The 113,642-nt window shown below is 65.8% G+C and overlaps 6 protein-coding genes and 1 long non-coding RNA gene across 9 annotated transcripts; 3 read left to right on the top strand and 4 right to left on the bottom strand.

The window, feature by feature from the left end:
* The first annotated feature begins 19,482 nt into the window (after positions 1–19,482).
* Positions 19,483–23,454, top strand: LOC109257820 (uncharacterized). The gene is made up of 2 exons (XM_019434197.2): positions 19,483–20,907; positions 21,715–23,454. The coding sequence occupies exons 1-2, from the start codon at positions 20,806–20,808 to the stop codon at positions 22,261–22,263; spliced, it is 651 nt and encodes a 216-aa protein (XP_019289742.2). The 5' UTR covers positions 19,483–20,805; the 3' UTR covers positions 22,264–23,454.
* On the bottom strand, positions 23,087–26,777 carry ZBTB42 (zinc finger and BTB domain containing 42). Its single transcript, XM_019434196.2, is given in 2 exon segments — positions 23,087–25,811; positions 25,813–26,777. Coding segments are annotated over 2 exon segments (1,476 nt in total). The 5' UTR covers positions 26,763–26,777; the 3' UTR covers positions 23,087–25,285.
* Positions 26,778–32,711: 5,934 nt separating this feature from the next.
* Positions 32,712–54,089, top strand: AKT1 (AKT serine/threonine kinase 1). Its single transcript, XM_053889897.1, is given in 15 exon segments — positions 32,712–32,824; positions 35,326–35,465; positions 44,947–45,075; positions 47,620–47,731; positions 47,862–48,009; positions 48,137–48,268; positions 48,338–48,403; positions 49,831–49,899; positions 50,095–50,220; positions 50,291–50,419; positions 50,505–50,531; positions 50,533–50,720; positions 51,272–51,359; positions 52,845–52,947; positions 53,195–54,089. Coding segments are annotated over 14 exon segments (1,443 nt in total). The 5' UTR covers positions 32,712–32,824; positions 35,326–35,419; the 3' UTR covers positions 53,275–54,089.
* Positions 54,090–58,775: 4,686 nt separating this feature from the next.
* On the bottom strand, positions 58,776–64,042 carry SIVA1 (SIVA1 apoptosis inducing factor). 3 transcript variants are annotated; one of them, XM_019434189.2, is made up of 5 exons: positions 63,860–64,041; positions 61,762–61,956; positions 60,879–61,035; positions 60,558–60,620; positions 58,776–58,965 (listed from the first exon to the last, which is right to left on the bottom strand). In XM_019434189.2, exons 1-5 carry the CDS (start codon positions 63,975–63,977, stop codon positions 58,908–58,910), a joined length of 591 nt encoding a protein of 196 aa, XP_019289734.1. In that variant the 5' UTR covers positions 63,978–64,041; the 3' UTR covers positions 58,776–58,907. The 3 variants fall into 3 exon arrangements, with proteins under 3 accessions (XP_019289734.1, XP_019289735.1, XP_019289733.2); XM_019434190.2 differs by lacking the exon at positions 60,558–60,620 and having other exon boundaries at positions 63,860–64,038; XM_019434188.2 differs by lacking the exons at positions 60,558–60,620; positions 60,879–61,035 and having other exon boundaries at positions 63,860–64,042.
* Positions 64,043–68,628: 4,586 nt separating this feature from the next.
* ADSS1 (adenylosuccinate synthase 1) lies at positions 68,629–86,337 on the bottom strand. Its single transcript, XM_053889898.1, has 13 exons — positions 86,083–86,337; positions 78,793–78,895; positions 76,534–76,596; positions 75,757–75,807; positions 75,376–75,442; positions 74,505–74,612; positions 74,322–74,403; positions 73,436–73,562; positions 72,709–72,863; positions 71,242–71,366; positions 70,356–70,453; positions 69,103–69,252; positions 68,629–69,021 (listed from the first exon to the last, which is right to left on the bottom strand). The coding sequence occupies exons 1-13, from the start codon at positions 86,275–86,277 to the stop codon at positions 68,969–68,971; spliced, it is 1,377 nt and encodes a 458-aa protein (XP_053745873.1). The 5' UTR covers positions 86,278–86,337; the 3' UTR covers positions 68,629–68,968.
* A 2,848-nt stretch (positions 86,338–89,185) lies between these two features.
* On the bottom strand, positions 89,186–106,657 carry INF2 (inverted formin 2). Its single transcript, XM_053889913.1, is given in 29 exon segments — positions 89,186–90,150; positions 92,946–93,002; position 93,051; positions 93,441–93,497; positions 93,499–93,803; positions 93,806–94,053; positions 94,607–94,769; positions 94,953–95,055; positions 95,139–95,299; positions 95,662–95,786; positions 96,472–96,542; positions 96,633–96,713; positions 96,715–96,741; positions 96,815–96,885; positions 97,470–97,570; positions 97,905–97,990; positions 98,236–98,338; positions 98,769–98,830; positions 98,908–99,053; positions 99,605–99,957; positions 99,998–100,203; positions 100,205–100,362; positions 100,570–100,711; positions 101,411–101,552; positions 102,139–102,172; positions 102,508–102,667; positions 102,736–102,851; positions 104,384–104,783; positions 106,424–106,657. Coding segments are annotated over 28 exon segments (3,765 nt in total). The 5' UTR covers positions 106,511–106,657; the 3' UTR covers positions 89,186–90,150; position 92,946.
* Positions 105,096–108,217, top strand: LOC109257804 (uncharacterized). The gene is made up of 2 exons (XR_002076098.2): positions 105,096–105,838; positions 107,158–108,217. It is a non-coding gene; the product is annotated as an uncharacterized LOC109257804 (long non-coding RNA).
* The last annotated feature ends 5,425 nt before the right edge of the window (positions 108,218–113,642 follow it).

The raw sequence follows: 113,642 nt of genomic DNA, 5'->3' as shown, positions 1-113,642 counted from the left end.
GGAAGCTAGGCAGTTTGGAAAAGGGTCAGGAGGGGACGGGCAGAGAGACAGGCACCCGCTTACCCCAGAATGGGAGTTTGCAGTTTGGGGTGGGGAGTGCCTGTCAGCCTTATAAAGGCTTGTGTCCCGCCAGCCCGTGTCCTTCCTGGGATCCGTCCTGTGGGAACGTCCACATGGGTGACCGTGCACGGCCTGATTTCCATCGCTGCCCTGCTCCTAAGGGCAAAGCTAGAAACAGCCTGAACGTGGGTCCACGCAAGGGCGCCCCGGAGTGAAGCTGGACCGTCTGCAGCCTCAGGCACAATGTGGCAGCGTCCTGGGCTGGCGCAGGGACATCTCCGTGATATTCAAAGTGAACTCACAGCCCCTCCGACTCCCCCACACTGTGCGGTCTCCATGGTGGCCTCTGCATATGGGAACTGGGGGCGGGGAGACCTTGATCCCACCATCTGCCCTTGGCTCTGCTTGAAATGTTTTAAACCAGGAAGCCGTATTAAGGATGACAAAATTTGCTGTATCTCTTAGGGAGGGGAGAGGAACGGGGCGAGAGTCCCCCTGAGGAATGTGTCAGGTCTAGGGAGCGTCCAGCGGGTCGGGTGGGCTTGGGCCAGGGACACACGGCTTCAGGGCCAGGCAGGGCCTGATTTGGTGCCTACCGCTTTAGATGGAGTTTGCAGACCCCTCCAGGGGTGGAGTGGAGACAGGGGACCAGTCAGAGAGAGAAAACGGGGGTTGTCTGTCCCCAGCCCCAGGGTCCTGTGGCCCTTTGAAGCCATTGGACTCAGCAGCCTCCAGGCGGGGTCGGGGCTGGGCCCGGCCTCCTCCTGGGCCTCACAGCCCACTCTCCAGAGTTCGGGCCCAGAATCTCTGGTGGAGCCCAGCCGCCTCGCCTTCCGCGGGGAACTCTTACTGTCCCCTTGCCTTGGGACTTTTGCATTCAGTCGCTGGTGTCACGGCATTAAAAGCTTCGAGTCTGAGCACTGGGCATAGTGCAGCGAGCAAAAGGCACCTTCGGGGCTGGCACGCAACTTGTGACGCCGGGGCGTCCCTCACACAGCCGGCGAAGGGACCGCACACGTCCTTCCCTTCCCAGCGGTCAGTCTGGGCCTCGCACAGCCCTGCCGGTGACCAGAAGCCAGGGACCAGCTGTAGCCAGGCGCCAGGCCTTCCTGGAGGCCAGGCCAGGTGACATCTGTTGTGTCTGCGTGGGCCTGTCCAGCCCCGGAGAGGAACCGTTGTTTGTCTGCGGGCCCTAATCCCGCCAGCCTGCAGCTCGGGAGCCCTCTGGGGGGCTTGTCCGGGCAGCTGGGGCAGGGGCCGTGCTCAGGGACTGGAGACGGTGGCCTCGCTCCCCTTCAGAGGCATGGAGAGCCCCCGGCCGCTCTCCCAGGCTCGCTGGCTTCCTGGAGACCCGTCCCCGAGACTCAGCCTGATGGCCAGGGTCATTATCTGCAGGCAGCAGGAGGGCAGAGCCCACAAACACCACCCCCCCCCCAAGCAGCACTGAGTCTGCGCTCAGTTATTCGCCCCAGCTGAGACCCAGGCACAGGAGGAGGATGCCGTCATCTCTGGGACCGGGGCATCCGTCCTTCCAGGGCCTGGCTTGGGAGCAGCAGGGCACTGGGCTGGGGCAGACCTGGCATGAGCCCCAGGACGGGTGAACCTGAGGGCTAAGGCATGGGGGGGGGGGGGGAGTGGCTGCGAGCCCGCGCCCCCTCAGATCCTCTCTGAGCCTCCCTCCTCAGGGAGTTAGCGTCTGCCTGCACCCTCCTGGAAGTGATCCCTGCACAGGGGCCCACGAGCAGGGAAGACAGCACCCCACTGCCCTCCACGTTTCCGCCCCCGCCCCGTGCTTCCCCCACATATCCAAGCCCCTCCCCCACCCATACTGGCCCTCCTCCTACTCTCTTGCCCCCTGTGCCCCGTCCCCCCACATCCATGTCCCCACCGCTATGGGGCAGAGAAGGACGGTGAGGAGCCAGAAGGTCTCTTGCACACTCAGCCAGAACACAGAACCCATCTCTGCTGAGCGCCAGGCTCATCACACCTGCCCACACCCCTGCGGCCCCCCCTGGTGGACAAGGCAGGTGATGAAGGGCTGTGGGAGTTATCCCCCCACCCACGGGGTCTTCTCTCAGGGTGGCCCTCAGACAGGAGGGGGTGTTTTGCTCACCTTCCACAGCTCACGGCCTCAGTCTCTCCCGGCTGTGGCAGGTGCTGGTGCATGGGGGTTGGGGGAGGGGCAGGTGCACAGGGGGCGGGCAGGTGGGTGGGGGGCGCAGGTGCATGGGGGCGCAGGTGCGTGGGGGAGCAGGTGCGTGGGGGGGCCAGGTGCAGGTGCATGGGGGGGCAGGTGCACGGGGGGAGGGGGGGCCCGTGTAGGTGGGGGTGGAGGCCGATGGCCTAAAGTACATCCCATCTACAGTCAGTAAGACTGAACCTGGCCTTTCACTGAAGGGTGGCAGAAAAGCCTTCTGCTATAGCTCTAATCAAAGACTTCTTGAGATATTGAAATATCACTTTTTATTAACCAAGATGCTTTTTATTTTGAGTCGCATGATGGAATTGTTTGTTTTATGTCTCAGATTTGTATTTTATTTTTATATATTTCTATTTATTTTGACACTCTACATTCACGTCCTTTGTGTATTTTGACTCATGCACATAGGCTCTTTGTACAGTTTTAAAATTTTACTGAAAGTCAACATATTTTTAAAATGTGGTACCACAGCATTTACAGATACTATTTTAGGCGTGACCTACCTGTGAGTCCCACCCCGCAGCCAGGGCCTGGAGCCCGGCACCCACTCTGACCCCTGTCCATTGCCCCAAATCAGGGACCTTGCTTTACACCTTCAACACGTGTCACACGGCCCTTCCGTGTTCGTGGCATACCAGACCCGTACGCTGCGCCGACTGTTTCTCCTGGTTCCGTGGCTCAAAGAGGGGAGTGCTGAAAATGTAGCAAGGTTTTGTGGCCTCAAGCTGGACCCAATTCAAATGAGGCAGAAATCCGAGTTCTTCCAATACAGATAAGTGGTTGCAGCCTCCCAGAGGAGGGCAGGACCCAAAGAGCCAGCTCCCAAGCGTGGGAACAAGGCGTGCATGTGCTCGCTGCTTCCTTTGTGGTCGATACACTGCGGCTCGCAGACTGTTCCGGAATTGCACTAGCGCCGAGCTGAGCGTAAGGTTCCCACCCGAAGCCACGTGCCAGGAAAATCAGACGGTCTTGATTCAAGGTTTTTCTCTCAGGTCGAATTTTATGAGGAGGAAAAGAAAAGAAAATGCTCTATCTTGGTATGTCTTCTTTCTTAATTTTTTAAATGTTTATTTTTAAGAGAGACAGAGACAGCGTGAGCGGGGGAGGGGCAGAGAGAGAGGGAGACACAGGATCTGAAACAGGCTCCGGGCTCCCAGCTGTCAGCACAGAGCCTGACGCGGGGCTCGAACTCACGGACGGTGAGATCATGACCTGAGCCGAAGTCCGACGCTTAACCCACTGAGCCACCCAGGCGTCCCTGTTTTCTTTCTTAATGTATGTTTCTTACTAAAATAAATGCAACCTTCTTTCTTTCATTATTCTGTTATACAATTAAAATGCACACAAAGGTATATAACTCTAACACTTACATCACAGCATCCGGTAGATGAATCTTATCATGTACCCACCAACTCTACAGCACTCGCTATGGTTTATTAGACCACTTAATTTTTAATCACATTCACAAGACTCCGTGCACCCAAAAGTAAAGTCTCAGCACAAAGCAAAAACCTCTGCTTCGAGCTATGAAGGATAGCAAATATCAGACAAAACCCTGCACCAAAAACAACTCTGAACGTTCGACTGAAAAGCACATAGCAGATCGCAGCTAGCAGTGAGCCCTGAGGAAGCCAGGACCTGAGGGGTGGAGGTCCTTCCAGAGGGATTCACACTGAGGGGAGCCCTCACCATCAGCCCCTTCCCGCTGGGGAAATGTGCTCGTTTGTGGCTGGTAATGGGCCTGGAGGCCACGCAGGATGCAGCTCAAGGCTTCCAGTGTTCCCACAGGCCTGGGGAAACCGAACTACACCCAGCCTGCTGCTCCTCCTTTCCCCTCAAGGTATGTGATCGTTTCTAGGCTAGTTGGGGTGGGGGGCTAGGAAGCGAGGCGAGAGAGCGGCAGCTAAATGCCAGGCAGAATGGCTAGCGGTCTGCTGACCCTGCAGACGGAGGCTGGAGCGCTGGCCTTCCGGACGAGGCCTCCGGACGCGAGGCTGTAGCCAACTAGGAACAAACATTGTCCCCAGGGGCGCCCGGGGGGCTCAGTCGGTTGAGCGTCCGACTTCGGCTCAGGTCATGATCTCACGTTTGTGGGTTTGAGCCCTGGGCCGGGCTCTGTGCTAAGAGCTCAGAGCCTGGAACCTGCTTCAGATTCTGTGTCTCCCTCTCTCTCTGCCCCTCCCCTGCTCATCTCTCTCTCTCTCTCTCTCTCTCTCTCTCTCTCTCTCTCAAAAGTAAATAAATAAACATTAAAAAAAATTTAAAAACATTGTCTCCACCTCGGACAGCTTTCCTACACAATGTCTAACATTCACTCAGAAATGACCAGGCATGCCAGGGAACTGGAACAAAAGACAAATAAAAAAGAAAGAGAGAGAGAGAGAGAGGGAGAGAGAGAGAGAGAGAGAGACAGAGAATGCAAGAAACAGATTCACAGGTGACCAGATATTGGTGCTATCAGACACGGATTTTTAAATAGCTGTGATTAAAACATTCAAGAAATAAATGACAGGATGGAGAATTCTACCAGAGGCCTGGAAGCTCTGAAAAAAATGAGATGGAAATTCTAGAATTAAAAATAAAATAACTGAAATTAAGAACTTGGTGGATGGAAGTCTCATAGCTGATGAGCCCTGGAAGACGGGGTGAGGAGAAGCTGGCGCCCCGTGGCCCCTGCGCCTGGGGGGGCTGGCTCCTAGCTCTGTCCCACAGCCTGCCGGTGGAGAGGCCTCCTGTGCACACCGTGGCTGCCACCCACCGCCTCTCACTCATCCACTCCCTTCTCACCGTTCACTTTCTCCTCGTCTCAGGGTCTGCTGACCAGGAGTGCCCACAGGTCGGGGAGTCCCCGCTCCGGGTAGGGTGGGCTGAAGGCTGCAGGTACAGTGGGAACACCAGGGTCTGGACAGGCCCCGCTTGTGGGAGTGGAGGCCGCTTTGGGAAGAGGGGGAGTCGCTGGGGCGGAGGAGGGGAAACCCGCCTTCTCCGGAGGCCCGCGGCCTCCCCTTCTCCGGGGTCAGAGCCACCTCCCCGGAGACCAGTGCAGAGGACAGCAGCCATTCCCTCGGGTCTCGGGACCCAGGCCGGCACATGGCAGTGGGGCCTGGCCTCCTTCACCCCTTTTTCCTGACCTGTGATGTGGCTCCTGTCCCCGCCCAGCACAAGCGGGCTCCCTGGGGCCCCCAGGGCCCAGCGGCCAGCCTGTGCCTGCAGGAGGCCCGCTGACCCAGCCTCTCCCCTCCGACCCCATCACCAGCCTCAAGCTGGGGGCCACCCCCTCCGGGACTCGGGCTTTTGCACACGCTATCGGCTGCTGCCCCCTCCCCTTTGTCCGGCTTGACGGTCTCTTCCCCCAGGAGCACCTGCCGGCCCCACCCTGTCTCTGCCCTGCTGTTTGTCCCTGCAGCCCCTCCACTGTGGCCCGCCGGCACGCATTTGTCCCACTTCACCTTCCAGCCCGTGTGCGTGGCCGCGTGTGGAGGCGACGGCCGGCGGGCAGCTGAAGGAAACCCTGAGGCACCCGGGCCTGGCCTGCAGGTGGCCCGGCCATGGTCTCGTCTTCCTACCCAGACTCCAGGCGCTAGGGAAGGCCCCCTCCGCACCCGCTCTGCTCCCTTCGCCACAGTGACGCAGAAATAGAAAACACTTGAAGGGGCCCCCAAGGAAGGCCGGGACCGAAACGAAGAAAGCCATGCAGCCTTACAGAACAGGGCTGAGCGAGAGCTGAGCGAGGGAAGCGGTCAGTTAGCGCCTCAGGGGTCTTTCAGCGGTGTGTGTATTGGGGGGGAGGGGGGCGCCCGGCGGGCTCGGGCGGTGGGCATCTGGCTCGATCTCGGCTCAGGTCATGATCTCAGGGCTCGTGGGCTCCCGCCCCTGCATCGGGCTCCGGGCTGACGGTGCGGAGCCTGCTCGGGATTCTCTCTGTCCCTCTCTCTGCCCCTTCCACACTCCCTCTCTCTCTCTCTCTCTGTGTCAAAATAAAAAAAAAAAAAAAAAACCTTAAAAAATAAGAAAGAAGATACCACTCCCCTCCTACCAGAACGGCTATCAGCCAAGAGACGCCCACTAACAAGTGTTGGCGAGGACACGGAGAGACCGGGACCCTCGCGCCCTGCCGCTGGGAGCGGAAATGACGTAGGCATTCCGGCTACAGCCCGACTCTTCTCCAGCAGTTTAAACGGAGCCACCACGTGAGCCAGAAATCCGGCTTCCGGATGATTCATCGAGAGAATGAAAAACGCACGTCCACGCAAAACGTGGACGCGCGTCCCCCCGGCAGCGCTGTTCGTAAGAGAAACGGCCCAAATGTCCATCCGCAGACGACCGGAAACACGAAGTGCGGTCTGTCCGTCCCGCGGGAAACCCTCCGTCCGAATAAGGAGTGCGGTAGCGCCACGGGCCGCCACGCGGGTGACCCCGAATCGTTCCGCCAGGCGGAAGCAGCCGGTCACAAAAGGCCGTACGTTGAGTGACTCGTTTCCGTGGAGCTTCCGGAACAGGCGAATCCCTGGGGACAGAAAGCTGAGCGGCGGTTGCCAGTGTGGAGAGGGGAGGCACTGCTCACGGGGACGGGGGTCTTGGAGGGGTGTGGGCCACGACTGGGTCCCAGTGACGGACGGCGTCTGCACAGCTCTGGGAATAATACTAAAAGCCACCGAACTGTAGATTTTAAAGGGGTGAGTCTTACGGTCTGTGAATTACTATTAAATTTTTTAATGTTGGGGCGCCTGGGTGGCTCAGTCGGTTAAGCGGCCGACTTCAGCTCAGGTCACGATCTCGCGGTCCGTGAGTTTGAGCCCCGCGTCGGGCTCTGGGCTGATGGGGCTCGGAGCCTGGAGCCTGCTTCCGATTCTGTGTCTCCCTCTCTCTCTGCCCCTCCCCCGTTCATGCTCTGTCTCTCTCTGTCTCAAAAATAAATAAACGTTAAAAAAAATTTTTTTTTAATTTTTTAATGTTTAGTTTTTTTTTGAGAGAGAGAGACAGAGCACAAGCAGGGAAGGGGCAGCGAGAGACGGAGACGCGGAATCTGAAACAGGCTCCAGGCTCCGAGCTGCCAGCACAGAGCCTGACGCGGGGCTCGAACTCACCAAGTGTGAGATCATGACCTGAGCCGCAGTCGGATGCTTAACTGACTGAGCCACCCAGGCGCCCCTATGGTATGTGAGTTATATCTCAATTTTTTAAGTTTTTAAAAAGAACAAAAAGCAGGTAAGAGGCTTTGCATATAAACAATATCTTACAAATATCTGGCAGGAAACGATCTGCGCCTTCATTAGATGCAAATTATACTTCGAAAAAAGTGAAGGAGAAACACAATCAGGGCCTGCTTATATCCACCAGAAATAGACAAAACAGAGTGGCTTTACTGCTAACCACCCCAAACCGGAAACGGCCCACGTGCCCACGGCCAGGAGGGTGGGCGGTGGCCTGTCCGTAGGACACGGGACGAACCCCAGGGACACATTACCCATTGAGAGAAAGCTGAAGCCGAAAGCCAGGCAGAGCTGACGTGTGAGTGAAGGTCAGAGGCTGGTGGGGGGGGAGAGGGGGGGGGGGCTCCACACCTGTGACGTCATCTCACCGCACACTAAAGATTTGGGCTCCCGCACACCTCAAGGAAAACATGTTCCGTAAAGACCCAGCATGATTTTTAACACACTGTCATTCTTGTAAGTTTAAAACACACACGTGAAGTAAGCTTAAATAATCTTTCAAACAAACACAAACATTTTATCCAGCCAAGGCCAGGAAGGACCCGGAGACAGTCCGGGTGAGGCCATGGGGAGGCTCTCCGCTTGCCTGCCCTCCCCCGCCAAACCAGCCACGTCCCCCACTCACAGAGGCCCCGGGGCCCCAAACCTCTGGGGACCAGTGAGCCGTGTTACCGGCTGCCCCTCTGCGGCCGGCCACCTCGTGGGGGTCCCCCAGGGAAGATGCAGGCCATTTTCCCCAGGACGACTCTGACAGCACCTGAGGGCGCCCTGGACAGTGCCTGGGACACGTAGGCTGGGTGGCCACAGAGAACACCCTCCGGAGACCCCAGATGGAGCTGCTTTTGGGGAGAGGCTGCAGGGACTGTTTGGGAGAGAATCCAGCAGATGGAGCGGAGGAAGGGGCAGAGGGCAGGCTGAGTGTGGGCACCGGCGTCTTCCTTGAGGGACCCCCCCCCCGGCAGTCCTGGGGGTACAGGAGCGCCTCCAGCCCTTCCCCCCACCATGCTGGCCCCAAACTGCCCAGAGACCCCTGCTGGATCCCCACCTGAACGCTGCCTGCCCTCCGCCCCGTCCCCGCAGGGACCGCGGCTACCTCTCCAGCCCCCCACCCCCACCCCCGTGTTCTCCGACCCCGGTACCAGACCTGGGGTCCCCCTCCCGGCGCCCCCCAGCCCTCCCCGTCCGGCAGATCCCGGCCCTGGGCACCTGCCTCGCCGCCCCTCCCTCCACACCCGGCCGCCAGCGAGGCCTTTCCCGCTTACCTGGTCCTCGCCCCCTCCTCTCCGCACGCGGCCCCCGTGCGTCCCCCCTTCTCCTGGGAGCCCCCGCGACCAGCCCTCGCTCCCCTCCGCCGCTCCCCCGGGTCCCCCAGGGCCGCCGCCGCGACCCCGCCCCGCACACACCCCCTGGCCCGCGCGCTCCGGGAGGGTCTCCCAGGTCTTCGCTCCCCACCCCCCGGCGGGACCCCAGATTCCACCCGCTCCGGCTGCACTCAGGGGCGGCACCTTCCCGCAGCTCCGCGCTCGGGGTGCGCGGGGGGTCTGCCCCGAGGAGCCCCCGGCGCGGCCCCAAGAGAGGAGGGTCCTGCGCGGGGTGCTTGGCGGCGCAGGGCCGCCAGGTGGCGCGCTGATCGCGGGGACGAGGCCTCCAGAGAGGTCCCCAGGGTGCTGAGCGCTCCCCCCCCATGCTGAGCGGATGCTGAGAGCCCCCGCCCCGTGCGGAGACCCCCTATGCTGAGGACCCTTGGGATGCTGAGAGGGTCCCTCGGGATACCGAGCGCCCCTCGATGCCCAGAGCCCCCCTCCTCCGCATGCAAAGATTCCCCAGGGCTGGGTGCCCCAGTTTGCTAAGAACATCCGGGAGGCCCAGCACCCCTGAACTCCAGGAGGAAGAGGGTCTTTCCATGCAGACACCTGGTTTCAAGCTGCTGCAGAGCAAGAGTCCGGGGCTCGCCTCTGTGGGACCCCTGTCCCCCACCCCTCCCCCACGTCCCAGCCCGCAGAGCTTCCCAGATGGACCAAACCTTTCCCCCGCGAGCCCTCATCTGGGAACTTTAAAGTGCTCGATTTCCCCCGGGGGCCCGGCTGAGCGAGCTGTGGTCCACCGTCCCAGGGGCAGTGCCCCCCCCCCCCAGCCTGAGCATAAGGACCAAGGTCCCCCCGCCTCAGCGGGACCCCAGTCCTCCCAGCCTCCCCCCAGCCCTCCCCCTGCACTACTATCTTGCACATTGCGGCACCGCCCGACCTTCCGGATCCTTCCGCTTTTGCGTGTGTGCTCGACACGCGGCAGCCAGGAAGATGCCGTCGGAATCCAAGTCTGACCCCGTCGCTCGGGGGATCCAACCCCCCAGGGGTTCCCACTCACTCAAGGTGAAAGAAAGTCAAAGTCTCTACAATGGCCACAGACCTGTGCTCTCCCCTGTCCCCTCTACCCTCCCTCCTTCAGCTCCAGACTGGCTGCCCTCCCGGGCGCCAGCGAGCCCTGTCTGGATCCTCTCCAGCCTCTGCCCCAGCCAGCCAGGCCATCACTGCCACCACCTCACCCCCGTCAGCATCTGGCGTCCCCAGTATTTACTTTCCCATTTGCATGTGGGGCCACAGGAATCTGCTGCCTGCTGTTAATCACACCCAGAAGGGCCCTGGGGCCTTCTAGCATCATCTGGAGTCCCCAGGTGAGCTTCTCCAGCAGCCCCCAGACCATGCCCCAGAGCATACCTGCACCCCGTTCCCACCTGTGCCTCCACACCTCTGCCCCACATCGGCCACTGCCCCCGACCTCGGCCAGGAAAAATGCTTCCCCACTCCTGCATTCTGAGCACACACAACGGGGCACTGGGTCAGGTTGTCGCTGCCACAGGCACAGGGTCGGCAGGGCAGACGTCATGGCAAAGCAATCCACTGCAGGACGTGATCCGTTTCCAAACCATCTGCAGTTCTCAGGCCACATCCCTGCTGATCCCCCGTCCGTCCAATCATCTTCTATGCATCCACCCCCGAGCCGCTGTCCACGCGCCACCGCTGATCACCTGTCTGTGCGTCCAGCCCCAAACGTCTATCCACGGATCCGTCCTTTCCTTGTCCGCCCATCTGTCCATCCGATCTTGACCCATCCAGTCACCCACCACCCATCCGCCATCCGTTCTCAAGCCATCCCGCCATCCACCGGTACCTGTCGTTTGAAGCATCTCGGCTCATTCAGGGGTAAACCCCTGGTGCTCTGTCCAGCCCCACCTGTCCCCCCTGTGATTACCTCTCAGGCTCAGGCAGAGTCCACACGGTCAGGCCTCAGAATGACCTGGTTCGTTAAAAATACTCATCTTCATAGCCGGTGTAAGCACCATCATCCTCTGCTAATCCCTCATTGCTGGCCATACCTGTGACTCAAGGGACCTAAGTTGTGGCAGGGGTGCGGTCCGCTCATTCGCTCAGCACCTGGGACTGGGAAGGAGCGCGGTGGGGGCTGCCTCTGGGACGAGCCTTTACCTCCTTCTCCCGGGTCTTGTGCCCTCTTGGCTCAGGGTGCAGGAGGGTCCAGCATGGGCCGGGCAGTGTGGGCACTTCCATTCGTGCCCTAGTCCAGCGCTCAGCCAATGCTAGGGTGAGTGTGGTAGCGGCGACGCGTTTCTAAGGTTCACTGAACCCGGCCTTTTTTGGTTTGTTCGGATCCTCTCCTTCCCTCTGCTTCCTACAAAGAGGATTAGTAGTGGCTGCCACCACAGGACAGAGCTGGGTTGGAAGTATGGCCACGCTGACTTTCCTCTGTGACTTCATTTCTTTCTTCTTGGGTATGAGGGTTACACGCAAGTGAAGGACAGGTGTGGACGCCGAGCCGCAAGGTGTGAGCTGTACTGGTCTGTTCTCCCCCAACCCCCGCCCCCAGGCCACCGGCTCAGAACGACACATCCTCTGGCTCCCTGGCCAGCTGGGTTCCCACAGGGAGTGGGAGCCACTGGCAGGAGCCTGGGAGGGGGCGGGAAGACGTTTGGGGCAGTCCTTGCCCCCCACCCCCATCCCTGCCCTGGCGCGCCCCCCACGGCCAAATCCCCACACCTGCAGCGCTCCAGGGTTCAGCGCCCCCTGGGGTCCAGACACGGGCAACTGCAGGTTCGTCCGGCCTGAAATACACACTTGGGAGCTCCTCCTCTTCAAGGAGAAAATAAATGAAAAGCTTAGGCACATACGGATCTGTATTTACATATCTATTCACAGACAGTCACACATATACCTAGTGTACACATAGTTATAGGCATGAGCTGAATCGTGTGCTCCTGGAGTTTAAAAATTTATTGTTGGGAGGGCACCTGGGTGGCTCAGTCCCGTAAGCGTCTGACTCCTGATTTCGGCTCAGGTCCCGATCTTGCCGCTCGTGGAATCCAGCCCCAGGTCGGGCTCTGTGCTGACGGCGCAGAAGCTGCTTGGGATTCTCTCCCTCTCTCTGCCCCTCCCCCTCTCTGGGCCCCTCCCTCTCTGCCCCCCCTCCCCCACGCTTGCATTCTCTCTCTCTCTCTCTCTCTCAAAATAGATACAGAAACTTAATTTTTTTTTTACTGTGGAAGCCTTAGTCCCCAGCACCTTAGGCTGTGATCTCACTTGGAAATAGGGTCTTCACAAAGGTGATCAAGTTGAGATGAGGTCATCAGGGTGGGCCCTGACCCAGTGTGACTGGTGTCCTTAAAAGAAAAGGAGATTGGGACGCAGACACGCACAGAGACACAGTCTATAGCGCTGTTTTGGCGGCCGACGCGTGTGTATGTGCGTGTGTATGTGTATATACATGTGTACATATATGCACATGTGCACGCACATCACACTTTCATATATTTCTATACCTTCATGTGCTCATATTTTATGTTTTATCTTCTGTACAACTGTTACACATTTTCAAAAAAACGTGACTATGTGCAGGCACTTCTGGGGTCCCCCCACCGCCCAGGGCCCGGGAAGGGCTGATGGGGGTAGGCCCCTAAGCTGCCGCTCAGCCAGCATCAGCACCCCTGCCCCTGACCTGACGGCGGGAGCCCCACGCCCTCCCCGCCCCTCTGTAAACACCCTAAACGCCCCCTCACCCAGGTCTTCCTCTGAGAGGCCCTCCCCCTCCAAGCCACGACACTGGGCACCTCTCAGCACCCGTGCCTCCCACAGGGAAGCCCCCCGGGGAGAGTGTGCAGCCCAACTCAGGGAGGGTGAATCCAGCCCCCGGGGACCAAGGACGAGGGTCCCTCCAGGAAGGCTGGGGGGGTGGGATTCCCAGCCCACAGGTGTTTCAGACCCTCTTTCTTGGAGTGGAGCCCTCCGTCACCTGGCTCCCAGGGGGCTGGGCGGTGGAATCCACCCATCCCGCTGTGAACACGGTGCTCCCGTGAGGCCAAGGACTCCCCGGGCCTCCCCTCCTCCCCGCCCCTTTGCACAGGTAGGCAGGACAGTGGGGGGAGGGTGCCTGAGGGCAGCTGCCAGGTAGGGGAGTTCTGTTGCTCCTTTGAAAGCACAGGCAGAAAACTCTGGGCCAATCACTGGGAGTTAAGGGTGCGGGAGCCTCATCACTAAGCAAACTCCACCCCCTGGCACTTGGTTACCCGTCCACCCGCCCCACCATTCCCTTCCCCCACTCCTGCCCGTGACACTGTGGTTTGAGGGGCCGCTGGGTTCTTGGTTGCTGCGGGAGTTCGCTGGGCTGCCGGAACTAGAGACCACACACTGGGGGGCCTAGAACAGCAGAAGTTTCCCCTCTCACTTTCTGGAGGCCGGGTCCGGAATCCAGGAGTCGGCAGGACGGTGCTCCCTCCGGAGCCTCCCCGCCACCCTCCTAGCTGCTGGTGTGGCCGTCAGTCCTGGCCCTCCGGGGCTCACAGCTGCACCACTCGAGTCCGCCTCTCCCCTCCTGTGTCTGCATCCAAGTGTCCCTCTTCCTGCAGACACACGGGTCATGTTGGATTAAGGCCCACCCTGATCACCTCTTCTCAGCTGATTACGTCTGTGAAGACCGTTTCCAAATGAAGTCACATTCACAGGTCCTGGGGATTAGGACTTCAACATCACGTTTGAGGGGACACGGGTGCAGGCCCCAGAAGCCACTTGTTAAGCAGATACGGATTTAGAAGGAGCCGTAAGGTGGCTTGAGGATCAGGCTAAGCTTCCAAGAACAGAACACGGACCCACCGCCAGAGCCGGTCTGCGTAAGGGATCTGCCGCCTCCACCGAGCCCAGAACTGCCAGAACTGCGGGGTCCAGCAGCAGCAGGAAGCAGCCCCGCCACCCACAAACGCCAAGTCGGACATCTGCCCCTAGTGGCAAGGGGACAAGGGGATGCATACCCCGGGGGAAGGGGGAGCTCCGAATTCTGAGCGGGAAGGAAGACGGGACTCACAATGTGGGAGCCATCAAAGACACTGGACAGCCACGGTGACAGATGTCCCCCCCCCCCCCCAGCCACTAACCCCACTCTCTTCTCTTTTACTATGAACAGTCCCCAACTGTGCTGCAGGAGTGTTGTCACGTGACACAGTTCTGGCCAGTGCCGTAGCCAGAAGCCTACCGGGGAGCATCTGGGAACTGTTTCCATGATAAAAGAGACAGACATCTCTGTCGCTATCCTTTTCCACCTTCCTCCCGCCCGGAACATGGAGCTATGGCAACCCTCTGTGACCATGAGGAAAAGGCCAACAGGATTACAGAGATAGTTCACCTGTGGGCTGCTGAACTCACAGAAACCTTCCTGCCTCCAGGCTTCCCGTTATGGGAGAAAAACAAAGCCCCAATGGTTCAAATGACTACAGTTGTCAGTATTTCTGTTACTTGAAGCCAAAAATGCATCAATTCATACAGCAGTGATCCATTCATCCGACCATCCCTCCATCCAAGCTAAGGTTAAGAAAGCTTTTTTTTTTTTCCCCCAATTTATTTTTGAGAGAGAGAGAGAGAGAAGAGAACAAGCGGGGGGAGGGCAGAGAGAGAGAGAGAGAGAGAGGGAGACACGGAATCTAAAGCAGGGTCCTGACGTGGGGCTTGAACCCACAAACTGTGAGATCACGACCTGAGCCGAAGTCGGATGTTAAACCCACTAGGCCACTCAGGCGCCCCAGGTTAGCAAAGCTTTTAAGCAAATGAGTGGCGTCCGTTTAAACTTACTTCAGGAAGTTTCCGCAGTAAATTAAGCTTGCTTTTACAAAGGCTGGGAGAAAAGAGAGGCACCCAGACCGCCTGGAGGCAGAGGCGGGGGTGGGGATGGAGTTTATTCCGAAGTCATCTGTGGAAGGTGGCGCACTGTCGGAGGTAGGCTTGGGGAAAGCCTCTCAGGACTCCCAGATTTGCAGCAAACCAGCTGTCCGGCGAGGACGGCACCTGCACTAGCGCCCTCCAGGGTAGCAGAGCTCCGGATCTCGGCCTCTGCACACGGGGTGGGAATTCTCCATTCCACGGCTGGCTCCAAACCTTTCCTCCACCTGATCTGCACGCCACCCGGCTGCGTGCGCGTCGTCCCGCCCGGCCGGGGCCCGGCCAGGGGCAAGACCAGGATCGTCCTCCCAAAGCCGGGCCCAGCCGGGCCGCGGAGAGTCCCCACCGAGAGGTTTGCAGGCGCTCGGCAGGAAAGGCAGGCTGCCTTGGGCAGCGCGGAGGATCGGACCCTGAGCACCCCTGGCCCTCCCACCCAGCGCCAGCAAGGCCCAGGCCCCGCGGCGGCCACCCGTCTGCAGGGCTGCGGCCGCACGGGAGAAGCCGGAGGGCTCGGCAGGGGCTGAGGCCCGAACACGGCCAGCCGGTAGCCGCGCGCGGGTGCGCGCTCTGCGTCTCTCCCCAGGCGCCCGGGGCCCCTCGGCCAGGTCCCGCCGGCGCAGCGAGGACGACGCGGGGTCCCCGTCCCCCTGCCCACGCGTCCGGCGTCGTCCCCGCGCGCCCCGTCCTCCGCGAGCGCACCCGTCGGCGGACTCAGCCCCGCGCGGCGCCGCCGGGCGGAACCCGAGGCCCCGCGGCTCGCGTTTCCCGGGGGCCTTCCGGGAGCGCCGGCGCGCCGTCCCACGTGACGGGGGAGCGCGCGGGAGGCGGGGCGAGCATGCGCGGTCCGGCCGCCACTTCCGGGCGGGCTGGGGGCTGCGGGTCGAGGGTCGAGCCGTCCGTGTCGGTGGCTCTGCGCCCCGCGCCCCTCGGCCGCTCTCCTCGCCACCCGCCAGCTCGGGGAGGGCGGGGCGTGACGATTGTCCCCTCGAGAACCTCCCCGGGCGGCATCAAAGACCGGCGGCCGGTGGGAATAGAGTGAGGAGGAGGCGTGTAACCTGGGACCGGAGGGGCGAGGAGCTGGAGTCCCGGCCTCTCGCACCCGGGATCCTCGGCCGCCAGACTCCCCGGACCCCCCGGTGCCCCCGGGCCTCTGGCGGGGGCCCCAGACCTCCGGCCGCCCCTCACCAGGCTGGGCAGGAAAGCACACAGCGCGCTGTGGGACGGGGTCCGCGGCTGGTGACCCCAAACCTTAGAAAAGGCCCAGGACAGGGTGCTGGGAGGCGAGGTCGGAGGGAAAGAAGGGGCAGGATCTCCTTGCGGGCGGGACGAGGAGCGCACACCCGCGGGGATTCCACACCCGCACCTGATCTCGGGGGTGCCTCGGAAGACCGCCGCGGTATCCGTGGACCACGATTGTGATTTGGACTAGGGTGTTGCCAGTGGGGGCGGACAGGCCCAAGATAGGTTGTGCAGACAGGAGCCCAGAACTGTCTGTGGAACCTGGGGAGTAAGAAGAAGGAGCTCCCAGGCTCCCAGCTTGAAGGACGAGCTCATCGGGGCTCTCATTTGCTGGAAGGGGGGCAGCTGGGAGAGAACCGGTTTGTGGGGGGATCCGGGTTTCATCCCGCGCTCCTGGAAGGCACTCAGGAGGCGTGTGTAGGCGTCGCATCTGGGACTGGACGCAGAGGGGAGCTGGCGGCAGGCAATGCCCGCTCAGGGGGCACCAACAGGAGATGGCATCTGTCGAAACGGAAAGGGCGAGGCTCCCTAAGGAACGGGCGCTGGTGGAGAAGCCCGGCGGGGGGCCGAGTGCCGGCGTGTGCGGAGACGGAGGTGGACGAAGCCAGTGGGGTAGAAAGGACCTGGGAGAGCAGCGAGTGAAGCGGGGAGTGGTTAGCGGAGCAAGATGCTGTTGAGACGGAGGCCACGTGACGGGAAGGCAGCGTGGAGGTGGCTGGTTTCGCGAGCGGTGTGGGGGGAGTCGTGGGGAAGGGGCTGTATTGGCGGGGATTGCGGAGTAAACAGCTTTTCCCTCTGAACTAGAGGAACCGGTTCTAGAGTTCACCTGAAACACGAATAAGCAAAAATAGTAAAGGAAAAAAACCCAAACCGAAAAGGCAGGAATGAGCAGCTACCCTGCTGCAGAATGGTGCAGCAGCCTTTTTGGGTGACACTGGGGACAAAGAATATCCGCATTTACGGGAACATTGGAGAATCCCCAAGAAACGAGTCCTAGTGGGAGCCCAAAGGCAGGGACAAACGGGGTGGGAGGGGGCCCGAGCCAGAGGGAGCAGGTCCACTGTGTCCGTTTTAATGCCAGAATGAAGATGAAAACGCAACACTTAGGGAAGGAAGGAAGGAACCCGCACACAGAATTAAGCCGTCCCTGAGCAGGAGCAGAGGAGGGAGGGGTGAGGGGTAAAGGGCGGGGTTTCAGGTGGAACCTAATTCACGTAGGTTGGCAACTAATGCCCAGTAACCCGATCCAAAATAAAGCCAGGTCTCCCCACTTCTCCCCGTCCTGCGGGGACCAAGTCCCCTCCCCATGAGGGACCAGAATTCCCGAGTTACCGATTATTCTCTTCAACATCTTTCCAAGAATATCTTGTTAACTGTGCAAACGCATGTTCACGTGCTTACAAGTTCCGCTCTCCGTGGCGGGAGGGTGGCACGCTGCCACCCGTGTGCTCTGTGACTCCCACTCGGTGGGGGCTTCTGGAGGCCGTGCGGTGCCACGCAGGCACCTTTGCGGCCGTGGTGTCCCGTTTAATACCGCGGCTTGGCGGGTCCCCTGCCGACGGTGCTCCAGCCTTCGGCGATGCCCGGCCGGGTGGAACAGGGCTCCGCCACCCGGCCTCGCACGCCGTTCTGCACACGTCCGAGCTTATCTGAAGACAGATCCCCAGAACTCCGGGGTCGAAGCGCTCGCGTCGCCGTGATGTGGGCAGCAGCTCCGAACTCGGCCCGGAATCAGGTGTTAGCCGACTTCGCGCCTGCCAGGCGTCTGTCACAGCGCCCCTGCCCCGCGGCCCCACCAGGGACCGAGGTGACGGAGCCGTCGTCATCGCCAGTCTGATGCCAAACGGTGTCTCTAAGCATTTGGTTTGGTTTGAACTTTTTTAAATGTTTATTTTTGAGAGAAGGACAAGGGCGTGAGTTGGGGAGGGACGGAGAGAGGGAGGCACAGAATCCGAGGCAGGCTCCAGACTCCGAGCCGTCGGCACAGAGCCCCACGGGGGGGCTTGAACCCGGGAACCATGCGATCATGACCTGAGCTGAAGTCGGACACTTAACCGACTGGGCCACCCAGGCGCCCCTAGTGTTTCTAAGCATTTTGTTAAGGCAAGTTTTTTAAGAGAGTATTTATTTTTTGAGAGACAGAGACAGAGACAGAGCGTGAGCAGGGAGGGGGCAGAGAGAGAGACACACACACACACACACACACACACACACACACACACACACAATCCGAAGCAGGCTCCGGGCTCTGAGCCGTCAGCACACAGACCGATGCAGGGCTTGAACCCATGAACCCTGAGATCGTGACTTGAGCTGAAGTCGGAGCCTTAACGGGCCAAGCCCCCGGGGCGCCTCGCGCATCAAGTGTTTGAGGTACAGTAATCCCCCTGCCTGTGTCATCGGTCTCAACAGCTGCCCTCTTCCCGCTTTCTAGCTGCTTCTACGCCTCTGTTCTTGCCCTTTCGCAACTATTTTTATCATTTTTTTAAACGTGCATGCTTCAGAATGCGCCAGTCTTCACTGTAAATCTTCCCCACTCTGACAGCTACATAGCACTCCGCCCTGTAAAACTCAAGAACGGCCCATCACCCCAGAAAAGCTCGCAGGTGCCCCCGGCCGATGCTCGTCCCCCCCACGGAGGCTAAAGTCTGACTGCTCTGCTGGACGTGACTTCGCTCTAGAAACTCACGCCAAGGAGACTGTACGGCAGGCGCCCTTCCTGCCCGCCTTCTCTCCCTCAGAACAGGGACACTGGCCCACGCCGTGGTGGCCTGCCAGCCACCCCTCCTCATTGCTACGCGCTGTCCCTCGGGGAGAGGACCGTGCAAGTGGTCTGCCCGGTCTGTGGGGGATGGGCTTTCGGGTGGCTTCTGGCCTTTGGTGCTTCGAACACTTGAGGAAGGTCCCTCTGGGGGACACGTGTTTCATTCCCACTGGATGGTCCCCACGGCAGAAGTGCCGGGTCAAGTGGCAGGTGCACGGCTGACCTCCTGAGGGGCTGGCCCTCCCCTGCCAAGGGGCCGGCTGTCCCCCCGCCCCCCGCCTCCCCGGGGCTGGTGTCGCCTTCGGGCTGCGGACAGGCGTTCTGGGATCTCGCTGTGGTTTTCATCGACACCCCCGCCCCGTGATGAGTGGCGCTGAGCACCCTTCCGCGAACGTGCTAAGTTCTTTCGAGAAATGTCCGCCCGGCCCGCTGCCGCACACACCTCCCGGCCGCACCGGGCGCTTCTCGTGTGGACACCTGTCCGCGTGCTGCCGCCTGCCTCGCCCCCCGGCGCCTTCAAGTCGTCTTCTGAAACGCGGATGCTCTTGTCCAGAATGTCTCGTCCTCTGTGGTGGGGGCTTGGCCCAGCCAAGCCGGGCCTCACTGGCCCCTGGGAGCCACTGGTTCTGCAGTCCCTTTTTTTTTTTTTTTAATGTTAATTTATTTATTTTGAGAGAGGGAGAGAGAGAGAACATGGGTGGCGGAGGGGCAGAGAGTGAGAGACAGAATCCCAAGCAGGCTCACAGAGCCCCACGTGGGGCTCGACCCCACGACCCGTGAGATCATGACCTGAGCCGAGTTGAAGAGTCGGACGCTCAACCGACTGAGCCCCCCAGGCCCCCCTGCAGCCCGTTCAGGACGCTGTCGGAACGGGGTCAGCAGCCCTCCTGAGCCTCCCCTCTGCGGGCTGTGCAGTGAGGGGAGGGCTGCGTGCATCTGGGCCTGCCAAGGACCAGGACAGAAGGAGACAGGCAGAGGCTCCCGGTGAGGACCGGGGAGCTGAAGGAAGGGCGGGGGGGGGGCAGACGGTGAGGAGGTGGCCACGGCAGTGTTCCGTGTCGCAGAAGCTGCTTGGTCGGACGGGGACGCGGCTGGTGCTGTGCTGGGGGATCTGGACTCGAGTTTCCAGAGGGGGCGCTGCTGTTGGGCAAGTGGGGGCGCGGGGGCAGGGGAAGAGGCCGCCGAGCGCAGCGAAGGGTGCTGGATGCGTTTGGCCGCAGGCCGTTGGACGCCGAAAGCCTTGGCCTCGGAGACGGGCCGCGGAGACGGAGCGGCGTGTGGAGCTAGAGCCCCCTGTGAACACAGGGACCTCGGGTGCGGAGCCCAGCAGAGAGAGGGTGGGGTCTTGGGAGAGGCGGGGCGGGGGGCACAGACGCCCCCGCCTCCCTTCCTGGCCCCGGCTGGGGGGCAGATGGAAGAAACTGGGTGTACCCGACACTCTGCAGGGGACAGAGTCTGGAGGACAGCCGGCTGCGGCCGAGGGGCCGAGCCCTGGGCCGCAGCCGGCGCGGGGTGAGGCTCAGGTGTGGAGGCTGTGGGCAGGGCGGGGTCCTCCCCGAGCTGAGGCCCTGAACGCCGAGCAGAGGCAGGCAGCTGTGCCCCACGGCTGGGTGGGGCAGGGTGGGGTCAGAGCCCATGGGGTGCCCGGCACATCGGAGGACAGAATGGGACCTCGGCAAACCTACGGGAGCACGGCAGCGGCTCGCTCAGACGGGGCCTCCGCACTCTTCTGGAACACTGCTGGCTAGGGGTTGAATCGCGTCGCTCCAAAATGCCTCTCCAAAAACCCGAACGCCTGGCCCCTCAGAAGGTGGCGGTATTTGGAAATGGGCTCTTTACAAAGGCGTTCAGGTTACAACGAGGTTCCCGGGGTGACCCCAGAGCAATTGTACCGATGCCCTTCGAAGAGGCCATCAGGACACAGGCACGCACAGAGGGGTGGCCTCGTGAGGGCACGGGGAGAGGACGCACCTACACGCCCAGGGCAGAGGCCTCGAGAGCCACCGGCCCTGTGACAGCTGATCTCACACTTCCAGCCCCCAGAACTCCGAGGAGATAAATGAGTGCCCTCGGAGCCGCCGGGTGAGCACTGCTGTGTTCGGGTGGCCTGAGCTCGCCATGCAGCGGCGGACAAGCCAGCGACAGGAAGGCACGGCTGGGTCTCTGCACACAGGCTTTTGTTCAAATTGCTGGAAACGTCATCTGGTCCCGATCAGGGAGGTGAGTCCCTGCCCCCCCACCCCGAGATTTCCGGGGATGCCCCAGATCCACTGACGTCTCTGCAGGGCCAGCTGCCAGCAAGGCTGGGGCTGGGCTGGGTGGGCGCCTGGGCGCCGTGAGCTCGGCTGGTCTGGTCCCGGAGCTGCCTCCTGCCCGCCTGCCCGCCTCGGGCCCGGAGCAGATCAGCAACCAGGCCCGCAGCCTGGAGCCGCCCCAGGCCCCAGACGGCTGTCCCCATCCTCCTCCCACGGCCTGGGGGCTCCGCCAGGGACAGCTGCAGGGGCACGCAGCAGGGAGAGTGAGGGCCGGGGGCGGGTGGCTCCGTGACAAGGCTCGGGGCCCACAGCGCCGGTCCTAAACTGCAAACTGCTGTCACCTGCAACCCGGCACAGCTCGGCCGGCTCTGCGGTGCCCTCTGTCCTGGGTGCCTTCTGACCTGGGCACCGCCCCAGGGAGGCGGCCCGCACTTGGTGGCCGCTGCCCGTGCGCCTGCCGGGCCTGACCCCCTTTTCCCCTCCAAAGCTGTGCGCCCCGCCCTTGTTCCCATTGTGCACTGAGCAGCCGGGCAGAAGAGCCCTGGGGACAAGGATGAGGGCCGGTGGCCCTGCCCGGAAGGACTCTGACAGGCAGAGGGCTGCCTTCCCTGCTGCCGTGGGGGAGGTCAGGTGGGGTGGTCGGGAGATGCACAGACCCGTTCTGCCCCAAGTACGGATAGAGGGGGTGCGGCGGGACCCGGGGAACAGCCTGGAAGTGAGGACTGCAGGGAAAGGAGGGACAGGGACCGGAGCTCGCCCCCGTCTGCTACAGGTCGCCAGCGTGCAGATGGCCAGCACTGCGCCCTCCGCTTGGAAGTTGGTCCAGACTTCAGGGGTCCGTTTCTGTGGGGATCTGCTGGAGGTGACGATGGAGGAGGAGCTGGAGGTGGAGGCGCCAGACCCTTCCACGTGCCTCGGTTTACCATCCAGCCAGTGGGTCAGGCCGGGTGGCTCCAGCCTGCGAGGAACGGAGCTGGCAGCCTGGGTGTCAGACCGGGCAGCGGGCTGGGTGTGGACACAGCTTGGCAGCGCTGGGCCGGCGGGAAGGACCCTGGAAGCCTGGGCCCTGGTCGGCCCCTCCCCCACCCTCCTCCCCTGCCTGGTTAGCATGGCAACAGCCTCCTCCCTGGTGCTGAGAGGGCCGCTGAGTCACGGGCCCAACTGGGAACATGACAGGGTCCCCCTGCAGGACAGTGGCTCCGGTCCAGGAGGAAGGCTCAGTGGGAGGCAGGCTGCATGGGGGAGGGGAGGCACCAGGCACCACCTCCGAGAGGCGACCAGCTGCGGTTGGGACCGGGGCAGGCCGGGCCTCAAAGTCTAGCCACAAACACAGCAGGCTTTTCAGCACCAGCTCAGCTGAGCACCACCTCTGGGGACCCCTTGGTCCCTGCCCTGCCCCTGGGTCTGTCTGCTTCCGCTCTTCCTGAAGGACACTTTGGCCAGAGCGAGGCTTGGCCCGCACGTGAGGCCGTGTGCTCCTCTGCCCCGGGCCCAGGGACGTGCTGAGAGCCTCCAGCTTCCTGCTCCCACGCGAGGGCCGGGGCACCCACCCGAGCCCACCTGCCAGCTCTGATCTGGCTCAGGGCTCCAGAGCTCCCCCAGCCCCCTCCACCCCTGGGGCCAGGCCCACCAGCACTGCCCAGATCCAGGCCTCTGAGGGCCCAGCCCCACCCTGAGGGAGGTGGGAGGCACCCGAGTTACGGTGGGAGGACAGAGGGCAAAGGGCATGTGGGGGGGCACACGGGAGTTGGGGTGGCCTCTGAAAGGCGGGTGGACGGGAAGACCCAAGACCAGAGCGTCGGGAGGAGCTTCAGATCCAAGCTCCAGGGCCTGTGGCTGCCCAGCAGGGGCCCCCTTTGACACCCCCTCCCCCCGAAGAAGTTTGAGGCCTCTGACCGGGTCCCAGGCTGCATCCTGTTCCCCTCACTCAGAGCAGTGGAGGCGACCCATCCACAGCCCTGCCCTGGCCCACGCCCCCCACGGGGCACAGCAGGTGATGCCACCTGAGACAGGGCCCCCCAGAGTGGCCGCTGCCCACCGGGGCCCTCCCTACCCCCCCCCCCACCCAGACCAGCAGCGCCCACACCTCACACACACACCCGGAGACGCGCACACCCCGGTCCCCAGGAATAATCCTGCCCATCTCCACCTGGGGCGGACTTTATTACCACGGTCATCATCAAGACGATCATGTGAACACAGGAAGACAGCGCCGGTTTCCAGACTGTCGTGGCAGGCGGGTGCCTGCAAAGGAAACCTCCCGCCAAACGCTAAGCACAAACAACTGTCCTCTGGGTCACCGGGAGCCGTCACCCCAGGGGCAGAGCAGCACGAGGCCGTGAGGAGGAGGCTGGACCAGCCTGCGAGGACCCCACCCGGCAGGCTCCCCTCGAAGTGCACCTGCTCGCGCCTCTAATACACGTTCCCGCACAATCAGGGCGTTAAATATATAGAGATTTCGTCGGAACCCGCGTTGGTTAACAAATAAACTCACCACCTCTTTTTACATTAACTTCACAGTAACTGTTTGCAGAAGACGATGAATCCAGTGTTGAGAACTCAGGGGAGGAAAGTCAGTTTCTTCCCCGTGGAACCCCCTGGGGAGAACCCATTCTCCCTGCTGCCCACTGGGCTGTGGGCGTGGCTTGGGGACACAGACACACACACACACACACACACACACACACACACACACACACGGAACCCTGACTCGGTACAGGACATTGAGTGTGAGGTACCACCAGCCCTTCCGGGATACCCACAAGCAGGGGGTCCCCTTCCCCTTCCCCCAGCTCTCTCTCAGTCTGCAGCCAGTCCAGGGCCTCTGAACCCCAAGCACCAATGGGGAGGGGGCCCCCCCGCACCGCACGGTGGGCGGCACACACACCAGGAGAGCCGGGAGCCTGTGGGGGGAGACGGCCCCTTCGGTCCACCTGCTGTGAAGGTCACCGGTCATTTCACTCCAGACCAGACAGATGAATAAATAGGACATCAAGTGTTGCCAGGAGACGGGAGAATAACTTAAACTTGGCTGGACTCTGTCCTCAGTGCCTCCAGTCAGTGGGAACCTGGAGTCCCGGGGGTCTGCCACCTGCAGGGCCCCCGGGAGCTGTGGCAGGCCTCCCTCTGGCCTCTCTCCTTGCCGTCAGCGAGGACATTCCGGCAGCAAGATTTGCTGAGTGAGTAGGCGGGCTAGGCGGGGTGGTGACCCCTCCAAACGCACACTCAGAGGTCTGCCCATTCTAGGAGCTGTGGACGACAGTGGGGGCTGTGACCCCAGCCCATCAGGGGCTTGCCCCCCCACCCCGTGCCCTCTCTGTCCGATGGAACTTTCGCCCAGGCCCCACTGGAGGGAACGGAAGGCCTGCAAACATTGCCCCCGATCAGAGAGAGCAGCTTCGGGCCCCCAGATCACGGCTCTGGAAATGACCGGCAGCTCCAGGGAGACCCTGAGCAGGCAGTGACCTCAGGGCGAGGCCCACAGCAGCCCAGGGGCAACCTGCGGCCACGCCGGTGGGCGGCTCCCTTCCCAGGCCCTTCCCGGCCCCACCCGAGGGATGCGCAGAGGCACCCTGGACCCTGTGCTCAGGCAGGGAAGAGCACGGCCCATCGCCCACGGGAAGACAGCTGGCAGCCTCAGGGAGGCTCCTTCTGCGTCTAAAGAGAATCCTTTCCAAGTTCCGATTCCCTCCCTCCGCCGGAGTTCCCGTGTGGTCGGGATCACGAGCTCTGGGGGACCCACCTCCCACCCCGGCACCTGGAACCCCGGAGCCACTCAGCTTCTGGCAGGTTCTGCAGAACCCTGATTTCCCCTGCCCGCGCTCCCTGTGCCCGGGGCCTCCCGAAGAAGCTCCTACTGCCACCCGCCGGGGCGGCCTGTTCCATCCAAGTGCCCTTTTTGGGACACGCTGACAGCTTCTGACGCGCTTTGGGACACGCTCTGCCAGCGCGCCAGTGCGGGTGCTCAGGAGAGCCCTTGGAGGGGGACACACGTGCCTCCTGGAGCCAAGGAGCCTGGGCCGGAGGTCGGGGCAAAGGAGACACTGGCTGGAGGGGAAAGGAGGGCAAGACAGTGTTTAAGATCAGGGCACGGGCTGGGGGCAGACGGGAGTCGGAGGAAGGGAGCAGGGGGCCGGGCGTGGAAGAGGGCTGCCCAAGCCACCCTGAGTCACCCCCAGTCTGAGGTCCCCGCCAGGGGCAGCAGTGGTCTTCCACCGCGGGGAGCTCTGACCCCCGGGGCTCCCCCCAACCCCGTCGCAGCTCCATCCCAGTGTCCCAGCCGGGAGGTCCCTCCCCTCCCTTTTCCAGCCCACCCCCACCCCCTCGCGCCGCACAAACACGAGTCACACCAGCAGGGACTTGACCAGCCCACAGTGGAATTTTCGGACGTGGCGGTAGAGGTCCCCCGACTGCGTGAAGCGGCGCTCGCACCAGCGGCAGGCGTGCGGCTTCTCGCGCGTGTGCACCACCGCGTGGCGGCTCAGGTTGTGCGAGTACTGGAAGCTCTTGCCGCACTGCGCGCACGTGTAGGGCTTCTCGCCCGAGTGGGTCCGCTCGTGCCTCTTCAGCGTGTACGTGCACGAGAAGGTCTTCCCGCAGAGCGGGCAGGTGGGCACCGTGCCGTCGGGCGAGAGGCGCGCCCGGCCGCCGTCCCGCTCCCGGAAGTGGGCGCTCAGGTGCAGCTGCAGCACGTGGGCCCCGGGGAACAGCTTGCCGCACAGCGGGCACACGCACGGGCGCGCGCCGGGGCCCAGCTCGTCCCCGCGGGCCCCCAGCTCCGCGTCCGGCTCCGGCTCCGGCTCCCGGCCTCCCGCCGACGGCTCGGCTGCAGGGGCGCAGGGTGGCTGCGGGGGGGCCGTGGGCGCCGCCGTCCCGTTCCGACGGCGAGTCCCGCGAGTCCCGCACTGGTGGCTGCGCGCCTTGTTGCGTCTGGACGCGGGGGGCTGTGTGAAGGACACGCGGTGCGTGCGCTGGCTCCCGCCTGCGGCCCGGCTTCAGCGACAGGTCCAGGGCCCGCTCGGCGTCTCCTGGGGCCTGCCAGGGAGGGGGCCCCGGGGCTCGCGGGGGGAGCGCGCGGAGCCCGGAGCGGGGCGGCCCGGCCTTCTCCGGGGCCCGGGCGGGCTGGGTGCGCGGCGGCGGCCCGAGCGGCTCTGCCCGGGCGGCGGGGGGCCCCCGGGGCAGCGCGCGGCCCCTGTCCCTCAGCCTGCCCTTGCAGACCTTGACGACGTCGTACATGTGCAGGTAGCTGGCGGCGGCCAGCACGTCCTCCACCGGCAGGCTGCGCAGGTCCAGGCGGCCCCCGTACATGAAGTCCAGCAGGCGGCCGAAGGCGGGCGCCGTGACCACGTCGCCGTTGAGCCGCACGGCGTCGCGGCCGCCCGCGGGCCGGTCCCTGTAGAAGAGATGGAAGTAGACGCTGCAGGCGGCCAGCACGGCGCGGTGGGCCGGGAAGCGCGCGGCGCCCACCAGCACGGTGCAGTCGCACAGGAAGCCCTGCTCCCGCTGCTGCCGCAGGCGGCCCAGCAGCCGCGCGCCGTGCTCCGGGAACTCCATGCGGCCGCCGGCCTCCGTGGGCGCAGACGGGGCGCCCCCGCGCGCCCCCGCACCTGCCCCGGGCGGGACCGGCTCGCCCGCGAGTAAAACAGAAGCCGCCGGCCGCGGGGCGGGTCTCGGGGCGCGAACCTGCGCGCGTCCCGGCCGGGCCGCCCCCGAACTTCTCCGCGGGGCGCCGCGTCCCCCGACGCCCGCGTCCCCGCCCGCCGCCCGGCCCTCCGCCGCCGCCGCCGCCGCCGCCGCCGCCGCCGCCGCCGCGGGCCCCATTTATGGCAGCGCGGCCGTGGGGAGCGGGCCGGCGGGCGGGGCGGGCGGAGCCGGCGCCCGCCCCCCGCGCTCACCTCCGCCGCCCCGCGCCGCTCTCCGGCCGCCGCCCGCGCCGCGCGCCCTCCCCGGTGCGGCCCCGGTGCGCGGGGCTCCGGGCGGCGTGCCCCGGCGGGGAGGGCGCCGGGCGGGGCGCGCTCCAACTTGGCCGGCCAGGCAGCGGCCGCCGTCGCCCCGCCCCGGAGAGAGCGAAACTCGGGGCGGGGGCTGGAGGGGGCGGGCCGAGGCGACTTCCCGGAGCGGCGGAACCGCTGAGGTCACCCTCGCCGCCCCTTCCCGGCCCGCCCCGCCTCGCCCAGCCGGGCCCCCGGCGCGCCGCCAGCTGGGGCACCGGGGTGGGAGGGGATGAGGGGCGCGGCGGGGGAGGGGGCTCTCTCGCGATATTTGCCGCCTATGCCTCCGTGTCCCCAATCCTCTCCCCCCCCCCCACGGTGGGGTCCCCACTGCGCCCCTCGGCTGAGGAACCCCTTCCGAAGACCGGATCCCCTCCGGCCCCGCGTGGGGCTGTCACCCGAGGGCGCACCTCGCGGGGCGCTGGCCCTGGGACGAAGCAGGGGACACGCGGAGGGGGTCGTAAATTTTGAAAAGATGACACCCCTTCTTCGTGGAAAGCCTCTTTCTGAGGTTGCAGTGAATTTGGCTGGTACCCTCTTCCAAACACTCAAGCAGAACCTTGTTGACCGCGGAGTCTGGGACGGGGGGGGGGGGGTGGGCGGGGGGAGGCGGGGGTGTCCCACCCGCTCAGCGGAGCTCGGTACAACCCGTGCTGGGGGCCCGGAGTCCCGAGCTGGGTGTCCCAGAGCCTCACGGACAGGGCGCGCCTCCGCAGACACGGTGGATAGGGCCACAAACGCCTCGTCGGAGAGAGGGAGGCCCAGGCGCCCCAGAGTCCAGAGGAAAAGTGTTTAGGGACGGGGAGACCCTGTGGAGGGGAGGAGTTGGCATCCTGGGGGCCCGGTGCAAGAGCCGGAGGGGCTGCTGGGAGACGGAAGTAGCCTGAGTGCAACAGAGCGATGCGGGCGCCTGGGAGGCTTGGTGGGTTAAAGCCTCCGACTTTGGCTCAGGTCATGATCTCACAACTTGTGAGTTCGAGCCCCGCGTTAGAGCTGTCTGCTGGGAGCCTGGAGCCTGCTTGGGATTCTGTGTCTCCCTCGCTCTCTGCCCCTCCTCCTCCCCCATGCACGCGCTGTCTCTGTCTCAAAAATAAATACAAATTAAAAATAAGTTAAAAAGAAATAGAAAGCGATGATTTTGGAGCAGTTGGGGCCCCAGGGGCGGGGGTGGGGGTACTGTTGGCTGGGAGTCTCCCTGGGGCAATGGTCTAAAGGGGCTGCCCTTAATTGAGCAGGGTTGAGGCACTGACCACTGCTTGGCTCACCTTCACAGGAACCCGTTACTTGGGCACTCATATTATTACACCCGCTTGATGGGGGAGGTTTTTAGGTAAGGGGCCCAGGGCCACACAGCAGGCATTAAGTCCCTGAACCAGGATTGGAACCGAACAGTCTCCTGAATTCCCACCGGCACTGCCGGCTGCCCAGGAGTCGAGGTGGGGCTGGGGAGGAGGAGTCTCAACCAGGGGCCTGATGGGGGGGGGGGGGCGGCGGGCTGCTGGGGAGGGGCTGGACTACAAAGGAAGGGACCTCCAGCGCCAGTCGCCAGAGGCCTGTGAGATGCGAGTGAGTAGCCCCCAGGGGGGTCCTATTCAAGTCCTTAGGTTGGAGACCTGAGGACTAGGCCAGCACAGCTGGTATCTAAAGCCTGTGGGAAGGAAGGCCACATTTTTTTTTCAAGTTTATTTATTTTTAAGTTGAGAGAGACACGCAAGCAGGGGAGGGGCAGAGAGAAGGAGAGAGAGAACCCAAGCAGGCTGTGTGCCATCAGTGCTGAGCCCAACTCGGGGCTGGAACTCACAAACTGTGAGATCATGACCTGAGCTGAGATCAAGAGTCAGACGCTTAACCTAGCCAGGCGCCCCAGGAAAGCCACATTTTTATTTATTTTTAAAAAAATTTAATGTGTTATTTATTTTTGAGACAGAGAGAGAGCATGAGCGGGGAAGCGGCCTTGACAGAGGGAGACACAGAATCCACAGCAGGCTCCGGGCCCCGAGCTGTCAGCACAGAGCCCGATGATGTGGGGCTCAAACCCACGAACCGTGAGATCATGACCTGAGCCGAAGTCGGACGCTCAACCGACTGAGCCACCCAGGAGCCACATTTCTATACTAAACACTTATTCCTTATTCATTTGCAACTCAAATCTGACTGGATTTTTATTTTTATTCCCCAAACCGGGCAAGGTTTGGAACCCTTGCAACCCTTTGGAACCCTTGGAACCCTTGGAACCCTGAGCTCACCCTGTACTCAGCCACGGAGACTGCCCCTGGCTCCCAAGCTCCATCCACTCTGGGGGCCCCTCCTCAAGCACGCGCCCCTCCTCCTGGCACCCCCAGCCCAGGCCCCCCCAGGAGGAAGGGAATTCAAGGCAGGTCAGAGAGAACCCGGACAGGACTGCCCCTGGGGTCTTGGGCTTACAGCCTACCGCCTGCCCCCCGCCAACCTCGGGCACAGCCATTCACCTCCTGAGCCTTAACACTCATCTGCAGTGTGGATTGTCACCTACCCGCCAGGCCCACAGCAAGACCTCCCCTCCCAGAGCCCTTCTTCCCCGGCTCCTCCCCCACTTGTCTCTGCCTAACCCCCGCCCCTCCCCCCCCCCCCCCCCCCCCCCGAGAGTGGTCTCCCCTGAGCACCCCGGCTAAGAGCTCCCCCAGGCCATCTTCTCCTTTCTGGGCCTTAGCCTTTTCCAGAGTGCTCCCCATGTCATGTGACCACACTACCTCACGAGGCCAGGAAGTTGGCTGGGCCCGACACAGGGGGTTCAGTAAATGTCTCTTGAACGCACGCGGTGGCTTTGAGGAATGTCCAACCGAATCCCGAGTGCTCCGTGGCGCCTACCTGTCCCGCGTTGCTTCCCCAGGTCTGGCCCCTGAGGCCACGGAGGCAGGGCTGGCCGTCCTGCTGCGGACAGCTCCCCAGCCAGGCCCGAGGGAGGCCCCGGGGCCGGCAGGGTGCCCTGCCCTGCCCTGCCAGGCTGTGGGGACAAAGCGCTCCTTGGGGCCCTGACAGAGGCTGTGGGTGTAGAGAGAGGCCGAAGCAGGTTGGGACACTGCCTATGGGAGCCGGGGAGGCCAGCCCAGGTAGGGATGAGCCACGGAAGACGGGGTGTCCCCTCTGTGAGGGAGCGCAGGCCCCCTCCCCCGTACCTCTTGGGTGGGAAGGTCTGACTCAGGTCCTCCTGTCCCACCCCCCACTCCCAGGAGAGGCTGCCCCGGCTGGCCACCCCAGCCCTCGGATCCCCCCTCCGGCCTGGCGGGGTCTCGGGCACAGGGATGACAGGAGGCCACGGCAGGCGGAGACCCCTGGATGCAGCTGGCCGGGCGGCCACCTGGCCTGGGAGCCACCCTCAGGCCCCGCCCTACAGCTGCTGCTGAGACCGGGCAGCCGGGGCGCGAGTCCTGCCGGATGGCTGGCGGCAGCAGAAGGTGACGGGGCCCGAGGCCCCTGAGCTCCGAAGGCGGCAGGCAGCCACCGTCCTCGTCCTCGGGGCTGCCACAGCAGTTTTTGTGGGGAACATCTGGCGAGGGGCTCCCCAGGGGCCCCAGCACGGGCCAGGGCTGGCTGACAGGACTGGGTCTTCATCTAACTGGGCCGCACAGGGGGCTTCTTGGGGGCAGCAGCTCCGCCTTCCTCCGCGGGAGGGCCCCGCCTGCAGCCGGGACTGGGTGCTGCCCGAGTGGGGCTTGCTTGGGGCTCACACAGGTCTCGGGCCCTCGGCGGGCCCCAGAGCTCCGTGCAGAGCAGGGAGGGAGGCCTCCTGGAGATGGGCCGGGGGCCAATACGGCAGCGGGTTTTGGACCACCGGGATGCAGCCTCCCGGCCGAGACGCCTTTACTCAAATGGCCATCGGGCTCCAGACAGGCTTGGGGAGCCACCACATCTTCCACGAGAGGGCGCCCTCCCAGACCCCCAGGGGCTGCCTGACCCCACCCACCCCGCTCTCTTCTTGTCCTCGGCCTTCTCCGTAGCACTGCCAGCCCAAGATGGGGGTGGGCGCGGACCCCCTTCCTGGGAGAGCAGTGGGCAGGTGGCACAGTCCCAGAGGGGCCCAGGGGCCCAGAGGGAAGGTTTGCAAGGTACGGGATGGACAGACGGGGGACATCCGGGGGTGACCCTCAGGACAGCTGTCGGGTCCCAGGGTCCCAGAAGCATGGAAGACTGGTCCAGGCCTCTCACTCGGCCCCCTGGAGGCAAGGCCCCACCTGGGGGTTTTCAGTGAGAGCCGGAGTGCTGGGCTGGGTTGGGGAGAGGGGCACAGGGGCAGCGGGGAGAGGCCAGGGTCCGGCAGTCATCTCCCCGAGGTTCGAGTATCCCCTGATCAGGGACAGTCCTTCCCTGAGGAGTATAAGTCTCTGCCTCAGCCCCAAGAAGTCCGGCAGGAGCCCCCCGTTTTGGGTGTAGACGCTTTGCTGGACGTTCGGCTGGGCTGCACCTGCCTCTGACCCAGGTAAAACCTCCCAGGCTGAACCCTGACCCTGGATGAAGAACAAAAATGCCCCCCTCCCCCACAAAATACATACCAACTCCAGGAGGGTAGCTCACTAGAGTCTCCCTTTTGCCAAAGGATTCCTATCAACTTGGAGACCTCGGGATGGGGGGAGGGGCAGCTGTTGGAGAAACTTGTGGCTCTAGCTGAGCACAGGGCCCAGGGAGGGGTCAGGGGTTGGAAGTCCTCTGCAGTATCCCAGGAATCTGCAGGTGGGCGGGGTCGGGGGTGGGGGGAGTCCCCAGTGGACTGTGGGAGCCTAGGACCCATTGATTGGGACAGCAGGGAGGGCCCGGGGCCGCTCTGCTGTGACAGCCCTTCTCTGGAGTCTGACCCCCACCCAGCCCCCCACTCTGGGTGTCTGTGTCCGGCTCAGGGCAGGCGGCTCCCGCCAGGTGGATGCCCCTCCACAGGTCCCTGGCGCCGTGGTCTCCCTCTGTGGCCCTGGGAAGTCTCCCGCCTGCTTTTGTAGCCAAGCGGTCAGTGTCTGTCTGCATTCCGGTCAAGGCCCTAGTGAGCCCCCTCTCCAGAAATGGAGGGCCCTGCCCGGGGCCAAGGGAGTCCTTCGGCACAGGGATCGATGACCCCTGTCTCCCTAGCCTTCCCTCTCCTGTCTGCCTTCCAGCCTGCCCTCCAGGACCCCTCAAAGCTGACCCCCACCAGCCTCCCGCAAGCAGCGCCCCGCCCCCACCTGCAGGGGACCGCTAGCTTGCCAGGCTCCTCGGATCACGCCTTTTAGGGTCACCCGGGCTGCTCCCTCCCCGGCCCCCAGCTCGGAGCTGCCCACCAGGGGTGGGGGTGGGGGGGGGGCTGGGGGCACGTTTTGAAAGGGACACTAACCTGCCCCGCCCCCACGCCACGGAGGCAGAAGCGCGGGGTTCGTCCCGGACCGGCCCTCCCCGCGCGCTCGGGGTGGAACCGGGCCGGGAAGCGAGGGCGCGCCGGACTCGCCGGGAAACCGAGGCCGGGGAGCACGCGGCCGGGGGACGGCGGGCGGCCCGCCCCGCGCCGCGCGCTCCCGGCGCCGCGCCCTCGCCCCGGCCGCGCCGGGGGCGCCCCGGGCGGCGGAGGCGGATGTGGGCGGGCGGCCGGGCGGGGCGGCGCGGGGCGGGGAGAGGGCGGGCCGGCGGCGGCGGCGGCGGCGGCGGCGGCGGCGGGACCGAGCGCGGCGGGCGGGCGGCCGGCCCAGCGCAGCCAGCGCAGCAGCGCAGCCGGAGGACGCGAGCCGGCGGCCGCCACGAGCTCCGGGCCCGGCGGCGCACGAGGCCCGCCCAGCAGCGCCCGCCCGCCGCCGCCTCCAGCCCGGCCCCGCCCGGCGCGCGCGCGGGGATGCCGAGCGGCGGGCGCCGGAGGCCCCGGCCCGGCTAGGCCCGCGCTCGGCCCGGACGCGGCGCCCGGTGAGTCCCCCCGCCCCCCGCCCCGCGCGCGCGCCGCCCGCCGCCGGGGCCCGGATTTCCTCCCGCGGCCCGGCGCTTTGTTCCCGGCCGGCGGGGCCCGGGGCGCGGGCCGCGCGCGGCCGGGGTGGAGGAGCGGAGCAGGAAGTGGCCGAGCGCGGCCTGGGCGGGGAGGGCGCGGGCCCGGCCGGCGGCGGCGGCGGCGGCGGCGGGGGTGCGGGCCGCGGCCCCGGCCTCCCTCATGACCTTGGGGAAGCGGCCGGGGCCGGGGCCGGCGCGCGGGGAGGGGAGGCGAGGCCGGCCGGCCGGCCGCGGTGCCCAGGAGGTCCTCAGGGGCCGCTCGGAAAGGCTCGCTCCAGCCCTCGTTCAAGTTTGTGGGTGGGCCTTGGGAAGGAGACCTCGTTTGCCCCGAGAGGAAAAGTTGTACGCGATGGCGAGGTGCCCGGGCCGGCCCTCCTGGGCCCCGCAACTGCTTTCTGACCTGGGTGGGCTTTGGAGGTGCTGCCCACCCTCCCTGGCCGGGGCCCCGGTGGGCGCCTGGGGCTGGGCCCCCAGATTGGGGGAAGGTGGGGTAGCTGGTGAAGTGGTCGGTGAGCAGGCCGGGTTCCTGAGGACCGACTTGGTGGGCAGGTCACCACAGGGCCCCGCAGCCCGGCTCCCCGCTAGCCTTGACTGCTCTGAGCCCCTGGCCCGAGTGCAGGGCGGGGTGCACCCGTGGGGCTTGGTTTTGCCTCCCCCAACTGAACGTGCGGTTCATAGACCGGTGTTTGGAGAGAGAGTGAGGGGGCCCTTTAAGAGCACGGCAATGTTTTGGTTAGTTGTGACTTAAATAATACCAGCAGTGACACACTTTTACGGTAAAGGCGCTCACGGCCCGGTGGGGAACGGCCCTGCACCCGGAGACAGCCCAGGCGCCGGCTTGGTGTGTACGTTTCCGTGCAGATGCACAGCCCCTGTGTGTGCACAGATATATTTTTACACACGGGGCTCGACAGCTGTCTGACTCTGTCAGCAGCAGGCCCTGATTAGGCCAGGGTGGGGGCGGGGGACATCCAGAGGTCTTTGGGTCCAGCCCTCTGCCTCCAGGCCACACCCACTTGTGTCACCAGAGGGGTCCCCGCCCCCCCCCACCGTCAGGAGTGCTGTGCAGGGGCTCAGAACCCTGTCCTTGGGGGTATCTTCAGTCTTGCTTCCTGTCGCTGCCGGTGCCCTGTTGCGCACGTTGGGCACCGTGTGTCTTCCCTGGCCTGGCATTAGACGCAGGCAGGGGGGTCTTCCAGTTCTTCTAAATTTAGCCTGAGACTGTCAGTGCCAGGCAACCTTCTCTGGGTCCCAGTCCCCTGCCTCAGGAGGCCAGTAAGGTCGAGGGAGAATGTCTATGCAGTTGTAGGTGAACCCATGCTGGGCTCCATTCCAGAGGTCCTCAGGGGTCTTCCTGGCCTGGGGGTCCCAGAGAGGAGTGTCTCTGGGCCTGCCCTCTGGAGGGCTAGCCCAGGACTGCTCATGGGAAGACTGCTCTTTCCCAGGATGCTCAGATTGATGTGTGAGCTGGGTTTTGAGGGATGCCTAGGAGCTCGTCCAGCCGGGAGTGATGGGGATGGTCGCTCGGGTTCAGTGGCCGAAGTATGTCCAAGAGAAGGCTGCTGGTGGCCACTGCGGGCGCCAGGGCCTCTGCGTTTGTGCAGGCACCCCCGTCTGTTACCTCCTGAATGCTGTAATTATGGGTCTGTAACCACCCTGGACTGGGTGCTTCTCACAGACAGGACCCATCTGAACCTCTCTTTGTCCCCAGCGCCGAGCCTGGCAAAACCAGGGATGCCTAGTACATGTTGGCCGAATGAATGAACCAGATTCAGACCAGCAGGGGTGCTGTGGTTTAGGAGGGCCTGGGGTTTCTTGAGGGGAGGTTTTTCTTATGTCGCCTCGGAGGGCTCTGGGTTCTCATTTGCGCCAGCCGCCTGGTCTCCTGGCCCTACTTTCTTCACACTTGAATTTCTTTTCTCTCCTAGGCTGGGGCAAGAAGGAGGAGCCCGGGGGGCCCTATGGGTGGGAACAGGGGCGCCCTCGCCAGGGGCTTGGGGAGGCCAAGCAGCTTAGAGCAGAGCAGTCAGAGGGCCTGCCTGGAGGAGGCGGCCTCTGCTGTGTTGGCAGCTTAGGGAGGCTGGAATATGCCAGGAGTGCCTTTTGGGGGCCGGGGTGAGGCCGGGGCATCAAGCTCCGAGGGCCTGGGCTCAGGTACCAGGGGGATTGCAGCCCAGGCGGAGGGGAGGCCCGGCCCCAGGGGACTGGGCGCCTGTCTGGTGTCGTGGCAGAACCATGCGCCGGGGGGGTGGGGGGGGGGGATGCGGCAGTGGCTCAGAAGGCCATGACGGGGGGCAGGCCACATGGGAGGGTGGGCCCCGACTGGGACCCTAGGTGCGGCGGGCTCCCTGGCCTCACTGTGGGGTTGGAGGAGTGGGCCCGGGCCGGACACAACCTCACACACTTCCCTTTGACTCTTCCAGAGGCTGGGTGCACTGGCTGGGCTCGGGGAGACCCTGCTGAGAGGGGACGGTGAGCGGCGCCCCGGCTGGCCCGGCCCTACCGGATCAGGGCACCATGAACGACGTGGCCATCGTGAAGGAGGGTTGGCTGCACAAGAGAGGTCAGTGCCCTCGGGGGCTGGGCCTGGGGCAGGGGTCCCTCGGGTGGCGTGGAGCCCGTGTGGGCCGGCCAGCACGGTGGCTGCCTGGCTGGGTCCCTCAGGCGGGAGAGGCACCGCCGCCTCCCTCCCTGCTTTCCTGGAAGGCAGTGAGGACACTGGGGCCCGTCCAAGGCCTGGCTCGCTGGCGGCCCGGGGCGCTGCCCGAGGGCTCCTGAGGGCAGGGCAGTGTTACTTGGCCTGGCCCAGTGCCCGCCTCAGGCCTGGGCTGTGGGGTGGGGTGGGGGTGGGGGATGGGGGGCTCCGCACCAACCAGGGGCCCGGCCCCGGTGTGTTTGGGCTGGACCCGTGAGCCGTCCGAGCCCAGCGCCCGTCCAGCCTCTGCTGTCCGCGTGCTCAGGGCCCTGCGCCCAGGGAGGGGCTTGGCGGGTCCCGGTGTGACGGGACGTGTGGCCTTGGCCCCTCGCCCGCAGCCCCCTGCCCCGCAGCCCTCTGTGACTCGGGGGTGGGGCGTGGGGCGTGGACAGGCTTCATGTTTAGGTGTCCCCCGGGGAGTCACTCCCTCCTGCCCCAGGGCGGGGATTAGCAGCCGCCCCCTTCCTCTTCCTCTAGACTTGTTCCCTCCCAAGGCTTTGGTGATCCCCGCTAGCTGGTTAGCCTCCCCTCACGGGTGCCCTCCGGCCGATGGCGTGAGGGTTCCCCCTCCCCACCCCAGGATCCCACAGGCTGTTGGCAGGGGGAGCCTCGGCCACGGGGAGCAGACGGGGAGGTATGCTAAGGCGCCCGGCCGCAGGCTGGGTTTCATGGGACGCGCGGGAGCCCCCAGGAGAGCAGGCTGGGAAGCAGCGGGGCCTGGAGCAGCAGAGAACGGGGGTCAGGGGCCGCGGAGGGGCTCGAAGCACAGGGTCCAGGATGTGGTCAGCCGTGTGCTGTCAGGGCTGGCTTCGGTGGCTGCGGGGAGGACGGCACCCTGGGCCTCGAGACGGAGGCGAGGAGGCCCCCGGGCCCCGTGGTCCGTGGGGAGCCCTTCCGCCTGGCTTCTCCCAAGAACCCCCCGCACGCGCCTGCCTTCTCCGTCCCCGCCCCCAGTGCTCACCTGCTGCCATCCCCGGCCTGCTCCCTGTGTCCTGTGCCTGGAGCCCCGTCACCAGGCCGGGCTCCGTCTGCCTCACCTGACAGCCCCGTCCTTCACCCTTCACCGGCCCCGGGCCTTTCTTTCCTCCGCGCCTGGCCGCAGCACGGGAACACGGTCCCCTACCTGAACCAGCAGCGAACAGTTGTTGACTGACTGTTAGATTAAGATGCTCCTGGCCCTGTTGCTGGGACGTCCCCCAGCCGGGCTGGAGCAGGGGCGCCTCTCTGACCCCTGGGTGAATTTCAGGTTGCCCCTCAGGGCACGTGCCTTCTGAAGGGGCGGGAGGCTGCGGTATCGGGCCGGGGTGGGGGGGGGGGGGTGGCCGTCCGGAAGGCTGGGTTTGGATCTGACCCGGCTGCTTTGTCGCTGTGTCCCTCTCCAAGGGCAGATCTGTTGAGCTCTTCGGCCCTCGGTTTCTCACGTATGTGACGGGAACGGTGGCAGGGAACGGCCTGGTGGACTCTAGGGGGCCCCCAGTCTGGGCACAGCCAGCCTCAGCAGCCTCACTGGGAGAGAGGGTCCGTGCTCCCTCCGGGAGGTGGGCATCCTGCTGTGGGGAGTGACCTCTGGGCTGTTTCCTGGGTGTCCTCATACTGTGTACTCTGGGCAGAGAAGCCACAGAGGACAGTGGGGAGTCCAGCCTGCGTGGGGATGCCCGGGTTTGAGTTCCAGCCCTGCGCTGACCTGTTCTGGGGTCCAGGCGAGCCCTCCAGGCCTCAGGGTCCCAGTGTGTCCAGTGGGGAGCCCGTCCCCGGGAGACTGAGTTCAAGCTGCCGACGGCTCAGAGGGTGGCTGGGAGGCAGGCTGGGCCGGCAGGGATGGTGGGCAGACGGGCGGCCCCAGAAACGGGTGGCTTCCCGACCGAGAGCTGGACATCTGGACGTGCGGACAGCCCGAGAGATAAGCAGACACCCCAGCTCTAGGTGGAGCCCCCAAGCAGTGGGCAGCTGAGCCCACGAGCCCCCAGCGCTGATGGCTGGAGCTGGGCTCAGCACCGCTGAAAAACTTGTGCACTCTCTTGATTCTTAAAGGCTGACGGTTTTTGAAAACGAGGCCTGCTCCAGGATGTAGGTCTGGCTGAGCTTGGCCTGCGGCCTCTGGTTTTGTCTTCAGACCGCTCTGTGCTGAGGCCACGGCCTGTCTGTGCAGCTGTTTTGGGACATCCCTGCCCGGTGGCCTCACTCTTGGAGCCCAAGCTGTGGGCTCTGTCTACCCGGCCAGGCTTGTGGTTGTTTTCCTGGGTGTCCCTGGCCCACAGGCAGGCCAGCTGGACCAGGAGAGGGGAGGAAGGCAGTGAGGAGCTGGGCCACGGAGGCAGGAGGGGGCTCTGGGCCGGGGTGGGCGGCCCTGGGGACCCTTCTGCTCACGCAGGCCGGCTCCTGGCCAGGAGGGTCTGGCCCAGAAGCGTGCTCGGCAGTCCTCAGCGGAGCACAGCCTGGCCCCCGGGGGTGGAGGGGTGGGATGAGGAGAGCCGGCCCTGAGGTCTGTGAGCACATGTGCCCAGCGCACGGGGTGCGGTCGTGTCTCCCTGCCCTCTCGCCCCCAGGGATGGTGCCGGCCGGGGCCCCGAGTTCGCGGAGCTTAGCAGGTCTGGTCCCTGCCCGTCTCCCGCCCTGCTGTGCCCCAGCCCTGAGCCCTTTCCCAGCAGGGATCCGGCCCTGTTTCCAGGCCGAGGTGGTCCGAGGCGTCCTGGTGGAGGTGGGCTCCTGGGCCGGTGGTTTCTCCCACCTCCTCTCCCTCGGTGGCAACTAGGTCCTGTCTCCCACCGTGGCCATGGCCGTTCCCCGTGTCTCACGTGTGGCTCTGATGAGGAGACCATGGTTTCCCCTTGCTGACACAGTCCCCTACCCCATCGCTGGTCCTGGGGTGCCCCTGGGGGGCTCCCCTTTGAAGGAGGCAGCGGCTTTGCTAGGCAGACACCAGGGGACCGGCCTGTGGGCCTGCTGAACGCACTTCTGAGCGCAGACCTCGGGTTTCCTGTGAAGGCCCCGTACTGTTGCCTGCACACGGGTGCCACCAGGGCAAGGGGCTCAGCAGGACCGCCAACGGTGGGTGTCACTCCCCTTACCCTGTGCCTCGGGCTAGAGGGCAGGGCCGCCCTGGGCCTCCTGGGCCTCAGTTTCCCTGGCCGTCAGGTGAAGGGTGGCCCCAGTTCCTGTACAGGTCACACCGATGTGGCTATGGCTTCCGTCCCAGCAGCCCCTTGGTCCGCGAGGCCGACCGCGCAATGCCTTGTGTCTGTGAGGGTCCGGAACTGCCCCTGGGACAGGTCAGGGCAGGGTGGCCGGGCCTGGGGGCGAGGGCAGGTGCCTAGGAGGGAGGGCCCCGAGGTGTGCTCCAGGGCCGCTGGGCCTGGCGTGTGGCCGTGGCCGTGGCCGCCATCGGTGGGGCTGTTTCCTGTTTTGTGAGCGTGTTGGGTTCTCCCTGTAGAACAAACAGCAGAAGAGGAAGCTGGGGCGATGCATGGGGGGTGAGGGGTCACTGCCCTCCTGGCCCTGGGTCCCTTGGCCCTTGCTGGTGGCCCCAGCGGATGGCTGTCCCATGGTGAGCCAGGCGCCGGGCAGGGGCGGAGGACGTGGGAGTCACGAGCCGGGGAGGGGTGAGGGGCCACAGGGTAGGCTCTGCTCCCTCCAGCCGGCCCTGGGTAGCACGTTGTGCAGGGGAGAGGGTCCCGAGCCCCCTGCCCAGACCCCCACCGGCCAGCGGCTCTCCGCAGAGGCCAGGCTCGGTTGCATCAGGCCGGGTTCCTAGAAGTGCTGTGGGCTGGCGCGGGGTGGGAGCTGGCCCGGCCACCGCTGGCGTCCCTCCTGCCCAGGCACACCCAGCCGGGCTCGGGGCCAGCGCCCTCCCCGCGGGCCCTCCCGTAACTGGAGCCCGTGGCTGTGGCTCCGTGCCTGCTCCCCAGGGCCACCCCACGGTGGGCACATGCCCACTGTTCCTGCCCACTCGACGTGCCCGGTCCCTGCTTGGTGGCCCCCCCGGGCAGGCCCCCCGGCCAGATCTGGCCCCGGACAGGCCGGCAGAGGTTCCTGGGGTTCCAGGCTGGGGTGGGCCGGTCGGGTGAGCCACGGGCCAGACCTGGGAGCCCTGCCTGGCCGAGCCCTCGCCTCCTCTCTCCTGCCTTCAGGTGTGTTTCTTTAACCATAAGAAATACTAGACCCGTATTTCGGGGGTGTTGCAGTCGACGGCCGGGTTTGGGAGGGGTTCCTTCTGATAACCCCGGGTGCTTGACCTGGATCTCCGGGCTCTGGATTCGGGTCCACAGATCCCCAGGTGGGCCCCAAGACCGCAGGCCTCTCTCCCCAGGCCTGCGACCCAAGGTGCCAGCAGATAGGAGTGAAGCTGGTGGACTGATGGGTGGGGGGCTGCCCCCTGGACCGTCCAGCCCCCTGGGATGCTTGTTCGTGGAGGCGGGGCTGTGGCTGCCCCCTCACCCTCACCCAACCAGGTCTCTGAAGCCCAGCCTCCCCGAACCCCACTGTGGTGAGGCCAGGCGCACGTCGGACGGAGCGGGCAGGTGAGGCAGGTGACCAGCCGCCGGCTCGTGGAGGGAGACTGAGAATAGGCGGTGGGGAGGCCCACGCAGCCCCAGGCTGGAGCCGGGAGTGAGCAGGGCCATGGCAGATGGCGCCTGGGCAGTGGGGCTGTGGCCTTATCTGGGGGCGCTGAATAAGCACCCAGGGGTCTCTGGGCCAGGGTCTCTGGGCTGCCTGGGACAGGAGACCAGAAGCGAGACAGTGGGTGTGGGCAGGGGGCCCCCGGACCAGGGCAGGGGTCGTGGGGACTAAGCCACGTGGAGACGTCCCAGGGGGAGCTGGGACGTGTGGCGGGCAAGCTGGGACTAAGGGGCGGCCCCTCTGGCCTGCGTGGGGGTGGGTGCTCGGTGCCCAAGGAGGAGGTGGGGTTTGCAAGGACGATGACGTCTGGGCTGAGATGGTCGGCAGGCGGCTGCACCTGGGGTGGGGTGGGACGTGCTGGTCGGTGAGGGGCGCCGTCCCGGGCGCTGTATTGACGCGGCAGGCAGGGCCCGAGCAGCCCCCGGCACCGTCCCCCGTGTTCTGCGTCGACCTGTGTGCACTGGGCCGTGACTTTGGGACCTGCCTGCTTGATGGCAGAACCAGAGACCTGTGGGGAGGTCGGCAGGTGTCATGCAGCGAGCCTAGCCTGGGCCGCAGGACCGGGGTCTCCGTTCACCGTCTGTGACCTTCCTCGGGCCTCGGGTGCCCTGGGAGCTAGCGGGCACATCACTCCCTGCCCTCCCTGCCTGCCAGGTGGGCCTTCTGGGAGGGCTGGGTGGGATCGTGGGGGAGGGCCCGGCGAGGCTCAGGGGCCATGGGGGGGGGGAGCGTCTGCCCTCCACGTGTCACCCCTCTGCTGGGCGGGGGGCGGATGCCTCCTCTCATTCAGCCGTGCCCCTGGCCGGACCCCGTGAATGCTGGGCAAGGCTCAGTCTCAGGAAGCAGGTCGGTGCCCCGCGGCCCCGCCTGAGCGAGGGTGTGACACTGCCCGGCCCTGGCGCTCCTTCCTGGGGGCTCCCGGACCCTCAGGGTCAGCCTGTGGCCTAGCATCCTGCTGGTGGGACAGGGACGCGGGGACCGCAGCTTGTGCACAGGCAGAGGCCTGGCAGGCCGGCCCCCCCCCCCCCCCCTCAGATGACCCACGCCGGGTGCCCGCCCGCTGCCTGCCCCCTTCCCGGTGGGCGGCGACGGATGGGCCGCCGTCAGCAGGGCTGTTTGCTCACTGTGCTGGAGAAGGTAAATGGACGCCCGGCAGCTGTCGGCCTGCGATGGATGTGCTGGCGGCAGGGGACCGCACGGTCGCCGCTGTCAGCTGGCGCCCGCTCCCCGGGCCTGCTGGGGCTCGCTTTGCTGTGGAGAAGCAGCCCGGTGCCGCCTGGCACCCTGCCAGCCGCCGCCGCCCCCGCAGCAAAGTGTTTATCCGGCAGTTTCCCCGAGAACCGGAGGCTTGGAGGGAAGGTTCGCGGGGCTCGGGCGTGGTGGCTGAGCGGGCCGGGGCCTGGCAGCACGGTGGGGCGGGGGAGCTCTGGGGCGCCAGGCCCGGGCTGCGCCGTGACTCCCCGCGTGCCCACAGCGTGGGTCCCAGCCCCCAGGTCCGCTGCCTGGGGCGCCCCGATCGTAGGACCCACGGCTGGGAAGCACGGAGGGGACGGGCCCTCAGCCTCTACCCACCTCGTCTCCAGCTCCTGGCGGTATGGCCCTGGTGGGGTGACTTGGGCTACAGGAGGTCAGGGGAGGTCAGGATCTTCCGGCATCTTCCTGGAGATGAGCCGGCCCCAAGATGAGCAGGGCTATTAGAAGGGCCCTCCTAGTGGAGGACGCACGGGGACACCACGGCGGCCGGTGCCAGGAGCTGAGGGTCCCTTAGAGGCGCAGGAGGAGGTGGGGGAGCCTGGCTGAGACTGCGTGTCCCCCTCCCCCCACCATCCCAGCCAGGACGCCTAGGGCCCTCCCTGGGGGTGGACCGGCCGCGAGTGAAGGGCTGGGGGGAGCATGGGTCCCCTTCTCTGGTGGCAGGCGGGGCGGGGTCTCTGAGGGCCAGTGTGGGTCTCTCCCCTGCCCCAGCCCAGAGCTGGGCTTCTGAGAGAACCCTGCCCGTCCCACCTGCCTCCCAATTTTGCCATGGCTCCTGTTTCCTGGCTGCAGGGGTGGGGGCCCTCATGGCCAGGCTGCCCAGCTGTGCGGAGGGGACCCTGAGGACGCCCCACGTGGGCCTTGGTCACGTGTCTGCCTGCAGTGGGGTGGGTGGGTGGGGAGCCCCTCCGGGAGACCCGGGCTGTGGCCGTGAGTGGCGGGGACCAGCGGTGCGCTGCACGGCTTCCCGGAGGTCACCCTGGCTGTGGGCCGGCATTTGTCCCCGGGGCAGTGGTGGGGACCCCCATTTAGGGAGCAGTGACCTGAAGGGCAGACTCAGGCCTCCCTGTTCGTCACCCGCCCGTGCCTGTGCCCGGAGTGAAGGCTCCTAGGTTCCCACCGCCAGCAGCAGCCGGCGAGTGTCTGTCCCCACCCCAGCCCCCGTGGCCCTAGTCCTGTGGCTGAGGACGGGGGTGGCTGTGTTCCCCCTTCGTTACATCCTGTGTCACCCCAGCCTCCTCGGGAGTGAGCAGGGCTCCGGCCCCCCATCCGCCTGGGCCGGTCGTCTGGCCTGAATCCTGTGTGGGCTGAACTCACTCGGATGCAGGCCACAGCCCAGGACGAAGTCAGCACTGCCTCGGCCCCCAGGTGACCGCCTGGCTGCACGCGGCCGGGCAGAGAAGGGTCCGTGTGTCTCAGAGCCTTGGCCCCAGCCTCCCCTGCCTCCCCAAGGGCTCTGTGGGCAGGGCTGCCCAGGCGAGGGGCCAAGCGAAGCCGCCTTCCCTGGCCCTCCCGTCCCACCCATGTGTCCTGTGGCTCTAGGGCTCAGCCACGTGGGGCGCGGCAGGGGAGCAGCTGGGGGCCGACCGTGGCCCCCCCTTCAGCGCCCTGGGTCAGGGGGCTGCTGGAGGGTCCGGTGGAACCACTGCCTGTTCTCCTGGGCCCCCGCCCAGGGCTCATGCAGACTGGGGGCCTGTCCCTCAGCCTCTTCCCCGCCAGGGCCGCTCCCTTGCCGCCCCCCCCACCCCCCCGCCCCGCGCCCCAGTGCTGGATTGTAGAACCTTCCTGGGCCCGGAGTGGACCAGGTGCAGGGTCAGGTGGCCGGGGTGAGTCCCGGTGGCACCCCCTGTTCCGGGAATCCTGCGGCCCGGTGGGGAAACTGAGGCCCAGCCTGGCGTGTGGGCGCTGCCGAGCAGGTGTGCACGTGCCGACCGCGTGCACAGGGTGCGGGGCCGGGCGCGGTGGGGGCTGGCAGCAGTTGGTGAATCAAGATGGATTTTCGGGGCTGCGCGGGCGAGGCGCTCATCACTCTCCCCGCTCAGTTAGCGTCCCGGGGAGCGGCAGCTGGCAGGATGAGCGACACTCCATCAGGGGCCGACAGCTCCAGCCTGGCGCGCAGGCGGGTGGGAGCGAGCGGCCCGGGACGGCGCGGGTGGGGGGCTGCGCACAGCCCCCGGCGCCCCGTCTGCTCGTGCCCACCCGCTGCCCCGGCGGGAGGCCCGGCGGAGCCGCGTGGGCGGGCGGGGTCCCCGGCGGCCGGTCGGTCGGACGCAGCGGGTCCGAAGGGGGCCGACCCCAGCCTTCCACGGCCCCAGGCGGGGGCTCCGCAGAACCGGATGCGGTTGGGGCAGAGGGCGGGCCGCTGGCCCTCACGGGGGTCCTCGCCCTGACGGTGGGGGCGGGCCTGGAGGTGACACCCCCCCCGCCCCCCCCCTCCCCGTCGTGTGCAGCGGAGTGAGGGCTGGGTCACACCCGGAGGCCCCTGGCCTGCGGAGGCGGCTGGGCAGTGGGGATGGGGGAGGAGCACACTGGGAGCTGCCGGGTCCTGGGTGGGGCCTTTGCCCGTCCCCCTCCCCTGGGGCCCAGAGCTTGGGGACCCCAGCCCCCTCCCCACCTGCTGCCTAGTGGCCCTTCTGACAAAGCCATGGTCTAATTAGTAAGTTTTCTATCGTCGTTCAAACTCCTTGCTCGGCAAAATGTAAATGAAACGCTCTTTTTTCTGGGTGTCAGAATGAAAAATGACAGTCGCTAGAATGGCACAGAGGACATCTGCTTTGGCTCTTAAGTGCGGTTGCCTGCTTATGGCTGATGTGGCAAAGCTTGGGGGGAAACTTCCCCGAGCACCTGGGTGGCCCACGGGTGGGACGCGGTCGAGGGTGGCGGGTCTCAGCCTGCGGACCGCACGGACGCCTCCTGGGTCCGGCTTCCCCGTGGTGCCCAAGACTGTGCTCTGGGCCCCTGGGCAGGGCACGTGGTCACGTGGGCGGTGAGGGGCTGCGGGGGCCGTGCTGCATAAGGGCCCTTGGTCCCACTTGCTGTCCCCTGAATGCTGGGTGCCAGGCTCCTTCCCGTGGGCCAGGGAGGGGCCGGCTCTGGCGGGCGGTCCACTTGCCGTTGTGATGGCAGTAACAGTGTGGCCGACACCTGGCGGGACCGAGCGGGTGGGGGGAGCTCTTAGCCCCGAAGCGCTGGTGGGTGGCTGTAGCTGTGTGTGCTGGGGACCTCCTGGCCTGGCGGCGCCTCCTCCAGAAAGGCCCCCTGGATCGGGCCGGCCTCTCGTTAGCTGTGCCCCTTCCCCCACGTCCAGGTCCCCTTTCCGACATGGGGGCCGGCTCTCGGTCATGTCCCCGAGTCACGGCGTCCCGGGTGCACCTGTTCTGGCACAACCAGCTGCGAGCCTGCCACAGGGACGGGGCTCCGGGGGGGGCCTGGGGACGGGGCCCGGCGGCCTCGGCCCTCACCGAGCACACGTCCGCAGGGGAATACATCAAGACCTGGCGGCCCCGGTACTTCCTCCTCAAGAACGACGGCACCTTCATCGGCTACAAGGAGCGGCCACAGGACGTGGAGCAGAGAGAGTCCCCGCTCAACAACTTCTCTGTGGCGCGTGAGTGTGCCCGCGGCCACCCTGGGGTGGAACCGGGGAGGGCGGGACAGTGCCCAGCAGCCCCCAGGCTCGGGTCCCCTGGGCCTCTGCGTTTGGGGCCAGCAGCTGCCAGGGGCCAGGCTGGGCGGTGCTGGCTTTACATCACCTTGGGAACTGGTTAGTGGATGCTTCCGGCTGCCGGGAGGTCTTCGTGCGGCGGCCCAAGGCTGGAGACCCCAGACCTGTTTGGGGCACTCTGGCTCTGGGGGACAGAGCCCCGCCCGGGACAGCCGGCTGGCTGGAGGCCAGCTGGCGCTCACCAGGGTCTCTCCACAAAGCCTCTGGGTGGGGACCCTTAGCTTCCGGGAGCCTCTGTCACCCCTAGAAAGAGCCCTCAGAGGCCTGGGCCCCGCAGTGGTTTCCTTCCACCCTCAGCAGGGGTGGGGTCGGCAGGCACAGCACAGCCGGCCGCGGCGTCTGGCAGAGCCGGACGAACTGGGACCTCTTCGAACCGTGTGGCCGCGGCCTCATCCCGCACCTGTGAGGGGGAGACCCGGGCCTGGAGAGGGGCTGCTGAGCCAGGCAGGCCTTCCTGTGGGGTCTCTGTTTCCACCCTGGAACCTGGCTCTGCCTTGGGGCCAACCCAGGACCCAGGCCGGGTGGGGGGCTGGGAAATGAGGGATGGGCTCATCAACCGGCCGACCTCCTGGGTTCCTCTTGGGACGCCATCAGGGGTACTGAGTGCAGTGCCCACCGAGGGGTCTGCCCCCCTCCCCCGGGCTTCTTCATACACCCCGTCTCTGGCCGGCTCTGTCTTCATTCAGCCTGGGAGCCTGGGGCTGCCCCACGTCGCCTGGTGCAGGTTCTGGTCTGGGGTCTCAGGAGGAGGAAGCACAGGCTGATGGGGAGGGACTCGTGGCTTCCGTGCCTGTGGGTATGGCGGGGGGGAGGGGGTGTCCTGGCACCTTGGCTGTCCTGCCCACCTTCCGGGGTGCCCGGCCCTGTGCCGCAGGGACAAGGGGCATGGCCAGCACACCCCACCCCCAGGGCTTCTGTCGGGCAGTCGCTGCCTTTCCGTCCTCCAGCCTGGGGGTCTCCCAGGGGGGCTTTACCACGACCTGGGTCCGGCGAGTCCCGCCTCTCCATCCTCAGGCTCCACAAAGCGGCTGTGAGAGTAGGAGCCCTGGGGTGAAGGGAGACCAGGGAGGCAGGCGCCGCTGTCCCCTGCGGCCTGGTGGCCATGCAGGGGACCTTACTGCAGTGCCTCTGGGCTGCCCCCAGCGCCTCCTTGTTTGGGGCCAGGTGGGGCTTCAGGAAGGAGGCCTGGCTGGGGTGGGGCCGGGTGCCACCGTGCTGGCAGGGGCATGAGGGGCCCCAAGGAATGTTCTGTACAGGCGGAGCGTGGGGGGATTGAGGGGGACTGTGCAGAGGCGCACGGGAGGTGGGCACCCTCCAGAGGGCTGCCTGAGCAGAGCGGGAGGTACCGGGGCCTCGAAACCGGGCCGCGGTCCAGCTGGAGCGCCAGCCAAGGAGCAGAGCCGCACGGGACAGGGGCTCATCCTTGGGGAGGGGTTCCGGGGCTGGGGAGACCGGTGGTCTCCGAGGGGCGAGTGGGGGGGTGGGCGTCAGCACCGAGGAGACCGCCACGGGATTTTCCAGCCCCCACCCCTGTGTCAACACAGGCCACCGTCCCCACGAGGCTGGCCCCAAGCTCCTCCTGGCACCCGGCCCTGGTTCACCTCTTGCTTACACTCTGCTGAGCCCAACCAGGGGCCCTCGAGGCCGCCGGGGCACAGGCACCGGCATGTCGGAAGCCCCTTCACGGGCCCCGAAACCCGTCTCCACTCCCACAGACGGAGCTGGCATGGCCTGGGATTTCTCGGCACCCCCTACTGGTTCCCACCCCTCTGGGGGCTTGGTGCATCCCCACAGCCCCTCTGCTCCTGGTGTGCGCGTGCCCCAGGTGTAGGTCTGGGTGCTCCCGGTGTGTGGGTGCTCCCGGTGTGCGTCCGGGATCCCTCCGGGGGGTGGTGGTGGGGTGTCGCCACTGTCGGGTGGCTGGGTACGGTCCGAGCAGCCTCCAGGGAGGGTCATCCGCCGGGACAGGCGGCCCCTGAAGGGTGAGTGGGCACCGGCCTCCGCCCTGGGGTTGGCCCCGCTTGGAGGGGCAGGGGGCCGGCAGTCACGGCTGGGAAACGGCGGGAGGTTCCTGCTCCGAGGCCAGCTGCCTGCCCTCCCGGGGACATACTCCCCACCCTCTGTCCAGTCGAGTGGTGTCCTGGCGCGCCACACGGGCTCGGCGACCAAACGGCCAGGGGAGACGGCCCGGGGCTGAGGAGACCCAGCCTCAGCCCGCCCCGCAGGGGCGCGTCTCCCGGCGGGAGCGCGGCGTCTGGGCTGGGACAGGGGTCCCGGCTCCGTTTTGCAGTCGGGGAAGCCAGAGCATGGAGCGTGGATGGGACGGGACTTCCCAGGACCCGGTGCGGGGGGGGGGGGGGGGGGCAGGGGGGCTGTGTGGGGCGGGGGGTGTGCAGAGGGACACTCACGTGCCAGCCCCGCCCCCAGAGTGTCAGCTGATGAAGACGGAGCGGCCCAGGCCCAACACCTTCATCATCCGCTGCCTGCAGTGGACCACGGTCATCGAGCGCACCTTCCACGTGGAGACCCCCGAGGAGCGGTGCGGGACGGACACGTGGGGGCGGGGGGGGCCCCTGGTGGGGTGGATGCGCCAGCCTGCGGGGGGCCAGGCCTCGGTGTCCCCCAGCATCTGGGCCTGGAGCACGGGGCCTCACCCGGCCGCCCTGCAGGGAGGAGTGGACCACCGCCATCCAGACGGTGGCCGACGGGCTCAAGAGGCAGGAGGAGGAAATGATGGACTTCCGGTCGGGCTCGCCCAGCGACAACTCGGGGGCCGAGGAGATGGAGGTGTCCCTGGCCAAGCCCAAGCACCGCGTGGTGAGGCACCCCCCCCCCCCCCACGGGCAGCACGGCGGGGGGCGGTGAGGGGCAGGGACGCAGGACCCCCGGAGGGCCGGGCCCCCGTGTGGCCCCTGACCCCGGGCACCGGCCCGCTGCCCCGCAGACCATGAACGAGTTTGAGTACCTGAAGCTGCTGGGGAAAGGCACGTTCGGGAAGGTGATCCTGGTGAAGGAGAAGGCCACGGGTCGCTACTACGCCATGAAGATCCTCAAGAAGGAGGTCATCGTGGCCAAGGTAGGGCGCAGGGCCGGGTGGCCTGGGGGCAGGCGGCGGGCGGGCGGCTCACCTGGCCCTGTCTTCCAGGATGAGGTGGCCCACACGCTCACGGAGAACCGCGTTCTCCAGAACTCTCGGCACCCTTTCCTGACGGTGAGCCCCAGAGGCGCGAGCTGTCTGCGTGGAGTCCCCCGCCCCCGGCCTGAGGGACCCTCGTACCTTTCTCCCCACAGACCCCGGGCTTCTGTGCTTCAGGATTCAGGCCCGTGGGGGCGGGGGGGGGGGTGCTGTTTGCCGCCCCTGCTGTGCACAACAGGGTGGGTGACCCTGTCTTCCCTCTGCTCTGCCTGAGGCCCCGGAAGGCCCCCCCCCCACCCCTGCATGCTGACCCTCCTGCACACAACCTTTTAGCTGTTTCCCCTTTGAGGCTCCGGTCAGGAGGGTCTCTGTCCCCGGGGAGGTTCTTGGCCCAGGAAGGGTGTATGGAAGCTCTTAGAGAGCATCGAGAATGAACTAGAAGTTGTTTCCTGGCCGAGCCACCCAGGAAGGTGTGGGCGAGCTGGTCAGCAGTGCAGTGGACGGACAGGCTGCCGTTCGCCTGGGGGGTCGGGACCGGGCCAGGCACCACTCGGGCTCTTCTGGGGACCCCCCCAGGCCCGGTCACCCTCCGCCCAGCACGGCGTCCCCAGCCCAGGCGCTGCCTGACCCAAAGCGGCGGCAAAGCAGAGAAGCCCCTTCCCTCCAGTTCGTGCTCCTTCAAACGTTTCCTTGTGAGGCGTGACCGGCCGGCCCCTGTGGGGGTCTTACCTCGTCTCGCTCGCCGCTCTTCCCCTTCCCCAGGCTTTGTGCACTGCCCTCCCCCTACTCTGCATGCCCCTTGTCACAGGTGACGGAACTCAGGCCACGCACACTGGCTCCCCTCCTGCGGGCTCCCCACGGGATAGGGCTTGGGACCTGGAGAGTTGGGGACAGTGGCCTCGTGGCACAAGGTCTGGAGCTGGTCTCCTGGCCTGTGTTTCCTGTGAACGGGGCTCATCCCTGGCCGCCGGGTGAGACCCAGGGTCTGTCCCTCGTGGGGAAGACTTGGTCCTCCAGGCCTTTCCTTTTAAAGCAAGGCAGGAGGGGCGCCTGGGTGGCTCAGTTTGGCGTCTGACTTTGGCTCAGGTCATGATATCATGGTTTGTGGGTTCGAGCCCTGCATAGGGCTCTGTGCTGATGGCTCGGAGCCTGGAGCCTGTTTCGGCTTCTGTGTCTCCCTCTCTTTGCCCCTCCCCTGCTCATGCTCTGTCTCTCTCTGTTTCAAAAATAAATTAAAAAGCATTAAAAAAATTAAAAAAAAATAAGCAAGGCAGGAAGGGGGTGCCAGGGTGGTGGGGAGGAGCCTCTCCGCCACCGTCCTGCTTCCCATGTTCGTGGCCTGGAGCTCCACGGCCCTGTAGGGAGGCCTCCACATGTGCACCGGAACCTGCTGGCCCCTACCCTGCCCGAGATCCGACCCAGAGCCCGCGCCTTCTTCAAGCACGGCCGGTGGGCGTCAGGGGTCCCGCAGGGCCACGGTACCAGCTCTGCCTTCCCCGTAGGCCCTGAAGTACTCCTTCCAGACCCACGACCGTCTCTGCTTCGTCATGGAGTATGCCAACGGGGGCGAGGTAGGCCGGCCTTCCGTGAGCCTTGGGCCACCTTCCCCGGCACAGGGACGGTGCCCTGCCTCCCCCCAGTCCCAGCACCCCCCCCCCACCCCCCTCCGTGTGTCGGGGTCTTGCCCCGTGGACGGTGCCCCCCGCCCCCGGCCCCGAGCACTGCGGTCTCGCTCTGGGACCCTGACTGCGGCCCTCGTCCCCCAGCTCTTCTTCCACCTGTCCCGGGAGCGGGTCTTCCCCGAGGACCGTGCGCGCTTCTACGGCGCCGAGATCGTGTCCGCCCTGGACTACCTGCACTCCGAGAAGAACGTGGTCTACCGTGACCTCAAGGTGGGTGGGTGTGAGCAGGCGGGGCCGCGGTGGGGGCAGGGCTGGCGCTGACCCGGAGGCCGCCCCGCAGCTGGAGAACCTCATGCTGGACAAGGACGGGCACATCAAGATCACCGACTTCGGCCTGTGCAAGGAGGGCATCAAGGACGGTGCCACCATGAAGACCTTCTGTGGGACGCCCGAGTACCTGGCCCCCGAGGTGCGCACCCGCCGCGCCCGCCCCCCGCCCCCCGGTGACCCAGGACCCCTGGGCGGCCCGTGACCCTGTGCCCTGCGCCCCCCAGGTGCTGGAGGACAACGACTACGGCCGCTGCGGTCGACTGGTGGGGGCTGGGCGTGGTCATGTACGAGATGCTGTGCGGCCGCCTGCCCTTCTACAACCAGGACCACGAGAAGCTCTTCGAGCTCATCCTCATGGAGGAGCTCCGCTTCCCGCGCACGCTCAGCCCCGAGGCCAAGTCCCTGCTGTCGGGGCTGCTCAAAAAGGACCCTAAGCAGAGGTGAGCCCCCGGCCCCGGGCCGGCAGGGTGCCGGCGAGCCGCCCCATCCCCCTGCTTCCCCTAGGAGCAGCTGGGCGCCCCCCGGGCCACGTGGCTGACCTGCAGCGTCCTCCACCGGGGCTGGCCGGGGCCGGACGGGCACCTGCGCCCGGACCGCGCAGCCTCCACACGTGCTCAGGAAGACCCCACCCGGTGTGCTGCACCTCCCTCTTCCTCCGGCCCCACCGCCCCGGGGCTGCGCCGTCGGCTGGCACTGTCCCCCCAGCCCACCCCCGGGATCGAGCTGTCCCCCTCACACGATCTCCCTGCTCCCTTGAGACCGTGCTGCCCCACCCCCCACCATCCCCCACCACCCGGGACCAGGCCGTCCCACTCGCTGTGCCCCCCCCCCCTACCCCACCCCTCCCAGGATCACGCCGACCCTCCTGTACTGTCCCCCGACCCCCAGGGACCCCAGTGTCCAGTACAGTCAGGCATCCCAGCCTCACCCAGCAGGAGGAGGGGCCCCGTGCCAGCGGGCAGCGTGAGGCACTGACCGGTCTCCTCCGCAGGCTGGGAGGGGGCGCTGAGGACGCCAAGGAGATCATGCAGCACCGCTTTTTCGCCAGCATCGTGTGGCAGGACGTGTACGAGAAGAAGGTGTGTGGGGGCCTGGCGCACGGCCCCCATCCCCGCGCCCCCTCCCCAGGCTCGCAGGGTCTGCGCCGCGGGATTTCCTCCTGAACACTGTTCAGGTCCCCCTCCTGGCCCCCTGGAAGGAGCCGTGTGCACGGACTCCTGGAACACGGTGCCCCGTCAGGTGGGGGCACCAGGCCTTTTCCAGCCCCGCCGCTAAAGGCTGGCCTTTGCTCTCCCAGTGCCCCCAGTTATCTGACCTCAGACTCTCCTGCTGCAGGGAGAGCCCTACCCACCCTCTGAGCATGCAAACTGGGGGGAAACACAGGCCCGTGTGGCACATGGGAGGTCTCCTGGGAGCCAGGCAACTGCTTCCTGCACACATCCCTCTGTCCCCCGCCCCCAGGGACTTGGGAGCACCGGGCCCTGGCCCAGGCCGGCGGGGTGGCCCGGCAGGCTCAAGAAGGCCATGCTAGGGCATGCTGGGCGCCCTGTCTCCGAACACACTTCCCGCTGGTTTCCATCGCACCCTCCCCTGTAGGCCCGTCACAGGCCACATGCCCTGCCTCGAGCAGGGACCCTGCTAGCTCATGAGGGCTAGCCCTGGTGTCCTGGGGGGGTGGGTGCTGGCCTGCAGGGCCCTCCTCCCACATGCACACCCCCTACAGTTACCTGTGCGTCCTCTGTCACGGGGAGGCCTCTCTGCAGCCTGACTTAGCCAGCTGCACTGTGGCCTGGAGCGCACGTGAGGCCAGCCAGGCCCCGCGCTCAGGTGGGAAGCCTGGAGGGCGAGGCCCCAGCAGGGACGTGCGCAGGAAGGCCTGGCCTCAGCTCCTGGTGGGAAGTTGGGCAGGGAGGGTCCTGGGAGCCCTCTGGGTTTGGGGGCAGGTCAAGTTCACTTTGTGCCCCGGGGCACCTGGCTGGGGCTGGCACGGGCACATGGCGCTGCCTGGCTGCGCCCTGGGTTCCCTCCCAGGGCTGCGGTGGGCTCTTTGGACCACTGCGCGGGAATACTACCCGCTGGCCCAGGGGGCTCCAGGGATGGGGGGGCCGGGATTGTCCCTCTATCAGGAACGATCAGAGTGGGGCCGCGGGCAGCTGGGCCCCATGGCCATGGTCAGGAAGGGGTGCGTGTGGCCCCTGGGGATGGGGCTCTGGGGCTGGGAGCCCACCGGTGTTCCATGGTGTCCTTGTTCACCCCCTTCCCGCGTCCGAAGAGAGCTACAAAAAGAGAAGAAAACCGGACTTGTCTCCTTCCACCTGGGGGTACTAGGGTCCCGCAGAACTGGTCACCTGCCGGGGCCTGCTGTGAACAGGGCCCGGCCTGCCCTTGTGGGGGAGGCAGGTCCGCAGGGCCCGGGCCACCGCCCTCACCCCGTGGCTCCTTGCTGCAGCCCCGTCCTCGGTCTCGCGCTGCCTGGAGACACGAAACCCTTCCTGGGGGCGGCCCCTGGGGGGCAGTGCAGAACGGGGTCTGTAACTTGCCTCCCCTCCCCTTGCCCCCCGCAGCTCAGTCCGCCCTTCAAGCCCCAGGTCACCTCAGAGACGGACACCAGGTATTTTGATGAGGAGTTCACGGCCCAGATGATCACCATCACGCCCCCCGACCAAGGTGAGGGATGCCCCACCCCCCGCCAACCCCCAAGTCTGTTTTCTCCCTTCTCTTCAAACCGAAGAAGTTAGCGGCTGCCCCTGGCAGAGAGGCCCACAGGGTTCACCGGACAGGTCCCTCTGGAGGGTGGCGATGGGGGCGGGAGGGCACCGTCCCTGTTCCTGGCATCAAGAGGGTCCTTTTCCCCAGCGCATGGTGGCCGCGATCCCGGCCCTGGGGTCTGAGTGTGCCGCCCACCCGCCCACAGGCGACAGCGTGGAGGGCGAGGACAGCGAGCGGAGGCCCCACTTCCCACAGTTCTCCTACTCCGCCAGCGGCACGGCCTGAGGAGGCCAGCAGCGGACTCCCGACGCCGGCTTCAGGGGACGGGGAGGAAGCCTCGCGGACAATCCGATCCCTAGTTCGTGTTGTGTCCGAGGGGAGCCGCCTCGGAGCGCGGTGGGAAGGCCTTCGTGCTGCGGGAGGGGCGGCCCGCCTGGGAGGGAAGGGGTCCTGCGGGTCTTTCTAATTTATTTCGTCTAGCTCTCCAGACGTGGCCTTGGCCTTCAGAACAATTAGACTCACGTAGGAAATGGTCGAGGACTTCTGCAGCCACGTGCAATTGGGGGCCCGGGAGGGCTCTGTCCCCGGCCCCTCCGTCCCTCCAGCCAGCGGTCCCTGGCTGCCACCTGTCTCGGCCCAGCCCCCGGGACCCCAGAAGCGCCCGGCGGTGACGCGCTGGCCCGGTTCCCTCGGCGTCCTGGCGGGGAGCTGCTCTTGAGTGGGGCCGGGGTGGGGGCAGGGGCAGGGGCAGGGGCAGGCAGGGCTCAGCCGGAGGCTGAGAACGAGGTTGCGATCTGTTGCTGTGTAATACGCTATCACATGCATTTGGGGTTTTTTCATCTTAGTGACAAGAGAGCCCCTCCCTCCCGCCCTCTTTTCCCTCTGGGGCACCTCAACGGTGTCCCCAGGTAGCACTCTTCTGTCAAGAAGCTTCACTGTCCCGCCACACGCCCCACGCCCTCTGGAGGGGCCTTCAGCGCGCCCTCTGTGCCTCCGGGCCGGACTCCGCGCTGCACGGGGGCGCTTTTTACATTCAACTTTACTATTTTTACTATTATGAGACTTTCCCTCCAAATTCTTCAATAAACACTGCTTTTCAACTTTGTGGCTTGTTCTGGTGGGTGGCGGGCGGCAGAGCGTGTGGGCTGGCCCACGTGTGCGTGGGGAGCACCCAGCCTCCTCCCCGCCGCCCCCAGCCCCGGCTCCCCCTCCCTGCGGGACCTCCGGGGCAGGGAATCCACATCCCCAGCCACTTCACCCCCTCACAGCACATCTGGGATCCCCGGGTCGAGGGGCGCGGGCGGCCCCCGGTGGCCGCCAGCTCCCAGCCGAGGAGCCGGCTGCCCGGCAAGGAACGGAACAGGGCAGGGCTGCCGGGCGCCTGGGGTCCTCGGCCTCATCTCCCGTGGATTCAAGCCTGCGGGTGTGGCCGGGCCGCCGGGACACGTGTAGGTCCTGGTGCGTGGGCCTGGCGAAGGGGGAGAGAGCACCTCCCTGTCCGGAGTCCACGGTGACCCCGGCGGGGCGGCCGTCCCCTTCTGCCAGGGGCACGTCTAGAGCAGCCCCCAGTAATGCCTCACCACCTCCGTCTGCGCAGGCCGCGGGGCACAACACAACGGCTTGTCTGGGGACCCACACACACACCAGACATCACGTCCTAAGCGGTAAGAGACATGCAGCTGGTGTGCGTATGGACACGTGCGTCAGACCAGAGCCCGGGGCGCTGCTGGTGGGGATGTACGAGGACGGGGCTGCTGAGAACAGCACGGCGGCTCAAGAGATCGGGCCCGGCAACCCCGCCTCCGGGTCCGTCCCCGAAAGGACTGAACACAGGTACTTTCACCCGTGTTCACTGCATCATGTGCAGTAGCCAGACCGTCACGGAGCCCGAGTGTCCGTCTGTGGACACGGGGAAGCGAAGCGTGGTCTGTCCGTGCACAGGAGTATTACTCAGCCTTAAGGGCATCTTGGCTCCTGCCACAGCACGGACGGGCCTCGAGGACGTGTCGCCGAGCACAACAGCCCAGTCCCCGAAAGGACCCACACAGTGTGGCCACTCACACGAGGTCCCCAGAGGAGTCAGATTCACAGAGACAAAGTAGAAGGGGGTGCCCGGGGCTGGGGGCGGGGGGAGATTTACAGGACAGGTGGTGGTGAGGGCCCACAACAACGCGAGCGTATTTCCTACCACTGAACTGCACACTTAATGCTTAAGATGGTTAAATTTTACATAGATCTTAACACAAGGAGAAAACTCTCCGTCGTAGAAACCAGAAAATACAGGGACGCCCTTCTGTTCTCCTCAAACCCTGAGCCAGCGGTGCAGTGACCGCATGACTGCAGGTGACGGCCGTGGTGGGGAGCGCAGGAAGCGCCTGGAATCAGTACAGCGTGGTCATCAGGCGGGCCCGCCCTCCCCACGGGCGCTGTGGGTGCCTCTGGTCCCAGGAGGGGCTTCAAGGTCACGGGCACGGACGTAGCATCCTGGGTGGGTGGGGCCGAGGGATGAACGGACATCCTGAACTTGCGGGGGCAGGGGGGAGAGTGGGGGACACGCGGGGACGGACACCTAGGACGGAGGGCAGGAGGCACGATGCCCTCTCGTGTCCCGTGTCCCCACAGCTGCTCTTGCCACTGCTGGGTGGCTGGCGAGGGACGGGATGGAAACCAGTGCCCCGTACCTCGATGGCCCACGTCCTGGCCACCGTGTGGAACGAGCTAAGTCGGCCGCAGGCCTGGCTGGCAGCGGCTGGCGACCTGGGGTCTGCCTCCACGGCCTGCCCTGCAGACTTGGGCGGGGCAGGGGGGGCGGCCCTCCAGGAGCTGCCAGCAGGGATGCGTGCTCAGACACGGCATCTCTCTTGCTCCTTTCGCTTCCCCGTCTTTACGCTCAGAGGGAGTGTCTGCAGGCGGCAGGCCGGCGTCTTGCTGCCCGGTCGTGTGCTGGACAACCTGACCACGTCTGGCCTTGACTGAGGCCTTCCCAGTGCTCACACACAGACCGCTGTCAGCGGGCTGGGCTTACAAACCCTCTTGCCCTTTTCCTGTGTTCCCTCCTCCGTCTTTCCCCACCTTATTTTGGATTAAAGGACTCGTGTTAACATCCATTTTATCTCCGTCAGTGGCTTGTTTTTCCAGTTTTCTTTAACGTTCCCTTTCCGCCGCGGATCCAGCCCACGATACCAAGTGGCACGTCGTGCCACGGCCCGGCTGCTCAAGGACCGACGTGCACATGGGCCGCGCACACCGACAACTTGCCGGTCCGCCTTCAGTGCTGCCAGAGCACCCCTGGCATGGGGACAGGGCGGTGTCTCCCAGCCCTGTGCGGCTGTCCCGTGCCACGTCCACAAACCTGCTGTGACTTCTGCTTTCGGCAGTCGAGGGCTTGGACATTCTAAACACAGAAACACCTTGGACTGCAAGAAGCTCATTTGGTGTCTAACACAAGACGAGCAAACATTTCTGATAAATTAAAAAAAAAAAAATTTAATGTTTATTTACTTTTGAGACAGAGAGCACAAGCAGGGGAGGGGCAGAGAGAGAGAGAGGGAGACGCAGAACCCCAACCAGGCTCCAGGCTGCGAGCCGTCAGCACAGAGCCCGACGCGGGGCCCAAACTCACGAGCCGTGAGATCATGACCTGAGCCGAAGTCGGACACTCAACCACCTGAGCCACGCAGGCGTCCCTCTGATAAATTTTAACTTGACACACGAGCGGCGTCCTGCGATATGAGCCGTACGTGCCGCCCGATGTCACATGATCACAACTAGCCAATAGTTCTCTCTCTCTCTCGCTCACTCGCTGTGGGACTGTGGGTGATCATCTCCCGTGCTCAGACGCTCGGTCTCAGGCCGCGGTGTTTGGAAGAAATCAGTGATTTTTCAGGACGTTGGAAGGTGCCCACAACTGGCACTTGTGTATTTTTGTGACTTCAAAGCGCCTCTGGACCGCCCTTTGCTTTTCCATCCAAGAGGGAGCTCGGGAATGCTTTGCTTCATTCTAGGTCATCGGACAGGTTCCTTGTTGAAGTTGCGCGAAAGGAAAGATTCCATGGAGCCAACAGAGAGCAGGGATTCCGTCAGTGATAAAAGTCATCCTACACAGCAACCCTCCTCTCTTGTGCCCCTCACACCAGCCAGGAGGGTTTTCAAAGGGCAGGTTAATTTAGCTTTGTAATCTGCGTTTTCTTATGTCGTATTACAGCACCGTAACCATTTTTATATGAATATATTTGGGTTGTACGACGAGTCATCTGAGTTTCCGGTATTTCTTTTGGGGAAATTCGCTTTGCGATGCAAGTGCTTTGGATAACAAGCATGTTTCCAGAACGAATTATGCTCGCCAACCAAGGCTTTATGGTCTTCCTAGTGGTAGCACACACACTTGTCACCACTCTGGAGCGCCGTCAATGGCACCACGTGGGCCCACGGCGTCGTGCACCCACCACCCCCCACCCATCTTCACAACTGAAACTCCGCCCCCATGAAACACGGACACCCCTTCCCCCCGACGGCCCCTGGGGCCCCCATCCCACTGTGTGTACGGACGGCACGAGAGGGGTCGTAAGCGATCTGCCCTCTCAGGGCCGGCTGACGTCACTGAGCACCGTGTCCTCACGGTCCGTCCACACCGCGGCAGGGGCAGGACACCCCCCCCCCCTTCCAAGGACCCTGTCACGCGGACGGGCTGCAGTGTCCATTCCGCCCGACGGTCGGGGAGCACGCGGGTGGCCTCCCTCTGGATCCCGTGGGCCGTGCCGTGGGGAGCAGGGGGACGTGCTGGCGCCTGCAGGTTCCTTCCTTCACTTCTTTTGCCATCACCCAGCAGTGGGGCTGCTCACCACACGGCGGCTGACTCTGACTTTCCGAGGGGCCGCGGGCCGTTTCCGCAATGGCCACGCCACCTTACGCTCCCGTACGGTGCACGGGGACCCATTGTCTCCACATCCTCGCCAACACTTGCTTTTTGTCTTGATAACGGCCGTCCCGACAGGCGTGAGGTGGTTTTGATCTGCATTCCCCAAATGACCAGCGCGATGTCCTGCTTACTGGGGTCACGGCCTGCAGCCCCAGCAGGAAGCTGGACGCGAGGAGGTCCCAGGTGGAGCGAGGATGGCCGCGTCTGCTGCTCAGGGCGCAGCCTGCCGGTTAGCCAGAGCCCCAGGCCCCTGAGCCGGAAGGCCTTGGAAGAGTATGGGTTCGGGAAGGCCCCGGGCGCCCGCAACCCCCCTCCAGGCGGCCTCCCTGTCTCCGCTTCAGCGGCTTCTATGATGCCCCGACACAGCGAACCACACCCCGGGCCCGGCTCCAGCCCGCCACCCCGCCGTCCCCTGCCCACCCTCCCCACCCCCGTCCACCCCCTCGACTCCGTCTAGGATGCGGAGTCTGACGGCAGGGGAGCCTCGCGTGTGGGGACCAGGGCGGAGGCTCCAGGTGACGGAGACCCACGGCCTGCCGGTCCAGCCGCCCCCGCCGCTCCTATCGGCTGCCCCCGACGTGAGGACTGCCCGGCCGTCACTCCCAGACAGCAGGGACTGTCAGGTCACCGGGAGCCGCGACCACGCGGGCACCCAGATGGGGACACGTGAGGGACAGTCTGGGACACCAACGCTGAGCCACTCTGGCACCGTGGCCACGAACTGTAGAGTCTGTCCTCTCTCACCACTGCTGGCTCAAGGGCTGGAAACCGCAGACCCTGGACGCCCGTTTCCCACGTACAAGATGGGGGAGCAGGCACAGAGGTCTCCAGAAGGCCACACCCCAGAACTGTTCAGCGAGGCCTCTGGTCCAAATACAAAGGGGTTTATTCGCTTCCGCTCTCAGTACAAAATATAAAATAGACACCCCCCGCCCCCCAGGGTCCCTCGGCGTCGCCACCGGTGCGGCCGTCCAGGAAGGCTGTCGTCCGCTCCCGGCCCTCAGGCCTCGAACGTGGCACAGCTGCCACAGAGCACCGTCTCCTGAACGTCACCACAGCTGCAGCATCACGGGGAAGAGAGGAGAACCGTTTTGAGGGGCCGAGCTGAGTCCCCAGGCTGACCCCCCCCCAGTCCCTCGACCTCATCTGGACACAGGGCCGTGAGCTGCCTACAGAAGTACTTAACACGAGGTCCCTCACCCCGCACGGCCGGCATCCCCGGAGGAAGACCACGTGAGGCCACAGGGGAACCCCGAAGTGCGCCCACAGCCACCGGGGGGGGGGGGGTCCAGAGGGGGCCTGGAACCGGCCTTCCTGAGCCTCAGGAAGAGGCAGTCCCGCCGACGCCCGACCTCGGACCTCCGGCCAACGGGGCGTGAGAACTGCTGATGGGCCCATCTGCGGCCCCCGCCCCACCCCAGAGATCTCCCAGTCTCCAGGCAGGGTTTACTGGACCACAGTGGCTCAACGAATCGCAGGGGAAAGTCATCAGGAGAGACGCCAAAAGGACAAGGAATTGGCAGCACGTTACAGAACGCCCAAGGAAACCCGTTTTCGACGGAGATGCAAGAAGTCGGAGCTGCCCAGCCGCTGGCGGGGAGGACGGTGAGCCCGTGGCCCACGGGACAGCCAGGAGCCGTGGGCCCCAAGGTGGCCATGCGTGGCCCACCGGGCTGCATTTTAGTGAGAGCAGAGCCTTGGCACAGAACCCACCTTGGGGGGAGGGGACACCTGTGGGGGGGGGGGCACCTTCAGGGGAGCAGGGCACCTGCAGGGGAGGGGGGGCACCTGAAGGGGAGGGGCTACGAGGCCACGGCCTGGCTTCTAAACCTGGGGATGCCGCTTTGGCCTTGTGACCCGGAGCAAGTCACTTGTACAATGGGGCAGGAACCCACCCCGTTCGGGCTCAGAGATGGGCGTGTGGCCGCCCCCATCACAGGTGACTTCTGTAGGTAAGGGGCGGGGTGGGGGTGGGGGGAAGAGCAGGAAGTAAAGGCCAGGATGATGCTGTCGGGCAGGAAGAAGGTTCCTGCACAGGGGGCTGCAGGGAGGAGGGCTCCCGGCAACTCTCTCTCTCCCTCGCCTGCCCTTCTGTGCTCAGCCCCCCCTGCAGGTGAGGAGGTAAGGGGGGGGGGGGACACCGGAAGGGCCTGGCCCCCCTCGGTCTGCCCGTGAATACGAAGAGAAGAAACCGGCAAAAACAAAGCAAAGACATACCACGTGCACAATGTGCCCAAACTGGACGGCACAGAGCTCCCAGTCCCCCACCCTCACTCCGGGCCGCACCCCTGCCCCCGCTCTCTGGGGCTCGCCGGGGCTCGCCGGCGTGCCCACCAGAGCTGGGTGTCTGCTTCCCGTGGTTGGTTCTAAAGACTGTCGGGACTAAGCTGGTTGGAGGAAGATACGACCGGCTCCGGGTCTGCGCGGGGGCCTCGTCTTTCTTACAGGGCCCCGTTCACCCCCCGCCCGGCCAGCCAACAGTGGCGCGGGGGTGGGACTGGGACCCAGCGCTGCCCAAGCCCGCACGGGATCCAGCGAGCGGAGGCAGACGCACACTCAAGTAGCGCACGGAGCAAACGCTCCGCTGGGGCTCCGGCAGCCCGCAACCAGCCACGCGCAGACCCGCGAACGGACCTGCGCCCGCCCCCACCCGCCTCCACCGACGGCGAGCACCCTGCCGGGAAAAACCACGCCGACAGTCCCGACACCAGACCTCGAAAGATCAAATCACGAAGTGACTGAGACAGCAGACCCAGAGCAAAGGGCGGGACTGGCGGCCGACGTGACCTGGGTTTCCTCGGGAAAAGATCAGTCTTCAGAAAAAGGTGAAAGTGGTGAGGCATCCGTGGGCACCGCGGCATCCCGAGAAGCAAGGCCACGCGGGGCCCCTCCCGCTGCCCGCCCCCCCAGCTGGACCGGGACGCTCCGGCCCCTGGCACCTGCTCGGCGCCCCCCGCGGTCGGTCACTTACTCCACAAGGGTGCACAGCGCGCAGGCCACAGCCCCGCAGCTGCAGCAGATTCGCACGCACCGCCCACACAGGGCGCGCTCACACTGGCCACACGCCGCCTTCCCGTCCACGGCTCGCACGCACGAGGAGCAGGCCCTGGTCGCTGCCCCGGACGGGTCTGTGAGGAAGAGACGCCGCCGTCAGCCCTGCAGCGGCTGCGGGGCCCCGCCTCCCCGACCCGTGGACAGAGGGCTGACCTGACTCCCTGCACCTGACCTGCCCCCTACCAGGGGTCCTCCTGACCACCTACAAGAAAGCACGGCCCACGGACCCTCGCTCACTCGGAAGACCCCAGGAGCCCAGGGGCACGTGAGAGGCCGGCTTCCGCGACCCCGTCCCCGTCCCCGTCCGTTCTGCCATCTCCAAGTCAGAGCGGGAAGGAGCAGTTCTCCCCCTGGTGGCTCGTATCAGAACTCTCGTGGCCTTCATCTCATGATACTAGCCCCGGTGTCCCAAAGCGTGGCCCGTGCACCACTGCTTAGCAAAGGCTGTGCTCCGGGCCTGGGGGCGGGGGGGGCGGGACAAGGACTGTGGTATCTGCCCCGCAATGAGGGTGGTGGTCTGAGCTGCTCCCGCCCAGACGGAAAGCAGGCAGGACGCCAAGAGGGTTTCCACTCCTCTCCTGACCCCCCAGCCAGGGGCTGCTTCAAAACCCAGGGCTTGGATGTCAGGGGTTGGGGGAGGGCAGAGCCTCCTGACGTCAGGAGCCTTCTGGGCTCCCCAGCTCCCGCCTGCCCAGGAATGGAAGAGCTCCCCGGCAGACGGCATCAGGAATGAAGGACAACACACCTCCACATCCATCCTCCGCGCGGGGCCGGAAGTGCCAGCTGCTGGCCTCACTCACCAGCTTCGGAGGCCTGGGCTCGGCTCCTGGTCAGTCGGCCATCCGGTCCGATCAGCATCTGCCCACGGGGGGTCCCAAGGGCCTCTGTGGGGCCAGGCTTCGGGGACTCTGGCAGGTCAACGATGGCACAGCCTTCCTCCCACAAGTGGTCCATATAGGCCTGGGCCCCTCGAAAAAGGAGCTGCTTGGTTTTCTCTGGGGAAGACAAATCAGTCCCAGCGTCCACACCCCTGTGGCGTGGAAACCCTGGCCCGGCCACCCTGTCCTCCGAGCCGGCTGTGGCCAGGCCTCCTCTGTGTCCTGTCATCCGGTCGCCCCCCGGCCCATGCTGCTCGCTGCTGGCCCTTCCTTACCCGAGCTTCGGGGCCACCTCCTCCAGGAAGGTCCTGGACCATGCAGCCCTACCCAGCCTCCCTCTCCTGATCTTCCACATGGCTCTCTTGACGTGTGGCCTCGCATCACCGCGGTTTCTCCCCTCCAGACCCCGCAAGCACCCCGCGAGCCGGCGGTATATGGCACAGAGGAAGCCCTGCCCCTCAGGTCACTAATTCACAGCCCTGGCCAGTGTGCCCCCCTCCACCTACCGTGGAGCCGCCGGCAGCTCTGACACAGGCGCCCCAGGACTTCCCAGACCTCCGTGGGCCCTGGAAACCCCGCCCCTGGAGCCAAAGTAGGTGGTCAGCTCCGCAGCAGTGGCTTTGCCTCAGGCCGCACATCGGTCATCCAGGGGCTTGCACGAGAGCAGACGCCCACCTCCAGCCCCCAAAACGCCTTATCTGAGGTTTTCTGCCTTGTCCCAACAGAGCCAGGGTGGAGATGCTGGAAGCTGTTGGCTCTACGTGGTACTGATGGGAGGACAATTGCCGGGTAACTCAGATGACCCCTGCCACACCCAGCTCCTCCTCCTACAGCCCCTGCCTCGCCTTATCCTGGGGAAAGGGGGAGTGTCAGGAGGTGACCGGTTTTCCAAGGCTTGTGGCTCATTCAAGGTAGAGGTCAGGGCGACAGTCTCGGCTGGAATTTGCTGCACATGAATTCAAACTGGGCGCCTGGTCCTTAATTATGGAAGGCCCCGGGGGGTCGAGGGAGAGAGTAAGCCAGACTGACTTGGCCTCAGAAAGCAGTTTTGTTCGCCACCCGAGTGTGCACAAAGGAAAGGGCAGAACGACTGCTGACAGCAGGGTGGTGGCTGGGGTGGTGGTAGGAGGACAGGAACCACGTCTCCCAGGTGGGCTCTCCCCCACATCCCTCAGGCACAGCGGCTCCGCTTGGTTGCAAACCCTCACTGCTCTAAGGGTATAATCTCTGGGCCCCCACCACTAGGTGAGGTGAGCTCCAGTCTGGAGCGGCCTCAGGGTATTAACCGCCCCAAACTGAAGAGCCATCGTGTCATTGCACCAAGAACCATGCAGGAGGAAGCCAGATAAGAAGGCCTACAGCTCGCCGCCCTCACACCTCACCGGGACCTGGATTCCAGCACGCTCCTGCTTCCTGGCCTTTGCACGTGTGTCCCTCTGCCTGGAATTCCTTTCCCCTTCCTCTCCGCCTACCTAGCTCCCACCCACCCCGCACGAGCCCTCGGACACCCCTGCAGCTGGTCCTGCAGCGACCGGTGCCCGCCCAAATCACCCCCGGAGAGTCCTCCCCACACTGGGCCGGGAAGCTCCGCGGGGTCTCCCGAGCGGCCGAGGGCAGGGGCGGCGCCCTCCACAGACAGCTCTCGGGTTAGGATGCGCACTCACGCCTGCTTACCCCACCCGGGTCAGGGCACCTCCCCACCTCCCGCTGGGCCCGAGAGACGCGGGGGTTAACCCGGCCGGGGTTAGTTACTGGCCCAACCCGGGGTCTCCCGGGAGGACAGAGCCCCGAGGCAGCACCGCCCGCAGGCCGCCCGTTAGGGGAGGCAGGGAGGGAGGGGCAGGCACGCCTCCTGCGGCCTGGGGTCGGCGCAGGTGAGCGTGCGACCCTTCATGCCCCGCTCAGCGCTCCCAAAGCCCGGCTGGACTGCTGGTCCCGCAGTCTCGCAGCTCCCGGGGGGCGCGGCCTGCAGAGACCACCTCCCAGGCTCCCGCGTGCGGGAAGCCCACCCGGCACTCACCGAAGATCTCCCGCGAGTACCGCTCGGCGCATACGCCGCGGCTCAGCTCCCTCTGGCCAACGCGGACCTTCAGCTGCAGCGGGGCCGCGTCCGCGAAAGTACAGCCCCGCTTGGGCATGGCCGCGGGCCCGGGGCTGCGCAGCTCAGCCGCGCGCCTAGCCGCGACCCGTGTCGTCACAGCCGCGCGCCAACGCAGCGCGGCGCGGGATAGGATAGAGGCATGGGCGGGGCGGGGCTCGAAAGCGGGACGGCGCGGGATAGGCTCGGGGCGAGGGCGGGGGCGGGACCCAGCTGCGCGGGAAATGCCGGGGGTGAGGGCGGGGGCGGGGCTCGAGCCCGCCGCAGGATAGGTCGGGGGCGAGGTCGGGGGCGGGGCTCGAGCGTGGCGCGGGATAGGCCGGGGGAGAGGGCGGGGGCGGGGCTAGAGTGGACACAGCGCGTGATAGGTCGAGCGTAGGTTGTGGTCGGTACTGGGGCAGGGGCGGGTCTTGTGTGAGGCGCGCCGCAGGATAGGCGGAGGGTGCTCTGGGGTCCGGCCTCGGCGTGGCCGCGCGGAAGGGGTGGCGTGTCTCGGGTGTCTTCTGGGTGGTCGTGCCAACACAACTGTTGACAGTGGTTATATTTCCTTGTTGAAGTCATCAAAGTTGGAGGACGATTCACGTCGTCCTAACTTTTAAGTGGGAGCAATGCCTAGTCCTCACGGAAGTGGCCAGTGGCGTACGGACTCCCTGGACGCAAGGAAATCGCCGCCCGCCGCGTTCCCGGAGCAGCTGACGTCACTTCCGGCCGTTGGCACGCGCGCGCGGAAGAGGGGTAGTGTGAGCCGCTGGGACTGTGGTGCTTGAAACGCGGGAACTCCGGGACGCTGGCTTTAATCTTGCGAGTGTTGGACCTTTTTCTAGAGTCTTTGTGTTCGGGTTTAAAGCTGCTTCGGGTCCTCTGAAGACACAGGAGCTGTCTAGCGTGGCTAAAGGCGTGTCGCGGAGGCCCAGGAGGCCGCGTGTGCACCTGCCGGCGGCACCCCCTGACGGGGTGACGCGCTGCCACCGGCAAGGCTGCGGGTCCGCGAGGCGGGGTGGCCTCCGCCCTGGGTGGGCTGCCGCGTCCTGGCTCCCGTCGCGGGGCCGGCACTGCCACCGCTGCCTCCAGCACCTGGAGGTCCAGCAGCCCCCACTCCTGAGTCCGTGAGGACCTGTGGTCACTGCGGGGGCGAGACGCGCGCACCCCTGTTCGCTACTTCCGCGACCTGGCTGCAGCCTGTGCGACCTCACAGACGAGTGGATGAAGAAGATGAGAAGGACACCTGCAGTACCGCGCATGGCCCGGAGGGTACTGCGCACAGGGAAAGACACATACCCTATGATCTCACTAATACGAGGAGCCTAAAGTCCTCAAACTACCAGAAACAGAGCGATGGTGGTTGCCATGCTTGGGGGTGGGGGGCGGAAGCTGTGGGTCAGAGGTGGGTCTGCCCTGCAGCGTGGTGACGAGCCAACGGTACTGTGATGTCCATCTTCAGTGTTCTCACCGGAGCAACCGCAACGGCCACATGGGGTGAAGAATGTGTCATATGTCAGTTATATCTCAATGCTGGGGAAAAATTACTTCCCTGAAGACCTCGTCTCCAACACAGTCACCTTTCGAGGGACCGGGAATCGGACATAGGAATTTTGGGGCGATGCAGCCCAGCTTATAACACATGCCACGCTCTGCACTAGGCTCTTGGAGTGCCGTTGAGTACAACCAGCCGGGTCCCTCCCCGGTGGGGCAGATGTCACGACAGGGGAAGCATGGGGGGCCGTGGAGGCAAAGGTAAGCACACCTGCCCCGCCCAGGTCAGAATGCCCCAGGAAACCCAGCTGGCCAGGAGCAGGGCTCATGTGAAGCCTTTGCTGAATGGCATAAGCTTAAAGTTGGATGTTGGAGAACGAGAAGCCGGAAGCACTGTGAGCATGTCCCGAAGGAAAGGGACGGAGCAGCAAGAAACCGAGAGCTGTTTCATCCCCAGCACGGAAGGCCGCCGGGACTGCTCGTTCTCTCCAGAGGACATCATACGGGCGCCAGGCCTGGGATAAGAACATTTTCTCTGGCGCCAGATGTACTCAGGACCCAGTGTGGAACACACTGCAGGTGCCGGACCTGTCAAGATGCCAAGTACTATGTTGGACGTGCCTGCTGTTACCAGACAATTGGCAAAAATAAAAGAGGCTTGAGCCAGAGGACCGATGCTTCGGCTCCTGGAGAGTCTTAGCTCCCTGCTTTCCAATTCTCTCACCACCCCACCTTTAGGACCTGTCTACAGTTGACATTCTGGAAATGGATGTTCCAGAATTGCGTTGAGGAAGGAACACGCTTTCTGTTTTCCCATGAGGAGGGCAGCATACCTGCCAGAGAGGACAGGCGGGCAGGAATTGTACTCATTCAAGTGTCTAATCAGGGCTGCCTCAGGGGCTCAAGATTGTGAGTTGTCATCTCAGCTGTCCGAAGCTGGGTAGTGTGGTTGTATTACTCTTAGTAACTTAGGTTGGAGGCTAATTTATTTACTTAGGGGGAAGTTGCATGGAACACCCAGATGATAGATGCCCAGTTCCACCCGTCACAACAAACCCGAGTGCCCGGGGGACCTGGAGAGACCACGGCCCCGCTTTCTGTCCCCATGGGTAGTGTTGCAGTCCTAGAACCTGACACGTGCAGACTCGTTCTGCAGATGCCGGTGCATGGGTGCGTTTGTGTCGGGCTCCTCAGCACGCTGCCTTTGAGACCGTCTTTGTTACTGTTGTATCCCGTGTGTGGACGGGCCAGTCTGTTTACCCGTCCATGGCCACCTGGGCTGATGCCAGGTCTGGGCTGTGACAAAGGTGGCTTCTCTGGATATCCTTCTGTAAGGCTTTTTCTGAACATTCTTCATTTATTGTGGTCAGCAGGCATGGAATGGCTGGGTGGCAGGTTAGAGAGTCGGCAGCTTTTCAAAGTGCTTGGAAGAGCACATCAGTCACGATCAGTTACCGATTTGTCTTTTACTCCCGTATCGAGCTGAGGCCACTGTGAGCCCCCTCCTCCACTCTGGGGCTGTGTCATTGGTGCAAAGTAGAGCACCTTATAATTACTCAGGCCCTCAAAACACCTGATGCTGGAAAAAGGGGGCTGTGAGTACCAACCCATCCCTCAGAGCCTCCTGCCCCTGGGCCGTGAGAGTGAGGAAGTCAGTGCCAGGAAAGGACCACTGCCCCTGGAAGTTGGTCTTTTCAGCCTGTAAAACTCCACAGACACCCGAGGACGTTGCCTGAGGCTGCCTCTTTGAGATTTTGGCCAGAGATGGAAGAAAACCAACAACGGTTTGTGTCCAAGCGAAGGATTTAGCAGCCACTACAAGACGGAGATTTGAAAACATTTTTGCAGCTATTATAAATTGCTGGTTAACCTTCCGAAGCCAGGCTTGGAGCTTTTCGTGTAGAATGAAATGATTTCTCTTCTGAAAAATGTCTACTCCGCTTGACTGACAAGGGCATCCATTTCTCTGTTGCGGCAAAATGCTGCCGGACGGTCACCTCACGTGGAGAAGCGTGCTCCCAGGGGGCAGGGAGGAGTGCGGGGTCCAGCGTGGCTGAGAGGGTGGCTCCACTTCCCCGAAGAACCCACCCCTGCCTCCGGGCTCTTCTTTGGTCCTTCTTGCTGCATCATGGAAGGAGATGATTCTCAGGAAACTCAAAGAGCAGTTTCTGCTGTGTTCCTCACCTCTGCCTTCAAGCGGCTGTGCTGCTTGGGGACTGGAGACCCAGGGAAGCTGGTCGGAACCCGTTTTCCTGGCTTTCTTTCAGATCACTGGACACTGCTCTGGACACCGTGTGGAGCGGTCTGCGAGCGTGCCTGAAACCGCAGGAGTCTCAGAACGGGAGCACTGAAGATGCCGCCACACGGTTAGCATCTCTGAGGGGCGAGCCAGCCACACTGCAGCCCGCGGCCCCTTCCTGGACCAGTGTGGTCCCTGGGAAGCAAGCACCATGGGCACTTGGCCCATTTCGGTGAGCCCAGATGACAGTGCCAGTGTGGCAGAGCCAGGATTTGACCCTGACCGATGATGGGTCTCCCCACTGAATTCCTTCTCTCCAAAGTGATATTGAAAGGGCGGTTATTTTCCTGAATTTACCCCCAATTCTGGAGAGTTGTTTGAGGACGCTACTCAGCCTCCAACGGAGACCACAGTGAGCTGGTTCCCGCTCTGGCCAGTGAGGAAGTGACTTACTCGGGGCGCCTGGGCAACGCAGTCAGTTAAGCGTCTGACTCGTGATTTCGGCTCAGGTCACCATCTCACGGTCTGTGGAATCGAGCCCCATGTCGGGCTCTGTGCTGACAGTGCGGAACCTGCCTGGGATTCTCTCTCTTTCTCTGCCCCTCCCCTGGTCACTCGCACTGTCTCAAAACAAATCAACTTAAAAAGCGACTTATTCCACTGACGTTTCGAGGGATGGGGGCAGGTGGTTGCAAGTGACGTGAAGAGGGGCCTGCTGGTGGCCTCCCTCTGCCCGGGCAGGGAGGGCTCCCAGACCAAGGGGATGCTCCTTTAACTGCCCCCGTTAGCGAAACATCGAATGGCTGCAGGCTCTCCTACACGGGCTCCCTCCAGTTTGCCGTCTAAGCAAGCAAACGGCTTGGCTTCATGACACCAGAGACCTGTGGCACCCCCCCCCCCCCAGACTGTCGTCACAGCAAAGCATTAGCAGCACCTTTTAGAGTTTAAAAGTCAAAACGAAGAGACAGAACAAGACATGTACCGACCACTACCATTCAGTGGCTACTAGATTTGTTTATTGCTGAGCTCCAACCGGCCATACAGCCATGTGACAATTAACGTGCCATAAAAGTTCTCTGTTTTGAGTACTTGGGCTCATTTTAAATAGCAGGATTTAAAAAAAAAACAAACAACAACTGTCCACAGCCCTGGCTGTCAGATGTTTGAGTCACTGTAGACATCAGTGGTTGAGCTGAAGGCTTGGAGAGAAATATAAAAGTACAGAAAATTGTTTCCCTAACTCTTAGTTTACGGCGCTGATTTTGTGGCTGATGATGCCGGATGGGACGCTGCGGCCTGCCGGGGTCAGCTCTGCTTGTCTAAAACAGCTGGATCATGGAATCTCTTGATTTGCCGACACCAACCCATTTCACTGAAAGGGAAAAGGGTCGCTCAGCCCCAGGGTTTTGGGGCAGGGAGAGGGTGGGGTGGTGGCCGGGGCTCGGGCACCCACCTGCCACTCCGACGTGATTCTCCACGAACCGGATGTAGTTCTGGGCCTGCGGGGGGAGGTCCTCCCACTTCCTGGCGCCCGTGGTGTCCGCCTTCCACCCAGGCAGTGTTTCATATTCGACCTCGACCTTCTGCAGTATCTCCTGGTTAGCTGGGGAAACAAAGGGTAGGGGCTGACCCATGTCCCGAAGATGCTGGTGTCTCAGGCTGCCCATTCAGGGGCCTGCTTGCCGTGGGGCTGAGCCGCGAGGAAGGCAGGCAGCCCTGTTTGTTCTCAGAGTTGCAGGGTGGTTTTAGGACACTGGCTGTAACCCTTCCAGACCAGGGGGGACACGTCCACCCAGACGTGGGTTTGCTAAGTGCTCTGATAGAACGTACACTGGTGACTCAGCTAAGGAACTTCACGGACCCCACTCGGAAATTCTAAGGGTCCTGAGGCATGAAGGGTTCCTGAAAAACTCTTGGGTCCCGTTCCCGGGGCGAGGGCCCCGCTCTAGCTGTGTGGTTCCTGGCACGTGGCTCACGGTAGATGCCGACCACCCCTTATTGACGGAAGGCGCTGGAACACGCCGTCTACTGCAAGGGTCCTCCTTCACATGCTCCCCTGGGCCCTGGATCCCTGGACTCACACCACACTCCTGCTGTGTCCTCTCAAAGGTCGGAGACCAGTAGGGCCAGGGCACACAGGCCGAGAGGACACCCGCAGCCCCCGCAGCCAAGCGGCACTGGTGGGTGGCGGGTCTGCGCGCGCGCCACGGGCGAGGGAGGGCCACTCCCCCCACCCCCAGCTGAAGGCGGGAAGTCGCTGGCAGGGGCGCGGCCAGGTGCGTAAGTGACAGATCCAAGAAAACATGAGCCTTTGTACTTTTTAAAAGATTTTTAAAAGAACGGATGCACGGAAGCAGAAACCCATCAGGTGTTAAACGGTCTGACTGAAAACCGTGCTTTCCTGGGTAGAATAGTCCGCTTCGTGTTTGCACAGAGTCGGCCACACGGGCCGCTCGGGAGCTTCCGGTGCTCCCGGGAGCTGGGCCTCGGCAGCCAGTGCCTCAGTGTCCCCGGGGGCTGGGGCCAGCGGGTTGGCTCCCACCTGTCAACCCTCTCCTGGGGCCAGGCCTCCCCAGGGATGAGAACCTGTGACTGGCAGCTCCCGCCCAGGACTGGCCGGCTCCGGAGACAGGCGCTCGCTCTGCACGTTTGACGTGCAGACCCTCCCCTGCTCCAGCCTCTTCCCACCTCGGGTCTTTCCGGTACCTGGGAAATAGGGGATCCTCTTCCCGTTCAGCTTGTACGACACACCGACTTTGACCTCGTCCAGGGCATCCAGGATGTCCAGCTTTGTTAAGGCCAGCCTGTCCAAAAGCCAACAGACCGAGGCACGCTGGAGAAGCTGTTCCGTTCGTCCGTGCCCCTTGCTTCTCTACAAAGATGAGGGGGTCCCAGGAAAACGCGGTGCAGACAGGCTAGGGAGTGGGGCTTGTGCCCGTCCTCGCTCTGCTCACCTCGAGGGCCCCCCCACCGGGACCCCGTCCTGGCGGCTCTTGCCCTATTTGCCCTCCGTCATGGCTCCGCCTAAGTGCTCCTCTGCGGGCAGCTGCCCCATGACCCCAGGGACTGGCGGCCTCCCCGGGTGCCAGCTCTTTCCGGCACGGGCCCCGGGCCCCGGGCTCCATCCTGCTTCCTCCGTGTTTCCCTCCTCCCTCCCTCACGGACCGGGCCGAGAAGGCTCGCAGGTGGGTCTCCCCGTGCTTGTGAGTCCGTGGTGGCCTCTGTGCCCGGCGCGGACACCCCGTCTTCCACGCTTCTGTGTCTCAGCCCTCGGCGCGCAGAGCGCAGCCGCTTTGGCACTAGGTCCTACTTGGGGACGGTGGCCCCCTCCCACGGCCCGACCCAAACCTACAGACCTAACGGAGGCGCTGACTCGGGTCCAGCCAGGCCCAGGCCGGCCCCTACTGTGCCCGTGAGGACGGCCGCGTGCGCCCCTGTGCGCCGGCGTAACCTGCTGCGCACGTGCTCAGCCGGCTCTGACGTGCTCGGGGAGGGGGGCCTCCCAGGGGGACCTCCCTGTCACCCCCACTGCGGCCTCACCGTGGGGAAGGGGAGACCCTGTGGCAACAAACAGGCGGGAAGGGCTGCTCACGCGGTAAAGCCGTTGACCATGTGCGCGTATCGCAGAATCATCAGGTCCAACCAGCCACAGCGCCTCTTCCTGCCCGTGGTCACCCCCCACTCGTGGCCACGGCTCTGTAGCAGGTCCCCGATTTCCTGCGTGAGAACAGAGCGGGTCCATGGTGCCACTAAAGGGAGCCCGCACTTGGCTGCCTCTGTGCTCAACACCTCTCTCTGCTGCCGCCTCCTCCCCTCTTCTCCCCTCCTCTTCCTTCTCCCTCCTCCTCTCCCTCTTCTCCCTCCTCTCCCTCTTCTCTCCCTCTTTCTCTCTCTCCTCCCTCTCCCTCCTTCTCTTTCCCTCCTCCTTCCCCTCCTTCCTCTCCCTCCTCTCTCCCTTCTCTCTCCCCTCCTCTCTCCCTCCTCCTCTCCCATCTCTCTCCCTCCTCTTCTTCCTCTCTCCTCCTCTCTCCCTCCTCCTCCCCCTCTTCTCCCTCCTTCTTCCCTCCTCTCCCTCTCCTCTCCCTCTTCCTCTCTCCCTCCTCCCTCTCCCTCTTTCTCTTTCCCTCCTCCTTCCCCTCCTTCCTCTCCCTCCTCTCCCTCTCCTCTCTCCCTCCTCTCCCTCTCCTCTCCCTCTTCCTCTCTCTCTCTTCCCTCTCCCTCCTTCTCTTTCCCTTCTCCTTCCCCTCCCTCCTCCCCCCTCCTTCCTCTCCCTCCTCTCTCCCCTCCTCTCCCTCCTCCTCTCCCATCTCTCTCCCTCCTCTTCTTCCTCTCCTTTCTCCCTCCTCCTCTCTCCCTCCTCCCCTCCCTCTTCCCTCAGGGGAATGCTTGAAATTACACCCCCTGACAAACCCTTCCTCACACCTGGCTTCTCCCGTTGTTCCCACGTTCTCACATCCCCGGCAGGTGTGTCTGCAGCTAAGGCTCCCCGATCGGGCCTTGCCGACCAGTGGGGTTGTGTTCTCAATGCCTCCTGAACACACGGGTGGGGAGCATGGCAGCCTCTTGTCCCCCCCGATGGCCCGCGAGGACAGAGGGGGAGCTGGCCCTATAGCTTTGCGCCAGGGGCAAGGTTTATTTCTGGGCAAGATCCCCATCCCTGTCCCTGCTCCCCCGGCCCCGTGAGAGCCCTGGCTGCTCCTGGACGTGGCAGCCTTCCCTCCCCACGCCGGTCTTCACACGCACCTGCTCGGGACAAGAGCCTGTGCCCTCGCTGCCAAGGGCACAGGGCCATGCTGAGAAAAGGCCAGTGTTTTCCTGACGGTCCCTGAGCTGCACCACACGGGGCGCCCTGAGGGGGCTGAGGCCCCCCGCGCGCTTGCAGTGTGTCCCGGGGACACGAGCTTCCGCGGTGCGAGGCCGCTATAGCGTGCAACCTTCTGTGCGCTCATCTCTGCCTGCCTCTGCCCTTGCCCTGCACATCCCTGCCCGCCCCGCCGCGGAGCACCCCGCACCGCCTCTGTGTCCCCCTGCTGAGGCCCCGCGGGGGCTGGGGACTCACGTTGATCTGCTCGGTGGGGAAGGCGCCGATGCCCACGCGTGTGGTGTAGGCCTTCACCACGCCGTAGACCTCGCCTATGTTCTGTGGCGGGATGCCCAGGCCAGTGCACACGCCGCCCACGGTGCAGTTGGATGATGTCACAAAAGGGTAGGTCCCTGCAAGACAGAACCGGACGGGGGGTGTCCACCGCCCCTGCAGATCCCCCCGGCCCGGGGCTGCCTCTTGGCAGAGGACAGCGGGCGGTTCGGCCTCCCCTAAGTCCCCTTGGCGGGGTCTCCAGGGCCAGTGGTCTCAGGGACCAACCTGGGGGAGCTGCCTGCAAGGGCACTGTGAGTCAGGCCGCTGTGGCTCAAGTAGGAGTCTGGGGGTGAACAGAGGAAGAAGGCTGCTCCCAGCTTGGATGGTGGGGGGCCTCCCCTGCTGTACCAGGTGGCCTCGGCTCGGGTGCGGCCACGGGGTCGGGACAGGATGTACAAGGGCCCACACGGCCGGAACCACCGGCTGTACCCAGCCTTGCGGGGAGCCCTGGGCCCAGCTCCGGACACTCTCCCTTCCTTCTAGATCGTCTCTCCCTCTTCCCCCCTCCCAGCTGAAGCAGGAAGACTGGGGCGGGGGGTGCAGCGTGATCATCCTCAAGGGGAGCCCCGCCCCGTCCCGTCAGTGGCCAGCCTGGTCCCCAGCAGGCACGAAAGGAGGTCCGCTGGGAGCAGCTGGGGTGGGGACCTACCGAAATCAATGTCAAGGAGGGCTGCGTTGGCACCTTCCACGAGGATCTTTTTGGGGGTGCCGTGGAGTGCCTCGTACATAAAGTAGACGCCGTCTCGGACCATGGGTCGGATCCGCTCAGCAAAGCCCTGTGGGGGGAGGCAGAGGGAGGCTGCGGGGGACCAGGCCACGTCCGTCCAGCTCCAGCCCCGTCTGACAGCCCGATCCTTCCAGTACATTCCTTTCCCGCGAGGGTCCTGACCTGCTAACCTGTCCCCAGACCTGGAACAGCCCCTGGCCCCACCTGAGTCTTATCTGCGACTCTCACGAGCCTCTTCCTGCTGTCATGGGCTGAACTGTGTCCCCCCAGTTAATCTGTCCGAGTCCTGGCCCCCGGCCCCTCGGAATGTGACTGCGTTTGGAAACAGGCCTCTAAAGAGGAGATTACGTTGAGGTCACTGTGGTGGGCCCTAATCCAACGTGACTGGCATCCTCATCGGTTTGTCCCTGTCCTCATTCACAGCCTCCAGCAAGGACTGGAAGGAGCCAAGATCCCAGCCTTGGAAACTTCTGGAAGGGCTCTGTGCTCTCCTCATCCTGTCCCTGACCCCATGCTGCCCCTCTGTGAGTCAGCAAGGCCCCCTATACCTCATGCCCCAAATAGGACGGGGACAGCCTCTTTCTCCAGTGCATCCTGGGAAACTTGCCCTGTGGGAAAGCGAGGGGCCCAAGCATCCCCCGGCCTCCCGAGGGGACCCTCCTGACCTGGCTGGCCCGAGGTCCCTAAGAAGGCCAGCCGCCCCATAAGAATGCCCTGTGACGGCGTGCCCTGTGAGCGTTCCGTGAACGTCAGACAGGGCGTCGCGCCTCTGGCAGGCTGCCCGCCGTGCCAGGGGTCCCTGCTCTACCTTGAGCCTTTTGAGTTGACCTTCAACATCCACTTCCAGGGTGGGGAACATGGACCGGTGCTGGTGAGCCAGGTTCTTGAATCTGCAGGGGTGACAGTGACTGCGACCCCTCGCCCCGCCTGGGTGTCCGCGCCCCTCCTCACTAGCCACGGTCCCCCCCTTGGGCTGCGGACGGCTGGGTACCTGGCGGAAAATTCATCAAAGTCCGACAGGAGGTCACAGATGCGGAGGCCCGTGCGGGCCGCTTTGGAGGAGTAGGCAGGTCCGATCCCCTTCCTGGTGGTGCCGATACTGGAAGATGGGGCGGCCGTGAACACAGGGAGCCCGGCCCCGCAGGCTGCTGGGGGCCCCGGAGAAGCCCGGACGCTCAGGGCCCCGGGCCGGCACCCCTAGACCCCGGTTTGCACCCCTACAAAAAGGGTAGAGCTGGCAGGGGCGCTTCCCAGCAGTAGCACCTGGAGTCTGGGGCCGCCTCTCCAGGATGGGGGTGTGGGGAGGGGCTGGGGCCCTGGGAGGTGGTCCCGGGCCAGCCCTAGCCCTCCCCTCGTCCCAGGCCTTGGCTCTAAGACATCCTGTCTGCGTTCGGCCCCGGCTTCCCTCTTGCGGGGCACTGAGGCTGCTGCCCTGCGTGTCCGCCCAGGGCTCGGCCGACGGGACGCTCAGCACTGCCACCTGCTGTACCTGCGTGTGAGCGCGCGCGGTAGGCGTGCGCGTACCTGCGTGCACACGTGCGGCAAGTGAGCATGCCACGTGACGAGGCAGGACGGCCACTGCCTCACCCCGTCCTGACTTTGAGAGCCAGCCGCTGGCACACTCTCGCGAGGATCTTTGGAGGCCAGGGAGACAGCCGTTGGTGCTGGTGGGGCGAGGGTTTGGGCGGCGCGGTGAAGTGGTGGCCCGTGTGTGTGTGTGTGTGTGTGTGTGTGTGTGTGTGTGTGTGGCGGGGCGGGGCGGGGCCGGGGCACCAGCGGTCCCGGTGGCTTCCAGTGGACCTCGGCCCCCTCTCCGCACACCCCAGGGCCCCCAGACTCGAAAGCCCCCCGGAGACACTCACTTCTTCCCCTCCTGCGCCTGTCGCTGTACTTCCTGCAGCCCGTCCACCGCCTGGTGAAAGTCAAACACTGCCCGGCCAGGCCAGGGTCCCCAGGGGGAGACAGACACAGGGTTAAGGGCCTCGCCTGCGCAAGCCCAGCCGCCCGGGACAGGTGGTCCAGTTTGAAAGGGGACATACTAGGATCTGGCCGCCGCCCAGACTCACGCGTCACCGTGAGTCCCTCGGGCCTCAGCTTCCCCATCTGTCAATGGGAACAGTGACCCCCACCCACTGCCCACCTTCAAGTTTTCGAGAAGGCCCCGTGGAGCTACGGGGCCCAGCGTCCCGGGGAGGAGGGCCGCGGCCGCGTCATCGCTCACGTGGCAGGTGGGTGGAGCTTACCCAGGTGGGCGCGGTCAGAGATGATGAGCCTTTTCTCCCAGTCCTTCAGACCTGCGGCCACCGGGCAGGCGGTCAGCCCTCAGGGGCAGCTGGCCCAGCTCCCTCCCAGGGCGAGTCCACAGAGGTCACCAGGGGTGTGCCCTCCCCTCCTGGCCTCTCTCCCCGCCGAGGGCCCCGGAATCTCCCGCCCCACCCGGGACGCCCCCCACATCTCCCTGCGGGGCCTCCGTCCTGTCACTTCTTGCTGCTCACGGCCCAGGGTCAGGTTCCCGTTGACTCTTCTGGCTCCTGCCCTGAACTCGAGCCCTGAGGCCGAGGCACGCTTCCTCCTCAGACCCCATCAGGGTCTCAGGGCTGCGGCCTCTAGACAACCGTCACGGGGCGCAGTTGCCCAGACACCTGGCCGGTGGCCTCGCTCTAGCCCCTCTCTGCCTCCTGCCTCCGGAAACCACATCCTTGCCTGCAGGCGTGGCGGACCCAGCGGTCCCCAGTCCTGGCTGGGGGGCTCCAGCAAACTCCAGGTCCCAGGGCCCCTCCCTGACTTCCTGGATGTGACGCTCCAGGGCCACCTGTCCCCCGTGTCATGAAAGCACCTTACAAACACTGGGGCCCACAGCCAATTTGGGGCCTTAGGCCGCCCTGCTCTGTGCGTCCTGGAGCGAAGTCCGGCTTTCTGCAGGTGCAAGGCCAGCAGGAGGCGGGTGGGGGCCCGGCCGGGTCGGGGAGCCCCCCACCCCAGAGCCGGGCCAGGGTGAGCGCGTGGGGACGCGGACCCACCTTTCTTCTCATTCTTTTCTGCTTCTTCAAACAAGCCGGGTAAGTGGACGACCACCCCATTGCCTGCAACACACGACAGGAGACTGGATTGAATGGCAGACCCTGGCGAATTCGGTGAGAGCGTCATCAAGCGTGCGCGCTCACGGCAAGTGGGGTGAGAGCGTCATCAAGCGTGCGCGCTCACGCTCCCAGCGGCCGTGTTCGCGAAGCCGGGCCCCGGACGCGGTGAGCGGGAAGCAGACTGGGCTCTGGCCGCGCTGGGAGCCTGCGCAGCCGTACGAAGGGAGGACGTTCGGACCTGCTATGCACGCGGACCGCGGGGACACGACGCCGAGTGCAACAGCCCAGTCCCCAAAGGACCCACACAGTGTGGCCACTCACACGAGGTCCCCAGAGGAGTCAGATTCGCAGAGACAGAAAGTAAAAGGGGGTGCCAGGGGCTGGGGGTGAATGTTTAATGGGGACAGAGCCTCAGGCTGGGAAGATGGAAAGTTCTGGAAACGGACCATGGCGGTGGGTGCGCTACAGTGTACACGTGCTTCGTGCGCTGAGCCCTGTGCCTGAAGGTGGCCAAGAGGGGAAGCTTACGTTCTGCGTATTTATCACGGTAGAGACGACAGGGCCCGAGCAAGACAAAAGCCAGCACGGAGCGTTTACAGGGACGGACAGCGTTTAGTGGTGGCTGTGGCGGGGGCAGGGCTCCAGCCAGGGGCGTGAGGGAGCCTCTTGGAGTGATGACAGTGTCCTAGGGCTGAGTTGTGGTGGCGGCTGCGCGACTGTGGCGAATTTCACAGCACGTAGATTACACTTCAGTAAAGCTGCCAGGGTTGATTTGAGCAGCGGAAAAGCGGGAGAAATGCAGCCCCAACCGTGCCCGGACCCGACCGGGGCCTCCGGGGAGCCGAGCCTTCCCTAGCCATACGACGCTGGAGTGGGATCCACATACATGCTTTACACGGGCAGGGACCGAGGCCCAGAGTAGGAAGGTGGCTGGCCCCAGGTCACATGGCGCGTTGGTGTGGGGTCCGACGTGAAACGCAAGCCCTTTCCTCTTAGACCAGAGGCAGTGGGGCTGGGGCACCTGCTGCCTTCCCATGAGGAACCCCTCCTGCCCCGGTCCCCGCCAGGGCTGGCGGTGGCACGGGCTCGGCCAAGGGAGACGGGACACAGGTCCAGATGGGAGTGGCTCCGAGACTATGCGGTCCGTGCCCGGTACAAAAGGTCACCTAAATGCCACGGCGTCCTGAGATGACCGCGTGGCAGGGGCCCAGGCAATGTCGCAAGCTGAGGGGCAGCTGTGTGAGCTCTGGCACGTTCTGCCCCTGCCCAAGCACGCCGGTGGCTGGGCTGAGCCCTGCCGTGCTGCCCGGTGACCACCCAGCCTGGGCTCCGGCTGCTGGCCCCCGCCCGCCCCAGCTCCTCAGCGGCAGGCAGAGCTCCTCCGATGAAGCAGTGCCTCCTTGGCCTTGCTTCCCGCCAAGTGGGGCCCGGGGCCTGGCTGCAGCAGGGCCTCAGCCTGCGGGTTGTCCCCGGGCTGTCCTCGGCCCCTGCAGGGCACCCGAGTCGGCAGTCCTGCAGCCCTCTCCTCTGCCCAGCCTCGCCTGACCACACACAGCCCCTCAGCCCACACGTTCCTTCTTTTCCCCGACACTGTGCCCTCACTGGGCTCACACGCAGCTGCAGACTTCACTTCCCATCCGGGGAGGGGCGGATACGTCACCAGTGAGGTCCTGCTAAGTCGTGGAAGGAGCCGGAGGAAAAGTCCTGGACACCGTGGGAGGGCGTCCCGGGGGGCCTGGCCGGGGCAGGGGGCTCAGGCTAAGAGCTGAGGGCAGGACAGGCAGTCCAGCCCAGTGGCCGGGAGGGCGGGGAGAGAAAGAGAGGCAGACAGAGACAAAGAGACACAGAGCGGGAGACCCCACAGTCCCGGAAGGGCCGCGAAGGTCCCGGCCCTGAGGGCGAGCCGTGCTGTGGGGAGCGGGTGGTGAGGAGGCTGGGCCTCCACGAACGCACACACACGCTTGCCTGCACACGTGCACGTCCCCATCCACACGGCACACTTGCTCTCACACTCACACACGTGCAGGCGTGCAGACGCTCACGTTCACGCCCATAGTCGCAAACGTGCTGGTCCCTGCGGCCCGGACGGGCCTCCCGCCGCCCCCTCTCCGTCTGGCCCAGCCCCACGTGGCACCCCGGGCCCATCTTGCCGGCACTCTCGGGACCCCAGGCTGGCGGCTGGGCACGGCGGACACTCACCGATGAAGGACACGGCCTTGGTGTTGATGATGCCGCTGGGCAGCAGGTGGAAGTCGTACTCCCTGCCGTCCACCACCACCGTGTGGCCCGCGTTGTTTCCGCCCTGGGAACAGAGACCCGGCTGAATGTGCGGGAGCCTCAGGGCTTGGCCCTTCCCTGGGAGGGCCTGCCAGCTGGCTTGGCAGAGGTCGCCCAGAGGTGCTTATAACTCCGCCCCACCTGTGACCCTCTCTGGGGGTCCCTCCTCTGATGCGGGAATGAGGGGCCAACCCTCCCAGGAAGCACAAACCCAGACAGGCCCCCACAGTCGAGCTCTGCGGTGGCGGACCCTGGTGCCCACCTCCGGGGCTGGGTGAGGCACAGGTGCAGTCATTGGTCAGCGGGGCCACTGCTCCCACCCCCTTAGCAGGGGCCCCTCCCTTCCCGCCCTTTCGGCCTGTGCCTCCCATCGAAGAATGAAAAGGAAAAAACAATTCCGAGGCCAGCCCTGTTCTGGGGACACCCAGGTGACGGTGGGCTCGGACTGGCTGGGGTGGGTGGCCAAGCCAGGGGAGGCCAAGCCCCAGGAGGGAGGCCCAGCCTCCTGTTCCCACCAGCAGAGGGCACTGTGGGCACCCCGGCGGCCCCTGGGGCGGGAAGCCTGCTGGCCGGTGCCCCGCCTCACCCGCCTTCCTGCCCTAATCTCCGCAGAAACACAGGCTTATCCATCGGGCCTCTCCCTGCCGGCCCGCTGTGCTCCAGCCTTGCGAAGGGGGGGGGGGCGGGGGCCATGGTCTTGCCCGCCCCAGGCGGGTCTGGATGCCAGCAGCCCCCTCCCCCCACCTGCCTACCAAGAGTACCTGCTCCTTCCAGTCCCTCCACACACAGCCCAGGGTGGGGGGTGGGGGGCATGGCCGGGAGCCTGGGGGCAGCGAGGGGCAGACACTGGAGACCCCCCAGGCCAGAAGCTTTCCCTCCTGCGCCTCCCATCATGCATCAGTGCCCTAGCGCATCTCCCGGACTCCCACGCGCCCTCCACCCCCACTCACCCCTGTGAGCTGTACCGACTGTCCCACACGGCCCTGCGAGAAAGCAGTTCCACGTGGGGCCCCCCCGGCTCCCCAGCACCCCGCTTATTTAGTGCATGTGGACGGTCTTTCTGGGTCTGCTGCTGCCCGGACACGGTGTGGAGGACCCTCTCTAACAGACCCCTGGGGTCACCACGACCCAGGACCGGGCCGTGTCCCCAGGTGCTCTGAGGCCGGCAGGGGCCGAGCTGCCCTGGGACTTGAAGGCCGGTGGCTGTGGGAACGGACCGCAGGCTCCCGGCAAATGATGGTGGAAAGGGATGGGCTGCCCTGTGGGGAGCAGACAGGAAGGGTGAAGGGGCGGTGGGGGCCTGGGAGCCCAGGGGGGTGTCCCACGCGCAAGGGCAGGAGGACAACACCAGGTCGCAGGGGGCTCAGGACAGACACGGTGCTGGGAGGTGACCCGGGTGGGCTGCTCCAGAGGAGACAGGGAAGGGGCATGAAGACAGCAGATGCTGGCGGGCTGGTGGTGGGGGAGGGGAGCGGGGGCGGAGGGCTCGGCCCCAGAGGCACACGCCGTCCTTGCTCTGCCCCGGCCTCGGCACCGACCCCTCACACAGGCCCCTGCACACGTCTACGCGCACTGGACGTTCATGCCCCGTCACAACTGCCGCCACAGGAGGGGCGCCCGGGGGTGTGGTCTCCACTGGCAGATGGGGCCACTGAGGTCCCCAGAGAAGTGACCGCAGCAGGATCCAGGCTGGGCTGGACGCAGGCCCCACTGCCTCTCTGCAGACGCCTGCCCCCCCGTGGCCGCTTCCTGCCTGCCCCAGCTGGGCCCAGACACCCCCCCCTCCCTCCCCACTCTCCCCGTGCCCAGCACCAGGGTCAGCTGGCCCCAGGACACACACACACACACACACACACACACACACACACACAGAAGCTCCTCACGCACACCCCCACCTTTGTTTGCGGTAAACACGGGTACCTAGGAACAGGCACAGGCCGTCGTGGGCCAGTGGGCGTCAGGTGACTGCTGCCAGCTGCAGGGCCCAGGCGTCAGGCCATAGTCCTCTCCCGGGGGCAGAAGCTAGCCCCAGGAGGCCGCGCCCGGGGCCTGTTTCTGAGAGCTCCAGGGGGACTGTCCCAGAGCTGCCCCGGTCTGTCCTCCCCCAGGTCACATGCAGGCCGCTGGTGAGGTCGGGGCAGGAACACCCCACCTGCCCTCCTCAGGTGGTGGCCCAGGCGCCGTCTGTAGTCCGCAGGCCCCAGGATGGGTGGGCCAGGGGGCCGTCGGGCTGAGGGTGCAGCCCCACACACTACGGCCGGATTTGGAAAACCGCTTGGAGGGAGGAGCTTGTCTAGGGTCCAGGGAGACGAGTGAGGACACGTGGCCGGCCTGGCCGCCTCCGTGGGGACTGCCTCTTGGGCGGCCCCTCTCGGCCTCCCTGTCCCAGGGGGCAGGTTCTGCCCTGGGGGGGTGAGCGAGGACCACTCCGAACCTCAGGGTGGCCGGGGTGGGGGGTGGGATTCCCAGACCTCGACTCCACTGCCTGAAGCTGGCCTCACCCTTCCTTGTGCCCCTGGGGGGCTGGCCAGTCAGGTGGGAGCTGGGCACAGAGGCAGGGCTCGGGGCGGCCTTAGGGGGCTCTGCCTGCCTCCGGGTCCTCACTCTGTGCTCGAGCCTCAGGTCGGGCAGAGCTCCAGTCCCACTGCCCCCGCCCAGCCTGTCTGGTCACTCCTGGACACCCCTGCCGGCTGCCTCCCTGGAGGAAGAGATCTAAGAAAGGGGGGCTTTCTCACTCCTGGACACAGGAGCAGAACCAAGGCCACGGCTGGCCCGCTAGGGAGTCTGGCCAGATCTGACCTTCCCATCCCTGCAGGAGCCCAGCAAAGGCGGGGCCCAGGCCCCGCAGGGAGCCTCTCCACGGGGCCGCCTGGGCTTAGAATGCGAGTGGCGGCCGTGGGCCGTACAGCGCAGACCCCTCTCCTGCCCCATCTAGAGAGCGGGCCCCACCCCGTGTGCCCTCCGCCACCCTCCTTGGCATCTCAAGGCTGTGCAGCCCTGAGAGCCCGCGCCGGGTCCCCACCAGGCCCCCGAACCTGGGGGACAGAGAGCCCGTGGGAGCCATTTTCCTGGCGCCCTCGGCCCCTCCCTCCAGGAGGCCCCCGCTGACCCCCTGAGCCCCCCTGGGGGCCATTTCCGGCCTGACGGACCTGCCTCTGCAGCTCCCCTGGGCGGGCAGCCGTGCCCTTTGAAGAGCAGGCCCCGGTGCCCAAGTCTGGTCTGGCGCCCGCGGGCCTTGGGAACGCTGAGGGGCGGGCTCTGCCGGATCAGAGGGACCATCTGCTGTTCAGGGATGTCACCTCCTCGGAGGCAACGGGGGGGGGGGGCTGGGAGCATAGAGGGGGGCAGTGTGAAGGGGAGAGGATGCTCCTGGGACGTCACCCCCACCCCGGGCGCTGTGGCTGCTCCTTCTCCCACACCACCCCTGCCCGGCCACCGGTGCCTCTCCGCACCCCTCCTGGCCGCGACAGTCCACACCCACGGGGCTCCGTGTGGCCGCCCTATGGAGGGGGGACTTGTCACCCACACGTGTACTGCTGCCGTCCAGCATCCGTCCCCATCCCTGCCCCCTTTCGCCAGCCCTTGGCCCCAGCACCCCGCTGACCTCTGACCTGCCAGGGCCCGACCCCTACGACCTGCTCAGCCACCACTCCTCCCGTTCTCTCTGAACCCCCAGCTACCCGGGTCCCCACGCTGCTCTGGTTCGGCTCGTTTGGCCACAGTGACCCCTCAGCCCCGGTTCCTGGGGAGGTACCAGCCTGGCCATCTGCCCTGCGATGCAGCCCCCTCCTCCCGGCCCCCGCCATCATCAGCATTGAGGGCCCCAGGCCTCTTCTCCCTGCCGACGTCCCTCATTGTGTTTCTCACACAGCCTCGCCCCCATCCCTGCAGCCAGAGCCTGCCTCCCAGTCCGGCTCACTCTGGACAGGCACCGCCCCTGTCGGTCCCCAGCCCTGGTCCAAGTGCCCGACAAGTGGACAAAGGGAGGGAGTGAGCAGGGAGGTGAGCAGGGGCGGGTGGGGGTGGGTGCAGCTCCTCAGAGGCTGCGGGGCCCCTCCCGGCCTGCCCCCAGAGTGCTTGGGGTCCGCTTGGGTGTGGGTCTGGGTCCTGGGCTGCAGAGCCAGGTTTTATCAGGCTCCTGCATGACACACGGCAAGGGGCCGGCCCTCAGGGGGAGACGCTGGCGGCCGCAGCCCCGCCCGTGGGGGAGAAACCCGGTTCACCCTCCTGTGCGCAGCTTCACCCCGTCTCTGTCTGCCTGCCGCAGGCAAGCTCCTTCACTCGTTCACTCATTCAACCCAAACAAAGAGTTGCCCTCTGCTCAGTGAGGCTCCAGGTGGGGCCTGGGAGGAGGGAGGTCCTGGGCTCGAGGTGGGTAGGCAGGCCTCACCTGCCGGGGCCAGAGGGGGCTGTGTAACCTGGGGGGGTGGCCCTCCAGAGCCGCCGCTGGGTGGTCAGTGCCGTCAGAGGATGCAGACTTGCAGGGGAGGCCCGCTTCTGGAAGCAACCCTGGGCGCTCCCGGCCCCCGTCCCTGTGGAGGGCCCCGGCCCGCCTGGGGTTCGAGGTGAGGTGTCTCCTGATACCCCCCCGGGGAGAGGGGTCCCCGAGCACCAACAAGCCGCAGGGCGTGGCCCCTCAACCACTGAGGCCACCGTGTGCAACACCAGACCTTCCACCACCGCTCGAGGCCCCCGGCCCTTCCCAGGAAGTGACTGGCTGGACCAGTGGAAACCGAGAGACCCAGCATAGCACCCTCGCTCGTACTGAGCACGTCACACACGGAGCCCCGTTTACACCGAAGCTGGAAGGAGGGAATTTTAAATCCTGACCTTGGCGGTCCTGGGCAGGGGGCCCCACAGCCTTCTGACCAAAGTAACTTGGGAGGTGGAGGGAGGGTTGAGCGGGAGCCCCTGGCTCTGTGGGCCTGGGGCCGAGTCCAGGCTGGGGGTGGGATCAAGCAGCAGGAAGGACGCTGAAAGAGGGACCCCGGAGGAGGTCTCGAGGAGGTGTGGGGGCTCGTAGGAGGGGCCAGCAGAGCTCACAGGGGGAACACGTGAACTTGCTACAGAGAGCAGAGGCCCCCGGGGCTGTTGTCACTCGGTCCAGAGGGAGCCCGCCCCGCCAAGAGCAAAGGGAGGCCCCGGGGGACCCAAAGCAGCACCCCCAGCCCAGAACGCTGGGCGCGGACCAGGCACTGCGGGGGCCGGGGCGTGAAGGCTGGGAGGGCACAGAGGCGGGCGCGAGGCGTCTGTTCAGCGTTCAAGTGGCACGGAAAACAGCCGCGGGAGGAAGCCAAGCCTGAGACCCCGGACAGTAAGGAAGGTCGTGGGGGAGTCCTGGGGCGCCGACCACGGGCCCCACACGACGGGTGGGAGAGAAACAGGACAGCGGTGGTGGTGCAGGCAGCCTCAGACCACGAGGGCCGCAGAGGGCTTCCCGGCCGAGCAGAGGCAGGGTGGCGCCAGTCAGCAGCCCCCCCGCAAGACGGCCCCGGGCCCAAGTGACAGGCCAGGTGACCCTTCTGGTCACTGGGGCTGGCCGGCTTCAGCCCTTCCAGGCAGCCACCCAGACGGGACTCCTGGCCCGGCCCGCTCTGCCCGCTGCACGTGCCTGCCGCCCACTTCCCCGGGCCCCTCGCTCCCACGTGCTGCCTGGCTCCCGGGGTCACGGCTCCGTGTGGCTCTGTGCACCCGGTGGCCGTGACTTTGGGCTTCATGCGTTCGCACGCTGAGTGAGAGGCAGCCTTCCCCAGGGCAGAGGCTGGTGCGTCAGCATGCAGCCGGACGCCAGGGCCGTCTCCACGGGTGTGTGGCACACGCGGGGGCCCACGCGTGCTGCTTATTCCCGTTCCTCAACTTCTCCGGGCCTCACTTTCCCAGCTTGTCAGGAGGCTGGAGGGGGGTGGGGTGGGGGCGCTGGGGCTCCTACAGGCAGAGACGCGGGTGATCTCTGTGTGAGAAGTCAGATGGGGGCCAGCCTGCTCTGCCCGTGGCTGGTCCCGTCCGGGACTCTTACTAGTGATGGACGGGAGAGGGCAGGGCCTGGCCTGCTGACCCAGGTGGCAGAGCAGGGAGGCCCCACTCCAGAACCATTTCCAGGACGAGGAGAGCCCACAAAGGCCCCCAGTCTCCTCAGGAGGGAGAGGGCCACAGACAGACGCGTGAGGCTCACTGGGGCCGGCAGGTTACACGGAGGGCCGTGGCGCCATGTGCCCAGGAGCAGGGGGACAGGAATGGGTTCGCTGGCCAGGCTCAGGGCACGGAGGGTGGGGGCCTCTCACGATCCCAGGAAGCACCTTCCGGGAACCCACTGCCCGGAGGGCACAGGAGTGGGCACAGAGAGCGGCTGGCGTGTGCCGAGAGCCAAGCGTCGGGCTCACCCTTTCCCCGGGGGCATGCCCCAGCCTGAGCCCTCCCGGCAGGGGCCAGGGGATAAGGCTACGGACCAGGCAGAGGAGCTCAGGGGTGTCCCCTCCCCACATGGAGCAGCATTTCTGGGCATGGCTCCAAACCGCAGCAGAGCCAAAGCACGAAGCGTAAAGCCCACCCGTCTGTGCCCTGAGCTCTAAGTTATCCGGTCAGCAGCGTGGCTCTCGCTCTGGTACAGGGGCAGTGGCTCCGAGGGAGCGGCCCGGAGGGAGCCCATAGCTGGCAGTGGCCACCCGGGGCCCTTGGGGACAGAGCCCGTGTCTGGCTTCCCGGTGGCGCCACCAGCCCCTGGGTCACCCTGGCCAGCCGTCCGTGGCCCCTCCCTTTCCCCCTGAGTCTGGCCGGGACCCTCCTTGCCCCTGGTCCCTCTTCCTCCGGGTCCTGGCCCCCTGTCCCGCCCTTGCCTCTGCCTCCTCTTGGCTGATGCCCCAGGGCCACCCCGCTGGCCGGCCCTGTGCCAGACCCAGACGGGATGAGAAGGGAGGGTGTCTCAAACCAGACAGAAGCTGGGGGCGCCACCCCACCCCACCCCATGAGGATCGTGTGTCCCCAACTCAGCACTTGTATTTATAGCTCTGCCCTGGCCCCGGCCTTAAGGGGTGGGGCTGGGCGGGGGAGGCGGTCCCTGGGGGAGGGGGCGGGGGGGGGGGGGAGTGTGTGCGTGTGCGAGGGTCGGGGTGTCCAGGAAGGGAAGGTATCTAGGAGGCGTGGCCAGGTCAGGGCGCGGGAGGAGAGGGTCCCCGGGCGTGGGGGGGGGGGGTGTGCTGGGGGGGGGGCCCGCACCTGGCAGCGGCTGATGATGTCGGCGTCCGTGGCCAGCAGGTCCACCACCTTGCCTTTGCCCTCGTCCCCCCACTGCGCGCCCAGCACCACGGTCACCCGGGAGCCGGTGGCCGCCGCCTCCTGCTGCAGCCGCCCCCGCTTGACGCCGCCCGAGCCGGGGGGCCGGTCATTGGAGGAGGCTCGGGTTCCCGACATGCTGGTGCGGTCCTCGGCTGCGCTGGGCCACGGGAGGGCCCGGCCGCCGCACCATTAAAAGGAGCCGGCCCGGGGCAGGGGGCGGGCCGGGGGCGGGCCTGGCCGGGGCGGCGGCGCCTCTCGGTGACCTCCAGGCCGCCGGGTCCCGCCCCCCGCCCGCCCAGCCACCACCGGGGAGCCGAGTTGGGCCGCGGACGCTTACTCATGGAGGTGGGGGCACAACGACCGCGAGAGCGCTGCGCGGTCCGGGTTTCTCCCTCGGGAAGGCGGATGGGGACGTCTGCGCTCCCGGCTCCGAGCGGGGCCTGGGGAGCCCTCCACCGGCTCCCCACCAGCCTCCGACCTCAGGGCTTTAGCGACTCTGGGGGGCCCTCTCCAGGGTGGGGGTGCGGCTTGTAAAAGGGGAGCCGTGTCCTCACACCGCACCTGGGGGGGGGGGGGCTGCATCTTGGGGGCTTGCAGCGCACCTGCCCTGAGGTGAACCTGGGTCCCTGGACCCAAGCGCGCACTCTGGTGGCCAAAGAGAGAGCGCGCGGCTGTCCCCTCCCCCAGCACACCCACGCATGCTCTCAGGGGCTTGGCGTCCAGCACGGGGCAGACAGGCCCCACTCGGGCTGTGCTGCCTCTGGTCCGCAGGGCCCGAGAGTCCAGGGACACAGGACCCGCGATGGTAGGGTCACCTGGCCAGCCGAGAAACAGCCAGGGATGCTGGCCAACCCCCACACGGCCAGGGTCTCTGAGAGGCTCCACTCGAGACACCTTTCCTGGCCCAGCCTGTGCAGGGACTGGGTTTCCAGACGGGATTTGCATCCCATTGCTGGGCTCCCGTGCTCCCAGCTGGGTGCCCTACGTGGCCTCCCGGAACGCGCCACATCCTGAGTGGACTCGGGTTTGGGCATGGCTCACCCCAGTGGGAGATGGGGCCAGGGATGCACCCCGGGAGGGGGGGCAGGAGCACGCTGTTAGCCTCTCACCCTGTTCCCTCTGGGGGCGGCGGGGGGTTGGGGCAGTCTCAGTACAGAGGCCCCCAGAGCCCAGCAACTAACCTGTGGCCAGGGCTCAGGGAGCGCCGGGCTCCGTGGATTCTGGCGGGGGGACCAGAGCTCCCATGGAGGAAGAGAGAGCAGACTCTGGCTGCCACACAGTCACTCACAGAGAGTCCCAGCTCACGACTGCACTGCCAACCTGCCCCTCGTTTGTCCCCTCCTCGGCCCACCCCCTGCTGGGGTCCTGGCTGGGATCCCTCCGCCGCCCAGACCCTCTTCTCTCACACGGGGACACCGGCGGTTCCTCCTCCCGGAGTTGCTGTGGGGCAAACACCAGGGTGCAGGTACAAGTGGGGTGCGAGGGGCAGGCCTCCCGTCCTTGGCCCCCCTGGGCGACAGCCCCCCTCTGCCCCGGCTGGCAGCGCAGGGGCAGGCGGGCTGCCTTCTGGAAGGCCAGGCAGAGCAGGCTGAGGGTGGGGCCCAAGGCCTCGGGCAGCCTGGAGGGGCTGTGGCAGGGGGCTTGGGTGTTTCTGGGAGTGGGGGCTGGGAGGGGAACTGGCTGTGTAGACACGGAAAAGTCGGAAAGGCATGGTTGTAGCAGAAGGGACCGAGAAGGCGGGAAGGGTTGTTTGCATTTGCAGGAGCTCAGCCTTCCCAACGGCCACAGGAGCCATGGAAGGGAGGGGGATGTGCGAGTCTCATCAGATGGGGATGTTTCTCTCTGCTGAAGGGGGGTGCTAGCTTGGAGCCCTTCCTGGGGGAGACTGGGGCTCAGTGGGGACAGCGTGGGGGCTCACACGGGGTCTGCAGGGCCAAACCCTGTCCGGCAGGGGCACCGACTCCCCCAAGCCCGGTCTATAAATAGCCAGAGGGCCTGGTGGGAGGGGGCGGGGTTGGGCTTTTCTATAAACAGCCCTGTCCTGGCCCAACAGCTGGGGCCCTGCCGGTCACACGGCCCTGCCTGAATTAGAACACATCCCCTCTGCCGTGGCCTGTGCACAGTGGGCCTGTCACCAGGGTGGTGGAGGAACAAGTCAGCAAGCTCGGGGGCCTCACCGTGTGACCTCGGGCTCAGCCACATGGGGTTTCCACCATCCGGGGGCCACACGGCACCCTGGAACCACATCATACACGGTGGTCCAGGACGCAGACAGCACAGATGCCTGCAGGACGCTTGTACCCTTGAGCGCAAGACTGCACGGCAGGGGTGAAGACAGTATGCGGCAGGGGCGAAGAGGGCGGGCCGCAGTTTCCTAAGACGTTGGACACGTAGCCCCAGCCTAATGAGCGCACGCGTAGGCGCAAACACAGGCGTGCGGATACGCGCAAACGCTTCGCGCCGGAACGCGGGGTCGTGCACATGAAGAGGGAGCAGGGCAAGGCCCCCCCAGACGGCGGGGTGTTACTCAGCCAGAAAAAGGGGTGTTGTCCCAACACACGCTACGACACGAAGTCTCGAGAGCACGCCATGTGGAGCGTAGCAGTCACAGAAGGCCACGTATTGGGATTCCGTTCATACGAATGGTCCACAGAAAGCAAATCCACGAGACAGAAAGCAGATTTGGGGGCTGGGAGAGGGGGGATGCGGAGTGAGCGCTAAGAGAACTTTTGGAGGATGGTGGAATATTCTAGAATAGGATCTTGGTGCTTGAACGTCTCGTGCATCTGCTGAAAAGTCACTGAATTACACACCCACAGCGGGTGAGCCATGTGTACATGAATTCTGCCCCCAAGAGCCCTGCTCGCCTCACCCGCCCTCAGTGGTGTTTACCGTCTGCTCGGGCCACTCTGGGTGCCCTGTGGGCGCTGGCCCGCCCGCGCCCCCCTCCCCCCAGCGCATCACAGCTGCTGGAGGGCAGACCCCTCCGGGCACCGTCCAGCCCCTGCACGTTCGCCCGCAGCTTCTTGAAACCACGTGGCCCTCGATGGGCTGGCTCTGCTCTTTATTGTTTATTGGTCTGAGGCTCTCCAGATGCCAGCCTGGGTGGCAGGGCACACCTGGGGCGGGTGTGGGGGCGCGGGCAGGCTGGCCCTCCCGGGGTGGGCCCTGGTCTCCTCTCAGCCGGCGGGGGGCGTGCCTGACCCCGCCGGAGGCAGCGGCGGCTGCAGGCTGGGTCACTCTGTCGACAGGGTGGCGAGGGCTTGGCGGGGGCGGCGAGAACAGATGCCCTCCCACCCCCAGGGCTGGGTGTGCCCGGTGTGGATCCTGTCTGCCGAGTAGGGGCACCATGGCGTATCTGTGACAATGCTGGCCAGCCTGCCCCTACCCGAGGCCCCAGGGTCCTCCCACCCACCTGTACCCAACTCAGCTACCGCAGGACAGCAGGAATGCATGAACAACCCTATCTCAGTGAAAAAACACTCTCTGCTCCGGCCTGGCGAAGCAGGTTGTGGGGCAGAGCGGGGAGCGGGGGACCGAGGCTCGGTAAGGAGGCAGCGGGCGGGGGCAGGGGCTCCCACGGCTCTGCAGGGAGAGGTCCGCCAGGGCCTGTCTCCAGAAGCATCTGGGCACCAGGTGGCCGGAGGGCAGGGCGCAAGCTTCAAGGTGCCCTGGGGACACAGCCACTGCCCCTCACCCCTGCGGGCGGGTGCTGGGGAGCATGCGGGCGCCGGCGTGGGCATCGGCATTCGGCAAGCAGACCACGAGGGAGCTGGGGCGTGCGGGGGGCTGGGCTCCGGTGCCTGCTGGGGTCTCGGCCAGAACAGCCCCAGGAAGCTCCGGGAGGCCCACGGCCCCGGAGGGTAAGGCACAGAGTTTTGGTTTCCCAGGGGCCCAGTCCCAGCCTGGCCCCGGAGGAGCCCCGCTCAACCACACGTCCGGCGGCCCACGGCTGTGTGGAGGCCGGCAGCGGGCACGCTCACTTGGCTTTGGGCTTACGGCCGAGGCCTGTGGGGGGCGAGAGGAAAGCATCATTAGGAGCAGACCTGCCGGGGGACAGCGCCGAGGCACCTGCGTCGGGGTCCCCAGGCTCCTGCTGTCCCATCACCACTGCCCGGTGGGCCTACTGTCTCTGGGTCCGCTCTGACCCTGGGCCCTCGCCCCTGCACAGCAGGACTCTTCCGGGTGCAAGATGCTGGGATGCCCCCCAGCCAGCTGGTTCCTGCCCACCCGTCCAGGCCGGATCTGGGCCCGTAGCACACGGTCGGCCCTCACCGATCCCCGGCACCGCTGTCTCTCCCGGCGCTTCCCCAGCGGTGTCCCTCCTGCTCCCTTACGCTGTCCCCACCTGGACAGTTCCTGCCACCTGCATGCCCCCCCAACTGGCCCTGCAAGGTCCCCGGCCCACTAAAGCCCTCTGGTCCAGGGGCCCTCTCGTGGCACCCTGCCCGACTCCCCTCCCCCCACCCCGGCCACACCAGAGCCAGGCCTGTCCCAGGCCCCCAAGCGTCTGAGACGGGGCAGAAAGGTCGGAAGTCATTCAAAGTGGAGCGCCTGGGCGGCTCAGGAGTCCGACTGTTGATTTGGGCTCAGGTCATGATCTGTTATGACAGCTCAGAGCCTGCTTGGGATCCTCTCTCCCTCTCTCCCTCTGCTCCTCTCCCATGCACGCACGCGAGCGCTCTCTCTCTCTCTCTGGCTCAATAATAAACATTAAAAAAATAATCTCAAGAAAGGGGCGCCCGGGCGGCTCAGCCGGTTAAGGGCCCGACTTCAGCTCAGGTCACGCTCTGACAGCTCGTGGGTTCGAGCCCCACACCGGGCTCTGTGCCGACAGCTCGGAGCCGGGCGCCTGCTTCGGATTCTGGGTCTCCCTCTCTCTCTGCCCCTCCCCCAGTCGCTCACGCTCTCTCTCTCTCTCTCAAAAATAAACATTAAAAAGTTAAAAAAAAAATCTTAAGAAAAAAGTCATTCAGAGCATGGTTTCTATCCCAGCCCCACTGCGGGGTGCCAGGACACAGGGCCAGGGGCGGGGGGCGCCCCGGGCACCGCACAGCAGGGGTCTCTCAAAATCACCACCTTAACCAGATAATTGATGTGAAGGTCACTGACCACAGGGCAAATGGCCCCGAGCTCTCCTGGGGTGCTGGGGGTCGGCGTGGGGACCCACGTCCCGTGTGCAGAATTCCTGCCCAAACACCATCGGGAACCAGGTGGGCTGGGGGCAAGGGGAAACACCTGGAGTGAAGGTGTCTTCCACAACCACAATCCCAGAGCCACACAAGACAGACCGAGGCTGGATGCCTGGTCCTGGGTAGGACCTCATTTCCAAAAAGTCCAAATAACTGTGAACAGTGTGACAGGCCTGCCTGGGGACACCTGCCTGGGGCTGCACAGGACAGACCCTGACTCGTCCTGGGGGGGGTGGGGGGGTGGGGAGAAGAGCCTTGCTCTCAGGAGACCCCTGAGGTCAGGTTCAGGGGCCAAGCGTTTGAAAGTCTAGAACTTTCAAATTGTTTCATAAAGTTGAGAGCAATGCTCAAAGTTGGCAGCAAATGCTGATAACTTTGCTATTTTTTGCAAGATTTTGCCATTTCGGGGTGAAGGGTGGGCGGTGTTCATTATGATCTTGCAAACTTCCTGTCGGGTTGACGTTTTTGCAAATAAAATCTCGAGGAGATGAGGAGGCTGGGATTCCTGCCTCCTGTCCCCGCCCCCCCCCCCCCCCGGGGACGGGGGGACCTGTGGAGGGCTGTGTGGCAGCAGAGGGAGCACCCTGGCCTTTCACTGGGCAGTGGGCACATGTGGCCGCAGGCCCCCAACCCACGGCCCACACGGCCCACTTGTCCCCTACACCTGGGGCCGGCAGCGGGGGCGGACCCGGCTCGTAAAGGACACGCCAGCCCAGCTCAGAAAGTAACCCTGGGAGGAGACAGGCGGAAGGCTGTCCCCGACAGTGAGGATAAACCGTAAAGACGGGAGCCCCTGACTTCACTCCTGCCCTTGCTTCCTCTGGGCGCCAGCTGAGGCCTAAGCCCCGGAGCTGGGAGCCGAGCCGGCCCAGCAAGGCTACAGGTGTGGGGAGAACCCAGACGGCCCCCCCCCTATCGTGGCACACAAGACCGGCACCCACTGACACAGTCCAGAGCGCAGCGGGGGACCCCAGGCCTGTCCGTCTGCATCTGTGAGCCTGCTGGGCCACATCAGAGACACGGACGGTCCTGCCCGTACCCGGGGGTCCTGGTGCTGTCGACCCAGGAGGTGCCTATCGACCCATTCATGGCTTCCAGGACCTGGCCAGGGAGGGGAGGCCCGCCCGCTCCCTGGAGAGGGCCCGTCACTCACTGCCCCCCAGGAGGACGTGTGGCCGGACCAGGGCCGGAGGAGGCTGGGGTGTGCCCTGTGGAGGGTCCTCACCCGGAGGCTGGGAGTCAGTAAACCCCATGGTCAGCTAGGCTGGTCGGGACAGGGACCCAGCGGCCCTGCTCCCCGGAGGGCACCCGACTTGGTCTCGTCCACCCCGCCCTCTTGAGGCCCCTCTGCTGGGCGCACAGCTCTGAGGTCGCACCCGGCCGCAGCGGGGACACCAGCTAAGCGAGGCATGGCTCCCGCCCTTCCCGAGAGGGGGGGCGAGGCGGAGGGCTGGCAGGTCCCACCACCAGCGGCAGAGGAGGCAGGGGGGCTTGCTGTCAGGCCCGGGGGGGGGGCGGGGGGCTGCAGGGAGCGGGTTAGCGTCAAGGAGCGGCAGGGCCCAGGCCCCGCCTCTGCTCACCGTTAGTGCAGGCACCAGGCGGGGTACGTACCTCACTGAATCACACAGAGTCTTTTTGTTTTATTATCGTCAGAGTCAGGGGCAACCTCTGCTTCCAAATAAGAGAAACGCACTCAACGGCTTATTCCTGACCCACCCTGAGCTGGGAGCTGGACGCCGAGCCAAACACGGCCGGGCCTCAGGCGGCCCCTGGCTGACGGCCCCACCTGCCACTCCCTGCCTGAGGTCGCGAGAAGTGGTTGCCAGTGGGCCAGGGGCACGGCCACTCGGCAGCGGCCCCACAGTTGCCCTTCCCGCCCGCGGAAGGTGGGGCCGTGGCCATCCTTCCCCAGGCCGTGGGGACGCTCTGGGGGGGGGTGGGGGGGGAAGAGGGCCACTCGCCCGCTGCAGAGAGAGACTCAGGGCTCTGGCGTGGGACGGATGAGCTCTGACCCCGTGCCAGTGCCCCCAGGCCCTGTGTGACCTGCCCGCCCAGGTGCCCTGCTTCCGGGGCACAAAGGATGATGGGAGGGGAGCCCCAAGTTACCTCCTGGTTCCTCGAGGGGCGCTTCTTCCTTCGCTTGCCCGTCCCCTTCGAGGCTCGCTCCCCGGGTCCTGGGGAGGGTGCCAGACCCTGAGGAATCCATCGCTGCGTCCTCCGAGAAGGATCTGTCCAAGGACGTGTCCAGTGCAGAATCCGGGGCTGTGTCCTCCTGGTCCCCGTCCCCGTCCCCAGCCACGCCGGGGCCTGTGGCACCGTGGCCACGCGTGCCTGTAGCCTCCGGCCTGCGGACGGTGCTGTCGGCCTCGGCCAGGCAGGCGTCACGAGGGCCTGCGGGGTCTTCAGCATCTTGGCTCGACCCCGTGGCCCCAGGGGGCTTGTCACCAGAGAGCCTGAGAGGCTTTAGGCCTGAGCCCCTCCCAGCACCACCGGCCAGGCCCCCCGCAGAGGGCTGGGGGGCCTGGGGGGTCCTCTGCGGCCAGGAAATCGCTGGCGTCGGTTGTACCAGGAAGAACGCCTCTCCAGGGGCCCGGGCCCCTCCTCCTCCGATGGGTCAGCAGTGGGCTGCGGGCCGCGGGCCGTGGCATCCACGCGGTCCCTGCCGTGGGGCTCAGAGGTGGGGTGGGCTTGGTGTCTCCTGCAGGGTCTCTGGTGGCCACTGTGGACACAGGACGGGGCAAGCTGAGGGTGGGGCCCAACTCCAGGCCAGCCCGACGGCGCCCCCACTTAGGGTGTGCTGGAGCGGGGGGCCTCCCTCCGTATCTGCTTCTAGCGTAACGTCCCCGTTCCGCAGCACCCGCTGCCCCAGGAGGCGTCCCTGGCGCCTCCAGGTGGGGGTTCCCGGAGAACAGCCCTCGGCATCCACTGTCCGCCCCGGGGTGTGGGCCTACTTCACCCCTGTCCCTCAGCCCCTGTGGCAGCCACGCAGAATGGAGTGCAGCGCCCCCGCCCCGCCCCGCCCCCCTCAGCACCCCTGAGCCCCAGGGATGGATGTCAAAGGCCCGCTGGCCCATCTCTCCCGCCCGCCTGGGGGCTGTCACACCCGCGGGGAGCTCTCTGTCGTGGCAGAGACACCCCAGCACCAGAAGGGTGAGCCGCTCCTCTGGCTCCACCTCCCACGGCAAGGGAGATGAGGGCTTCCTGCAGGAGGGGAGGCTCCGGGCAGCGAGGAGGGCCGGAAATGGCGATGAGGAGGTGGGAGAGGGTCTCACCAGGCGCCTTGTCCCTCAGGGGGTCTCCGGCAGCCGCCTTGCTGCCCCCCCTCCGCGTCCCCTCGGCCACGGGCCGTCTTGCGCAGCTGGAAACCCTTCCTGATGTCGGCCAGCAGGGCATCGATGACACACACGTCCTCCTGCTTCCCGACTCCCCTCCTGACTGAGAAGCCCCAGGGACCCTCAGAGACGCGGCTTGTGGGGCCCCCCGAGCCCGCCCAGGGGACCTGGAGCCTGGAGGCGTGGGAGGTGCCGCCGGGTCTCCAGGGCAGGGAGGAGCGTGGGCCAGATGCAGGCGCGGCCACCGCGGGGGCTCCCCGGGCCCCCGGCCGGCGCCTGGCCTCACCGGGCTTCCCATCCTCGCCCCGCGGCCTGCACGCCTCCTCCTCGGCCAGCTGCTGCTTCCTCCTCTCCGCCTTGGCCGCCTGCTCCTTCCGGTCCTTGTTGTCCTGCGCGGGACCGACACGGAGCCCCGTGACCCCAGCCCTCGGCAGCCGTCCCGCCTGAGGTCCGCAAGGGGCTGCGGGCCCACCTTCAGAGGCGCGGAGGAAGAGGTTCCGAAGGTCTTCATGGTGCTGAACGTGTCTTCCAGGGAGAGCTGCTGAGCGTCCTCACACAGGTAGCTGGCCAGCTGCAGCATCTTCTGCTCGATGGCCTGGAACACCTCGTCCAGCGCCCCGGGAGGCCTCGATGCTGGCCTGGGGGCGTGGGCACACGGTCACGGCCCTGGGAGGACCCCTTGGGGGGTGGGGGCGCACCTGCCGTCACAGGGACACAGCCCGGAGGGGTGATGGCCGCCGGCACAGGCCCCCACGGGCAGTGGTTTCTCAGTGGGACCAGACAACTGGGTACCGCGGCCCCCGGGGAAAGGAGCTGCCTCGGGACCAGGGACAGCAGCGCCGCCCTGCCGCGGGGCCCCTCGCCCTGGCCCCGTCCTCCCCCCACACTCACCCGGCCCTGCCCGTTCCACCCTCCCCGGACTGACTGGCCCACTGGCTGGAGGGGCCCGCCCCTGGACACCACCGGGCCACTGCTCCCCCGAGCCCAGCCTCCGCTCGCCTGGAGGCGCTGGGCGTACTGCTCCTGCACCTCAGGGATGCAGGAGGACACCTTCCTCTCCATTTCCAGAAGCTTCTTCAGGTTGGTGCTGGACTCCGAGCGGATGAGCTCAAGGTTGATCCTGAAAAGTACGCGAGAGTGCGCTGGGGTCAGGTGACAGCTGAGGTCCAGTCTCGTGGAGTCGGTGGGGGGCCTCACCCTGCACGCCCGCGGGGTCACTGGGGGCCCCTCACCGCGTAAGCCCACAAGGCTTCTGGAAGCACGTCAGGGCTCTGGGAAGGACCAAGCGGTGCTGGGGGGATGTGTCAGGACAGCGACCCCAAAGCCTCGGCCCATCCTCCTAGTGTGACCCTCCGAGAAAGGTTCTGCAGCTCTGGGACCTGACGACCTCCCATAGCAGCGTGTGCCTGGTGTTGGAAGGCCCGGGCCACGCTCCCCAGGGCTGCCCCTCTGGGCCGAGTGACCCACGTGGATGCAGCCCCACTTCCCCGGGCCTCGGTTTTTGCCATCTGTGCAATGGGCCTTGCTCACGGGGCTGCTGTGAGGGTCAACCTTATGAAGGGTGGTGTCGCACTAGCCCCTGGTATGCCCACGACCAGGTCACTACCCTCCCTTTCGTGGCCTCAGCTTCCTTCCGTAAATCATCTGGGGACAGGCCATCAGGCCATGATGGACCCGAGGTCCTATCCCAGGCCGAAAGCGAGGGTCCCACGGGCATCTGGGGGCCCGGCCTGGTCCGGCCGCCTTACTGGTCAGGACCAGGGGTGGGGGTCCCGGCGTGGGCGAGGCGGGTGGGGGGCACGTACCCCGCTGCCTGGGAGGGCCGCTCCAGGTCCCTCGGAAGCTGCAGGAGGTCTGGGTGGTTCTTCTCCACCTCCTGCAACAGAACGTGTCCGGTGAGCGCCGCCGTGGCCCCGCCCGGGCCCCGGGGATGCCCGGGGCCCCAGGGGCCGCCCCGCGGGCACACCTCCAGCACGTGGTGCAGCAGCGTCACGCGGCTCTGCTGGGACTTGGTCTCCGTGAGCTTCAGCAGCGTGCTGATCTTGAAAGCCGTCGGCGTCCCCCGTGTGGCTGCCCTACGGGGGTTGGGGGGAGTGAGCGTCCTGCCTCCTGGGGCTGGGGGTGCGGCCGGGGGCGCGGCGCACTTACATAGTTGAGGAAGTTTCCTATCTTCAGGATCAGCTGGCAGAAGACGGGCAGCTGGTGGCTGGTGAGCAGGCCTGCGGGAGGGCGCCAGGGCAGAGGGAGGGGCGGGTGCTGCGAGGCGTCTGAGGCTGCGGCGTGGGGGCAGCACCCCCTCGGTTCCCCTCCCCCACGCTCCCTCCCGGGCTGCAGTCCCAGCGCGGACGGCCTCAGGGACTCGGGGAGCAGGTCTGCCAGCGTTGACACTCACTGAACCCTCACGACCCTGGGGCAGATGACCCCTGCCCCCTTCTGTGGATGAGGTTCTAGAGGAACCCTTCTAGAAGGTTGTAGCTGTGACCTCCCTGGTTCTCGGCTAACTGTCCCTTGGGGCGTCGGGGAGGGTGGCCCTTCTGGCCCCGTGGCCAAGAAGGGAGTGGGGGGCCACCGCGCGTGTCTCTGCCCTGTGGCTGTGGTGTATTCCCGCTGACCCCCTCATCTGGAGAACGCGGCGAGTCTCTGCACACCGTGTGTGCCTCTGCACGTGTGCGTGCGTGTATACATAAACACATACGTGTGTACCCGCAAACGCACGCGTGCCTGTGTCTGTGCGCACGACTGCGTGCGTCTCTGGCGGGCGACCGCTCCCTCTCCTGGTGCCGAGCGCCCCGCCCCCACTCACTGTCGCAGGCGGCCAGCACCAGCTGGGCCTTGGGCTGCACCACGTCCAGCACGACGGCCGTGCCCTCACACAGCAACATGCACTCCACCCGCAGCTGGTAGCTGAGCTGGGGACAGAGCGGGAGATCAGGGACGGGGCCCCCCACCTGCGGGTGGGCAGCGGCCGGGGGCTGAGGCACAGAGCTCGGGGAGGGGTCCCACGGCCTGGCGCTCCAACACGCGCTCCTGGGCCTCAGCAGGACTGGGGCAGGGCCCAGGGATGGCACTTTGGACCAGCTCTGCTGCACCGGAGGGCGGCCGCCTCCCTGCGGGGCACCCCTGGCTCTCAGAGCGGGCGGCTGCACGAGTGACCCGTGTGGCGCTCCTCACGGAGTCCTGAGGGAACGGCCTGCACAGCCCCTCTCCCCTCCCCTCTCCCCCTCCCCCACTCGCTCACCAGGGAATGCCCAGCAGGAGGAGGTAGAACTGGTCGGCGTTGGCCAGCTTGGTCCGATCCTCCGAGAATGCGCGCAGGTTTTCAACCTGCAGACAGGAGACCACTCCTGGGGTTCCGGATCCCGGCCCTCCCAGGAAGCCCCCTGCCCTGCCTGCACCTGTGTGGACCCGCTCACCGGGCCGCTCACGCTGGCGCCCCTCCCATCCGGCACACTCTGCGAGCCGGGAGCCCGCCCCCCCCCCACCCCCCCCCACCCCCCCCCCACCCCCCCCCCCCGTGCTGCCCCCACCCCGCCCCCGGCAGGACTAGCAAGTCTCTTTCCTTGACTCACCTCGTGCTTCTCAGGGAGGAGCTTGAGGAGTTGCTTGAGGACCTCCACGTCAAATTTCGTGGTGTCCCCAGCCCGGATCATCGCAGTGACGTCCTCGTTGGAGCTGCAGGTGAGAGGGGGTGGTTGGGATGGGAGGAGAGGGGCCTCATGTGGGCTCCTGGGGACCCTGCCAGTCGGGGACTGCCCTCGGCCTGTGACATCTCCGCTGGTCACACCCGGGGCACAGAGAAGGCAAACCACCTGCCTCAGCTGCACAGTAAGGAGGCCTGGGGCCGACTACCACACTCCTTGTCTGCCAGAGCACCCTCCGCCTCCCCCTTCCAGGGGGCTGCTCGCGACAGGGGCCGTCTGGCTCAGGCACCCCGGGGAGCTCCGTAGCCGGAGCCACCAGAGGGGTTCCCCGCGGATGTCTGGGTCTCGAGGACGGAACGTGCAGTTCCCAGAGCGGCCTGCAGAGGGCGCCGCAGAGCCCAGCGGGAGGTGCGGGCGAGGGGGCGGGGCAGGGGCGAGGCCGTGACGCCCGTGCCGCTCACCATCGAAACTGCTTCAGGAAGATGTTGAGGTTCAGGCTCTTCTTGGAGTCCAGGAAAGTGATCTGGAAAACACCCCCGCCCTGGTGTTGGTGCCCGGGGAGCAGCAGAGGCCCCTGGCTGAGCCCCAGCCCGGCCCCACCTCCTTGGGCTCCTTCCTGGCCGGGGCTGCCACTTGCTCCTTGGGCTTGGCCTCGGGGAAGCAGAAGAGCCGCTCGATGCTGGAGAAGTCCGGCTCCACGACCTCGGCCCCCAGGCTGCTCAGCGAGGCCCACATGGAACTGTGCTCTGTGGAGGAGGGGCCCCCGGTCGGGTTTGCGCCCACCCACCCAGCGGCTTGACGGACGGAGGGGGAGGGGCGGGGAGGGGCGGGGAGGGGAGGCCCCCCCACCCCGCCGCCCCGTTGCTGTCACACCGTATGCATGCGGACGCATACGTGCCCGTGACCCGGCTGGCAGGAGGCCCCGGCCTTGACCTTCTCTGGGCATTGGCACCCAGGGGCCTGGGCGCTGTGGGGCTGTGGCATCGGAGCCACCCATCGGCTTGCGAGGGTGCGCGTGGGAAGAGAGGCCCTCCACAGGTGACCTGTGACCCGTTCCCGCCCCGCCCTGCCCAGACCTCCCAGGAGCTGAGTCCAGAGCAGAGATCAAATGGCCCTGGCCCACACTTGGGGGGGGGGGGGGGGGCGGGGGAGACACAGGGGCCCAGGTGTGAGCACATATACTACCAGTCGGTATCGCAGGCCAGCAGGGCCCGGCACCCCCGCTCGGGCAGGAAGCCACTCACGGAGCCTGGGGGGCCCTCACCTCGCGCCGCATCAGAGCTGGGCGGGGGCTCACCTTGGGCCACATTGGACGGCAGCTTCTGCCAGTTGAGTTTCTTCATGCGCACAGTGGGAGCGTGCACGCACCGGTGGCTTGGGACCCAGGCGGAGGAGCCCAGGCTGGGGCCCACGTGGGCCACGATGACCTCCTCCACGCCACCCGCCGCAGAGGGGCCAGAGGTACCCGGCAGGGGTGGGGGTGGAGGGGGCCCCCCGTCCAGGCCAGGCGGCGGGGGTGGGGGCGGGCACCCCGTGCCCGGGAGCGGTGGAGGTGGAGGAGGTAAGGCCCCGCCAGAGACAGGCAGGGGGGGTGGTGGAGGGGGTGGGGGGGGTGGGGCCCCCAGGCCTGGCAGTGGGGGAGGGGGGGGGAGGAGGAGGGGGCCCGGCGGTGGAGCCAGGGAGTGGGGGTGCGGGTGGGGGCGCTGGGGCTCCCAGGCCTGGCAGTGGGGGAGGGGGGGGAGGAGGAGGTGGGGGGGGCGGGGGAGGGGGCCCCGTGGTGGGACCAGGGAGTGGAGGTGCAGGTGGGGGGGCTGGGGCCTTCAGCTGCGGAGCAACCAGGTCCTCGACAGCGTGCAGGCTGCTGAGGTCCGCCTCGGGCCTCGGGCCCCCCACCCCCCGCCTTGGGGGCGCCACTGTTTTGGGGCACGCTGCCCCTCCGACCCTGGCCTAGGTCAGCCTGGACACTCTTGTGGGCCTTGGTCAGGGTGCTGGGGCGTGGCCGCCCCTTGACGGACAGAAGCCGCTCCATCATCTCCTCCAGGGTGCATTCCTGGACTGGGGAGGGGGTGCCGGGGTCAGGGCCGAGGGCCAGAGGAGGTGGGTAGGGGGAGGTGGGACAGGCGTGGCCACTGCCCTCAGGCAGGGGGCGGCTACCCTCCGGCAGTGGTCTGAGACCCTGCTGGCCGTGCATCGGGTGAGGGGTCAGGGCGGGAGGTGGGTGAGGGCTGTGGGCACCGTGCCCGCTGGGCCCCACCTGCTCACCGTCACTGGCCAGGAGCACGGCCCGGTTCACCAGGTTCTCCAGAGCCTCCCAGAGCAGCTGGCTGGAGGGCAGGGTGGGCTCCAGGTACAGCAGGCCCTGCAGCACGGACAGCAGCTGGGCAGACGCCGGGGAGCAGCTCACCTGGGGGGCAGGGGGGGGGGCGGAGGCTGGGTCAGCGGGAGCACCTCAGCTTGCCGGGAACGTCCACCCCCTCAGCACTCTACGGCTTGCAGGGCCCGGGTGATGAGCTGGGTTCACGGTTCCCTGACCGTCGCACCGGTGACATTCGGGGTGAGGCCGCTCTCCGTGCGGGGGCTTCCTTGTGCATTGTGGGATGCTGGTCCCGGCCCCCGTGAAGCCGATAGTGCCCTCTGCCCCAGTGTGGCAACCCTCATGTCTCTGGATGTTTCTGGATGCCCCCTGGGGACGCTCGCGCCTGGATGAGAGCCACGGGTTCTTTGAAGGACAGAAGGTCCCAGACAGGGAGGGCCTGAGCTAGACCAGAGATCAGCCTCCTGGCCTCTTGCTGGTCCTGGGGCCCCTCGGGCCATTTGGCGGTAGCCAGCCAGCTGGGGCCCAGGACAGTCCAGCTCCCTCTGGGCAGCCCAGGCCTTTGTGATGCTGTCCTCCTGGGTCCTGGGGCCCTGGCTCTGTGCCTATGACAGCCCGGACCTACCGCCAGGCGCCAGGCTCTCCCCTCTCCAGCCCCCTGACCCCTCACTGCTCCCTCGCATCTCCACATCTGGCCCACGGCTCCGCTGGGGGTGGGGCCTACCAGGGCCGGGAAGGCAGCCGTGTCCGAGCCCCGGCGCCCAGGCCACAGTCCCGGGGGGTCGTCACCTTGTGGAACACAGAAGTGAAGACTTCCTGATGGTTGTTCATGTCCACGCCGCCGCAGATGCGCAGAAGCTCCTCCGCATCCTCGGCCTTAGCCTCCTCGAAGGCCTCCAACTGGATCAGCAGGTCGGCGTCCTCCAGATCCCTGGGGCAAGGGGGCCGGATGGGCTGAGGCCGCTGCCCCCCACCCCCCAGCCTCCCCCGACCCTGGACAGACGCACGGACGACCCTCAGCGTGGCCCACGCTTCGCATGTGGCCAAACCTCAGCCTGAGGCCAGCTCAGCAGCAGAGCCACAGGCCCAGGCTCCTCCCCCTGGCTCCGCACTCCCCAGCTGGCATCCCCGGGGCTGGGGTCCCACCCAGGAGAGTGGTCCTGAGAAGGCCCAGGATGGGGGTTCTCTGCTACGTGGATTCCCCGGCACCCAAATAAGTTTGAATTTCAGATAAACGACCAGTAACCTTTGGCATAAGTATATCCTATACGACATCTGGGATATACTTACACGGAAGGAGCCCTCCTATTCAGCTAGGGGTCCTGCACTGCATGAGGCAACCCTAGCCTCCAGGGGCAGCTCCAAGGCCCCAGGCAGGGAGACCCCGCAGCGTGGCGCACTGCGTTGTCAACCGGCCTGGGTCCAGCGGCAGAAGCCCTCTCCTGCCCCTCTGGAGGTGCTGTGTGGGGCCCAGGGGAAGGCGAGCCTGGCTTTGGGGGACGGTGCAGGGGACTCACCGCAGACGTGTCAGAATGTCCAGCAGCTGCAGCCCTGGGAAGGGACAGGAGGAGTCAGCAGGCCTCAGAGGCTGCTGCCACCGGCCCCCCCCACCCCGACCCCGGTCGCTTGCACCTCTGATGCCTCTCCTCTGGTCTCCCCCTGGGCTTATTCCCACCCCCCGGAAGGTGGTGCCATTCCTAAGGCACCAGGAACACTCTGGAGGGACACGTGGTCGCACCCCCTAAGGGGTCATCCCACAACTGGTAGGACCGGAGCTGGGGATGGGCGTCAACACCGAGAGGCCCCGAGTCCCCCGAGGGGGGCAGGTGGGGGCCGGCTTCCCAGAGCCTTCCTCTGGGGTCCTGGGGCGGGCTGCGGGCGGTTACCGGTGAACTCCCCGCGCAGCTGGGTGCGGGTGCGGAGGTCCTCGGGGCCCAGGATGATGGCATTGATCACACTGAGCAGGGTGACGACATAGGGCACGTTGTCGCTGTCCGAGAGCTCATTCATGATGACGCTGAAGCGGTACTGTTGGCTGCACACGGTCTGCAGGGCGTGCAGGGGTCAGCACGTGCCCCGGGCCCACCGAGGCCCCAGGGTCCCCCGAGGCTCACCTTGTAGTGGTCCAGGGCGTCCAGGGTCAGCATGTGGCCTTCGGGCGAGTAGATGCACAAGGCAGCCAGCAGCTCAAACACCTGCTTCTTGACCATCACGTTGGATGTGTCCAGAGCTGCCGAGGGGCGGGGGATTGTGGGGGAGTCTCAGCGGGGGCCCAGGACCCCAGGCCCGGCTCCCCCTCTCCCCTCCTGGCGGCTGGTCCCCACCTGGGCCTGAGCTGAACTCACACTTCCGCAGGTGGACACCAGAGGGCGCCCTGCACCGGCACACCGGCCACCTCCCGGGCTGGCCTCCCCAGGTGCCCAGACCCGCCTCCAGGACCAGAGAGGCAGACCCCGCAGGCACGGGCTCACAGGCGGGGGTCCACTTGGACTGGGCCTCAGTTCTGAGAGGGGTCCCTGTTGGATCTGCCGAGGGCCACGCTGGCACATGGCCCTGGGCCGAGCCCATGCTTCCATCAAACTCAGTACCGACTGTGCTTGACAGCCTGGGATGCCCCCTCGTCCTCGTGGCCCCCTGCCTCCCACCTTATCCCCCGAGCTGGCACAGGGGGCACAGCCAAGCCCAGGCTGGGTAGGGCAGGAACGAGGTGGCCTGTGGCTTGTTCACCCACACGGGCACTGGCCCACCCCACGGGCCGACTCACCCGTCACTGGCCCCTCCTGGAGCCCCAAGCATCATGGGGCCCGGGTGCTGCCACGGAGCAGCACAGCCTGGCAGGCAAGGGACACACAGTGATCCCTGCTCACTAAGGGCCACCTGAGGTTGCTCTCAAGGGTGGAAGACTAACCCTGGGCGCAGCCTTGGGAGACTTCCTGGAGGAGGGGAGCGGGAGTCAGAACTTAAGGAGTCAGGGGCGCCTGGGTGGCTCAGTCGGTGAAGCGTCCGACTTCAGCTCGGGTCATGATCTCGCGGTTCGTGGGTTCGAGCCCCGCGTCCGGCTCTGTGCTGACAGCTCAGAGCCCGGAGCCTGCTTCAGATTCTGTGTCTCCCTCTGTCTCTGCCCCTCCCCCACCCATGCTCGCTCGCTCTCTCTCTCTCTCCCTGTCAAAAATCAATAAACATTAAAAAAAATAAAAAAAAGAACTTAAGGAATCAGCAGGCACACAAAGGCAGAGAGCAGCCTGAGCTGGAGGTGAAGCCCCATGTGGTTGGAGACGGCACAGAATGGGCAGGGGCAGGGGCGTGGGGGAAGGTGGAGGAAGAGGCCATCGGCAAGGGCCGGGGTTCCGGCTAGGCTCAAAGGGCTCGGAGCCAGGTGGAAGGCAAGCGGGACTCCAGCCGCCAGGGCCCGGACCTGGGTGGCGGGTGGTGGGAGTGGTGTAGGCAGAGCCCGGGGGGAGAGGGTGGGGCCCCAACAAGCGCAGGGCTGGGCGGAAAGGCCGGGCAGGGTCACAGAACAGACCGGGCAGCCAGGTGTGGCCGGTGGTGGAGGACCAGGGCTCCAAGGTCACCTGGACGTCCCGGACCTGGGGCCGATGCGAACCCGGTTCCTCCTCCGGGAAGCCCTCCCTGCCTGCCCAGCCGAGCTCTCTCCTGCGACCCCAGCCCTCCTGCCGCCCTCCAGGGCCTGGGGCCTCACGCAGAGTTACCAAGGGGCTGGCCGTCTGTGCCGGCCTGGCCTCCCGGCAGCCCGCGGCTCACCCAGGGAGAGCTGGCGCACGTAGGCCTGGTTGCTGAGGATGTACTCGATGCCCCGCTGCGAGTTCAGGACGGCGCGCACGCAGCTGATGCAGGTGAGCTGCAGGAGGGCGTCGGCGATGCGGGCCACCCCGCGGCCGGACAGGCGCGCCAGGGCCTCGAGCAGCAGGTCCAGGCCACTCTGCTCCAGGAACTGCACCATCCAGCCGCCGTCGCTGCTCTCCAGACGCTTGCGCAGCCCCGAGTAGTTGACCACGGACGGCATCTGCAGCAGCCGGATGCACAGCTCGGGGTCGGCGCTCTCCAGGTTGGCCTCCGTGGGGTCCGAGTCCTGCGCCCCCAGCTTCTCTTTCAGCGCCGCCCACTTGCGCTGCGCGCCCTCCTTCACCGACATCTTGCCGAACTGCAGGGCCGGAGGGAGGGGGGCGTGAGTCCTGAGCCCAGCTCCGCCCCCCGGGTGCCCCACCGCGGGAGAGGCCAGGGCGGGTGCGGGCGGGGGTCCCCTGCCTCAGTATCCCCACCCGCCCGCTGGGTTTGCCCTGCGGGGGCGGGGGGGGGGGGGATGCTGCGGGCAGACCCTCGTCCCGTCTGAGCTGCCACCACCCCCGGGCTTCCTCCGTGCCAGGCGCTCCTGGCCACAGCGGCTGGGCTGACAGCAGCGCCACCCCCACCCCCCCCGCCCCGCCCACCCTGTCGAGGCGGCTACACCGGCAGGAATACCACTGACCCAGCGGTGATGATGCAACAAAAGTGGCGTCTCCGGGGCTCCCTTATCTTGTCCCGGGGCACTTCCCCTGCCCAGTGGACAGGGTCAGATAGGGACAGCGGGGCAATTCCAGGCCTCAGGCGTGTGCCGGGGAAGGGGCTGACTGGAGGGTCATGCCCGGTGCTCCCCCAATCGCGGGCCCTCCCTGCGGGGAAGCAGCCTGCCAGGCCCTGGCTTCCGCGGCCCTGCGTTTGCCAACCAATGTGGACGGAGCACCGGATGTCCCCTCACACACACCTTTCCCCTAAAGAGGACGGGCTGTGCCTCCGCCCTCGCCACCCCCGGCAAGCCCCCCTCCTCCGGCCCCTCGGTGGTGACGCCGTCCCGGACCGCGGCCTCTGGGGACCGGCCTCAAAAGTCAGGGGCAGCCCAGGCTCTCCGCGACCATGTATGGCTCAGGTTTTATATTTAGAGCCTGAGAAGGACAGCACGGGGCTGCCGAGAGGGAGCCCGAGGACCAGAGCGCGGCAGTACCGTCACGCCTCGCGCCCGGGGATGCCACAGCCCTCCAGCCCCCCACCGCGCCCACCTGACGGGACAGGAACGGGGGAGGCACCCAGAGAAGCACGGTCACATGCCCACCGCCCCCCCGTTGGAAAGGGCAGGGCTGAGTGAGACTGGACTCCGGTCCGAGGGGGGCTGGGAGAGGCTGGCCGTCCAGCCTGGCCTCGATCTCAGGGCTGCGGGACCCGGTAAGTTGGGGGGAGACCCCACGGACCATCTGAGGTCATATGTAGGAGATGCAGGCCGAGAGGGGTCGAGAGCCCAGGGGCCTGTCCCAGGCCTGGCTCCAGGCCCTCTGTGCTCACTGTGGTGCAGCTGGAGGCCTCCCGCCCCCTCTGCCTTGGTGACTCTTGGGTATTGTCCCTTGTGCTTCCCGAGCGCCCCCCCCGCCCCCCACTGGCATGGCTGGCCTGGCCTTTCAGCAGCCCCTCCTGTTTGCAGTGGGTCCAGACCCCCACCGAGCCCCTTATCCTCCTGCCTGGCTGACTGCCCGACAGGCCCCTGGGGTCCCCCAGCGGGGGGGGCCGGGGGGGTGAGGAACGGCTCTGGGCCCACCGGCCACTCGAGCTGTCTGAGCCTCCTTTCCTCGCCTGAATTTCTGCATCAGCCTACTGGGGGCATCCTGAGAGGGAGTGGGTGCGGTGTCCTTGCAGGGGGGTGGCTGGGTGGCGGTCACCGTCCCCCAGGAGCCCTTACAGCCCTCCCTGTGACCGCACAGCCCACCTGCTCCCTCAGGCCCGGCCCTCTTACCCCCTCCCTCACCGTCCACTCACCCAGATGCGCAAGACCTTCCGGCTGCCTCTGCCCACCCATTCCAGGCCCTGCCGCGGGCCGCCCCTCACACTCTCCTGGCTTCTCATCCCTGCTGACCGCTGCCGGCTGTGGCTCTGGTCCCTCCTGGGCGGCCTCCTGGTGGCAGGGGAGGGGGCCGCTCCCACCACCACGAAGAGCACAGCAGAGGGGCCTTCGCACACGCTGCCACGCACCTCGGGTGCTGCTGCCTAAAGACGCAGCCGGGGACTGACCCTGCCTTCCCCGCCCCCACCCCCGCCCCACTGGCCCAAGTCCCTGTTTCCCTGGCACAGGCTGAGTGGCTGGAACATGACCTCTCCCAGGCCAGGCCTCCAGCATCCTAAGTATCTTCCCCCGCCAAGAGCCCCAGAGGTCCCTAGATGCAGAAAACAGCCTCTCAGAGCCAGCCTGCGTGGCCCAGAGCGCCCCACCGGGCTCCTGGCAGCCACGGGCTCTCCACCCCAAGGGACCCCACCTGTGGGGGCTCCCTTGGCCTGTGGGGGTGGGGTGGGTGGGACCACAGCAGCAGGTGACCGGCCCATCCACCTGCCTGTCCACGAAGGATCCTGAGCTGTGTGCCCTGGAGCTGAGTTTCACAAGCTGGCCATGCCCCACGAGGCACCGGGCTGTGGCCCAGTATGGAGAGGGCGTCCAACTAGGAGAGTGAGCTCAGCTGTGGGTAGGGATGACTTTTCTCCCTCTGTGATGCCACCAGGCTGCCTGGCCTCATCCAGGGCCCACCTGCTTAGGTCCTGGGTGGAGGATGACTCCCTAGAAATGTTTCAACTGCCCTTCAGGACGAGCTCCTGAATACACGGATGGACGGCGGCCAGACACCAGGACAGAACCCCGACCCACAAACTGCAGCCACAGCCCAGGAGGAAGCCCGCTGTCTCCACAGCAGACCTGCCGGAAGTCGGACCTCGATCTCTGACGCACAACCACCCTGGGACAGTGTCCCACATGGCCGGGGCTGGATGACGGCTTCCACAGTTTTTGTTGCCACGCCCACCTGAGGACCAACCAGAAAGCCGAGCGCACTCCCCAAGCGATCACGCGGGCTGTCCCACTTCCCCAGGCCCCCAGCCCCTCCCCCGGGTGCCCCTGAGCCCCCCTTTTTCCTACAACGAAGCTTTCTATACATAGAAAACACTTTCACATATTAACATATACATGCTACAGAGCCCATGTATGTACTACACGTATACATCGTATACACATAGATATTATACGTACTACATAGTGATAATTAACGCATGTATTCTATACTATGTACATAGGCTGCACATGTACGTTAATGCACATAATATTACACATGCACAGTAAGCATATATCGTGTAACGTGTATGTACTACGTGAATACCTCATATGTGTGCACATGATATTACACATACATGGCAACAATTATATATAAGAAGTATAGATGTGGGGCGCCTGGCTGGCTCAGTCAGAGGAGCCTCTGACTCTTGATTTCAGTTAGGGTGGTGAGTTCGAGCTCCACATTGTGTGTAGAAATTACTTAAATAAATAATTTTAATAATAATAAATAATTATACAATAAAAATTTTAAATAAAATAATTTTTAAAAATGAATGCTTAAAAAATATGCACCGCACGCATACATTATACACGTACGTCCACACTAACAGCGAACATATATACATGGAACTAAAATACGAAGTGCTCCCACCCTCCCGCCTGCCTCGAGTCTGACAAATGCGAGCGGTGACCAACTCGCTGCCTGAAGCGGCTCAGAATAAACAGCTCTTTCCCAACCGGATGGCGGTTGAGCATTTCCGCCCCGAGCCCCAGAGGGATTCGGGAGGACAGCGAGGGGACCTGCGTGGGAGGCAGCATGCTGGGAGCCAGAAGCCAGGCTCCTGGGCTCGCTCGCTGGCTGTGTGCCGCGGGGAAGTCCCTCTGCCCCTCTGTTCTCCATCTGTACAGTGACGCTTGCTGCGGGGCTGCCAGGGGAGAAGCTGGACCTGGTGGGCAGGGCGAGCGCCCGGGAGCGCTGTGGCTGTTGTAACGCCGTCCCCGGGCGTCCGGCCCTGCCCGACTCGTGGGCTGAGCGGCGGGCCCCCAGCCAGGCCCGGCGCCGAGACAGGGCGGGGTCGCAGGGACCTTCCCAGACTCGGGCCCGCCGGGCGGGGCGTGGCCAGCCTGCCGGGGGCGGGGCCACACGCTCAGGAATGCGCTCTCGGGGCCCCCACTCGCGCGGGGGCGGGGCCAGCGCAGGAATTTGCATTCGCAGAATTTTTGCAGCCAGCACCGCCCGCCGTAGAGCACGAGGGTCTCCAGGGCCCGAGCCCCCGGAGGGGGCTGAGGCCTTACCCTGGACCTAGGGCAGCTGGGAGGTGCCCCCTCCCCAGGCAGTCCGTGCCCACCCCCCCCAGCCCTGCACCAGAGGGACTCCGCAGAGGAAGGCGCTGGGGCTCCCGCAGGAGTGTGATGTCGCCCGAGATTCTCCAGCGTTCGAGTTTTTCTACCAATAACGTGGGGTTCCCACTGGGGCGGGGCCACGCCTCCCCCTGCAGACTCTGACTCCCGAAGGCAGGGTCTCCCTCCGAGCTCTCCTGGGTCAGCCCACGGCTCACGCGCGTTCACGGCCCGCGCTGCTGACTCGAGGACCTGGAGGAGACTGGACGCCGGTCCTCCTGGCCCCTCCTCGCACACCCATCTGCCTTTCTGCCCGCACCTACATCCCGGCGCCCACAGGCCCGGGCAGCTGTGCTGACTCACGGCAAGCCACCGCCCCTGCCTGTCTGTCAAGCTGTGTGCGTGGGGGCGGGGGCAGGGTCAGAGCTGCCCCCCCCCCCCCCCCCGACCTCAGAGACCAGCCCCTGCTATGCAAATAGGGAAACCGAGCCTGAGCGGGAGAGCCTCCTGAGGCGGGCACCGGGCACCAAGCCATGTCCTGGGCACGGCTGCCGGGAGGCCCCTGCGTGGGCCCAGGGGCGGGAGGGGGCTTCCAGCAGCGTGCGGCGGCGGGGAAGCCCGCACTAAGTGCCGGAGTTCGGCGCCCTGGAGGAGGGGGTTTGGCCTTCTGCTCCTTGATCCCTGCGAGGGCTGGAGGAGGGGCTGGGGGCCCTGGGCGGGCCGTGAGGGCCAGGGAAGGCACAGGCTGGGGACTTGGGCACCTGTGAGAGGGGCGGCCCTGCCAACATCCCCACCAGGGCTGGGGTGCTTCTGGGCCCAGAGCCAGTGAGGGCGGGGGCGGGGTGCAAACAGCGAGCTTGCCTTCCTTGGGGAAGGCGGGTAAAACGGCAGGAGCGGGGTTCCGGAACTGGAGGCAGGGGCTGCCACACTGTATTTTTAGCTCCGAATTTTTCCACTGCCTGGTAACCCTTGGATTGTGTTTCCAGCGGCAATTCCCCCGGAGCCCAGGGGCAGCCGGGGCCCTGCAGGGTTGGGGAAGCCCCTGAGGCTGATCCCATTCTCCTCCCTCCAAGACCTTGGTTCCTTCTAAGCCTCGGGCACATACGACCTTACCCACCAGGCTGCAAGCCCCCAAGGGGCTTGGGTGGGTCACCTGCCCTCGGGCTCATCCCCGGTGAGGGTCCAGTGCACGGTGGGCCTTGGGGAAGGAGGAACAGCAGAGTGCCGACCCATCACCTGCCCACCCGCAGGCAGAGTGCAGAGGACCTTGGCCAAGGGGCAGAGTCCTCCCACTGCCCGTGCCCCTCCATCCCCCCCCCCCCCCATGGTCTCATGCTCCAACCCCCTGCTGCCTGCAGTCCCAGCACGGGGTGCAAGATCCATGCCTCCCAAGCCCTCACCTTGAATGCCCCGCTGTGTGTGAGGAGGCCGGCCGGGCCGCCGGAGCATCCAGCAATAAGACAGAAGGGGCGGCTTGCAGGCGGGTGGGCGCCAAGACCTTCACAGCAGTGTTGAATTAAAAACAGAGACAGGAAGTAGGACACCAAGCCGTACTGTGTAGGATTTCAACCATAAAACATATCACACAAGACACACGCCTGAATGCTAACAGAAGTTGCATCTGGGGTGAATGTGGTCTTTGTCATAATTAGAAAGACAGAAAAGGCCCCAAATCTCAGAGGGAACAGGGCTCAGCTCAGGTCACCAGGGAGGCCAGGCACTGTGCCACCAGGATCTGGGGCAGGTGGGAGTGAGGTCAGACACAGAGCCCAGGCCGGGCCTGTTTGCATCCTCCGTGGGTCCCACCCTCCTGGGTTAGGAAAGAAGCCACAGAAAAGGCTGCCCTGGTGTGGGGGATGGACTTGGCAAACAGGAAACGCCTGTGCGGGGGCGGGAGGGAGGGGGGTACTGCTGATGCTGCCCCTGCCCCACCCCTGCCCCTCCCCTGCCCCTCCCCTGCCCCTGTTCCCTGGGAGGAGGTTCTGGGACTGGGCTGGGGTGGTCTGGGTGTCCCCCTGACCCCAGCGGATGGCTTGCTGGGTGGGGAAGGACAGGAAGGGGTGGAGGCACCCACGCCAGGAAGCAGAGCTTTCGCTTCCACCTGTGCTGGGAGCTGGCAGGGACTGGGTCTGCCCTCACCTCCTGCTGTCACCAGGCCTCCACTCCCCCAGCTGCTTGAAGGGCAGGCCCAGTGGGAGTCCCTGGAGGGGGCTGGTCCCCTCTGACACTCCCAAGGGTCTGGTCCAGCGCCTGGTGGCCGGAGGCGTGAGGGGCGGGAGCCGCCCGCCTGCCTCAGCACAGGAGGGCAGCATGGGTGGCTGAGGAGGACAGCGGCGGCCACCGCTGCCTTCTGTGGCTGAGCCAGTTCCAACAGTGATCGCTGGAGGACAGTGACAAGTACAGACCTGTGTTGCCTGTGAGGAACCGGAGGCCCCCACGTGGCAGGGTGGCCTTTGACTCTGGGGCTGCTGGACCGCCCGCAGGCCCCGCGCCTGGCCACAGCCTCCGCCCGCAGGGGCTCTGCTGGGCCACAGGAAGACCTCAGGCCACCAGAATCCCTCCTCCCTGGGTTCTGTCCCCCAAGACCAGATGCAGCTCAGAGATGCCTCCTTCGGGAGACCCCATGTCCCTCCTCTGTCTCCCCGCCGTCCTCAGGAAAGGCCTCTCCCAGGCTGGGAGGACACTCGGTGCCCAGGGAAAGGGCTGGCCAGAGACTTCAGGCTTCGGGCCCTGCAGTGTGTGCTTGCCGAGGCCTCGGGGTGTTGGGGTATGGCTCAAGACTGCCCACTGCCTGCCCCGGCAGTCCCTGCCCCTGGCCGGTCCCCGGTCCCAGCTGGAGGCTTCCTGCCCAGGAGCAGGGAGGACAAAGCAGCGGGTTGAGGGGGGGGAGGGGCCGCCCAGCACTACCAGGGCCCTGAGGGCAGAGGACGGCTCAGGCTCTGGCTGGGATCAGGCTCCGCCGCTGGCTGGCTGTGTCCCTTGGACCAGCCACAGGACCTCCCAGAGCTCTGGCCGCAGTCCTCGAATGGGGATGCGCGGGTCAATGCCAACCCCTGGGCCTGCTGACAGATCAACAGGCACCATCCGTAAGTCCCGGGAATGCGCCGGAAAGCACCGTGCCCAGCTGCCCACCCATCCACTGCGCCCCCCGCCTGCTCCTCCTCAGCCAGGCTACCAGCGGCCGACATGAGCTGAGATGCAGCCCCCCACTGGGCAGCCCCCCACTTGGCAGCCCCGGGCCGCCTGGCTCAGGCAGCCAGTGCCAGCAGCCTGGCCCGCGCCGGTGAGCGAGACCCAGTGTCCACCACAAGACCCCCCCCCCCCCCCCCCCAGGTATTTCTTGCCAGTTGCGCAGGGCCAGGCCCATCATGGGCTTGGTTTCCTCATCTGTAAAAGGGCCAGGATTTTCTCCGGGGATGCTGGTTTGGCTGAGCCAGCACTGCCTGCCTGGCCTGCGAGGCCCCTCCTGGGCGAGACCCCCCACCTCCTCTTACAGGTGATCTCCCGGGTCCCACCTCTGGGCATCCCTCCTATCACTCTGCCACCTCCGGGGGGCGGCCCCCCACTCCCCCGCCCCCCACCTCCACGGCAGCCGGCTGGCACCAGGCAGGGGCAGTGGGGGCCTCCAGCAGGGCGGGGTCCCGCCCCGGCACTCCCGTCAGTGCGGGTGGGAGGGGGGACAGGCCGCGCCCCCTCCCCGCCGCCGGCCGGGCCAAGAGCGGACAGTTGACCTCCCTGCGGCTGTTCGAGGACGGCGGTGCCAGGCTGTACTTGGAGCGGAACCGGGCACCCGGGCACGGGGACCCGGATGGCGGCGGAAGCAGGCCGCACACTGAGGTCACACCCAGGGCCAGGCACAGTGGAGAGACTGATGCCCTCTGACACAGCTGGCCAGGGCCCCTGCTGGTGTCCACACCCACGTCCACCAGTACTCCGCAAGGCCAAGATCGAGCTCAGAGACGGAAAGCCCTGCCCCACGGGCTGTGTGTGTGCGTGTGTGTGCACGTAGGGGTGAGCACTGGCTGGCCCGGGCATGGTGGGGACTGGGGCAGTGCAGGGAAGCCACCACCCGGGGCTGCATGTGTGTCTGGAACTGGCCTCCTCCTCCCTGACCCAGCACGCCCTGGGCTAGCCACAAGGCTAGGCTTGGAGGTTCGGCCTCAGCGGCACCATCTGCTAAATGGGAGGCACGGCCTGCCTCCACCTCCCCAAGTGTATCTCCTGGCCGGTCTCTCACCCACGGAGGGCCCCACATGATGGCCCTCAGCAGCACTGCACACGACTCCTTGCTCACGTCGGCCCCTGCCTTCCCTGTGGGGTCGGCCCAGGCCAGCCTCATGCGAGCAGGTGGCCCTGGGTCCACCTTCCCACCTTCCAGCCTCTCCTTTCCCACGTGGGCCCAGCTCACAGGCAGGGGCGTGGTGGAGGGTGCCCCAGCAGCACACGGCGGGGAGGGTGGCCTGGTCGGGCAGAGAGCGCACGCTGTCCTCAGGTAGCTCGGTGGCCTAGTCCTCCCAGTGCTGTCACCACCCCCCTCCTGCCCCACAGCAGCTGCCTGCCCACGTGCGCTGCTAGGGAGTCACCCAGGTGGGTGCCCCGGGGCCTGCCCCGTCCCTTGTTGGGAGGCCAGAGGGTGCTGCTGGGCCAGCACGAGGCTCTCCTATTCCCAGAGTGGTGGTGACGCGGGACGGGGGATAGCCTTGGCCTCCAGGTGCTCACCGGGGCCAGCCAGTCCTCACCCTGACCCCAGGAAAGCACTTTCCATACGCCTGCTCTGGCCCACTGGAGCAGTGAGGTGAGCCCACAAGCCCGGGGCACACA

Source organism: Panthera pardus, unplaced genomic scaffold (genome assembly GCF_024362965.1).
Source record: "Panthera pardus isolate Hobbes unplaced genomic scaffold, ASM2436296v1 HiC_scaffold_24, whole genome shotgun sequence".
NCBI classification, from domain to species: domain Eukaryota; kingdom Metazoa; phylum Chordata; class Mammalia; order Carnivora; family Felidae; genus Panthera; species Panthera pardus.
The sequence above is the reverse complement of the archived record's forward strand: the minus strand, read 5'-3'. Positions and strand labels throughout refer to the sequence as shown.

What these genes read in the sequence shown, in the direction of transcription:
- SIVA1 (XM_019434189.2), bottom strand. Translation starts at nt 63,977, where the DNA reads ATGCCCAAGCGGGGCTGTACTTTCGCGGACGCGGCCCCGCTGCAGCTG. An exon ending in GTACTCGCGGGAGATCTTCG is followed by an intron (nt 61,957 to 63,859) that starts GTGAGTGCCGGG and finishes TGTCTTCCCCAG; the next exon opens with AGAAAACCAAGCAGCTCCTT. An exon ending in AGCCCAGGCCTCCGAAGCTG is followed by an intron (nt 61,036 to 61,761) that starts GTGAGTGAGGCC and finishes TCTTCCTCACAG; the next exon opens with ACCCGTCCGGGGCAGCGACC.
- LOC109257820 (XM_019434197.2), top strand. Translation starts at nt 20,806, where the DNA reads ATGCAGCGGCGGACAAGCCAGCGACAGGAAGGCACGGCTGGGTCTCTG. An exon ending in ATCTGGTCCCGATCAGGGAG is followed by an intron (nt 20,908 to 21,714) that starts GTGAGTCCCTGC and finishes CGTCTGCTACAG; the next exon opens with GTCGCCAGCGTGCAGATGGC.
- ADSS1 (XM_053889898.1), bottom strand. Translation starts at nt 86,277, where the DNA reads ATGTCGGGAACCCGAGCCTCCTCCAATGACCGGCCCCCCGGCTCGGGC. An exon ending in CAAGGCCGTGTCCTTCATCG is followed by an intron (nt 76,597 to 78,792) that starts GTGAGTGTCCGC and finishes CGTGTGTTGCAG; the next exon opens with GCAATGGGGTGGTCGTCCAC. An exon ending in GTCAACTCAAAAGGCTCAAG is followed by an intron (nt 73,563 to 74,321) that starts GTAGAGCAGGGA and finishes CTCCCCCCACAG; the next exon opens with GGCTTTGCTGAGCGGATCCG.